Source organism: Nilaparvata lugens, chromosome 5 (assembly GCF_014356525.2).
Source record: "Nilaparvata lugens isolate BPH chromosome 5, ASM1435652v1, whole genome shotgun sequence".
Classification (NCBI taxonomy): domain Eukaryota; kingdom Metazoa; phylum Arthropoda; class Insecta; order Hemiptera; family Delphacidae; genus Nilaparvata; species Nilaparvata lugens.
Genome location: NC_052508.1, coordinates 75,577,516 through 75,721,694, shown reverse-complemented (window position 1 = coordinate 75,721,694; position 144,179 = coordinate 75,577,516). Strand labels below are relative to the sequence as shown.

The 144,179-nt window shown below is 33.5% G+C and overlaps 2 protein-coding genes across 2 annotated transcripts; both read right to left on the bottom strand.

Moving 5' to 3' along the window:
• Positions 1 to 22,768: 22,768 nt before the first annotated feature.
• On the bottom strand, positions 22,769 to 60,314 carry LOC111062460 (fatty acid 2-hydroxylase). The gene is made up of 6 exons (XM_039429614.1): positions 60,069 to 60,314; positions 35,577 to 35,703; positions 33,912 to 34,118; positions 30,179 to 30,413; positions 27,945 to 28,379; positions 22,769 to 23,062 (listed from the first exon to the last, which is right to left on the bottom strand). The coding sequence occupies exons 1-6, from the start codon at positions 60,128 to 60,130 to the stop codon at positions 22,977 to 22,979; spliced, it is 1,152 nt and encodes a 383-aa protein (XP_039285548.1). The 5' UTR covers positions 60,131 to 60,314; the 3' UTR covers positions 22,769 to 22,976.
• A 20,907-nt stretch (positions 60,315 to 81,221) lies between these two features.
• On the bottom strand, positions 81,222 to 142,700 carry LOC111057670. The gene is made up of 12 exons (XM_039429613.1): positions 142,550 to 142,700; positions 137,883 to 138,204; positions 133,580 to 133,731; positions 129,964 to 130,215; positions 126,497 to 126,688; positions 124,440 to 124,605; positions 122,509 to 122,638; positions 118,206 to 118,230; positions 96,013 to 96,267; positions 91,753 to 91,938; positions 85,754 to 85,934; positions 81,222 to 81,581 (listed from the first exon to the last, which is right to left on the bottom strand). The coding sequence occupies exons 1-12, from the start codon at positions 142,614 to 142,616 to the stop codon at positions 81,497 to 81,499; spliced, it is 2,013 nt and encodes a 670-aa protein (XP_039285547.1). The 5' UTR covers positions 142,617 to 142,700; the 3' UTR covers positions 81,222 to 81,496.
• Positions 142,701 to 144,179: the final 1,479 nt, after the last annotated feature.

Sequence of the window (144,179 nt, the reverse complement as noted above, 5' to 3'; positions counted from 1 at the left end):
TCCATAGTGAATGATTTAATAGAATCAACAGTTGCCAACAGTTTGTAACTGGATAATCACTTTTTCTCGAATTTCGAGCTTTTTTTCAATTTTAGGAAAAAATGTTGCTGAACATAAATTGTAGAGATTTTCATGCTCAATCTTTTCAACTTTAAATTTCTTGTTTGAATTGTATCTGAAGCCTGATAATTGGGAATCTAAAATCAAACTTTGCATGGATGGGGCGGGGCTCCTGAAATTTTTACAGATATTGGACTTGTGGCAGTTGATAGAGCTTATCAATAACTATTTTAGGTATGAATTTAATCAAAATCGTTGGGGCCGTTTTTGAGAAAATCGCGAAAAACCCTGTTTTTGACAACAATTTCTCCGTTTTAGCCGCCATCTTGGATTGAAATTTTGATCGAAATTGTTTGTATTGGATCTTCATATTGTAAGAACCTTAAGTTCCAAATTTCAAGTCATTTCGTTGAAGGGGAGATGAGATATCGTGTACACAGACACACATACTCTCATACACACACACACATTCAGACCAATTCCAAAAACCACTTCTTTGGACTCAGGGGACCTTGAAACGTATAGAAATTTAGAAATTGAGGTACCTTAATTTTTTCGGAAAGCAATACTTTCCTTACCTATGGTAATAGGACAAGGAAAGTAAAACGGAAAGTGGAGTAATGGGTTTGTAAATGAGTTGACTGCCAGTTTTCAACTTTATGTTACGACTCTGCAACCGGGCATAAGAGAGGGAATTAAGAAAAATTTATGACTATTTGAAGATCCATGTCTCAACTAAGAAGCATCAGCTCTCGATTGATAAAACTCTGCTCCAGCTGAAGAAGTAGTTCAGTTTTCTGAAGAGCTGAGACATGACTTCTTATATTATAGGAGAGTGCAGAGACCAACAGCTGTTGGGCTGCGATAAAAAGTAGCGCTGCAAAAACAGCACACAGTCGATTTCCACAATATTACTTTTGATCATCGAATGGCAATTTGGCGCGTAGCAGAGTCTCCACCTCAATGACTCTGCTGATAACGGCATTGGCTTCCACCCTGCTCCCCTGCCCCACCCTCTGTACCCTCTGAGATTCACCCACCCCCCTGCCAACTACGATAACACACTTGATAACTTCTTGGCTCATCAATAATCTCTGTTTATCGTGAGGTCCACGTTATAATGACAGTGTTTGATTAGCAATGGTATTGCTATCCTTGTCCATAATTCATCAAAGCGGATAGAGCTATCTCTTTCTCGCTTTGCTTTGTTGCCAGATTGTTTTTGAATAAATTAGAAATATGATTAATTAATAAGATATTTAATCTTGATTATCGACAGAGTGAAAAAAGTGATTACAATATTAATGCCTGCAAGACGCTCACAGATTTATTTGGATAGGAAATCAAATGTGACAAAATCTAGTGATGACAGATTTCAAATACAGTAGTGGATTTAGTAGTATCCAGAAAACTGCGAATTTTGCTGGCTGGCGAAACCTTTTTTCAATAATTACTCTTAGGCTCTAAAACCTATGAAATGTTTGAAAACTCAACATCAGTGTGATATCAAAAACCTTTTGAATCATTCAAATACATTGAGGGCCGGTTTCCGAGCTCGAGTTCTAGACTTTAAACAGCTGGAGTCAGAAAATTGGCTTCCCGGAACGGGACGTAGTCGTAGTTTTCATGATAATCTTTATTTTCTCATTTTTATACAGCTGAACGTCAATTATCCGGATTAATTGGGACCGGGCCCCATCCGGATTATTGAAATTACGTTAAAAAACGGTCAGCACGCACTATTCAAGAAACAAAGCTTTTAAAATTGCATTATACAGTATTCAATTATTGGTAGGTAGACCTCAACCTTCGTCGAACACTCCTCTCCTCTCCTCACCCTTTCTCCTCGCTTCGTGCCATTCTCACGTCGCCCGCTCTAAAGTAAGGAGCTTAGCGCCGTGGGCAGAAGGTACAAAAATTGTTTTTCTTGCCAGAGACGAATCCGGACTGTTGACGGTCCGGATTTTTGACGTCCGAATTATCGACGTTCTACTGTAATTGGAAACGTTTTTCCTTGACGAAACGAATCATTCCTAAATAATCGAAAATAGCTGAAACTACATTATTTACTCCTTATTTTATTCTATGTTCAATTTTCTAGTATTTCGAAATTTTATTTAAACGTGGACTACGACCACGCCCAGTTTCGGAAAGCAAAATTTCTGACTCCAGCTGTGTAAAGTCTAGAACTTGGCAGAATCCCGAGCTCGGAAACCGGCCCTAAATTCCAGCATACTTTGGTACACTGTTGAAAGGTTCAAGTAAGCTAATACATCTCAGCTGAGAGCTGATATAGTTCTCCAGATAGGTAGTTCTCAGCCTCGATGTGTTGACCCCTGTAGAAGAGTCTATCTCTGATTACCCCTTATTGTGATTGATAATTTATTGATTCATACAGTAAGAACATCCTCAGAATGATAGGGAAAGAAAATATAGGGTTACCTTGTGCTTTTCCTCTCTCAAATTTAGATAAGATTACACTTAGTCCGAAGTAGGTCAAGTCTTTTAGTTGTTCACTTCACAACATTTTCAGTCCTTAATTATTTTCACAACATAGATTTTCAAATTTGGAAGCTTCAAAACCAAACATAGAGGAAATCGTTCAGATTATTATCACTGAAAAAGAAAATATTCACATATTGAAGAAATAATTTTGCTGGACCTAAAACTAACTATAGTTATTTGTGCAACTAGTGCGCAAAGTGACTGTTTGCTGCACCGAAAGAAACGTTTACGCCAGAGCCGTAGGCGAGGGCGGTATGGTTTCTTGAGTGCAGCAGAGGAACTTTGCACACGTATTTCACATTACATTTTTCCTACAGTTACCATTGAATATGAAAAGTGGGTAATTATGGGTAAAATTGCCTGAAATCCATCAAATGTTTGTGTGTGTGATGCTGTTATTAATAAAAACCTTAATTTATTGTCAAATTGAATTATAATAATGTAGTAGTGTTTGAATGAGGGGGCGGCTGTTACTCATGTCGCTGTCCTCGTTGTCCATCGTTATTATTATAATAACAGTCACTGTTACCAACTTCATTTTGATCTTGCTGCACTGGTGCTCTATATAACCTACTAACTATTTTGCGTTGACATGTTGCAAATCTGGAGTGCAGAAAAAAAATTTCCTGCACTATAGCGGAAAAGTGATTCTTTGCGTTCTGTAAACAGTGCAGCAATAGCCACTTTTCAAGCTAACTGTAGGAAAACGTTTTTTTGGTGCAGCAAACTGTCACTTTGCGTACTACTTGAACAAATAACTATTTTGAAGCAATAAATTATATTTTTGAATGATTTCATGATCAAGATTCAATATTATGTTAATAATTAATTCTACATTGATAAGAGACGATCTGGCAATAAAGCAAAGCGAGAAAGAGATAGCGCTATCTGCTTTGTTCAATGATAATAGACAAGGATAGCAATACTATTGCTAATTAAACACTGCCATTATAACGTGGACTTCACTATAGCTCATGACTTGTAGAAGAATGAAGCAAATCAATTCCGTTTGTAGTGCCCTTCAAACTTTGAAAAATTTTAGTAGATTTGTCAAGGAGACATTTTGTATTTGCTTCATGAATCTCAGTTTCTGCCTGTGTGCCGTACAAATCAGATCTGTTTTAGTGAGAAATTAAAATAAAACACACATTTCTGATAAGACAGTAAAATGAGATAAGGCAAGACTTATCAACCGTTTCGACTAGAATAAAAGTTTTTGTTGCTGCACAGCAGAATGAGATTTTTCTCACCTCTGTTAAATAAACGCTGTTTCCAAAAATTCATACCCAATCAATAAATTATCCTATAGTGAGGTCCACGTTATAATGGCAGTGGAGAAAGATAAGAGATAACGTTGCTGATTCTCTGTCTTGTCAATGCCTTCTATATACGGTAGCTGATACAGTTTTATTGATGTAGTATTAACTGTTCATCCTCGTTTAAAATAATTAATCATATTTTATTAAGCGAGGAATTATATTTTTTAATAATTTCATTATGAAATTGAATAAAAAAAATAAAGGAAATTGATCAATTTTATAAATTCCAAATTTTAGTAGATACAGTTTTTGAACTCAAAATTGTGTGCAAATTAAGTTATCATTCAAGCTACGTAAGTAACTTAGCCTTCAGACTGGGTATTCCAAATTAAGGTTTGAAGAAGTTTTTGGCAAATGCCTGTTGTTTTTACCTGAATTGTATTTGCATATGAATAAATGAATAACTTTTTGTGTAGTTGAGAAGTTGATATTGTAGTAATTATTCATATTGAATGAAAAAGACTAAGAAATTGTCAAAAACCACAGATTTATTGAAACTTAGAAAGACCGGTTTCGGTTGTTACACCATTGTCAATCTCTGATAAACTAAAACTAAATACAAGAGCAGCAGAATTTATACTAGTAGGCGAGTACTGCTATTGGTCAAGGTCATGAACGTCTGCCAATGGCCCAGCTAGATAGTCTCGCTGTTTTTGTCACACCGTTGAGTGGGAGGAGACTGTCTAGGTGGGCCAATGGCAGGCGTTCATGACCTTGACCAATAGCAGTACCCGCCTACTAGTATAAATTCTGCTGCTTTTGTATTTAGTTTTAGTTTATTTCGAAGTATGAGTAACCTCATTTGGAATAGCAATAGCACAAGTTTACCGTATTTTTTCTCTCCCTATCAGTCTGATGATATCCTTATTGTATGAATCAATAAAGAATTGAGTGAATCTGCTGCTTTAGGTGGGCTCCGAACGACTGGAAAGTGGTTTTTGACTCATGAATGAAATTGATGCTTCTTTTGGACTTGGAACATATTGCTTCAATAGTTACATCTAAAGCTGCGTTTACACCAGAGTTATTAACAAAATGTTAATAGCTTAATCCTCATAGATTATATTAGACTAGCCGTCAGGCTCGCTTCGCTCGCCATATCCGTCTAGCCAGGGGGCTCCGCCCCCTGGACCCCCGACTGGATCGTCCAAGAATGAGATCAGCAGGCTCGCTTCGCTCGCCTGCATTTTTCATTTGAGCATTTTTATCATATGTTAGGACGATCCAGTCGGGGACCCAGACTAAACGGATATGGCGAGCGAAGCGAGCCTGACTGCTAGTAATATAATATTCCCAGGATTGAAGTAGCAGTGCCCAATCAATTTTTCCGCGATCTTCTTCTTCTTTATGTACCGTCTCCATGGCGGAGGTTGGCTATCATGATGGCGATTTTAATTTTATTTACAGCTGCTCTGAATAGGTCATTGGATGTACACTGGAACCAATCCCTTAAGTTGCGCAACCAAGATATTCGTCTTCTGCCCACTGATCTCTTGCCTGTTATTTTTCCTTGCATAATAAAGTGCAATATTTCATATTTCTTTCCCCTCATTATATGACCTAGATACTTTAACTTTCGTTCCTTAATTTCACCTATGAGCTCTGGCCTTTTCTCCATTCTTCTGAGAACCTCTTCATTTGTTACATGGTCTGTATATGAGATTCTCAGCATTCTGCGGTAGGTCCAAAACTCAAAGGCTTGAATTCTCTTTTCACATAATTTATTCAAGGTCCATGCTTCCATGCCATATAACAGAACTGGAAACACGAAACACTTAAGGAGAAGAATTCGGAGATCCATTTTTATATCTCTTGATATCAGTAGACTCTTCAATTTGACAAATGCAGCACGTGCCTTCTCTATCCTGATTTCAATTTCAGTGTAGTGATCAGCGTTAGAAGTTACCCGGGCCGCAAGATATGTGTATGCATCTACCCGCTCCAATCTCTCATCTCCAGCAAAGAGATCATCCAAAGGAGGTGCATTTTTAGTAAAAATCATGTACTTTGTCTTCTTGGCATTGAGACTTAGACCAGCTTCCTTACTTGCAGTGATGACACTATTCAACATTCTCTGGAGATCCTCTATGTTTTCAGCCAGCAGGACAGTATCATCAGCATACCTCAGGTTGTTGATGGGTATGCCATTGACTTTTATCCCTCCTGTCTCATCTTCCAGGGCCTTGCTGATTATTTTCTCCGAATAAATGTTGAAGAGAAGCGGTGACAGAACACACCCCTGACGAACCCCTCTCTTAATTTCCAGCTGCTCACTACACTCTGATTGCACCCGTACTGAAGCCTTCTGATGATAATACAAGTTTCTTATCAGGCGAAGATCATATGCATCTATTTGAGACTCTTTCAGGATTTCAAATAGCCTATTATGTTGTACCTTGTCAAAAGCCTTCTGATAGTCTATAAAACAGGCGAATATTGGTTGGTTCACATCTAGGCAACGCTGCACAATGACATTGAAAGCAAACAGAGCCTCCCGTGTACCAAAACCATTCCTGAAGCCAAACTGAGTATTTGATAAATTCTCTTCCAGCCTGTTGTAGATCCTTCTATGAATTATCTTGAGCAATCCCTTCATTGTATGACTCATCAGGCTGATCGTTCGGTAATCTTCACACTTCCTAGCATTGGACTTTTTTGGAAGAGTGATAAAGATTGACTTCAACCATTCGGTGGGAAATACACCAGTCCTGTAGATTTTATTATATAAGTGTGTAAGAATTCCCACATACTCTTCATCAATAAGTTTGAGGATGTCTCCAGGAAGTTCGTCTGGACCTACAGCTTTTCCACCTTTGACATTCTTGATGGCAAATTTGACTTCACTCTTCAAAATATCCAAACCAGACTCCTCATCAATATCACAGCAAACAAACTCCCTATCATCCTCAAAAAGTCCTCGAATGTATTCTTCCCAAGACTTCAGTTGCTCCTTCACATCCAAAATTATCCTTCCATTTTCATCAGTCATCAAGTATCCTCTCTTACTTTGCTCTCCAGTGAACTGTTTTATTTTCTTATGCATGTTATAAGAGTCATTAAGGGCTTTCAGCTGTTCCATTTCCTCACACTTCTGCTTCAACCAAGAATCCCTCTCCTTTCTACACTTGTATCGGATTTGGTTGTTAACTTCCTTGTATTTCTGCCGATCACCACCTTTGAACTGACGTCGTTTCCGCGATAAATGCATTTAAATCTTCAACTTGGTGCCAACCTAACAAAGTCAACTCAACTTAATGACAATCTGACAAAATTATTAATTTAGTTGCCAGTTAACAACTGTTTCGAAGAGGAACTCTATCTAGATTATAGTTCTATAGTAACATATGATATGGAAATTTCCATTATAATTAAGAGATTGGGAGAAGAAGAATATACATGCTAAAAGACGAACTTTAAACCCTTAAAAACAACCCTTAGAGTTAAAATATTGCCAAAAGATTTCTTAGTGCGCCTCTAAAGGGCCAACTGAACATACCTACCAAATTTGAACGTTTTTGGTCCAGTAGATTTTTAGTTATGCGAGTGAGTGAGTGAGTGAGTGAGTCAGTCAGTCAGTCAGTCAGTCAGTCAGTGAGTGCCATTTCGCTTTTATTTATATAGATTGAACATAACTAATCATACACATGATGATCATTTATATGTGTTTGTCAATTTCTGTTCAATCTAATAGAATCTATAAGGATTAAGTTATTAACATTTTGTTAATAACTTTGGTGTAAACGCGGCTTAAGGAGTTTAGATACATAAACAGTCTCTTGCATGAGTTCTCTAAGCCATAGAATGGAATAAAGTGACTGCCTTTATTTTTGATCTAGGAGGGCGAAGCTAGGGCGTAGTCGGCCTTCTCCTTCCCTCCATATTTAGTTTTTTCAATATTATTGATTTGTGCTGCAGCCAAATGTTGAATACAGGTTGGGAGTCAAAAATTGAAGATTCAAAAAGTGATCCCTCATAGCTGAAAGGGCCTGCTCTCAACTTTATTGACAAAATAAGCCTCGGAAGAAGTACAGTATAAGCCCGGAGCAGGGTAGCTATTTAAGGTGATCATTCATAACTCCCAAAAAGTTTTCACTGATTTTTATCCAGCAGGGCTTTTGATGAATCATGGAGAATGTTTGCATAAAAGTCGATAATATTATAAAGTCGATGTAAGTCGGTAATGGAGGTTGATGTGAAATTGTGGGCAGAAACTAATATTACTTAGACTACTAATTACTGGGCTAATTACTTCAGTTTAAAAATGAATTTAAAACTGTCACTTTCTCTCTTTAGCTTTAAGTTGGTTTTAGTTTTGAGATTTTCATGTATGTTTTGATGAATAAATGATTGATTCATAAGCAGCCAATATGCACCTTCTAAAGAAGTATCTTTTAAATAGGGTAGGCTACTTCGATTTTCAATTTCTATGTATTAAATAACTTTTTCCTCCACCTACTGTCAAAAGTACTCACTTTACTCCCTGAAACATGATACTAAAGTGTCACTTTTTCGCTCTCGGTACTAAAAAACAGAAAAACTCCCTAGGGAGTAAAAGTGACTCCATTTAAATAACATGGAAAGCATCTCTATTTTAAAAACGTACATTTGGAATAGGTCAGAAGGTCTAAGCTCAGATGAGGAAGCACATAGAGTAGTCATTAAACCAACTAAATTCAATACCTCAACCAGACATTTGATCAATATATAAATTTTATGTTTGTATGCTGAAATTATTATTACAAACTCCATATCACTATACTAGAAAAAATGTACATTTTTTTCTTTTAATCCATGTTATTCAAAATACCAGCCAACGAATATTACTTATTAACTAATCAAATTTGAAACGGGAACTTCATCATAGCTGTAGTTGTGGCTGTCATTGTTGTTACAACTTTAGCCGACAGATAGTGCTGTCGGAGGAGAACTGTGATTACAAGCCAGCTGTTTCTGTTTACTTTTTAGATTATGTTGTAACACATTGTTTGGTCACATACGTTTTTAAAAATTATTTTATTTGCAGTTTTTATAAAAATGTAGGTGGAGGAAAAATGTTGTGTATATCACGAGTGAAAAATGTTTTTTCTCCCTCAGGAAAATTGTTACCCTCGGCTTCGCCTCGGGCTTCAAACTTTTCCCTCAGGGAGAAAAAACAGCACTTTTCACTCTAGATATACAAATAACTATTAAACTGTCACTTTCTCTCTTTAGCTTTAAGTTAGTTTTGGTTTTGAGATTTTAATGTATGTTTTGATGAATAAATGATTGATAGGCCGCCAATATGCACCATCTAAAGAAGTATCTTTTAAAAAGAGTAGGCTACTTCGATTTTCAATTTCTATGTATTCAATCACTTTTCATCTTAATTACCCAAGCTATGAACTTCTTTATTTTATCAAATCAAACTGATACCAAATAGACACTCAACCTCTCAATGTCATCTGAGAGGCTTGTCTTGTTTTCTTCCCTATTGTTCTACGTATTGCACCACACACAGCACTGAATTTTGTCATTTTCTCACTTACATCATCTTCTACGTATCTCATTTGACAGAGAAGATGATGTAAGTGAGAAATTGAAAAAAATTTAGTGCTGTGTGTGGTGCAATACGTAGAACAATAGGGAAGAAAACAAGACAAGCCACTCAGATGAAGTTCTACAGACTGATGGCTGTACCAATAATAGCTTATGGAAGTGAAGCCTGGGTGTCAATGAAAAAAAATTGTCCCATATTCAAGCAGCCGAAATGAGGTTCCTTCGAGCAGTCAAAGGTTACACTAGGTTGGATTACATAAGAAACGACGTAATAAGAACCGAACTGAATGTAGAGTCTTTATTGCAAATATTGAAGAAAAGTAGAGAAGACTGGTCTAGCTAATATGCCAGCAAATAGACTTCCAATTCAAGCTTGGCACTACAAACCCGATGGGAGAAGAGGCGTCGGACGACCGATGAAGAAATGGATGCCGGAACAGGCCAGCAGAGCCTAATCCTTGAATGACGATGACGATGATGATGATGATGATGATGATGATGATGATGATGATGATGATGATTACCCAAGCTATGAACATCTTTATTTTATCAAATCAAACTGATACCAAAAGACACTCCACCTCTCAATGTCATCATTTTGATTATTGAACGAGCGTTAGTGAGTTCTCACTTTTGACTCACTGAAGGCCAAAGACGTTGTCCGTTTGTGTGTATGTTCTACAATAACTTTAGCAAGATTTGCTTCAAATTTGAACACGTAATCTTCGAACCTTTTCACAGGTCAAGTTCGTTGTACAATACAATTCACTCACTCCTTCGTCCTTTTTCAGGATATAAGAATAAACATTGAAAGTGCATAAGAAAGAGATTGTTATGATTCAATCAGCTGAAGAATTCATTGCATGCAATCACTACAGTTTTTTCCATTCATTCATAACATCAGCAGAGGCTATTTGAGAGCTATCACACGCGCTGACACATGATTCCAGCTGGTTAATATAAAGGTGCGTACAGATATACGCACCGCGAACATGAGCAATTCACTTTTAATCAGCTGACTATATCTGTATTTTTACAGAAATAGTAAGATATAGATATAAAAAGCTTGGCATCAGCTGATTAAAAGTGAATTGCTCATGTTCGCGGCGCGTAAATCTGTACGCACCTTTAGATGTTGAAGCGACAGAGTAATAATATTTGAAGAGTAATATTTCAAATTAAATAGGATCCCAATAAAACCTACTGTCAAATGACTCTTGTAAAGATGCATTTTCGTTTGTGCGTAAATTTCCACTGCCGACAACGACAAGCATTGCTGACATTCATATTGTCCAAATTTCCAAGTGTGCTAAAACAGCTGATCAAATAACTTTTCATTATTTGTCTTTATTATCAAAGAATTAAACATTTCTAATAATATCAACATATTGCAATTTAAAAGTATAAGCTCAACCTGCCTCATTAAAACATAATTGAACATAATCTTTTAGGTTATGTAGACAAATTGAAATCTACCCGATCTGAGATTCTCTCCCTGTCGTGGTCAACGACGGCATTTCCGCACAAATGAAAACTCAGCTTTAGAGAAATATTTAGTAGTTTTCATAATTTTTATCAATTCTGTATAATTGAAAGTTGCACGTTTCAAAGATTACAATACAACAGTTCTTGAGCGAGTTCTTCAACCCAAGGACTAGTGTATTCTTTCTTCTATAATCCGATATCCATACTAACCTTTGTTGGTGTCTAGGAACTGGACTGCTTTAGTATGTACATACTCTCAGATTCCAATCCATTTATCCTGGAAAGGTCTTTGAAACTTTCTGTCATCACCTCATCATAGATTTGTGCACAACTCTATCTAAAATTTCTGTAGCATATGAATTAACCCGTATAACTTATTTATTCCCGTTTGTTTATTATTTTACGGCCTTTTCTATTGTTTTTTGTAGCCTATAATATTTTTTACATCAGGAATCCGTATAATTTATTATTATTCCCGTTTGGTTATTATTTTACAGCCTATTCTATATCGTTTGTTTGTAGCTTATAATATTTCTACGGACAGGTACCCGTATAACTTATTTATTCCCGTTTGTTCATTATTTTACGGCCTTTTCTATTGTTTTTTGTAGCCTATAATATTTTTTACATCAGAAATCCGTATAATTTATTATTATTCCCGTTTGTTTATTATTTTACAGCCTTTTCTATATCGTTTGTTTGTAGCCTATAATATTTTCACGGCCAGATATCCGTATAACTTATTTATTCCCGTTTGTTTATCATTGTTTCAGATAGTATTCAGCCTTAGATGGAAAGCAAAAGGATTTCGAACACTGTACGATTTCGCAGACGTAAACGTCGCGTTCGGAGCGTCGCGTCGCTCCCATGACGCACAAGTGAACTGGCCAAACGACACGCGCCAACTGACGCGACGCGCACATTCTAGCAGCGTCGCGACGCGCCGCCAACGCGCATGCTCCGCTTATCTGGACACAGATTTATAACCATATAGTATTCATTGATAAGTTGGGTCTCATGGAGATGATGTTGACTGAATACTACGAACTGAAGTACTATAATGAGGTCCACGTTATAATGGCAGTGAAGAAAGATAGGACAATATTGTTGCTGATTCTCTTCCATAGCAGTGGTAGCTGATACCGGTATATAAATCATATGATGTACACCAGGGATCTCCAACCTACGGCCCGCGGGCCACATCCGGCCCGCCGAGAGTTATTGCTGCAGATTTTTAAAAATATATATCTATACACATTTTTGACAACAACTGTGAGTTCAGTACTCTTCTCTTACTAGCCACTCCATTCCTTAATAAGTGTAAAATTAGCTGTAAACAAGCAGCGATCAACCATTGTGAGATATTAGAAAATGGTCTGCACGGACTGTACATGTAAAAGACTCTAAAAACATAAAAAACCATGCTCGAGCTATGTTTTCTCTTTTTGGATCTACCTACAAGTAGTGTGAGCAGACATTTTAAAAAATGAAGTTTATTGAATCCAAATACAGATCTTCCTTGTCAGATGAACATTTGAAAACAATTTTGAAGATTGGAACCACAAAGTTTGATCTTAAATGGGCGGACATTCTAAGTGGAAAAGAAATGCAATCTTCTCACTAAAAATAAGTATTCTCTTTTTACTTGGTAACATTCTGTAAATTCGTGTATTTTCGAGTTGTCTTATCACTATTAAAAAAAATATTATAATTTTGTTTAACTTGCTAAATTTATGCATTGTCAAGTTTTCTTACGACCTTTCTACACTCAAAAAATTGGACTTTGCATTGAAATGAAATGAACTGGTTTGCTTTTTCCTGTGTTTTAATTAAACCCACTTGAAACTCCTCATATTATTTGAATGGAGATATACAAATTTTACACCCCACAAATCACCTGTCGTGTGTGCCCCAATTCCAATTCCACGTACATCCTTGTTATTGGCCCTCTAAGCCTCCCAACAATTAACAATGTGGCCCTTGGATAAAAAAGGTTGGAGACCCCTGATTTACACGGTGTCCCACGAAGAGGTTTACACGTTTAATTTTATATTACGTGCCCATTCTGGCACCGAAATTTTTCAAATTTTACACAGTTTACAAAGTAGGTTCTGAAAATATTCTATGAAAATTTCAGCTCCCTAACCTTCGTAGAAAAAATAATGAAAAAAATAAAATATTGAAAATTTTAACAATTCATTAAAATTTTCAATGTTCTGCCATTTGGTTTATACGAAGGTTAGGAAGCGGTAACTTTCCCAGAATATTTCAAGAACCTACTTTGTAAACTGTGTACAATTTAAAAAAGTTCGGTGAATGAATGGGCACGTAATTGACCAAGCGAAGTGAGGTCTAAGATTCAAGTCGACGGTTTGACGTACAAACGTCTTAGTGGGAAACGGTGTATAATGCACCAAAACTAAATGCACCTAGCACCAAAACTCCACAATTTACTCCCTGTACACATCAAGATAATAGAAAACTCAAGAAAATTTAAATGCGCCGTTAAAAACTGGATCACAACAACTGGAAGACATAATATAGAAAACATAATTTCGAACAATATGTGAGCTCACTTACCCAATGTATTTGCACCCTCACTCTAAATTTAATTGTATTACTACTACACCTGCTCTAGAACATGGGTTTCCCATAGTTGAGTAGGATAATTTCCGAAAAAATGCAATTTATTTATATTTGTAGTAAATTTCATTTATTGTATTTTTGAATATTATGTACATTTCATTGATTAGATTGTTTATTTGTATATTAATGGAGATGAAATTCATTTGTATTGTATTGTATAATGATGAGGTGGAGGAAGAAGAAAACAGGAGGAGGAGAAGAAGAAGAAGAAGAAGAAGAAGAAGAAGAAGAAGAAGAAGAAGAAGAAGAAAAGAAGAAGAAGCAGAAGAAGAAGAAGAAGAAGAAGAAGAAGAAGAAGAAGAAGAAGAAGAAGAAGAAGAAGAAAAAGAAGAAGAAGAAGAAAGAAGAAGAAGAAGAAGAAGAAGAACAAGACAAGAGAAGAAGAACAAGACAAGAAGAAGAAGAAGAAGAAGAAGAAGAAGAGAAGAAGAAGAAGAAGAAGAAGAATAAGAAGAAGAAGAAGAAGAAGAAGAAGAAGAAGAAGAAGAAGAAGAAGAAGAGAAGAAGAAGAAGAAGAAGAAGAAGAAGAAGAAGAAGAAGAAGAAGAAGAAGAAGAAGAAGAATAAGAAGAAGAAGAAGAAGAAGAAGATGGAGGAGATGGAGGAGAAGAAGAAGAAGAAGAAGAAGAAGAAGAAGAAGAAGAAGAAGAAGAAAAGAAGAAGACGATTTTGACTGCAAAGTTAATCTCACATCTCACTCAAATTAAAATTCATCGAATGAGAGAGAATAAATAAATGTGATTTCAATTAACAGTGAGACTCGTGTCTCTACAAAGGAAATGCAGAACACTCGTTGGTACTATTGATAGATTTCATTCAAATAATAATATTGACTCTCGGTAGGGTACCGGAATAGTTCTATAAATTAGCTTCCACGTGGAGTCCGAACCCACTAGGCATCAAACCTGCATCGAAATGTAGAAATCAATCTGAAAGAACAAACCAATTCAAAAAATCAACCGTGCAACTCTTTTGTCCGTTTACACCAGAGCACGTTGTATTTAAATCATGATTGGATGCCCAAGCAACCAATCGGACAATGATTTTCCGAGAAGAATGCTTCACCAATCAGCTCTTGTAAAATTTATTCTCAGTAAAAATTTACCAACCAAAAGAAGAAAAATCTGGTGTGGTACACTCACACAACTTTCCTTGCTCATATTTGAAACAACGATCAGACTTCTGTGTATGTGTATGTATAATTTTTTTCAGAGTACTTTTTCCCTTGTGTAAATTGTGAAATTCGATGGATTTTTTCAAAGTCGTCAAAACAGCTGTTCTACAGATGAAATATCTCGACTATGTGTTATTTTTATGAACTGCGCTACCTACCTACCTCATGCACGAGAAGGAGGTTACTAAGTCCATTTCTCATGGTTGGGGGTGGACCCCCATCAGTTTCTCAGAACGGAGACTCATGCCAGTTGATAGAGCTGATAAATAACTACACAGGGTATGAAAAAAATCGGTCAAGTTATTTTTGAGGAAATCGTGAAAAACATGGTTTTTTAGTAATTATCCGCCATTTTTCTCAAGAATATAACGGAGCTCCTGCAATTTTCCCAGAAATAAGACTCATGTCAGTTGATAGAGCTTATAAATAGCTATCCTTGGTATGAATTTGAAGAAAATCGTTAAAGCCGTTTTCGAGAAAATCGTGAATGACATGGTTTTTTAGTGATTATCCGCCATTTTTCTCAAGAATATTACGGAGCTTCTGCAATTTTCCCAGAAATGAGACTTATGTCAGTTGATAGAACTTATAAATAGCTATCCATGGTATATATTTGAAGAAAATCGATAGAGCCGTTTTCGAGAAAACCGTGAAAAACACGGTTTTTTAGTAATTATCCGCCATTTTTCCCGCCATCTTGAATTGAATTTTATTGAATTTCTTAATGTCGGATCCTTATGGTATAAGGACTTCAAGTTTGAAATTTCAAGTCAATCGGTTAATTAGGAATGGAGTTATCGTGTTCACAGACATACCACATACACACACACACACACACACAACACACACACACACACACACACAACACACACACACACACACACACACAACACACACACACACAACACACACCACACACACACACACACCACACACACACACACACACACACACACACACACACAACACACACACACACACAGACCAACATCAAAAAATCATGTTTTTGGACTCAGGGGGCCTTGAAACGTATAGAAAACTTGAAATTAGGGTATCTTAATTTTTTTTTGGAAAGAAATACTCTCCTTACCTATGGTAATAGGGCAAGGAAAGTAAAAACGAACCAATTCAAAAAATCAACCGTGCAACTCTTTTGTCCGTTTACACCAGAGCACATTGTATTTCAATCATGATTGGACGCCTAAGCAACCAATCAGACAATGATTCTCCGAGATGAAGGCTTCACCAATTGGCTCTTGTAAAATTTATTCTCAGTAAAAATTTAACAACCAAAAGAAAAAATATTGTGCAGCCAACTCTGCATCTCTCCTGATACAACAAATCTAATACTATAGTGAGGTCCACGTTATAATGGCAGTGTTCGATTAGCAATCGTATTGCTATCCTTGTCTATCATTCAACACTGAGGATAATGCTATCTCTTTCTCGCCTTCTCTGTTGCAAGATCATCTTTTAACAATGTAAAATGGATAATTAAATAGCTAAATAGTTCATCTCAAATATGAAAACTCATTATAAAATTATTGAAAAATATAATTTCTTGCTTAATAAAAATATATAATTGATTATTTTAAACGAGAATGAACATTGTATAGCGAGATCCACGTTATAATGGCAGTGTTTGATTAACAATGGTATTGCTATCCTTGTCTATCATTCAACAAAGCGGATAGCACTATCTCTTTATCGCTTTGCTTTGTTGCCAGATCGTCTTTTAACAATGTAGGACAACTGATAATTTATTAACAAAATATTTCATCTTAATTACAAAAATTCATTATGGAATTATTGAGAGATATAATTTATTGTCTATGATATGGCACTGTTTGATTGGCAATGGTGTTGCTATCCTTGTCTATCATTCAACAAAGCGGAAGGCGCTATCTTTTTCTCGCTTTACTTTGTTGCCAGATCGTCTTTTAACAATGTAGGACAACTGATAATTTATTTACAAAATATTTCATCTTAATCATGGAAATTCATTATGGAATTATTGAGAAATATAATTCATTGTTAGGTTGAATATAATTGATTATTTTAAACGAGAATGAACATTGTATAGCGAGGTCCACGTTATAATGGCAGTGTTTGATTAGCAATCGTATTACTATCCTTGTCTATCATTCAACAAAGCCGATAGCGCTATCTCCTTCTCGACTTGCTCTGTTGTCAGATCGTCTTTTAACAATGTAGAATTAATAATTGAATAACAAAATGTTTCATCTTAATTTTGAAAATGTATTATAATATCATTGAAAAATATAATTTCTTGCTTAATAAAATATAATTGATTATTTTAAACGAGAATGAACATTGTATAGCGAGGTTCACGTTATAATGGCAGTGTTTGATTAGCAATCGTATTGCTATCCTTGTCTATCATTCAACAAAGCAAATAGCGCTGTCTCTTTCTCGCCTTGCTCTGTTGCCAGATCGTGTATTAACAACGTATAATTAATAATAAATCAACAAAATATTCATCTTAATTATGAAAATTCATTATAAAATTATAAAAAATATTATTTCTTGCCTAATAAAATATAATTGATTATTTTAAACGAGAATGAACAGTCAATATTACACCAATAAACCTGTATCAGCTACCGTCTATAGAAGGCATTGACAAGACAGAGGATCGGCAACGTTGCTCTGCTATCTCTCTCCACTGCCATTATAACGTGGACCTCACTATAGCATTGGACCACAATATCATTTCATGAGGCTTGCAAGAATTGATGATAATCGCAGGATTAGGATAGCCTAGAATGTCCATCACGTTTCAAAGTAATCAATCTTCAAGGTTTGGGAGAAGTGTTTCCTTGGAGAGGAATGATCACATGAGGATTTGCAACAAAGATAGTCTTCTCAGATTCTATAGCACTCAGCCTACACCACTGTAAATACACCTACAGTAAATATATGGTGAGCTCAAACAATAAAACCTACTCCGTGAACTAGAACGATCAAATTAACAACCAACAAAATAGAATAAACCAGATGAAATTAATCCGGCTTTATTTTTTGCAAAGCTGAAGTAAATGGATTTAAATCTTTTGTACCTCACCATAATAATTTCCAGAATAATATTGTCTCAATAACATAATTATTCGAATTTCATTCTTTATTCTTTATTGATTCATACAATAAGTGCTTCTCCGAAATAATTTCCAGTAAATTACAAGTAGTAATTTGTCTCTAAAACAAAATTCAAATTTAATTCTTTATGGATTCATACAATTAGTACATCATCAAAATGATAGGGAGGGAAAAATAAGGTAACCTTGTGCTATTCCTCTCCCAACTTTGGATAAGGTTACACAAATTCGAGATGAGTTAAGTCTTGTAGTTGTTCAGCTTCCTGATTTACGTAATCTATATTTATAAAAGCGAAATGGCACTCACTCACTGACTGACTGACTGACTCACTCACTCACTCACTCATTAACTCACTCACTCACTCGCAGAACTAAAAATCTACCGGACCAGAAACGTTCAAATTTGGTAGGTATGTTCAGTTGGCCCTTTAGAGGCGCACTAACATATCTTTTGGCAATATTTTAACTCTAAGGGTTGTTTTTAAGGGTTTAAAGTTCGTCTCTTAGCATGTATATTCTTCTTCTCCCAATCTCTTAATTATAATTGAAATTTCCATATCATATGGTACTATAGAACTACAATCTAGATAGAGTACCTCTTCGAAACAGTTGTTAACTGGCAACTAAATTAATAATTTTGTCAGGTTGGCATTAAGTTGAGTTGACTTTGTTAGGTTGGCACCAAGTTGAAGATTTAAATGCATTTATCGCGGAAAAATTGATTGGGCACTGCTACTTCAATCCTGAGAATATTATGTATACTAGCCGTCAGGCTCGCTTCGCTCGCCATATCCGTTTAGCCAGACGTTTAGTCTGGACCCCCGACTGGATTGTCCTAACATATGATAAAAATGCTCAAATGAAAAATGCAGGCGAGCGAAGCGAGCCTGCTGATCTCATTCTTGGACGATCCAGTCGGGGGTCCAGGGGGCGGAGCCCCCTGGCTAGACGGATATGGCGAGCGAAGCGAGCCTGACGGCTAGTATGATATAATATTATGAAATGATAATATGATATTATCCATGCCACATTACCCTCAAACGAGGCCTCTGTATCGGCGTTCAAATAGATACAGTTTCCCCCTAATGATATTGATGCTATAACATACTATGAATAGAAACTTGAATTATTGTTCTATATTCTTTATTGATTGATACAATAAGTACATCATCTAAATGATAGGGAGAGAAAAAATAAGGTAACCTTGTGATATTCCTCTACCAAATTTAGATAAGGTCACACATAGTTCGAAATAGGTTAAGTCTTGTAGTTGTTCGCTTCACAAAATTTTCAGCCCTTAATTATTTTTATTAAATTATCTATTGAAATCTCTTAGGGCCGGTTTCCGAGCTCGGGATTTAGCTAAGTCCTAGACTCTAAAGGAGCTGGAGACAGAAAATTGGCTTTCCAAAACGGGGCGTAGTCGCAGTATTTATAACAGTAGTTGCAGTTTTCAATTTCTCATTTCTATAATTGGAAACGTTCTTCCTTGTCGGAATTAAACATTCCTGAATAATTCAAAATAGTTGAAACTTTACACTATTTTCTCTTCATTCTATTTGTGCTCAATTTTCCAGTTTTTTCGAAATTTAATTCAAATGTGACTTTGACAATGACAACGCCCCATTTAGGAAAGCCAATTTTTTCTGACTCCAGCTGTTTAAAGTCCAAAACTTAGCCAAATCCCGAGCTCGGAAACCGGGCCTTCATGTTTGATAGTCTTTTACAGTTGGAAATTAATTATGAATCTCATGTATTCAAATGCTTATTGATAAGTAATTATAGTGTTTTATTTCCGTCCTCGTTTTGAAAATCAACTATAAGTAGGATAGTTTATAATGATAGAGTAATTTTGGATTTAAATTGATTAAAATTTTCAAAAAAAACATAATTGCTCAACCATTATGAGCTATTATGGAAATTTAAACAGTGTTTTTTGCGATTTAAAATTTTCCTTCCGATTTGAACTATGAAAAATTGTCTACATAAATTATTTATTTATTACATTCCACAATCACAATATCAAATGAATGATTGGGAGAGAATCAACAGGATAAACACAAAACTGTTTCTCTCCCTAATTTTTAGAAAAATAGTCCTAATGAGGCCTATAAGATTATGATTGCAGATCATGCTATCTTTTCTCTATGGTATTATCAAGTACGCTACCTTAAAGGTACTTACTGATTTTCCAAACTGGATAATTATATAATAATTACCCTCAACAAAAATATTCATCTTCTCTAGTTAATCATCTGCTGATATAGTGAGGTCCACGTTATAATGGCAGAGGAGAAAGATAGCATAGCAACGTTGCCGATCCTCTGTCTTGCCAATGACGATAGCTTCTATAGACGGTAGCTGATACAGGTTTATTGGTGCAATAGTAACTGTTCATTACCGTTTGGAAAAATCAATTATATTTCATTAAACAAGAAATCGCATTTCATTATATTCTTCAAAAATCGCATATTGAATTTTCATAATAAAGATGAAATATTTTGTATTTCAATTCTACATTGTTGAAAGACGATCAGGCAACAGAGCAAAGCGAGAAAGAGATAGCGTTATCCGCTTTGTTGAATGACAGACAAGGATAGCGATACCATTGCTAATTAAGTTATTGTTTAAGTAACATAACCTTTAGACTGTGTATTATAAATTAAGGTTTGAAGCAGTTTTGGGTAAATGCCTGTTGTTTCTACCTGGATTGTATTTGCATATGAATAAATAAATAAATAAATAATGAAACACTGCTATTATAACGTATACCCCAATATAGGATTTGAGTTACACTCAACATACATAATATTTTGAATGAAAAAGACTAAGAAATTGTCAAAAAACCACTGATTTATTGATATTTAGAAAGACCGGTTTCGGTTAATACACCATTGTCAATCTCTGATAAACTAAAACTTAATACAAGAGCAGCAGAATTTATACTAGTAGGTGAGTACTGCTATTGGTCGAGGGCATGAACGCCTGCCATTGGCCTAGCTAGACAGTCTCCTCCCACTCAACGGTGTGGCAAAATGGCGGCTTAAGCAACAGAATCGCCATGATAATAAAATTTACTTTCAGTACAAAATAAGAACCAAGAAAATAAGTGTGAAAGATAACAAAACAAATATAAGAATGGAAAAACTATTGACTAATGTATGCTTACAATGTTATGATAAAACTAAATTCGTAGTGTTGTATTGGTTGAAATGAATCTGGTCATTTACACTATACTGGGAATTTTCCTCAATTACTCTTGTTATTTCTAAAGCCTCTAGAATATTCAAAGATCTGCCTTTGTTATTAACATGCAGAAACTCAACATTCTCCTTAACTGTGAACTTGTGATTATTTGTTATCAAATGTTCTGCAAAGTTAGATTCCCCATTCTGTTTATTCCAATCTCTGATGTGTTCTTTAATTCTACTTTTGAAACTTCTACCAGTCTGACCCACATAACAAGCATTACAATCATCACATTCAAGTTTGTACACCCCGCTTTTATCCCAAATATCAATTTTGTCTTTACTCCAGCTAAATAGACTATTTAAAATCGGTTTGGTCTTGAAAGCAACATGAAATCCATTCCTCTTTGATTCCCTACCTATCTTATCAGATACAAGGCCTGAATATGGGATTGTTATCCAAGTCTTCTCATCACAGTTTAAGCCTACAAAGCCAGAATTGATTGAAATTTGTCTATTAATTTTACTCAATAATCTGTCCACCATACTTTCTTCATACCCATTTGTGACAGCTATCTGTTTAATTTTAGTGATCTCAATATCAAAATCATGATTGCTCATAGGTATTGTTAGTGCTCTATAGACCATGCTATTGAAAGCAGCAAGTTTGTGAGAAATAGGATGACAAGAATGAAGAGGAATGATAACATCAGTATGGGTTGGTTTTCTGAAAATCTTGTATTTAGTTTTAGTTATTTAGATTGACAATGGTGTAATAACCGAACCCGGTCTTTCTAATTGGTGACGCCCTTTAGCGTATTTAGATTAAGTCTAGTTTAAATTAGTTTTAAGTCTAGCGGTAGTGGCGAGGCCGGCAGCTGCTGCGCCCTAGCGGATAAGTTAGTATTTAGATTATTCTATTGCATAATCGCCAGTTGAAGTTGTCAGCTCGGATCGGATGGTGAAAAAACAGGATCGGTGCTGTTTTTTCGATTGTTGCCGTTGAAATTCAATTTTACACGTTCATCGTTGTATTAAAATTATTATCGATATATTAACTGTCCCAAGTTGGGGAAATGTACAGTTTTTCTTCGTTATTTGTGAATATATAAATTGAAATATTCAACTAGTGCGATCGGACTTTGAATTGTACAACAGTGTAAAGTAATAGTCAATATAGTAAAGTTATCTTCCAAGCAATTTTCGGACTGATCAGTAATTAAATTGATGCCAGAATTAACATACATCGGATAGGGGTAGCAGATGTACAAGAGAGGCCAACACCTTTTCCCGACTCCGTCTTGTCCTGCCACAAACCTAATTCCAATTCCTGGAGTAAGTTGGTATTTAGTATTTAAAGAAAACTACGTGCTGGTGAGTAACCAAATAAGTCACTTCTGGTATGAATTTAATGCTGAAAATATTACTTACTACAATCAATCTATTAATTATTGCTCTCTTTATTCTAGCATATTATCATTCAATATTTTGCTCTTTAAATTTATCGACAGTCCTCTGCTCTCGCTTGTAATTTGGGCTATCCACTAATTATAAAATAAATCAGAGGTTTTTTGACAATTTCTTAGTCTTTTTCATTCAATATGAATAATTACCACAAAATCAACTTCTCAACTACACAAAAAGTACATAATATTCCATCAGCCCAACTATAATAATAATTATTAGAGTTCTAGATTCAGGAAATATGTTCTACAGTGTTATAGAAATGAGCAACATTTTATTAGTTCAACAACTTTTGTATTATAACTTTATTTACTCTGTTCTATTTTGTGAGGATCTGAATATTTTTTTCACTGTTCTTGAAGGTAGGAATACTGAATTCACTAATAATTATTATATACAGAGATTATCAGTATAGACTACATAAAAAACAATGGAACAATTTGTGATATTTCTGTTGAATCTTAGAGTGAGAAGAACTTTGTAATTCACCATCTCAGTTCAAATTTGATGTCTTTGAGTGTGATCCCAGTTTTGAAGACATGGTCCCAGAAACTGCTGCTTATCCCATAGCCTGAAATTATAAAAATAGACCAGTTGTCACATATGGCTGCGAAACATGGATAATACTGAACGAAGACAGCAAAACTCTTATTGTCTTTGAAAGGAAGATAGTGAGGAGGATATATATATGGTCCAGTCTATGGGAATGATGCGTGCAGAGAATGAAGAAAAACCGGGAAATAGAAACAACTCTGCAAGGCTAGATTCAAGAATCACGAGGGTGAAGAAGAGGAGAGGAAGAAGAGGATTAGAAGGAGAAGGAGGAGGCAGGGGGAAAAGTTGGTAAAGGAGGTGAAGGAGGAGAAGAAGAAGAAAAAGAAAAAAGTAGAAGAAGAAGAGAAGAAGAAGAAAGAAGAAGAAGAAGAAGAAGAAGAAGAAGAAGAAAAGAAGAAGAAGAAGAAGAAGAAGATGAATATGAAGAAGAAGAAGAAGAAGAGAAGAAGAAGAAGAAGAAGAAGAAGACGAAGAAGAAGAAGAAGAAGAAGAAGAAGAAGAACAAGAACAAGAACAAGAACAAGAACAAGAAAAAGAAAAAGAAGATGAAGAAAAATAAGAAGAAAATGAAGAAACACCGGGAAACAATTCTGCAAGGTAAGATTCAGGAATTACGAGGGTGAAGAAGAGGAGGAAGAGGAGTAGGAGAAGGAGGAGAAGGAGGAGAAGGAGGAGAAGGAGGAGAAGGAAGAGAAGGAGGAGAAGGAGGAGAAGGAGGAGAAGGAGGAGAAGGAGGAGAAGGAGGAGAAGGAGGAGAAGGAGGAGAAGGAGGAGAAGGAGGTGAAAGAGGAGAAGCAGGAGAAGGAGGAGAAGGAGGAGAAGGAGGAGAAGGAGGAGAAGGAGGAGAAGAAGGAGAAGGAGGAGAAGGAGGAGAAGGAGGAGAAGGAGGAGAAGGAGGAGAAGGAGGAGAAGGAGGAGAAGGAGGAGAAGGAGGAGAAGGAGGAGAAGGAGGAGAAGGAGGAGAAGGAGGAGAAGGAGTAGGACGAGGAGTAGTAGGAGGAGGAAAAGCAGGAAAACTGAGAAGAAGAAAAAAGGATGTATTGAAAAGGAGGAGAAAAAAGTAGATAGGAGGAGAAGAAAGTTGAAAAAGAAGAGAAGAATTAGAAGAAGATGTAGGAAGGGTAAGAAAAAGACAGAAGATGATGACAGATAAAGGTGTAGATAAAGGGAGAAAAGATAGTGGAAGAAGGCAGAGGAAGAAAGATACAGGTTAAGTAGATAAAGAGGAAGAAGAAAAGAGGAAGGATAAGAAGACAGGTGAGAAAGAAGTAGAAGAAGATAAAGAAGGGAGAAGAATGTCTATTTTATAAGTCCTCAACACCTCTAATTTCAACTCAGCGAGGAATCTGAGTACATAATTCGATAGAAAATTTCATTATCTTCAAAAGTCGTGCTCTACTAAATTCGTATAAATGACTCCGTTAAAAAGTTATGAGCGAAAAACTGGATAAGGTACCATTTTTAAGCTGCCAATATTCTGAAGCATAAGCAAATCACTGCCGAGAATATTGGCTGCTAAAGTTCAAATTGGTCACACCCGCGCTACCTAGCGGGAGAAGCATAGAACTACGTCGAAATAGAGATATTGACAGTCCCTCAGTTTTATTGAAATTGTGACTTAACTGTAGCTTTAACGAAAAACTGTCAAGAGACAAAAGTTTTAGAAAATTGATTTTCTATCGATTATATGAATATTCAGTTCCTTCTTCGTGCAAGAGATAGAATACAGCTCGTTAAATCGTTGATGATTGAGTGACTTCAAACGATTCATACAGCTCGTCAGTTTCTTCTACGAATTATTGTTAAATACTCGAATAATTCAAATTCCATTACCTTTTTTGGATGAAATAGATCATTATCTTTGATTCTTTTACAGTAAAATTTCTTGATTAACTGAGATTCAAGGCTGTAAATTTCAGAAAACTGAGACCTTGTTACAAAAGGCTGTTTACTTTCTGGAATTCTAGTTGAGATTTCTGACGCTAGGTGGCAGGAGCGTGCAGACTCTGAATTTCAGCCGTCCATTCTCTCAGCTTGATTTGGAACATTGTTCTGGATCTTCAGATGCGAAATCTCAGATCATGAAAATTGGTAGTCGGTCCAGTTTTTCGCTCATAACTTCTGAACGGTGCATCGTAGACGAATTTACGTGATATCCATTTTTGTAGACGAGAAAATTCTCTACAGTTTTATATAGAGAAACGTATTTCAACATTATAAGATATTTAAGGGCTAGAGAGTTTAAAATGTGTGTGATTGTATTCAAATTCACTGAACTTGTTCTCGATTCGGTTTTTAGCTTACAACTTGTAAACGGTTCATTGAAGCTGAATTTAAGTGTGTTTAAATTTTGTTGAGAAAAAAATTATCTAAAATATCGTAGGCCTACCAAGAGTATTTTTCTTATAGATTCAATTTTATTAAATTTCTATATTTGTATTATACAGAATGACATATTTTCGCTCATGTTATCTGCATTTCCTTTGATACCAGATGGTCAAATTAACGAATATGACTCAACACAAATATTGTCACTTTTCATGCTCTTGAACCTGCAATTTTTCACATTTATTGAAAATAGACTATTAGTAACAGAGATCAAAATTGAGTTGTAACACAATATTTTTTACTCTTCTACTAGTATTGTTTTATTTACAGTTGAGTCGTTGGTCCCGGCTGCCTAAAAAGCAGTCGTTAGGTCATGTCAGAGACCCTGAAATTGTTCAGTTGCGACCTGAAAACTCTGACACCAGACCTGAGCCAGCCAGGTCACTCGATATTATTATTTACAGAAACATATTTTCATGAGTAATGTCACCCAAGCATCTAAACACATAATTTCTCTGCGGCCCAAATGGAATTATTGGGAATAGAAACGAAATTGTGTTTAAATGTCATTATACGGAAAAATTTCACAACATATCAGCTACAGTATGCATACAATAAGTACATTGAAAGTACTAGTCTGTCGAAAGTACTATCGAAAGTACAGTCTGTGCAAGTACTGCGAAATATTTATATATGCCTATTCCTACCTTAGACTCATTCTCGCACACAGGCAGTAATGCCTCTGCGAGAGTGAATATTTCTTAATCTATCTATATATATAAAAGCGAAATGGCACTCACTCATTCACTCACTCACTCACTCACTCACTCGCATAACTAAAAATCTACCGGACCAAAAACGTTCAAATTTGGTAGGTATGTTCATTTGGCCCTTTAGAGGCGCACTAAGAAATCTTTTGGCAATATTTCAACTCTAAGGGTTGTTTTCAAGGGTTTAAAGTTCGTCTTTTAGCATGTATATTCTTCTTTTCCCAATATCTTAATTATAATTGAAATTTCCATATCATATGTTACTATAGAACTATAATCTAGATAGAGTACCTCTTCGAAACAGTTGTTAACTGGCAACTAAATTAATAATTTTGTCAGGTTGGCATTAAGTTGAGTTGACTTTGTTGGGTTGGTACCAAGTTGAAGATTTAAATGCATTTATCGCGGAAAAATAATTGATTGGGCACTGCTACTTCAATCCTGGGAATATTATATTACTAGCCGTCAGGCTCGCTTCATGATAAAATGCAGGCGAGCGAAGCGAGCCTGCTCATCTCATTCTTGGACGATCCAGTCGGGGGTCCAGGGGGCGGAGCCCCCTGGCTAGACGGATATGGCGAGCGAAGCGAGCCTGACGGCTAGTATATATATATATATTCGTATATCGCTGTCATTTCTGTGGTGCTAACATTGTCTTATTTTTATTGTAAGGTGTATTATTTTTTATGATGTAGGCTACCACTGTGATTGCTTGTAAGACTTGTGAAATAAATAACTTTTTCATGTATATATTGGGTCGATGTCAAACAAGGCAAACGTCAGAAGAGTCCTGCGACAGTCGAGGCCAGCGACGGTAGAGGACTCCTGAAAAGAGGCCTCAAATGTCGCCTGCGTCAGGCGACAGTAGAGGACTCTTTAATTTTTGTACAGGCTGGACAGTCGAGACCTGCGACCGCAGAGGACTCCTAAAAAAGAGTTCACAAATATTGCCTGCGTCAGGCGACAGTAGAGGACTTTTCAATTTTTGTACAAGCCCGACAGTTGAGGCCTACGACCGTAGAGGACTCCTAAAAAAGAGTTCACAAATATTGCCTGCGTCAGGCGACAGTAGAGGACTCTTCAATTTTTGTACAAACCCGACAGTTGAGGCCTACGACCGTAGAGGACTGGAAAACAGTCCTCTACATTCACAGGCCTCGACTGTCGCGCCCCCTATATATTGACAGCGCTAATAATAATAATACTGAGGGTGATACCCACTTAAGCTCTTAGGCTTGTGCGTGGGTAATGAGTGAGAGGGATGATGATGATGAGAGGTGATGACTACGTTTTAGCATAGAGAAACAATAGCATGAGTAGATATCTCGTGGTATAGGGTGTTTATGTTGCAAAGCATGAGTAGATAATATATTTGTCTATGTCGCAACTTTTACTGTTATCTCAAGCCGATTACTGTAGATTATTGTCGATTATTACTGTTTTCTTGGGGTGTGAGTGTATGAACGGCACAATATGAGAGACTACCAGCGTCACACAGCTTCACAGGAAAGAACTATGTTTACTATTGGCTTGAGATAACAGTGAAAGTTGCGACATAAACACCCTATACCACGGGATATCTACTTATTCTATTGTTTCTCTATGGTTTTAAGTAGTCGGGACCGAAGACTTATCGGCTCCTGCGAAAGACAGGGTAGCCGTATCTATGTGATTGTGCTGTGGTCGAAAACTTTTTGCCCTGGTCGAGACACGACCTGAGGTTCTCTTGATTATTAGATCGGCTAAGAAATATTTAATAAAAATATTTAGGTCTGTGACGTCTTTTAATTTTGTAATTACCGCGATCAAACTGCGCGAAATGATGCTGGTTATGGCGTCGCTTGAGGCGGTACAACCGTGACCCCGGTGCGGGTGATCCCGTATGCAGATAAAAGTGCGTCAGATCGTAGCCGAGGAAGCCGGTGAGGGCGCCCGCCAGTACAGCCGTGGCCAGAGGGGCGGCAACCGCCGCCGCCAAGGTGGCGGAAAGCGCCGCTCGCACCGCCAGGTACGCCAAGGCGGCAAGAGAGAGCGCCGGCGCGGGCGGAAAGAGAAGGCGACGCGTGTCGAAGGGAGCCTTGTGATGGAGGCCGTGTACGCCGAAGTGCAGCGTGATGAGTAGCCGTGAGGCGGACGGCGGGCATGCGTGGAACAGCCAGCGGTGGATGCTGTACTCGACTAGGGGCCACACGCACAGGCCCACGCACCAGCCCAATGCCACCAGGTAGCTGGCGGCTGCAACACATAATAATCCTAGATGAGAAAATCATGTTTTTGGACCTTGAAATGTATAGAAAACTTGAAATTAGGGTACCTTGATTTTTTTTGGAAAGCAATATTTTCCTCACCTATGGTAATAGGGCAAGGAAAGTAATAAATTAGATAAAAATGAAAATAAACATTACGCCTATAAATGAATACCATTATATTCCCAACCTATAGTGAGGTCCACGTTATAATGGCAGTGGAGAAAGATATGAGAAACCGTTGCCGATCCTCTGTCTTGTCAATGCCTTTTTTGTGATATACAGCCATGACTATAGTGTTAGTGTTATTCTGGGAATCTCAAGCTAATAAAAAAGGGAAGAATTAATTATTTATTTTTCAATTTATAAGCTTCAAAATCAAATCGCTGTGTTGAACATAGAATTAACAATGATTGATAAGAGAACAAATTTTCATGTGTAGTTTGACTATAGTAAGGTCCACCTTATAATAGCAGTGGAGAAAGATACGGCAAAGTTGCCGAACCTCTGCCTTGTCAATGCCTTCTATAGAAGGTAGCTGATACAGGTTTATTGATGTGATATCAACTGTTCATTCTCGTTTAAAATAATCCATTGTATTTTATTAAACAAGAAATGATATTTTTCAATAATTTTATAATGAATTTTCATGATTAGGATGAAATACTTTGTTGATTAATTATCAATCCTACATTGTAAATAGACGATCTGGCAACAGAGCAAAGCGAGAGAGAGATAGCGCTATCCGCTTTGTTGAATGATAGACAAGGATAGCAATACCATTGCTAATCAAACACTGCCATTATAACGTGGACCTCACTATAATCTCGATAACTGAAAACCTGATGTTCTTCTCAAAGTTTGGTTGCCGCTTTTTCAGCCCTAATATTCTACAGCATCTTTCTTTAAGGGAATAGTGAGAAAATCTTATAATCAAAACTATAATCAATAATATTGAAGATGCAAAAGAAAGCTGTTCGTGTTTTGGAGGGCTTGTGGCCATCCCATTCATGTAGGCCCATTTTCGGAAAATACAGGTTGCTCCCGATCCCAGCATTGCACTTCCTTGAGACTGTAAATTTTGTCTTCAGAAATTCAGAGAGATTTGAAGGAAATTTAGTTTCCTTAGGTTCAAGAGGGAAGAGTTCAGCTGTATATCAGTACCCGGCTCACAGACTGACACTTTTGGAAAAAGGACCATAGGCCTATTATTCGGGACTCAAGCTCTTCAATTGTCTACCTCAAAGAATAAGGTTATGTGGAAGTCATAGGCTATTCTTGTCTTCAATCACAAATGTACTCGTAAAAGCGTGTCCCTATACTATGGTGGAATGTCGCAGTGCATTTACACTTCGAGTCAATACACTTTGCATAGAAAAATGTTCATGACATGTTACATGCCACTTGAGCTGTGCTCAGATTCATGGCTTCACGTAACAAATAACAATTAGTATAATAATAGCATAGAGAAACAATAGCATAAGTAGATATCCCATGGTATAGAGAATTTATGTCGCAACTTTTACTGTTATCTCAAGCCGATTACTGTGAATTTTCACTGTTTTGTTGAGGTGAGAGTGTATGAACGGCACAATTTGAGAGACTACCAGCGTCACACAGCTTCACGGAAAAGAATTACGTGGACTATCGACTTGGGATAACAGTAAAAGTTGCGACATGAACGCCCTGTACCTTGGGATATCTACTTATGCTATCGTTTCTTTATGATAATAGTATAGTGAGAGAAAACCTCTATACGGCTTTTCTCTGTGATATGAAGGTACATACAAAGTGAGGAGTGCTGGTGGCTGAGCGCCTGGTAGTATGCGACCGCGGTGATGAGTACCAGGAGCGGGGGCCATACCAGGAGTGCGGTGCGGGGCGAGACAACGGTCAGAGACTCGAGGAGGTCGGACTGGAACAGGCGCAAGTTGCGGTCTACTGGAGCTAGCAGCCACGCCTGGTAGTTGTCTCTTAGGTAGCCCACCTGCATCAGCAGAGGTTGCGACCAGTCGATCACATCCTATCACAAAAATAGCACATTATTAGGTGAGAAGCCTGGTTTTCACTAGTAGAGTTAGGCCTCTTTCACACGATAGGAGACGTGCAACTTGAACACTGAACAGTGTTCACGTTTTTTTGTCGAAGTACATTGAGTCAAATCGTGTCTTTCACATGGTGACTCCTATCCAGGAACCTCGTTTTGTCACGTCTTTTCCCCTCGAGGCAAGCAGAGGCAAGATCTAACAACTATGCCGACGGTTGTTCAAAGTATGACTCATCACTTTTTTCTCAAAGTCTAACTTCCTTAAAAATATACATAGAAGATTTCTGATTTCGGATTTGGATTCAGCGACCCCAAATTCTTTAAAGCGTAAGTCCCGTTTTCGAAAATATCCGAAAACAAGGAAGTTATGGCTGTTTTTAATAAAGCTTTCTATTATCATATAATTATACGGTAAAAACGAACAGGTACTGTACTTTACAGTACGTAAGTACTCTAGCTATTATAATACAACTTACACTGTATTCGTGTAGGAAATTTGGTAGGTTATTTATCTTGATTTCTGAAAATACCCCAAAATAAGGGAGTAAGATAACTTTGAAAAACCAAAGTTTTCCTGCCGATTGAAGAAACATTAAAAATTATTCTAAGACATATTTTGTCTTAGAATAAAAACGTGTAACAAATATCAGATCACTATTCAAGCTATCAAGCTTTTCATAAATTTATTTGTCTCCTCATGGCAGAAGGTTTGCGCCCAACGTTTTCACTTAAACATTTCTATGATTAAATTGTGATAGAGAACATTATCGTATTGATCTTCTAAATCCAGTTACATGTACATCGATTTTCGTAAAATTGATTTTTTTACCGTTCCTATGAATTCTAAGAATTCTATGAATTGTTTATACAGGTTCATCACAGGCCAGGCTGGTCTGAGCTATTCATGACTTTTTTTCAGTATGCATTATCAGCAGTTCTAATACACAGACATCACTACTTGGAATGCCATGACATTTTCTATTATTTCAATTCCTATTATTACCATAGATCGATTCAGATCAGCACAATGTTTATACTGTATGTTCATAATAGATTTTTCTGATTGTAAAAAGAAATAGTCAATAATTGCTGGGAATTTAAAGTGATATTCAACGATTTGAAGCTGATAAATTGGATTGTTGAATGACAATTGAAATTCAGTGAATTTTACTGTACAACATTCCTTTTCCTCCTATTTTATTGGGTGATGAGTGGAGATGATTTATGATTTCATATTTGGATTCATCTTTTCATGGTTTAATATTTTTTTTGGAAAACTAGAACTTTTAAAAATTAAAAATGTTTATGTATAAACTTCTCAGGTGTTCAAAAACTTCTTAAAACCTTTGCCTGTCCCTTTGTGAGGCAGGAGTATTATTATCTTAGTACGTACTATATAATCATATGATAATGGAAAGCTGTATTAAAAACAGCTATAACTCCCTTGTTTTCGGGTATTTTTGAAAATGGGACTTACGCTTCAAAGAATTTGGGGTCGCTGAATCCAAATCCAAAATCAGAAATCTTCTATCTATATTTTAAAGGAAGTTAGACTTTGAGAAAAAGTGATGAGTCATACTTTGAACAAATGTCGGCGGAGTTGTTAGATCTGTCGGCTTATTCGTAAGATCCCCATGTGAAAGTACAGGAGAGCTGCAAAATATGAAATATGATCTTCTGTAATATGATATTCCAGGAGCGAGGTCTCTGCCGTGTGAAACTGCCATAGTGATAGAGTTCCCTGGGCAAGTACTAACTATCTTGTGAACTCTCCCACTGAAAACGTTCATGGTAGAGTACTAGTTGTTAGTAAAGTAGAGTGGGATCTAGCACCGTGGGATAGTACTCTACCACTTGCCTTTCCCAACACCGCTTCTCACTCTACTCTACCACTACCATGATGATGAAAACATTCTCGAGCTAGTAGAGTAGAGTATTGACGTTTCAGAGTTAGTTCTGTTCACTAGACAACACACTTTACCTTCTATTCTCAATTGTAGTGAAAACAGTTACTGGACCAAGTAAGTAGAGTAGAGTTACAGTTTTTGTGTAGTTGAGAAGTTGATATTGTGGTAATTATTCATATAACATTAGTTTATCAGAGATTGACAATATGGTGTTACAACAGAAGCCGGTATTTCTAAGTATCAATAAATCTGTGGTTTTTGACAATTTCTTAGTAGTTTTATTCAATAAGAGTAGATTTAGTACGCCAGCTACTCGACCACTAACTCTACTAGTGAAAACCAGGCTTATATGTGGGTGCTACTTGCTGTTTTTTACTTTCCTTGCCCTACTACCATAGGTAAGGAAAGTATTGCTTTCCAAAAAAAATTAAGGTACCCCAATTTCATGTTTTCTATACGTTTCAAGGTCCCCTGGGTCCAAAAACATGATTTTTGGGTGTTGGTCTGTGTGTGTGTGTGTGTGTGTATGTGTGTGTGTGTGTATGTGTGTATGTCTGTGAACACGATAACTCCATTCCTAATTAACCGATTGACTTGAAATTTCAAACTTAAGGTCCTTAAACCATGAGGACCCGACAATAAGAAATTCAATAAAATTCAATTCAAGATGGCGGAAAAATGGCGGATAATTACTAAAAAACCATGTTTTTCATGATTTTCTCAAAAACGGCTCTAACGATTTTCTTTAAATTTATACCATGGATAGCTATTTATAAGCCCTATCAACTGAAATGAGTCTCATTTCTGGGAAAATTGCAGGAGCTGCGTAATATTCTCGAGAAAAATGGTGGATAATTACTAAAAAACCATGTTTTTCATGATTTTCTCAAAAACGGCTCTAACGATTTTCTTTAAATTTATACCATGGATAGCTATTTATAAGCCCTATCAACTGACATGAGTCTCATTTCTAGAAAAATTGCAGGAGCTGCGTAATATTCTCGAGAAAAATGGCGGATAATTACTGAAAAACCATGTTTTTCACGATTTTCTCAAAAATTATTCGACTGATTCATTTCAAATTCATACTCTGTATAGTTATTTATCAGCTCCATCAACTGGCATGAGTCTCCTTTCTGGGAAACTGATGGGGGGTTAACCCCATCCTTGAGAAATGGACTTTGTGACCTCCTTCTCGTGCATGAGATAAGTAGGTAGATCAGTCTATGAAAATAACACATAGTCGAGATATTTCATCTGTAGAACAGCTGTTTTGACGACTTTTAAAAAATCATCGGATTTCACAATTATATACATCGGAAAACAATTATATACACACATATACAGTAGTCCGATCGTAGTTTCAAATAATTATGTTGCCGCCCAATCGTCATTATGTTATTTCTCTAAATTATTGTCATTTAAGAATGAGGCTCCCAGTTCAAGGAGCAAGGAAAGTTGTGTGAGTGTACCACACCAGATTTTTTACTTTAGGACTATACCGTGCCTCAAACAAAAACTTAATCATTGAGAAAGTATTCAATTGTATCTGTTTTCTTTAACTTACTCGTTCCAAATCTTCAGTATCTATGGGATCGACATTCAGCTTGTCTTGCACTCTATACTCTGGCACAAGTTTGAGAGCAGCCGGCGAGTGGTTAGTCCGCTCCAATGTCTCCGAAACGTCGCGGCCCGCGAATCGTTGCAGGGTCCGCTTGCCGCCCGGGTGGAATTTTGCCGAATCTGCAACAAATTTGAACGATATTTGAAAAAACTATCGGGAATAATAACAGAAAATTGAACAAAATCACGAGAGCTATCGGGAATAATAACATAAAATATGGCACTGGATCCCTTTATATCAGGATTAGAGTCATTGACTGTCTCAGTGTGAAAACTATAAACTATTTAAACATTTAAACATTTAAACATTTAAACATTTAAACATTTAACATTTAAACATTAACATTTAAACATTTAACATTTAAACTTTAACATTTAAACATTTAAACATTTAACATTAAACATTTAAACATTTAAACATTTAAACATTTAAACATTTAAACATTTAACCATTTAAACATTTAACATTTAAACATTTAAACATTTAAACATTTAAACATTAAACATTTAAACATTAAACATTTAAACATTTAAACATTAAACATTTAAACATTTAACATTTAAACATTTAAACATTTAAACATTTAAACATTTAAACATTTAAACATTAAACATTTAAACTTAACATTTAAACATTTAACATTAAACATTTAAACTTTAAACATTAAACATTTAAACATTTAAACCTTTCAACATTTAAACATTTAAACATTTAAACATTTAAACATTTAAACATTAAACATTTAAACATTTACACATTTAAACATTTAAACATTTAAACATTTAAACATTTAAACATTTAACATTTAAACATTTAACATTTAAACATTTATAACATTTAAACATTTAAACATTTAAACATTTAAACATTTAAACATTTAAACATTTAAACATTTGAACATTTAAACATTGAACATTTAAACATTTAAACATTTAAACATTTAAACATTTAAACATTTAAACATTTAAACATTTAAACTTTAACATTTAAACATTTAAACATTTAAACATTTAAACATTTAAACATTAAACATTTAAACATTTAAACATTTAAACATTTAAACATTTAAACATTTAAACATTTAAACATTTAACATTTAAACATTTAAACATTTAAACATTTAAACATTTAAACATTTGAACATTAAAATATTTAAACATTTAAACATTAAGAGAAATACCAAACCGTCGAGTTGAATCTTAGACCTCACTTCGCTCGGTCAAAAAAGTTATTGAATGTCAAAATTTGAGGCTCGATTTTAATTTATATAGATTAACCATCTCTCCATAAATTTTTGTTATAACATCGACCTTCTAAACACCACTAATGGAAAGGATAACTTCGGGAAGAATCCTTAAAATTGTGATGCGAGAAACGGCTTCACAGAGGGAGACACAGAGAAAAAGATGGCTGGATAAGGTGCTGAATGATGTCAGGAGTGAGGGGATGGAGAGGCATAGTCAACGATAGAGATGCGTGGAGGTTGACAGTTGCGGAGGCCAAGGCTCATCATGGGTTGTAGCGCCATACAAGAAAAGAAGAAACACCACTGATTACAGTATGTTATATTATAACATTAGCAGGGAAGAATAGTATGAATAGTGTGACTTGCCTGGTGATATCATGGTCAGCTCCATTGAACTTGACAATCAGTCGGGCTTTTGTCGGATCTCTGCCATCAATCTCATTGTCCCCGGTATCCATTGCATGTTCAGCGATTATCTGTGGCGTTCCTCTGAAAATAAACCACAGAAAAATGAAATTAAACCACGTTTGCCAACCACCTAATACAAGAAAATCACAAACACACAAACATAAATACCGACCTACAAATCAAACACAAAAAACAAAGGACCAGAGCTAGACACAATAGAACAATTTGAAATATACACACAATTTGAAAGCAATAGACAATGTATATTAAATGAAAAAGCCAACTTCAAATCCCATATCCTCTTATACCTTCTCAGCCATAACAAACCCATTAGACACCAATAACTGCACACTAAAAAGTAAATAAAGTAAAATAATTGCACGCATCTCAAGTCTACTTTTCTAAGATCTGATCCAGCTGGTGACAGGACAATAGCGCTGCAGACACACGAAGTCTGCTATCTCTTCATAGTGGATGATTTAATAGAATCAACAGTTTCCAACAGTTTGCAATTGAATAATCTTATTTTCTCGAATTTCGAGCTTATTTCCAATTTCAGGTGAAAATGTTACAAAACATTGATTGTAGAGATTTTCATGCTCAATCTTTTCGACTTGAAATTTTTCGTTCAAATTGTATCTGAAGCCTGATGATTGGAAATCTAAAATAAAACTTTGCATAGATGGTGCAGAGCTCCTGAAATTTCTACAGATATGAGACTTGTGGCAGTTGATAGAGCTTATCAATGACTTTTATAGGTATGAATTTGATCAAAATCGTTGGAGCCGTTTTCGAGAAAATCGCGAAAAACCCTGTTTTTACTATATTATTAGAATTCATTTACCGGTACTTGAATTAAGATTGTTTTTTGGTCCTTCAAAGTTATTTCTTTAATATGTGAATATTTCCTATTTCAGTGATAATGATGTGAAATTTTTCTTCTAAGTTTGGTTTTGGGCATCTGAATTTGTTCGTTTGTTCTCAATAGCTTCCTAAGCTGCGTACACATATACGCTCTTCCAACCCGCACCGAGCACGCCCCTCCCTCGTACCGCCCTCGTACCGCCCTCGTTCCTCCATCGAACCACAGTCGCACCGCCCACGCACCCATCATGAACGTTACGGAAGATGTTAGATCTTCTCGCGTTCCCCGGTCGAACGACTCTTGCTCGCCGGTCGATCATCAATCGCTCTGCTGGAGTGACGTTCGGTTGCGGAGCAGAGCGAAAGTCTGTACGCACCTCTAGAGACTCTTATCAGAATATAGGAACTGTCAGAGGTTATAACATTCATACGGTAACATAAAGAAGAAGAAAAACACACAAAGGAACCCTCTCTACACTCGAACTCTGCCGTGGTATAGAACGCTTCAACTTCCATTTAAAAAACTACTTTGTAAAAATAATTAGGAACTGAAAAATTATGTGGAGTGAACAACTACAAGACTTAACCTATTTTGGACTATGTGTAACCTTATCTAAATATGGGACAGGTATAGCACAAGGTTACCCTATTTTTTCTCTCCCTATCATCTCTGATGATGAACTTATTGTATGATTCAATGTAATTATTTACAGATAAATTCTATATTGGCACAATCTCCATAGCCCATACTGGTTTGATAACCTTCATAGTGTAGTGTGAACATCACTATTTCATCAAATAATAAAGTCGTACTATTCTAATTTTCTTTTGACATGCAAACCATCATTGTATCATTGTATCACTGTTGTTGAGAGAATAGGATAGGAAAAATTTGAATAGATGAATACAGATTGAGCATATCTCAAGTGATTACTGTAACAATATGATGTCAAAAATAATTATGAACTATATGGTGACACAGAAAATAGAACTAAAGTGAAGTCCACGTTATAATGGCAGAGTTTGATTAGCAATGCTATTGCTATCCTTGTCTATCATTCAACAAAGCGGATAGCGCTATCTCTCCCTCGCTTTGCTCTGTTGCCTGCTTTTTAGGCAGCCGGGAACGACGGAACACTACATACTATAGATTAGCGTTCTTCATTTTGGGTAAAGTTATTCTTACGCTTTCAAATAGGAGATAAAATAGCAGATCGGCTCTTAACAATGTGGAATTGATAGCTAATTGACAAAATATTTAATCTCAATTATGATATTATTAAAAATAAAATTTCTTGCTCAATAAAATATGATTGATTATTACTTTCCTTGCCCTATTACCATAGGTAAGGAAAGTATTGCTTTCCGAAAAAATTAAGGTACCCCAATTTCTAAATTTCTATAAGTTTCAAGGTCCCCTGAGTCCAAAAAACTGGTTTTTGGGTATTGGCCTGTATGTGTGTGTGTGTGTGTGTGTGTGTGTGTGTGTGTGTGTGTGTGTGTGTGTATGAGTGTATGTGCGTCTGTGTACATGATATCTCATCTCCCAATTAACGGAATGACTTGAAATTTGGAACTTAAGGTCCTTCCACTATAAGGATCCGACACGAACAATTTCGATCAAATGCAATTCAAGATGGCGGCTAAAGTGGCGAAAATGTTGTCAAAAACAGGGTTTTTCGTGATTTTCTCGGAAACGGCTCCAACGATTTTGATCAAATTCATACCTAGAATAGTCATCGATAAGCTCTATCAACAGCCACAAGTCCCATATCTGTGAAAATTTCAGGAGCTCCGCCCCATCAATGCAGATAGATTCCCAATTATCAGGCTTCAGATACAATTGAAACAAAAAAAATCAAGTGGAGTAAATTGAGCATGAAAATCGCTACAAGTAATGTTCAATAACATGTTCACCTAAAATTGAAAATAAGCTTTAAATTCGAGAAAATGTGATTATTGAATTGCCAATTATTGTTGATTCTATTAAATCATTCACTATGAAGAGATAGCAGACCTCATGTGTGTCTCCAGCGCTATTGCCCTGTCACCAGCTGATTCAAATCTTTGAATAGTAGACTTGAGATGCGCGGGAACACTAACGTCAGGTGATAAATTTTCATAACGGCAAGGAAAGTTGTGTGAGTGCGCCACACCAGATTTTTTTAAACAAGAATAAACAATTAATATTACATTAATAAACCTGTATCAGCTACCGTCTATAGAAGACATAGACAAGACAGAGGTTCGGCAACGTTGTTCTCCTATCTTTCTCCACTGCCATTATAACGTGGACCTCACTGTATGACACAAGTACTGCTTCAAGAAAACGTGATAAAAAGCGTTCCACTCAGTCACGCCTCACTGGTCTGCATTCTGCTAATAACGACCTTTTCAACTGCAGGAAAACAACTCACTGCAAATGATAACAGATCTCATCTCACTGTTACAGCTGCTTCTGTTGTCGAATCTCTGGTTTGTGAAATCAGAATTATTGTTGGAGACTAGAATCCTAGTCGAATGTAAAAAAAAATCTGGTGTGGTACACTCACACAACTTTCCTTGCTCATTGAACTAGGCCTATAAGCCTCATTATCAAACGAGAATAATTTAGGGGAATAACATAATGACGATTGACGGCAACATATTTGCAACTACGATCAGACAATATACACATACACAATTACACAATATACACATACACATAAATTATACAGTATATACACATATACAATTGTATATGTGTATATACAATTGTTTTCAGAGTACTTTTTGCTTTATGTAAATTGTGAAATTCGATGATTTTTTTGAAATTCGTCAAAACAGATGTTCTACAGATGAAATATCTTGACTATGACTGTGTTCTTTTTATAAACTGCTCTACCTGCCGTACCCACGGTATATGGAAGAAAAAAAAGTAAAACCCGTGTACCTACCTATCTCATGCACGAGAATGAGGTTACAAAGTCCATTTCTCAAGGATTGGGTGGACCCCCCATTAGTACCCCAGGAAAAAGACTCATGTCAGTTGATAGAGCTAATAAATAACTATACAGGGTATGGATTTGAAAGAAATCGTTAGAGCCGTTTTTGAGAAAATCGTGAAAAACATGGTTTTTTAGTAACTGTCATTTTTCTTAAGAATATTACGGAGCTCCTGCAATTTTCAGAAATGAGACTCATGTCAGTTGATACGGCTTATAAATAGCTATCCATGGTAAAAATTTGAAGAAAATCGTTAGAGCCGTTTTCGAAAAAACCGTGAAAAACATGGCTTTTTAGTCATTATCCGCCATTTTTCTCAAGAATATTACGGAGCTCCTGGAATTTTCCCAGAAATGAGACTCATGCCAGTTGATAGGGCTTATGAATCCATGGTATAAATTTGAAGAAAATCGTTGGAGCCGTTTTCGAGAAAACCGTGGTTTTTAGTCATTTTCCGCCATTTTTCTCAAGAATATTACGGAGCTCCTGAAGATTTCCCAGAAATGAGACTCATGCCAATTGATAGGGCTTATAAATAGCTATCCATGATATAAATTTGAAGAAAATCGTTAGAGCCATTTTCGAGAAAAACGTGAAAAACATGTTTTTTTTAGTAATTTTCCGCCATCTTGGATTGAATTTTATTGAATTTCTTATTGTGGGGTCCTCATGGTATAAGGACCTTGAGTTTAAAATTTCAAGTCGATCGGTTAATTGAGAATGGAGTTATCATGTTCACACACACATACACACACACATACACACACACACACCACACACACACACACACACACACACACACACACACCACACACACACACAACACACCCACACACACACACACACGCGCGCGCACACACCACACCACACACACACACCCACACACACACACACACACATACACACACACACACACACACCACACACACACACACACAACACACACACACACACACACACACACACACCACACACACACACCCACACACACACACACACACACACACACACACACACACACACACACACCACACACACACCACACACACCCCACCACACACACACACACACACACGCGCGCGCACACACACACACACCACCACACACACACACACACCAACACACACACACACACACCCACACACACACACACACACACACAACACACACAACAACACACACACACCACACCAACACACACACACACACCACACACAACACACACACCACACACACACACACCAACACACACACACCACACCACACACACACACACACACACACACACACACCACACACAACACACACACCACACACACACACATACACACACACAGACCAATACCCAAAAATCATGTTTTTGGACTCAGGGGACCTTGATACGTATAGAAAACTTGAAATTGGGGTACCTTAATTTTTTTTGGAAAGCAATACTTTCCTTACCTATGGTAGTAGGGCAAGGAAAGTGACAAGAGATGACAGAAATAATCATATATCATATATCAATAATCATATAAAATATTAATATATTCTTTACTTTATGATGAAACTATTGAACTCTTTAAACAGTAGAGATATTTAAAATTAAAACTATAAAGCTCTGTTTAAGTCCGTACAGATATATGCGCCGCGAACATGAGCAATTCACTTTTAATCAGCTGATTATATCTGTATTTTCACAGAAACGGTAAGATACAGATATAAAAAGCTTGGCATCAGCTAATTAAGAGTGAATTGCTCATGTTTGCGGCGCGTATATCTGTACGCACCTTTAAACTCTAATACACCGTTCAACTCTGTTTAACTCTTCAAACTCTGTTGAACTCTGCACAATTCAAGTTTCTATAGTGAGGTCCACGTTATAATGGCAGTGGAGAAAGATAGAAGAACAACGTTGCCGATCCTCTGTCTTGTTGCCTTCTATAGACGGTAGCTGATACAGGTTTATTGATGTAATATTAAATGTTCATCCTCGTTTAAAATAATCAATTATATTTCATCAAGCAAGATATTATACTTTTCAATGATTTCATAATTAATTTTCATAATCAAGATTTGATAATTTGATAATTTTTAATTAGTTATTGATTCTACATTGTTGAAAGCCGATCTGGCAACAGAAGAGCAAGAAAGAGATAGCGCTATCCGCTTTTCAGAAAGATAGACAAGGATAGCAACACCATTGCCAATCAAACACTGCCATTATAACGTGAACCAGTTGTCATCTTTAGAAATTCTATTGGAATGATCATTACACGATAAACTTAAAGAGTAATCAACAGCTGTTTGTCGAGTTCCATTCAATCTGGTAGAGTTTATAAGGACAGAAAAAATCATACGACCAAAAATCGATGAGTGATTCTTCTTCTTCTTCATCATCCCCCATTTCTTCTTCTTCTTCCTTCTTCTTTCTTCTTCTTCTTCTTCTTCCTTCTTCTTCTTCTCCTTCTTCTTCTTCTTCTCCTCCAGTCTTCTTCTCATTCTTCTTCTTCAACTTCTTCTTCTTCTTTCTTCTCCTTCTCTGCTTTTCTTCTTCTTCTCGCTTCTTCTTCTTCTTCTTCTTCTCTTCTTCGTTTATTCTTTCTTTTTTTCTTTTCTTCTTCTCTTCGTCTGCTTCTTCTTCTTCTTCTTCTTCTTCTTCTTCTCCTGTCTTCTTCTCATTCTTCTTCTTCATCTTCTTCTTCTTCTTCAACACACCTGCAGTTGGTGCTGAAACAGGCGAACAGCTCTGAAATCAGTTTCCTTGTATTGTTTCTGCCTGACTCACAAATGAATGTAGGCCTACTTGTTCTGCTGAATACGGAATGCAATAACTAATTAACTCGTTTTTATAAAGTCACAAGCTTGTGTAATGTCTATTACTCAAGGAAGTGTCGACTGCTTTTCACCTCTATCTGTTTTATATTTGGTAGAGAGTTAGTGGGAAGAATACTTCGAATACTCTTTCCAAAGAATGGACATTGATAAGTCCAAAGCTCCGCCAATTTATGTAGATGCATAACAATATTATCTATTTTATCTATAGTTATTACAAATTGTTTTAACTTTCCTTGCCCTATTACCATAGGTAAGGAAAGTATTGCTTTCCGAAAAAAATTAAGGTACCCCAATTTCTGAATTTCTATACGTTTCAAGGTCCCTGAGTCCAAAAAACTGGTTTTTGGTATTGGTCTGTATGTGTGTGTGTGTGTGTGTGTGGTGTGAGTGTATGTGCGTCTGTGTACACGATATCTCATCTCCCAATTAACGGAATGACTTGAAATTTGGAACGTAAGGTCCTTACAATATAAGGATCCGACACGAACAATTTCGATTAAAAGCTATACAAGATGGCGGCTAAAATGGCGAAAATGTTTTCAAAAACAGGGTTTTTCGCGATTTTCTCGAAAACGGCTCCAAAGATTTTGATTAAAGTTATACCTGAATTAGTCATCTATAAGCTCTATCAACTGCCACAAGTCCCATATCTGTAAAAAATTCAGGAGCTCCTCCTCATCTATGCAAACTTTTATTTTAGATTCTCAATTATCAGGCTTAAGATACAATTCAAACGAAAAAAAATTTTGTGGAAAATATTGTGCATGAGAATCTCTACAATTATTGTCCAGTAACATTTTCACCTAAAATTAAAAATAAGCTCGAAATTCGAGAAAATGTCATTATCCAATTGCAAACTGTTGGCAACTGTTAACTTCTATTAAATGATTCACTATGAAGAGATTGCAGACCTCGTGTGTCTCCAGCGTTATTGCCCTGTCACCAGCTGGATCAAATCTTTGAACAGTAGACTTGAGATGCGCGGGAACACAAGCGTCTGGTGATCAATTTTCATAACGGCAAGGAAGTTGTGTGAGTGCGCCACACCAGATTTTTTTTATTCATACTATATACAGCTCAATAATTATTCTCTTAATTTATATTTCGTAAATTCATCCATAATTTTTCTGTATTGTAAGCTATTGTATATAAGTGTAAAAGCCAGTATATATTGTAATCTACATAAATAAAGTACTCAATCAATCAATCAATCTGTCTACCAATGAAGTTTCTAAAATAGAGACCATCTCTACAGAATGATTAGTGCGCGTCTCTCATGGTAAACTGTAACCTCTTCTTCGTCTCTCCAATGTTCCAACCCATCCTATAGTGAAATCCACGTTATAATGACAGTGGAGAAGGATAGGGGAACAACGTTGCCGATCCTCTGTCTTGTCAATGCCTTCTATAGACGGTAGCTGATACAGGTTTATTGATGCAATATTAACTGTTCATTCTCGTTAAACGTGATCAATTATATTTTATTAAGCAGGAAATGATATTTTTCAATGATCTCATGATGAATTTTCATAATTAAGATGAAATATTCTGTTAATTAAATTATTATTAATTTTACAACTTTAGCAAAACTATCTCTTTCTCCCTTATTTCCTCTGTTTGCCAGATCGTCTAATAACAATGAAGAATTAATAATTAATTAACAGAATATTTACCATAGAATAATTTAGCAGAATAGTGACTGCTTCCACCTATATAACATATACCTGTCTACCAAGTCCACCTTCACCCTAGTGAGGTCCACGTTATAATGACAGTGGAGAAAGATAGGGGAACAACATTGCCGATCCTCTGTCTTGTCAATGCCGATAGCTGATACAGGTTCATTGATGTAATATTAACTGTTCATTCTCGTTTCTGAGACTGCGCGTCTCTCATGATAATATTCAATGCAAACTGTACCAAACTGTAATAACCTCTTCTCTACTAGTAGTTCTGTGAACAGTAGACCTAACGCAGTATTCTCATCTACAAGTACCTGATTGAAACTATAGACCTTATGGGAATACAGCAATAGACTGGCCCCTCCACACATCTGTGTAATCACTTGTCAGCTGATTTATGATGGATAATTCTATAGTCTGATTTTTACTCTAATATTGGCGTATGAAGGAGGCTCCTTTTTCCTTTTATATTATCCTTGAAATGCAAAATTTCCAAAAACCTTGTATATACGTCGACGCGCATGGCGTAATGGTTATTTTCATTTTTATCTAATTTATTACTTTCCTTGCCCAATCCCATAGGTGTGGAGAACATCTGTGTAATATCTACTTGTCAGCTGATTTATGATGAATAATTCTATAGTCTGATATTTACTCCAATATTCGAGTATGAAGGTGACTCCTTTTTTCTTTTATATTATCCTTGAAATGCAAAATTCCCAAAAACCTTGTATATACGTCGACGCGCAATTAAAAGAGGAACACACCTGTCAAATTTCATGAAAATCTATTACCGCGTTTCGCCGTAAATGTGCAACATATAAACATTTAAACATTAAGAGAAATGCCAAACCGTCCACTTGAATCTTAAACCTCACTTCGCTCGGTCAATTGAATATTCTGTTGATTAATTATTAATTCTACATTGTTATAACACGATCTAGCAACAGAGCAGATAAGGGAGAAAGAGATAGCACTATCCCCTTTGTTGAATGATAGACAAGGATAGCAATACCATTGCTAATCAAACTCTGCCATTATAGCATAGATGACGTTTGTTCATGGATTGCCTTGTTGACCTGAAGCAGGTGTTGATTTAATTGCTCAATATCAATGCTATTGCAAAAAACTCTTGTAAAATTTCATTTATATGCAAGTTAGGGAGAGCATTTTAATCACTTGTGGTCAAGGTTTGTTATAGTGAACATATTTGAAAGTCTTTGTGAGTGGAATCCATTGATATTTGAATACAAGTAGTGATAAATATTTCGAAGTGTCATATAGTAAGTGTTTTATAGTAATTTTTAAGCGAAAATTGATCTTGAACTATTTACAGTAGAAACATAAACTAATTTTTTGGGCATGTAACATTATCAAAATTTTGGAATGGAATAGTTTTGGGCCAAGCCTGTTGTTCCTACCCAATCATATTATTTTATATGATTTGTAATATTGTATCCACGAATAAATAAATAAATAAATAAATAAATAAATAGTGAACAAGTGCTACTACAGTGACGTGAGGTCCACGTTATAATAGCAGTGGAGAAAGTTAGGGGATCAACGTTGCCGATCCTCTGTCTTTTCAATGCCTTCTATGGACGGTAGCTGATCAATGTAATATCAACTGTTCATTCTCGTTTAGAATAATCAATCATATTTTATTGAGCAAGAATTATTTTCTTCAATAACTTCATGATGAATTTTCATAATTGAGATGTAATATTTAGTTAATTAATTTTTTATTCTACATTGTTAAAAGACGACCTGGCAACACAGCAAAGCGAGAAAGAGATAGCGATATCCGTTTTTTTGATAAACAAGGGGACATAGGGGAACTAAAAGACGACCTGGCAACACAGCAAAGCGAGAAAGAGATAGCGTTATCCGCTTTTTTGATAAACAAGGATAGGGGAACAACATGGCTGATCCTCTGTCTTGTCAATGCCGATAGCTGATACAGGTTTATTGATGTGAAATTAACTGTTCACTTTCATTTAAAATAATCAATTATATTTTATCAAGCAAAAAGTTAATATTTTTCAGTGATCTCATTATGAATTTTCATAATCAAGATTAAATATTTTGTTAATTAATTATTAATTCTACATTGTTAAAAGACGATCTGGCAACAGAACAAAGCGAGAAAGAGATAGCGCTATCTGCTTGTTGAAAGATAGACAAGGATTGCAATACCATTGATAATCAAACACTGCCATTATAACGTGGACCTCAATTTACAATCAAAGTTTCTGTTGAAGTTTGTGAATACAGTGGTGTTTTTGAACGTCCTTGTGAATGAAATTCATAGATATTTGAATACAAAAATGGAGAGTTTTCCTAAACATTTCAATGAGTTTTCAGTGAACAAATGCTACTATACAGTAAAAATGTTGATAGGCTACTCAAGCTTTGAAACTGTATCTCTTTTTATCAACAGGAGTTTTTAATACCATCATTCATTTTAAGAATTTTTGAAACAACCATTGTGATTGAGGTACTTTATCAGATCCATAAATTCAGTCAATCATAAATATAGTGAGGTCCACGTTATAATGGCAGTGTTTGATTAGCAATGGTATTGCTATCCTTGTCTATCATTCAACAAATCGGATGGCACTATCTCTTACTCCCTTTGCTCAGTTGCCAGATCGTCTTTTAACAATGTAGAATTGATAATTAATTAACAAAATACTCTATCCAAATTATGAAATTATTGAAGAATATAATGTCTTGATTAATAAATATAATTGATTATTGTAACCTTCCGGTAGTTAGACTACACCCTACTCAATAACCCGAGCATTCGCGTGTTGTATTTTGTACAAAATCCAATTTTCCAAGTGTTATGTACTCTGTTTACTGTCAAAACATATTAATTAATTGTATAATTACTTTTTCCGTCTTCTTGGATTATTTTACGCCTATGAACATTTGGATGATTACCTTTTCATAGCCCAATAAGGTACATCAAGCAAAGCCATCAATTCTGTGTTATTGGTTCGTTTACAGTCCCCGTATACAGTCTTTCCTTATCTTATGCACAGTGCGACTTATGCAATGTTGCGACTAAATGGCACCTGAAGACTCAACCATTGCTGGATTGATACTGCAACTCAGTGGAGTGATGGAGGGAATGTTTCGGATTGCATAGGTGACTCATTCACTGACACCACCCCATTCAATAGTTTTGTGCAGCGAAAAAACTGTCTCTGTTTTACTTTTTACAACAGCGGGACTGCCAGAAGGTTAAACGAGAATGAACGGTTAATATTACATCGTTAAACCTGTATCAGCTACCGTCTATAGAAGGCATTGACAAGACAGAGGATCGGCAATGTTGTTCTTCCATCTTTCTCCACTGCCATTATAACGTGGACCTCACTATAGGAGACAGTATTTTCCATTAAAGTATAAGTGAGGTAGCCTGCAAGCAGATAAGTGAACCTATTATGAGTGCAATGAACATATCGTGAACATATATTTCCAGTATCCAGTATTGTAATTCATATTTTTTTTCATGAACAAATAAAAATTAAGGAAAATAATAAAGGACTGAAAATTTTGTGAAGTGAACAACTACAAGACTCTTAACCTATTTCGGACTATGTGTAACCTTATCTAAATTTGGGAGAAGAATTACACAAGGTTACCTTATTTTATCTTTCCCTATCTTTTTTGATGATGTACTTATTATATGAATCAATAGGGAAAGTATCCTGTTAGCACAAGTGATCGATTATCAGAGTCAATCGATTATCGATTTGTCAACTGTTAATCGATTGAGTCAATCAATCGAGGCAATTATTCATCGATTGTCGATAATCAGAGTCAACTAAATAATGGATGGTCAAGTGCCCGAATTTTCGGGAAGTGCCGCGTCGGTCAAAGATGGTGAAAAGCATCATGTTGATGGTTCCACAATCAGTTCGGTGCTTGAAACAGCCTTAGATTCGTTGCAAACCGAAATGCACGTCCCCGGCTATCGGTTCTGTGGCCCCGGAACCCACGTGGAGGCCCGACTGCAGCGGGGCGACCAGCCAATCAACCGACTGGACTGTGCGTGTAGGGAGCACGACATCGCCTACCATGCGGACACAGGCCATAGGATTGTGGCCGACGAAAAACTCGCGCAGCAAGCGAAACAGATTTTCAAGTCGCCGGATGCAAGCTTCAAGGAACGTTTCACCGCGTGGCTGGTCGCGAAAACGATGAAGTTGAAAGTGAAACTGGCACGGAGGACTGTGACTGTGCCCGAGGGTCACCCGGACACTGGAGTTGGTGAATAGAATTGACTACTTTTATTTTTGACCCAGGAGGGCGAAGTTAGGGTGCAGTCGGCCCTCTCCTACACTTGACACTCAACCTGAAATGGATGGCAAGGGAAGGGAACAAGCTTCTTCTACTCCTGATCACAACTGACAAATTCAAATCAACAGAGTTCCATGTACAGAGTTACAATCAACTCAAGATTTCACCATGCAAGAAGGAGAGGTCTCTTCCCAGAAAGGTTGGCTCTAGATTTGAATCTCCAGTGACAACTCCATTATTTCAATTCTATCCTACACAAGGATTTTACTATGCAGGAAGAGAAGTTTTCTTCCCAGAAAATTCTGCTCCAGATTTAAATCTTCACAGTGACAGCTTCAACATTCTAATCATATTATTTTCTACACAAGGATTTTACTCTGCAAGAAAAAGAGCCTTCTTTCCAGAAAGGTCTGCTCCATATTTTGATCTTTTAATTCTATTCTACACAAGGATTTTACTATGCAGGAAAAAATATAAATCCACTTTGTGAAAATAATTATGGACTGAAAATTTTGTGAAGTGATCAACTACAAGACTCAACCTATTTCTGACTATGTTATACCTTATCTAATAAATAAATTAAAATCGAATAAAGTCTTATTCGCAATTAAGTAAAGACATAAATAAAAAATATCGAAATCAAACTATCGTTATAATCTTGATTGACTACATCTATCTATCTATATTCTATAAAATCTTTGACATTGTATTCAGCTATTTTTTGAGTGAATTCAATTATCGTGTTAATACCTAAATTTTTCCTTCTCAACGTAGTTAAAATACATGTAGAATAGTTTGGTTTTGAAGCACATAAATCCAAAAATCTACTTTGTGGAAATAATTAAAGACTGAAAAGTTTTTGAAGTGAACAACTACAATACTTAACGTATTTCGGGCGATTATTAACCTTACCTAAATTTGGGAGAGAAATAGCACAAGGTTACCTTATTTTTTCTCTCCCTATCATTTTAATGATGTAACTATTGTATGAATCAATAAAGAATAAAAGAAATATACATTTTCACACACACAGTTGACAGTATTCTGTACACGTCTCAGTGGAAGAGTCTCACCGAAGAGCACCTATTTCAGCTCTTGAGGGGAAAAATATTTATTTTGACCAATTTCCCAATTATATTGTTATTTTTGAATCTCAATTTTTCCGAGGATTATTCTTCTATTGATAGCAGATGATTCAGAGTAATTAATTTTCTTACAATTTGATATTAGTATCTGCATTTTTTACTCTTTGTGCATCAACTATGCAGAAGTTTGTACTGTTTCTCTATAGAGAAAAACATGAAAATATACAAAACTGATACTCCATTTCACACAGGCTAAGCCTCGATATGTTTTTCTTTTTCTCCACTAATTTGTAATCAATCAATCAATTTATTTTATTGTACAAAATTGAAGGAAAAATAGGCTGAGCCTGTACTACTATTTCTCGTGATTTGGTTCACGTGAAGTTTACAGGATTAAAATTTAACCGGCTTTTGTGCACTATACTATTTCTCTCCAAAAGTTTTGATAAAAATTTAATGTTATCCGAAATTTAATTTGTAACCATTGATCATTTCGTCAGCAGATATTGATTATTGATTACTCATTATGCTTTCTATTTCGTTATTTTCTTTATATTCATTTATTGTTGTCACACATATTATATAAGTGTTTTTCTGTGAGTATTGGAAATAAATTTGATTTGGACCATAGATTCAATAATGTTTGATATAAACATGTATGTGAATAAATTGATTTTATATTTCTCTAGTAAAGAGCTCCTTCTTCTACCACTCTACTATCATTTCTCTTTAGACATAAATAATTATAATATTTTGCTGCTCAATAAACTGTAGATAACAAATTCGGTAGGCACTCTACACTGTACAGTACGGTAATAGGCTAATCTAGCTTTCCACTATAGTGAGGTCCACGTTATAATGGCAGTGGATAAGAGAGTAACGTTGCCGATCCTCTGTCTTGTCAATGCCTTCTGTACACGGTAGCTGATACAGGTTTATTGATGTAATATTAACTGTTCATTCTCGTTCAAAATAATCAATCATATTTTACTAACCTTACAGAGACATACTTACTTTATGCTAACACAGTAGACACAATGGGGTGTTGAACATCCCAATTTAACTTTGCATTTTTCTTTGAAAAATATGAAAAAACAAGTACTTAGACCACCATACTTTATTAGACCATATTTTATTAAGCAAAACATTATATTCTTTAATAATTTCATATGGGTAATTATTATATTTTATTAAGCCAGAAATTATACTTTTTAATAATTTCATAATTGAGATGAAATATTTTGTTAATTAATTATTAATTCTACATTGTTAAAAGACGATCTGGCAACAGAGTAGAGAGATAAAGAGATAGCGCTTTCCGCTTTGTTGAATGATAGACAAGGATGGCAATACCAATGCTAAATAAACACTGTCATTATAACGTGGAAGCTAAATATGGAACCTTCAACTGTATGATTCATTATATTATTATGAATCACTTTCTCTTCAAATAAAATTATGAATCTCAGTACCCTTTCAATCATTTTAGACTTGAAAATGGCATCAATGTCCGAAATATGTTGTGACAAAATTATTCAAAGGGTACTGAGATTTATATTAAACTAGCAGGTAACCCGTGCTTCGCAAGGGTCTTTCTTAAAACTTGACGTAATGAAATCTAGAAGAATTCAAAATAGGCCAATGTACAGTGAGTCAGTCATTCTATCAGGGCTCGAATAATTTTGAAATATTAATTAAATAAAAATGGAAAAAAATAATTTCTTTATGTAAATAACAACACCTTCATTGAAATACATATTAACTGCATGCGTTTTCATATTGCCGATACAGCATTGATGAAACTGTAGACGTTTATTTAGCATTTGTCTCAAAAATTGTTCTTACTGAAAAATTAATAATCCATGCCACGTGTAGTCCTAAACATTGCATCAGGAAAACGAAGTTTCAAAACTATGTTTTTCAGGTTGAAAGCAATATAGAAACAGATGTACCATTAATGAAATTCAAACATTAATTCTGAAAAATCTAGAAGGAAAATTAAAATTTGGGCTTCCAAGTGCACGAGATTGATATTTTTAGAATCTATGTGCAAAATTTGGAGATCTAAATCATTCCCGTTTTCCCGGTATGCAATCCACAAGTTGAGATGTTTTGATGCGAACAAACGAACACACGAACAAACACAACCCTACTCTCTCTTTTTATATAGAAGAAGATGTAGCCCTAAAGAAAAAATCAGGTGTGGCGCACTCACACAACTTTCCTTGCCGTTATAAAAATTGATTACCTGACGCTAGTGTTCACGCGCATCTCAAGTCTACTATACAAAGATTTGAGCCAGCTGGTGACAGGGCAATAACGCTGGAAACACATGAGGTCTGCTATCTCTTCATAGTGAATGATTTAATAGAATCAACAGTTTCAATTGAATAATCACATTTTCTCGAATTTCAAGCTTATTTTCAATTTTAGGTGAAAATGTTATTGAACATTATTTGTAGAGATTTTCATGCTCAATCTTTTCCACTTGGATTTTTCTGTTCAAATTGTATCTGTAGCCTGATAATTGGGGGTCTAAAATCAAACTTTGCATAGATGGGGCGGAGCTCCAGACATTTTAACAGATATGGGACTTGTGGCAGTTGATAGAGCTTATCAATAACTATTTTAGGTATAAATTCGATCGAAATCGTTGGAGCCGTTTCCGAGAAAATCTCGAATAACCCTGTTTTTGACTACATTTTCGCCATTTTAGCCGCCATCTTGAATTGCATTTGATCGAAATTGTTCGTGTCGGATCCTTATAGTGAAAGGACCTTAAGTTCCAAATTTCAAGTCATTCCATTAATTGGGAGATGAGATATCGTGTACACAGACGCACATTCACTCATATATACACACACACACACACACACCACACACACACACACACACACACACACACAGACCAACACCCAAAAATCATGTTTTTGGACTCAGGGGACCTTGAAACGTATGGAAAACATGAAATTAGGGTACCTTAAATATTTTTGGAAAGCAATACTTTCCTTACCTATTGTAATAGGGCAAGGAAAGTAATGAAATGTATAGAAAACATGAAATTAGGGTACCTTAAATTTTTTTGGAAAGCAATACTTCCCTTACCTATGGTAATAGGGCAAGGAAAGTAAAAACACTACGGTACCCAGAACTCTGAAACTAAAAATTTGTCCAGACACCACCAGAAAAAGAAAAGTCTTTAACCGCTGGTGGGTCAAATATGGAACCATCTACTGTATGATTCATTATTATCATGAATCATTTTCTCTTCTATATCATTATCATAGAGACAGCAATAAAATATCTTCCAGAATGGGATCGTATATCAAAGGTAGATTACTCACATTTGCATGATTCCCAGAGACAGAACATTTGTTGCTTACACCTGAATAAAATTGGAAATTGTTGACTAAAATAAAACGGTAGCTACTAAACTAAAGTAAAAGTAAAAACAGATTCCACATCAGCATGTGGGTATTATAACCGGGAAAAGAATTGACCAATTATTTCCTGTTACGATAGGGATACTAGATAAGATTGAGCAAATATTTTAATCATATTGTGCTCCGGGATAATTGACAGGATGTTTGCGTTATTTAATATAGATTTGACGTGTTTTTAGATCATTTGGGAGACTCCTGACATGAGTTATCCTCAATTCAACAATCTGAAATTATTTCAGATTTTTGAGGTTGTATGCGATGAGATAATCTACCTAGATATCATAAATTATGGTATCTGATGCTTTATTTACTAGTAGTTCTGTGAACAGTCGACCTCACGCAGTTTTCTTATCCAAAAGTACCTGATTGAAACTATAGACCTTATGGAAATACAGCAATAGACTGGCTTCTCCACACATCTGTGTAATCACTTGTCAGCTGATTTATGATGAATAATTCTATAGTCTGATTTATCCAAAAGTTTTCTCATGTCACCTGTTCTAGTTGATTCAGTTGAATCACAATTCACTCTTGTGAATTAAATCAAAATTTACTCTTAAAAACTGTTATTTGTTTTCTCCAATTTTATTGACCTTGGTTTTATCCAGATCAAAAGCTCACTTCTGTCAATAAACTCAGTGTTACTCATCAGTGTTATCACTTGTCAGCTGATTGATTATAAATAATTCTATAGTCGGATTGATCCTATCTTCAAAGTAGATGATATCAGAGTGTGGAGGAATTCCTTTCCTTTTCATATTATCCATAAAATGCAAAATTTCAAAATACCTTGTGTATACATCGACGCACAGTTGAAAAAGGAATATTCCTGCCAAAATCTCATCGAATTCTATCAACGCGTTTGGCCGTAATCGCGTTACATACAGACAAACAAAAGCAAATCGAGTTGAAACATAGACCTCACTACGTTTGGTAAAATATAAATTTGCCATGTTTTTAGATCATTTGGGAGATTTCTGAGTTATGAGTTACCCTCTATTCAACAGTCTAAAACTATTTCAGATTTTTGAGGTTGTAAGCGGTGAGATAATCTCCATAAATTATGTTATCTAGATAATAAATTTAATTTTGAAGTACTATACTATAGTGAGCTCCATGTTATAATGGCAGTGGATAAAGATAGGAAAACAGTGTTGTCGATTCTCTGCCTCATTTAATTGTTATAATTTTTACATTTAACATTTCTAAAATTTCATTTTTTGCCTCATTTCTACATTGTCAAAAACAAATTTGGCATTGTTGTGGAGCTAGAAAAGGATAGTGCTACCTACTTTGTCGAACGATAGATAAGGATAGCAATATCAAAGTTAATCAAATACTGTCATTATAACATGGATTGGAGTAGGCTATTTTAGCCATCTTTCAGAGAAAAATGAGACTGTGTAATTTTAACCCAGCAGCTGAGGCTATCTAGTGGCCGAATCTGAAAACACTCACTTGGAAGTGTCTACCAATCAGGAGAGAGTAGGGAAGTTTGGAGGCGTGTCCTAGTATAGGTGTCAAAATATAGAACTTGCTTGTGATTCGTCTGACTTCTCTATGCTTGAAATCCTATTATATTAGCGAGCGAATTCTTCATTTATATATTTATATATCTGGTTATTTATGTTCAACGGATCTCGAAAACGGCTCTAACGATTTTCACGAAAATTTGGAACATAATAGGTTTATGATATATGAGAATTTATTTTGCACTTGGTCTCATCCTTGGGAAAATTGGCTGAAAGGATAATTCATCCTTGGCTGAAACAGCTGAGACTTTTGTGGATCCTCGTCTGTGGATAGTAAAAAAGTGAGTATGTGAAAAATCAAAATATCGCATCCCCGAAATTCATAAGATGACGTATAGCCAGCTGTGAAATATCAACACGATCATTTTAGAGAATTGTGTTCTGTTTATCAATAAATAAGAATAACAAGCGAAGCTCGGTGCCCAGATATTGAGTATTAACAACGTAAATTCACTCCTGGTGCTTCTTCTTATTCCTCATTCAATACTTTTAATTCTTCTTCTCATCGTTGAGTTTTCATTCATAATTGACAGAGATGTGAAGCACAAGTTTTAAACTATAATGAGTTTCACGTTATAATGGCAGTGGAGAAAGATAGGAGAACAACATTGCCGATCCTCTGTCTTGTCAATCCTTCAATGACAGTAGTTGATACCGGTTTATTGATGTAATATCAGTTTTTCATAATCGTATAAAATCATCAATTATATTTTGATATAATTTCATAATCAATTTTCATAATTAAGATGAAATTTTTGTTAAAACGTAATTTTGTCAATGCCTTCTATAGACTTAAGGTGATACAGGCTTATCGATGTAATATCAACAGTTCATTTTTTTTAAATGATCAATAATATTTTATTAAACAAGAAATTATATTTTCAACAATTTCATGACTGAGATGAAATATTATGTTAATCAATAGAATTCTACATTGTTAGAAGACGATCTGGTAACAGAGCAAAGCGAGAAAGAGATAGCGCTATCCGCTTTGTTGTATGATAGACAAGGATAGCAATACCATTGCTAATCAAACACTGCCATTATAACGTGGTCGTCACTATACCCTCATTCACAATCATTGAATTATAGTCATCTACTAAGTGACCAATCAATTCAATTGAAAATATAATAATTCTAATAAGCTCTTCTTGTCTCTTATATTTGTAAAAAAACAGGGTTAACTGTATCCAGAAGTTTGATTGATTGGTTCTATAGAGCGCGTTTCATTCATTTATAAAAATTAATGCGTGTTTATACTTTACGAAACAATCAAGCTTTTCTGTGATATCGATGTTCTCTTATTCACAATCGCAATCTCATTTATTTTCAGATGGCAAATCCATCTCATAAATAAAGTTCAGTCAAAATAATTTCAAATGTGGAGCCACAAAAATGTAGTCGGCCTACAGTGAGGTCCACGTTATAATGGCAGTGTTTGATTAGCAATGGTATTGCTATCTTCGTCTATCATACAACAAAGCGAATAGCCCTATCTCTTTCTCGCTCTACTCTGTTGCCAGATCCTCTTTCAACAATGTAGAATAATTAATTAATCAACAAAATATTTCATCTTAATTGGGAAATTATTGAAAATATAATTACTTGCTCAATAAATATTATTGTTCATTTTGAACGAGAACGAACAGTTAATATTACATCAATAAACCTGCATCAGCTATCGTCTATAGAAGGCATTGACAAGACAGAGCATCGTCAACGTTGTTCTCCTATCTTTCTCCACTGCCATTATAACGTGGACCTCACTATAGTGTATTTTATTTCAATAGTAAAGGTGGTTCATATCCAGACCTATCATTTTCATTTGACCTACTATTTTAGAGTTGTAGGATAAAACGTAAAGAATTGACGAGAACTGAACGTTTTCCGAACCTTCCCATCGCTTCCTCAATGGGAAACTTTCACATAAGAATTTTATTGTTACGTTTTCATTGAGTCACAGATTTAATCATAGGTCCACTGTACTATAACAGTAGAGATAACTCTGTTTTTTCCACTAATTGTGCTACTTTGAAAAGACATGTTTTTTATTGAATAAATTAATAATATCCTATACTATTAAACGAACAGCTTCTGTTTATAATATGTTTATATGTTTAGATGTTTATGATTATATATGGTTGTATTTCACCGGATCTCGAAAACGGCTCAAACGATTCTAACGAAATACAGAACATAGTAGGTTTATAATATAAAGATTCGATTGCACTAGGTCTCAACCCTGGAAGAACTCGCTGAAGAACTGCGTGAAGTCTACTGTTCACAGAACTATGAAATATTTGGAGGTGAAATGGAGCGAGGAATTTTCAAAAACTAGGGATCTCCTAGGATGTGTAACATTATCGTAATTTTGGAGAAGAATAGCACAAGGTTACCTTATTTTTTCTCTCCCATCCTATACAATTAAACAAGCAACTTCTGTTTATATGTTCATATGTTTCTATGTTTAGATGTTTATATGTTTGTATTTCACAGGATCTCGAAAACGGCTCTAACGATTCTCACGAAATACAGAACATAGTAGGTTTATAATATAAAGATTCGATTGCACTATGTCTCATCCCTGGGAAAACTCGCTGAAGGACATTAAAATTATCATTCATCCTTGGAAAAACAGCTGATAATAATCATTTCGTCGTCTGTTGGTGATGGAAGTGAGTGAGCGAGTTCATGTGTGTGGGACTGTGTCAAAATTATAACTCAGCTGTTGAAATCATCCAATCAGATACTTAGTGCCGGTTGCAAAAAAGCCGGGCTATTTTCAATCCTGATTAATTCAGTAGATCCATATTTTTGGAATGGTCTTTTCTGATTCGGTTCACGTGAAGTTAATCAGCATTAAAATGTAACCGGCTTTTGTACAACTGGGTCTTTGTGAGGGGAATTTTTGTATTCCTCTGGGAATTAATCTCAATTTACTGTGATTAGATAGAACATTTCTGTATGAATGTTATTATAATTTCTTCTTTCGTAATAAATGTTTTATGCTTTTGTACTCCAGAGCGAAGCTCGGTCCACGATATTATCATATAATAGCAATCATATTTTTCCACCAATGGGTATTTGACTTGATAGAACCTTTGCCGATCATTCTATGAAAAGGCAGTTGATGATAAAAAGGAATAGTCATAAGTTGCGTTCACACCAAAGTTAATAACAAAATGTTAATAACTTGATCCTTATAGATTCTATCAGATTGAACATATCTCATCATACACATGATGAACATATGTGTTTGTCAAGTTCCGTTCAATCTAATAGAATCGATGAGGATTAAGTTATTAACATTTTGTTTATAACTTTGGTGTAAACCCAGCTTTAAGGTGCGTACAGACTTTCGCTCTGCTCCGCAACCGAACGTCACTCCGGCAGAGCGATTGATGATCGACCGGCGAGCAACAGTGGTTCGACCGGGGAACGCGAGAAGATCTAACATCTTCCGTAACGTTCATGATGGGTGCGTGGGCGGAGCGACTGTGGTTCGATGGTGGTACGAGGGCGGTACGAGGGAGGAGCGTGCTCGGTGCGGGTTGGAAGCGTGAATATGTGTACGCAGCTTTATATATCTTTCATAATGTCTAGTTCTGAGTGAAAATCTTATAATTGAGGGCCGGCTTCCGAGCTCGGGATTTAACCAAGTTCCAGACTTCAAACAGCTGGGATCAGAAAATTGGTTCTCCAAGACGGGGCCACAAGTCGCAGTCCACGTTAAAATTGAATTTCGAAAAACTGCAAAATTGAACACAAAATAAAATAAAATGAAGAGAAAAAAGTGTGAAATTTCAGCTTTTTTGAATTATTTAGGAATGTACATTTCGTCAAGGAAAAGTTGACGAAAGCTGTTTTAAGTCTAGAACTTAGCTAAATCCCCGAGCTGGGAACCCGGCCCTTACTATACATCTGATATAGATATAAATAGTATTATATCTGATCCCATTCTCCATTATATCTGTATTTGTACTTAAATAGAAATATCCAGATAAAATCTTGTGTGGTGCACTCACACAACACTTTCCTTGCCGTTATGAAAATTGATCACCTGACGCTAGTGTTCACGCGCATCTCAAGTCTACTTTTCTAAGATCTGAGCCAGCTGGTGACAGGACAATAACGCTGGAGACACACGAAGTCTGCTATCTCTTCATAGTAAATCATTTAATAGAATCAACAGTTGCCAACAGCTTATTTTTAATTTTAGGTGAAAATGTTACTGAACATTAATTGTAGAGATTTTTAAGCTCAATCTTTCCCACTTGAAATTTTTTGTTTAATTTGTATCTGGAGCCTGATAATTGGGAACCTAAAATCAAACTTTGCATAGATGGTGCAGTGCTCCTTAGATTTTCACAGATATGGGACTTATGGCAGTTGATAAAGCTTATCAATGACTTTCCTAGGTATGAATTTGATCGAAATCGTTGGAGCCTTTTTCGAGAAAATCGCGAAATACCCTGTTTTTGACAACATTTTCGCCATTTTAGTCGCCATCTTGAATTGCATTTTATCGAGAATGTTCATGTCGGATCCTTATAGTGTAAGGATCTTAAGTTCCAAATTTCAAGTCATTCCGTCAATTGGGAGATGAGATATCGTGTACACACACACACAAACACACACACACACACACACACACACACACACACACACACACACACACACACACACACACACACACACACACACACACACACACACACACACACCACACACACACACACACACACACACACACACACACACACACACACACACACACACACACACACACACACACACACACACACACCACACACAACACACACACACACATACAGACCAATACCCAAAAACCACTTTTTTAGAAATTGGGATACCTTAATATTTTTCGGAAAGCAATACTTTCCTTACCTATGGTAATAGGGCAAGGGAAGTAATAATAGACTTGAAAATATCATGAATGTCCGAAACATGTTGTGATAAAATAATTCAGAAAAGGTACTGAGACTTGTATTTCTATTTATATTACAGGTAGCCATAGATTTAATAGAAGAGAGACAAGAAATATACAGATATGCTAGGCTATGCATAAGATGATGAAAAGTGAAATGCTTGCCTGTTCGTGGCGCATAAGTCTGTACGCACCTTTCTAATAAACTATAATCAAGAATAACAACAGAAAAATACCCAAGTTCGTCAAATTGTTCAATCAAACCAAACTTAAGAAAGAGGTAATCATAACTAAGAGTAGAGAAAGAGAAATTATAAGTTTTGTGAAGTGAACTTGTTTCAAAAGATTTATTTATTTATTTATTTATTAGATATAGCGAACAATACAATAGTCGGAGAAGAAAAAACAGGCTATTGTCCAAAACTTCTTCAATTTCCTGATTTTGTCACAAATCGTCCAAATATTATGTAGGTTATGTTCACTTCAATTTCAACACCAAATCTTCAATCTGAAACTATGAATCAGAATAAAACAAAGAATTTCAAATTTAGATAGTTTGATAATGAAACTTCCGTTAAAACAAAAACCAAACTTCAAATATTCACAAAATATAGAATAAAATCACTAAGATTCAAACCTATTTCGGACTATGTGTAGCCTTATCTAAATTTGGAAGAGGAATAGCACAAGGTTACCTTTTTTTCACTCCCTATCATTTTGACAATGTACCTATTTTATAAATCAATTAAGAATAAATGAAGAAAACAAACCAAGCTTACGTAGCTGCAAAGTCCTCCGGCCGGCACCCACTAGCAGAACAATGATAGTGCAAAGCGCGCATGAGAATCCTCTTCGAAAATCATACAACCCACCACTTTGATTATGTAACCGACCTCCAACATAAAACTTCTGTTGACAGGTTTCTGTCTCGCTCTAGACCGTGGGAAGCCCTACAGCGGAGTCACAGCCGAGAACTCCAATATCACCTGGATCATGTGTCATCCGAGATCCATAGCTCGCCATTTATTTATACAGATCATGGACCTATACAAAGACCAACGTCGTACAAATACAATCCTTCCCGTATTTTGCACCACATTTCATGTCTAGTATATTATTATAAATGTATTCATTTTGTATATCCTATACTAGTAGTTCTGTGAACAGTAGACCTCACGCAGTTCTTTCATCCACAAGTATCTGATGTCACCTGTTCTAGTTGATTCAGTTGATTCACAATAATTCACAGTTGAATTAGATAGAATAGATACACAGATAGAATCAGTATATTTAATTTACTCTTGAAAACTGTTATTTGTTTTCTCCAAGATCAAAAACTCACTTAATGTTGATAAACGCAGTTTGAATTTGTATCCCATATGACGATTTGTCCAGTATAGTGATCTTTCCATCTGATAAAAATATTTCCCAACTATTTTAGAATTTTTTTTTCAATCAAGAGTATTATAATTTCTTCGGAATTTATCAGTTGATTTAATCATTTTTATTTTATTTTTCAATCACCTATTAAATTTGTTTTTCGAATATTGATACTGATGGGCATGCACCATCAAAAATATAGTCACTACTCTCATATGGCATACTGCTTTTGGGGTGCTTCAAGAGATGCACTGATGGTTTTCAAAGCCCAGAAGAGAACTGTTAGGATCATGTTTGGGAAGCCCCATAGATTCTCTTGTCGGTCCATTTTCAAGTCATCAAGAATCATGACAGTTCCTGCTCTTTATATTTACAACCTGGCTATTTTTGCTTATAAGTCACATGACAGTTGGACAACAGGATCTGATATTCATGATCATTTCACCAGATCAAGAAATGTTGTAAGAATTAATCAGCACCGAACAGCATTTTATGAACAAAGTACGGAGCATAAAAGTATAAAGGTTTTTAATTCGTTGCCAACCCGGTTAAAGGAGGCTCAATCACTTGGCCTGTTCAAAAGAATGACTAAGGACTGGTTGATTGAGGAGTGTCCGTATAGTTGGCAGGCACTCATAAATTAAATCCTAGGCCTTCCTTTCAACATTTTCAATATTAATTACTATGTGAAAGAGGCTGATAGACTGACTATATTTTAGTACCGTACTCTACTATTCTATTTTTTATCTATAAATGTTTGTTTTTTGTGTTACTGGTATCTATAATAGTGTGCATCATAGTCATAGTTACTTTTGTCATCTTAATATAATGCATTGTTTAGAAATAAGAACTTGTATTGCTAGATTAAGTTATGTTTTTATTGACTGATTTTTGTATGACAATTGTCCATGCTTTTCTTGTAATGGCCTATGACATGTAATATATAAATAAATAAATAAATAGAGACCCTACCTTATAGAAATAGACACGGTTTTTCGAATAATTCTATAGTCTGATTGATCCTATCTTCAAAGTAGAATACCGGGGCACCGAGCTTCGCTCGTTATTTTTATTTATTGATAAACAGAACACAATTCTCTAAAATGATCGTGTTCATATTTTACAACTGGCTATACATCAGCTTATGAATTTCGGGGATGTGATATTTTGATTTTTCACATACTCACTCGCTCACTCACTTTTTTACCATCCACAGCTGTTTCAGCCAAGGATGAATTATCCTTTTAATATCGTCCAGCAAGTTTTCCCAAGGACGAGACCTAGTGCAATCGAATTTTTATATCATAAACCTACTATGTTCCAAATTTTGTGAAAATCGTTAGAGCCGTTTTCGAGATCCGTTGAACATAAATAACCAGATATAAATATATAAAAATACAGAAATTGTTCGCTCAATATAATAGGATGAAACAATATACAGTCATAACAGAGTATGTAGGGATTCCTTTTCTTTTCATATTATCTTTAAAATGCAACATTTCAAAAAACCTTGTGTAGGCCTATACATCGATGCGCAGTTTGAAAAGGAATATTCCTGTCAAATCTCATCGAATTCTATCAATGCGTTTGGCCGTGATTGCGTTACATATAGACGAACAAGAGCAAATCCAGTTGAAACATAAACCTCACTACGTTCGGTCAATAAATTATTGAAAGTGCATTCAAAAGAATTCGTGTACAGAGTCAAACATGATGACCTTCATGTCTAAATTAAAATGACATTACTAATGTAGGCTATAGTTGCATACACTGTGTGTGTTATTACGATAATTAGGTATTATTCAAAAGCTCTGAATAAATTTACCGCTAGATTTCCCAACAATCAGCTTCTGTAATTAAAGGTATAATTTGCTTCACATTAATAACATTAATTTTTTCGTTACATTCAGTGGTTTGATAGTGTATTACCTAGTTCTTTACAGTATAATATACAGGCTTATCATAAAAGAATGGTGCGGTTTCGAACATTGTTTAAAGAAAAACCAAATTACTTACAGTTAATGTTTTTTATTCACCTAATTTGTCGTCTGAAACAGTTTTTTTACATGATTAATAACTTTCAATAAGTGCGCCCTTAGTCGCTCGACAAATGTCCAAACGATAATAAATTTCTCTCTTAACATTCGATAACATTTCTTCGATTATGGTTGTCATTGGTTCTTTAATCCTGTTTTAAAGTGGTTCAGTTCGCGATTTCTTGTGAATAAACAATGTTTTTGATGTAAATTTACAAGAAAAAATCTACCTGAACCACTTAAAAACAGGATTAATGAAGCAATGACAACCATAACCAATGAAATGTTAGCGAATATTTGGAGAGAAATTGATTATCGTTTGGATATTTTGTCGAACCACTAAAGGCGCACATATTTAAATTTATCAATTATGTAAAAAACTGCCTGAGACGACAAATTAGATGAATAAACAACATCAACTGTAAGTAATTTGGTTTTTCTTTAAACCATGTTCGAAACCGCACCATTCTTTTATGATAACTCTGTATTATGTAATGAGTAGAATACAAGGCCCACCATGTTTTGTTAGATTGAGTATCACCTACTATTTCAACCAGTTTTAGAACGATCATCAAAAAGACAATGATAATAATATTAGTTCATCAAGTTCTTAAATCCTGTGCATTTTCCATTCACCCAAGTATTGTTATACAGTGTAAACTGTAAAGGATATCACTGTATCCTATTATATTAAGCAAGCAATTTTGTATATATTTTTATATTTGATTATTTATATTTATTTATATTCGCTGGTCATTTATATTTTTATTCATGGTTATTTATGTCCAACGGATCTCGAAAACGGCTCTAACGATTTTCACGAAATTTGGAACATAGTAGGTTTATGATATAAAAATTCGATTGCACTAGGTCTCATCCCTGGGAAAACTCGCTGAAGGACATCGTCGTCGTCTTCTTACAGGGGTAGGCATTAATACCTGTTCCGCCTTCAAACATTCTCCCACATTTTTCTTGGTCTGCCTATACTTCTCCTTCCTTCTGGCTTGTAAGCAATGACAGCTCTGGGGATTCTTCCGTTTCCCATTCTCTCAACGTGTTCTCTCCACTGTTGTCGATTCTCGTCAACTTGTTGAGGTATGGAGATTACATTGAGCTCTCTACGGATATCGATATTATAAAGCCTGTCCTCTCTGGGGCATCCCTTCACTGACCTTAAAAATCTCATTTCGGCCGCCTGTAACCTGCTCCACTCCCTTTTCTTTGGTACCCAGGTTTCAGAGCCATACAAAAGTGTAGGGACGGCCATTACTTTATAAAATTTTAGTTTCGTCTCTTTTCGGGCTTTATTTTTGAGAGTTCTGTTAATAGTTCCGCAAATGTACTGGAATCTGTTAATTTTTGCATTCAAGTCGTGGTCTTCCTCGTATGTAATATCACATCCCAAATATTTAAAAAGTGATACCTGTTCCAGTATTCTGTTGTTGAGAACTATTTTAGAACGTATTGGAGACTTCCCCAGAAACGCCATCACTTTTGTTTTGTGCAAGGAAATCTTCATATTATATTCTGAGCTCAGGAGATGGAGTTGATATATTGCTCTTTGCAGATTGTCCTCTGATTCCTGCTGAAGGACATGAAAAAAATAATTCATCCTTGGAAAAACAGATGATGATTCCGTCGTCTGTCAATAACAGAATATGCGTGTGCCTGTGTGGGAAATCAGCTGTGTAATCAATCAGCTTACCGTATCTCACGAGAAATCCAGAAATTTTAATAGACTCGATCAAAATAATCTGATTTGTTGACATGACATGGTATATCATAATATTCTAAGTTTATCATTATTCTACAGTTCTAAGTGATTAGTGAGTATTATTTTGTTATTCAATTTGGTTTGTAAACAATCTGAATTAGAACTTTTCTGTTTTCAAGTATTTGTAATGAAAACTGGGCCTGAATTCAAGTGTATGGAACATAATCTACTTTTTGGACCATTTATAGTGTATAAATTAAAATACTCTAGTATATATCATAATTATTTTCAAAGTTGATCATTACTTGACAATTTTAAGTGATTAGTGAGTGTTATTTTGTTATTCAATTTGGTTTGTATATAATCTAAATTATAATTTATTGTTTTCAAATTTTTGTACAGAAAATTGAACCTTAATTCAACTGTAAGTGTAACATAACCTACTTTCTGGACTATTTTTATAGTGTATAAATCAAAATTCGGGAAAAAACAGTTTTGGGCTGTGCCTGTTAGTCCTTCCCCAATCATTTTGAAGAATTGTGCTCTGTATATCAATAAATAAATAACGAGCGAAGCTCGGTGGCCCGATATTTATATTGGATACGGTTGAAGAGTAGGTTTCGATTGTTGGTGAAACTATCCGAGTTCGCACCTCGACCGAGGCCAGAAGATTTTGCCCACAGCACAATCAAATAGATACGGCCACCCCGTCTTTCGGAGGAGACGATAAGCCGTCGATCCCGACTACCTAAAAAGTAGTCATCATCTCTCATCATCATCCCTCCCACTCATTACTCACGCACAAGCCTAAGAGCTTTTGTGGGCATCACCCGCAGTATAGTATAACATAGTCTAGCCTCATCTAATTTCTAATATCGGGGCACAGAGCTTCGCTCGTTGTCTATTTATTGACTTTTGATAAACAAAACACAATTCTTTAAAATGATTTTATTTTATTATTTTACAAAGGCGACTTTCTAGAAGTATTTTAAGCCTAGGTGATGATGATGATGAGATGAATGATAATACAATGAAAGTAGAGCTATGAATTGATAAAAGTTATAGAAACTAACTAAATATAGTCTAGTTATAGATTGGGGAAGTACTAAAAGGAACATCCCAAAAACTGTTTCTTTCCCGAATTTTGATTTATACACTATAAAAATAGTCCAGAAAGTAGGTTATGTTACACTTACACTTGAATTCAGGTTCAATTTTCTGTTCAAACATTTGAAAACAAAAAAATATAATTTAGATTATATACAAACCAAATTGATAACAAAATAATACTCACTAATCACTTGAAATTGTCAAGTAATGATGAACTTTGAAAATAATTATGATATACTACGCTTTAGGAGGATTATCATGTCATGTCAACAAATCAGATTATGTTGATCAAGTCAATTAAATATTGTCTAGCTTGATGAAATTTCTCGCTGATTGATAATGATTACACAGCTGGAAATAATTCTGTCTCTCTCCCACACAGGCACACGCATCTTCTGTTATCGAGAGACGACGAAATTATCATCTGTTTTCCAAGGATGAATAATCAATGTCGTTCAGCGAGTTTTCCCAAGGATGAGACCTAGTGCAATCGAATTCTTATATCATAAACCTACTATGTTCCAAATTTCGTGAAAATCGTTAGAGCCGTTTTCGAGATCCGTTGAACATAAATAACCAGATATAAAAATAACCAGATATAAATATACAGAAATTGCTCGCTTAATATAATAGGATATGAGGATATTTGAATGAGGAAATGCGTCAATACTAATAAGTGGGCATAGTCTCCGAGGGATAGTTGAAGAGTGTTATCCACCCATATTAATTATTCATTCATTTTAATTCATTTACTCCATGGGTTACGGTACGCTCTCCATTCCCACAGTTGAATTCCTCTGAAATATTCTCCAATATTCATCAACATTTTTACTCGTCTATTCTCACTCAACATTTTATCAAAATATTTTAGGGAGAGAAACAGTTTTGGGTTCATCCTAGTGATTATCTCCCAATAGTTAATTTGATATTGTAATTGTGGAATGTAATAAATAAATGAACATTCAATTCTTAATTATTATTGAACGAAAATCCAAAATTTAATACTGTAGATCACCCCAAAGACTTCTTCTTCTGCAAACATTGTCCACTGTTGAATTAACGATGAAAATATTGAATAATTGACTGTCGATGGAGAGGATTATGAGTGGAACAGAGATTGATTGATTGATTGAGTACTTTATTTATGTAGATTATAATATATACAATTTATTTATTTACAATGCAAATGACACTAATGTAATAACATTGAAAGATAAAATAATAAGGTAGTCCTTGTGCTATTTTTCTTCCAATTTATAGATGACAAAGTCCAAGATAAGGTAAGAATTTCACGTGTACAATTTTTATAAAGTTTTGGTCCAAAATAAACATTAAAACTATAAATTTTGAATTTAGAAGGCTTAAATTGATAAATTAATTAGAAATATTCCACTCAATTACCTTTTTTAACGAATAATATTGAGTTATTTGAGAAAATTTGGAACTATTCAAGAAACACAAACTCGTAAACACTGAGTACTGGCTTATACACTTATATAAAATAGCTTACAATTACAATACAGCAAAATTATAGATGAATTCACATAATATAGACTAAGAAAATAATTATTGAACTGTATATGATACGAAAAAAGCAATTTGTAATAACTAAAGATAATATTGTTATGCATCTACATAAATTGGCGGAGCTTTGGTCATATCAATGTCCATTCTTCGGAAAGAAGTTGATTAGGTATTTTTTATTATAATGGACAATCAATATGGACGGTATCAGCTATCCTCTATAAAAGACAGTGGCAAGGCAGAGAATCGGCAATGCTGATCATCTGTTCTCCACTGCCATTATAACGTGGGGCTCACTATAGTAGGTCAGCATTCTGTAATAGGGATAGGCTGTAATTTGCCAAAATAAGCTTACTAATGAGCCTAATATTGATTTTGAACGTTTTAAGTGACCACTATTTTCAGTTGCGTTGGATAACTGATAGGATGGGTTGGACCATAGTAGAAGCGGAGAATAAGTTAAAGAGGTTATTAAAGGTTATAGAGAAGAGGTTATTACAGTTTGGTACAGTTTGCATTAAATATTTGACCGAGCGAAGTGAGGTCTAAGATTCAAGTCGACGGTTTGGCATTTCTCTTAATGTTTAAATGTTTAAGGCCCAGTTTCCGAGCTCGGGATTTAGCTAAGTTCTAGACTTTAAACAGCTGGAGTCAGAAAATTAGCTTTCCAAAACGGGGCGTAGTCGCAGTTTTTATTTTCTCATTTCTATAATTGGAAACGTTTTTCCTTGACGAAATTAAACATTTCTAAATAATTCAAAATAGCTGAAATTTTACACTATTCTCTCTTTATTTTATTTTTTGTTCAATTTTCTAGTTTTTTTGAAATTTAATTCAAACGTGACTTTGACAATGACTACGACTACGCCCCGTTTCGGGAAGCCAATTTTCCGACTCCAGCTGTTTAAAGTCTAGAACTTAGCCAAATCCCGAGCTCGGGAACCGGCCCTAAATGTTTGTATGTTTAAATGTTTATATGTTGCGCATTTACGGCGAAACGCGGTAATAGATTTTCATGAAATTTGACAGGTATATGTTCCTTTTTACTTTCCTTGCCCTATTACCATTAAAGGTAAGGAAAGTATTGCTTTCCGAAAAAAATTGAGGTACCCAAATTTCTAAATTTCTATACGTTTCAAGGTCCCCTGAGTCCATAAAAGTGGTTCTTGGGTATTGGTCTGTATGTGTGTGTGTGTGTGTGTGTGTGTGTGTGTGTATGTGTGTGTGTGTGTTGTGTGTGTGTGTGTGTATGTGTGTGTGTGTGTGTGTGTGTGTGTGTGTGTGTGTGTGTGTGTGTGTGTGTGTGTGTGTATGAGTGTATGTGCGTCTGTGTACACGATATCTCATCTCCCAATTAACGGAATGACTTGAAATTTGGAACTTAAGGTCCTTTCACTATAAGGATCCGACACGAACAATTTCGATCAAATGCAATTCAAGATGGCGGCTAGAATGGCTAAAATGTTGTCAAAAACAGGGTTTTTCGTGATTTTCTCGGAAACGGCTGCAACGATTTTGATCAAATTCATACCTAAAATAGTCATCGATAAGCTCTATCAACTGCCACAAGTCCCATATCTGTAAAAATTTCAGGAGCTCCGCCCCATCAATGTAGATAGATTCCCAATTATCAGGCTTCAGATACAATTGAAACAAAGAAAATCAAGTGGAGTAGATTGAGCATGAAAATCTCTATTAATGTTCAGTAACATTTTCACCTAAAATTGAAAATAAGCTTTAAATTCGAGAAAATGTGATTATTCAATTGCAAATTAATGTTGATTCTATTAAATCATTCACTATGAAGAGAAAGCAGACCTCATGTGTGTCTCCAGCGTTATTGCCCTGTCACCAGCTGGCTCAAATATTTGAATAGTAGACTTGAGATGCGCGGGAACACTAGCGTCAGGTGATCAATTTTCATAACGGCAAGGAAAGTGGTGTGAGTGCGCCACACCAGATTTTTTAATTGCGCGTCGACGTATATACAAGGTTTTTGGAAATTTCGCATTTCAAGGATAATATAAAAGGAAAAAGGAGCCTCCTTCATACACCAATATTAGAGTAAAAATCTAGTAAAAAAAGAGTATAGTATTAGACTATAGAATTATTCATCATAAATCAGCTGACAAGTGATTACACAGATGTGTGGAGAAGCCAATCTATTGCTGTATTTCCATAAGGTCTATAGTTTCAATCAGGTACTTGTAGATGAGAATACTGCGTGAGGTCTACTGTTACAGAACTACTCGTAGAGAAGAGGTTATTACAGTTTGGTACAGTTTGCATTGAATATTATCATGAGAGACGCGCACTGATCATTCTGTAGAGATGGTGTCTATTTTAAGGGTGTGCGGCTACTGTATAATTTAGTCCGATATTGGGCTTTCTCCTCTGATTCTAGCTGCGATCAATTGCTGAGTACGATTTACAAGCCACAACAAAACTAACTGCTGATTTAGTCATGAGACTTCTAAGCTGACAACCGTTCCCAACCGTGAAACACCGACCTTATCTCGGTCAAAGTTGATTTGTACCCAGAAATGCGTGGGCAGAGTTGGACATTATCGTTGTTCTTAAAATTATTATTACAATGTAACAAGAGCAGCGATATCATTCCAAGTAGGCGACAATAGAATAATATCATATTATACATGTACTATTTATTATCAATGCATGAAACGATCAACCCTCAATATCGGAGCACCGAGCTTCGCTCGTTATTTATTTATTGACTTTTGATAAACCGAACACAATTCTTTAAAATGATTGGGGAAGTACTAACAGGCACAGCCCAAAACTGTTTCCTCCCCGAATTTTGATTTATACGCTATAAATAGTCCAGAAAGTAGGTCAAGCTGCGTTTACATCAAAGTTAATAACACAATGTTAAGAGCTTAGTCCTTATAGATTCTATTAGATTGAACATATCTTATCATACACATGATGAACATATGTGTTTGTCAAGTTCCGTTCAATCTATTAGAATCTATAAGGATTAACATTTTGTATAAAACTTTGGTGTAAACCCAGCTTCATGTTCCATACACTTGAATTCAGGTTCAATTTTCTGTTCAAACATTTGAAAACGAAAAATTTATAATTTAGATTACTTAAAAACCAAATTGAATAACAAAATAACACTCAATTCAGGCTCAATTTTCTGTTCAAATATTTGATAACGAAAAATCTATAATTTAGATTACTTAAAAACCAAATTGAATAACAAAATAACACTCACTAATCACTTAAAATTGTCAAATAATGATCAACTTTGAAAATTATTATATACTCTAGTTTAGGAGGATTATCATGACGTCATGTCAACAAATCAGATTATGTTGATCAAGTCGATTAAATTGTCTAGCTAGATAAAATTTCTCGCTGATTGATTATGGTTACACAGCTGGAAATAATTATGTTTCCCTCCCACATAGGCACAAGCATCTTCTGTTATCGAGAGACGACGAAATTATCATCTGTTTTCCAAGGATGAATAATTAATGTCGTTCAGCGAGTTTTCCCAAGGATGAGACCTAGTGCAATCGAATTTTTATCTCATAAACCTAATATGTTCCAAATTTCGTGAAAATCGTTAGAGCCGTTTTCGAGATCCGTTGAACATAAATAACCAGATATAAATATACAGAAATTGCTCGATTAATAATAGTATATAGACTCATATTGATTGTATTTCTACAACTAGTAGTTCTGTGAACAGTAGACCTTACGCATTTTTCTCATCCACAAGTATCTGGTGTCACCTGTTCACCAGCTTCTCCAAACATCTGTGTAATGCATGCAATGAATAATCCACTTGTCAGCTGATTGATTCTATAGTCTGATTAATCCTATCTTCAGATTAGATATATTCTATAATGATATCGGAGTATGGAGGAAATTCCTTATGCTTTCATATCCTATCCTATTATATTAAGCGAGCAATTTCTGTATGTATTTATATATATATTTATATGATTATGTGGTTATCTGGTTATGTGGTATATGAGTATATATTTTATGTTCAACGGATCTCGAAAACGGCTCTAACGATTTTCACGAAATTCGGAACAAAGTAGGTTTATGATATGAAGATTCGATTGCACTAGGTCTCAACTCTTGGATAACTCGCTGAAGGACATTAAAAGGAAAATTCAACCTTGGGAAAACAGCTGGAAATTTTGTCGTCTGTTGATACCGTAATGGAAGAGAGTGAACGAGTGCATGTATGTGGGATCATCCAGCTGATCTCACGAGAAGAATTATAATTCAGCAAGAATAACTTATTTTTTTGTTCATTTCTCTTTTTTCTAGAAAACATGTTCACTTCAGAAAGTCCAAAATAGTAACTGGATGCTATTAGTGTAGAGTAGTACATAGTATATTAACAAATATTGTAGCAAACATAGTATCCTAGAGAAACAATAGCATAAGTAGATATCCCATGGTATAGGGCGTTTATGTCGCAACTTTTACTGTTATCTCAAGCCGATAGTTCATGTAGTTCTTTCCCGTGAAGCTGTGTGACACTGGTAGTCTCTCATATTGTGCCGTTCATACACTCTCACCCCAACAAAACAGTAGAAATCGACAATAATCAACAGTAATCGGCTTGAGATAACAGTAGAAGTTGCGACATAAACGCCCTATACCATGGGATATCTACTTACGCTATTGTTTCTCTATGATAGTATATAATCTAAATCGAATTCATAGTATATCTATTTGTAATTGATGATGTTGTGTTCGTTGTTTGAAGTGTGAATGATTTTTTATTTTGATGAGTGATAGTAGCTTAATACAGTAGTAGTAATTGTACGACTGAGAAAATGAATAAATAAATACAAACTATAAATTCAATCTTTCGTTACAAATTTTCTATGCTTTTACACTCCAGAGCAAAGCTCGGTCCCCCGATATTTATTCTTAAAATGCAAAATTTCAAAAAACCTCGTATATTCATCGACATGCAGTTGAAGAAGGAATGTTCTTTCCAAATCTCATATTATTCTATCAACGCTTTCGGCCGTAAATGTGTTACATACATACAGACAGACAAAAGAAACTCCGAGTAGAACATAGACCTCACTACGTTCGGTCAATCAATCAGCTGAAGTGGATTATTCATTGCATGCATTACGCAGATGTCTGGAGAAGCCCGTGAGGTGGTGACACCAGATACTTGTGAATGAGAAAACTGCGTGAGGTCTACTGTTCACAGAACTATGAAATATTTGGAGGTGAAATGGAGCGAGGAATTTTCATAAACAACTAGGGATCTCCTAGGATGTGTAGCCTTATCGTTATTTGGGAGAGGAATAGCACAAGGTTACCTTATTTTTTCTCTCCCTATCCTATACTTTTAAACGAGCAACTTCTGTTTATAATGTTCATATGTTTAGATGTTTGTAGGTTTAGATGTTTGGATGCTTAGATGTTTAGATGTTTATATGTTTGTATTTCACCGGATCTCGAAAACGGCTCTCACGATTTTCACGAAATTCAGAACATAGAAGGTTTATAATATAAAGATTCAATTGCACTAGGCCTCATCCCTGGAAGAACTCGCTGAAGGACATTAAAAGGATAATTATTATTCACCCTTGGAAAAACAGATGTTAATAATTATTTCGTCATCTGTTGGTGATGGAAGTGAGTGAGCGAGTTCATGTGTGTGGGACTGTTTCAAAATTATGACTCAGCTGTAAATATTATTAAACGAGCAACTTCTGTTTATAATGTTCATATGTTTGGATGTTTGGATGTTCAGATGTTTGGATGTTTAGATGTTTGGATGTTTAGATGTTTATATGTTTGTATTCCACAGGATCTCGAAAACAGCTCTCACGATTCTCACGAAATTCAGAACATAGTAGTTTCATAATATAAATATTCGATTGCACTAGGTCTCATCCCTGGGAAAACTCCCTGAAGGACATTAAAAGGATCATTATTATTCATCCTTGGAAAAGCAGCTAATAATAATTATTTTGTCATCTGGTGATGGAAGTAAGTGAGCGAGTTCATGTGTGTGGGACTGTGTCAAAATTATGACTCAGCTGTTGAACTTCTGTAATCATTCAATCAGGTACTTAGTGCCGGTTGCAAAAAAACTGGGTTATTTTCAATCCTGATTAATTCCAGTAGATCCATCTTTTTGAAATGATCTTCTCTGATTTGGTTCACGTGAAGCTAATCAGGATTAAAATTTAACTGGCTTTTGTGCAACCGGGCCTTTGTGAGAGAAATTTTTGCATTCCTCTGGGAATTAATCTCAATTTACTGTGATTAGATAGAACATTTCTGTATGAATATTATTACAATTTGTTCTCTCGTGATAAATTTTTTATGTTTTTGTACTGCAGAGCGAAGCTCGGTCTTCGATATTCATTTTTGTTATGTACTTATTGTAAGTATCAAACAATGAATAAATAAATAAACAATTAGGAGGAAGAGTTAAAAGATATTATGTGAATTTGAAGTGAGGATAAGAGAACAAACTTAAGAATCCATAAGATGATTGTTTTGTAAAGTGACAAGCTTATTATCTATTCTCTTTTGGCATTCCCTTTCATTGATTGTGTGTCACTCTCTTCACGCACTGATCCTGTTTCTGTTGTCATACGGTAGAAAGAGATAGTGAAAGAGAAAGAGAGAGAAACCGCTCTCGGTCAAGGTCAAGGTCGATAACCTTCTGCCGGAAACCGAAGCAAAACATTGCAACGCTACGATGAGTACGGTGGCAGGTGGCAGGTCTTTCTTTCTCAAGATACTGTACTCTGTGCAAGTTCTTGCAAGATGTAGCCTATTGCATCAGGTGGTAGCTAATTGGTGCAAACACGCAAAAACCACAAAACACTGAGTGCTAACATTAATTTCTTATTGTACATATTATAGATATCGGGGACCGAGCTTCGCTCTGGAGTACAAAAGCATAAAAAATTGATTACGAAAGAAGAAATTACTAGTAGCTCTGTGAACAGTAGACCTCACGCAGTATTCTCATCCACAAGTACCTGATTGAAACTAAAAGAGACCTTTTGGAAATACAGCAATAGACTGGCTTCTCCACACATCTGTGTAATCACTTGTCAGCTGATTTATAATGAATAATTCTATAGTCTGATTTTCACTCTAATATTGGCGTATGAAGGAGGCTCCTTTTTCCTTTTATATTATCCTTGAAATGCAAAACTTCCAAAAACCTTATATACACGTCGACGCGCAATTGAAAAAGGAACATACCTGTCAAATTTCATGAAAATCTATTACCGCGTTTCGCCGTTAATGCGCAGCATATAAACATTTAAACATTAAGAGAAATGCCAAACCGTCGACTTGAATCTTAGACCTCACTTCGCTCGGTCAATAATAACATTCATAGTTCATAGTCTACAGAAATGTTCTATCTAACCACAGTAAATTATTGAGATTAATTCCCAGAGGAATGCAAAAATTTCCCTCTCAAAGGCCCAGTTGCACAAGAGTCGATTAAATTTTAATCCTGATTAGCTTCACGTGAACCAAATCAGAGAATACCATTTGAAAAAGATGGATCTACTGGAATTAATCAGGATTGAAAATAACCCGGCTTTTTTGCAACCGGCACTAAGTTCCTGATTGAATGATTACAAAAGTTCAACAGCTGAGTAATAATTATGACACAGTCCCACACACATGAACTCGCTCACTCACTTCCATCACTAACAGACGACGAAATAATTATTATCATCTGTTTTTCCAAGGATGAATAATAATTATCTTTTTAATGTCCTTCAGCGAGGTTTCCCAGGGATGAGACCTAGTGTAATCGAATCTTTATATTATAAACCTACTATGTTCTGAATTTCGTGAGAATCGTTGGAGCCGTTTTCGAGATCCGGTAAAATACAAACATATAAACATCTAACATCTAACATCTAAACATCTAAACATCTAAACATCTTAACATCTAAGCATCTAAACATCCAAACATCTAAACATCTTAACATCCAAACATCTAAACAGATGTTGCTCGTTTAATAGTATAGGGTATCAGGCGTTGTATTTATACAGCCTTTTCATCATTATTTATTGATTCTTACAGTAAAGCCACGTTTACACCAACAAAATGTTAATAGCTTACTCCTTATAGATTTTATTAGTTTGAACATAGCTTATCATGCACAAGATGAACATTATGTATTTGTCAAGTTCTGTTCAATCTAATAGAATCTATAAGGATTAATTTATCAACATTTAGTTAATAACTTTGGTTCAAACGCAGCTTTAGAATATCATTAAAATGATAGGGAGAGAAAAAATAAGGTGTAACCTTGTGCTATTCCTCTCCCAAATTCAGATAAGGTTATACATAGTCCGAAATAGATTAAGTCTTGTAGTTGTTCACTTCACAAAACTTTCAGTACCTGATTATTTTCACAAAGTAGATTTTCAATTAATTTAGATGCTACAAAACCAAACATAGATGAAATATTTCACATTATTATCACTAAAATGGGTAATATTCATATATTAAAGAAATAATTTTGTAGAACCCAAAAAACCTATATATTCTAAGTTTTTAAAATTATTATACCCATAAGTAAGTTTCATTATTTTCAAGCATAATTAAATCTGTACAGGCTAAATGGAATAGATATGAAATGCATGAACCTTGTTCAATGAGATAATTAAGATCAGCAGAGTAGATTGGACATGGTTAATGTAATTATAGCTACTTGAGAATACCTCAGATGCTACATTTTGCACCATTTAGAGTGATGAAAAAATCATACAAAAATGAAAATATATTTTATACAGCATGTTCATTGCAGAAAAATCAGTTGAATGCAAAAATTTGGATACAAATACATAAATTAAAAAATGCACTCACAAATTATCATTATCAATATATTACGGTATATATTTTACAATGACTATTATTTGTGAAATTTGTACCGTTGAGAGTGATGGAAAAAATTATACGAAAAAGAAAAATAGATTATAAATTTTATAAGAACGTTCATTGCAGAAACATCAGTGGGATGGAATGATTTGGATACAAATACATAGTTAAAAAATGCACTCACAAATTAGCATTATTAATATATGAATTTTACAATATTATTTGTGAAATTTGCACCGTTGAGAGTGATGGAAAAAATTTAACAAAAAAGAAAAATTAGATTATAAATTTTATACAGAATGTTCATTGCAGAAAACAGTTGAGTGGAATGATTTGGATACAAAATACATAATTAAAAAATGCACTCACAAATTAGCAGTATTAATAAATTTTACAATAATTATAATCTGTAAAATTGTAAGACGATTCCATAATCTACATTCCAGAAAATCTACTTACTTTTTTCAAGCTATTGTGGAAAATTGTGAGAAAAATTCAACTCTATCTGACACTTTTTTACTGGTTCCCAGTGAAACTCCACTCATAATGTGTTAAAGAAAAGTAAAGATGAATACAATAATTTTGAAAACTAATAAGACACACTTTTGGGGAGAAACATTGAAGGCAGAGTCACCGAAACACGAAAACAGGCAGACGCTTCAATCCGAATTTTCGTAGCTTGGAAAAAGTGAAAGGGAAACTGTCTCTGAAACTCGATAGTCGATATATTTACATCGAACGATATATCGATGTATGGTATTCTCTCTCATCGATACAAAAAATATCGGAGTTATGTCGATAGTAGTATCGACGTTTGAGGTCAGGTTTCCCAATTCCCGCGAGTTTTTAAACTCTGAATTTCTCAAGTAGGTCTACCAGAGAAAACTCCTATAATGTGGAGTAAAAAACTCCTCTTGTAATTCTGTGGTCTACCTTAGTTGTTAAACCAATCAATATATGTATAGTGAGGTCCACGTTATAATGGCAGTGGAGAAAGATAGGAGAACAACGTTGCCGATCCTCTGTCTTGTAATATTAACTGTTCATTCTCGTTTTAAAGAAGGTAATAAATTATATTTTATTGAGCAATTAATTATATTTTTCAATGATTTCATAATAAATTTCCATAATTAAGATTGAATATTTTCTTAATTAATTATATTCCTACATTGTTAAAAAACGATCTGGCAACAGAGCAAAGCGAGAAAGAGATAGCGCTATCCGCTTTTGCTAAATGATAGACAAGGATAGCAATACAATTGCTAATCAAACACTGCCATTATAACATGGATTTCACTATCCAACTTCATTTTGAAAACTGCACTTCAAATAGTTTTCGATTAGCAGATAATTTCTAAATTGAATCACAGCTTTTTTCTGTTTTTAATGTTGTCAAAAGATTCTATTTTCCTTTTTCATCTATCACTAATTTCTACATTCCTTGTCTTACCTACTACCATAGGTAAGGAAAGTATTTGCTTTCTAAAGAAGGTAGGTACCTCAACTCCAAGTTCTCTATACGTTTCAAGGTTCCCTAAGTTCAAAATCATTTTTTGTTTTTTATTACAGACTATTGGGAGGTCCGCGTTATAATGGCAGTGTCTAATTAGCAATTGTATTGCTATCCCTGTCTATCATTCAACAAAGAGGATAGCGCCAACTCTTTCTCGCTTTACAGTGATTTTTAACAATGTAGAAATATAATAAATTAACAAAATATTTCATCTTAATTATGAAAATTAATTACGGTATGAAATCATTAAAAAATATCATTCTAACACTGTCGAAATAAAATTAATTAAAAAAATATTTCACCTTTTCATTTTCATGAATTATTAAATCATTAAAAAATATAATTAATTTATTGCTTTGTAAAATATAATTGATTATTTTAAACGAGGATGAACAGTTAATATTACATCAATAAACTGGTACCTATCAGCTACCAGTATAGAAGGCATTGACTAGACAGAGGATCGGCAACGTTGTTCTCCTATATTTCTCCACTGCCATTATAACGTGGACCTCACTATAGTTGTTAAACCAATCATTGTACCTAGATATCCAACTTCATTGTGAGAACTGCACTTTCAAATATTCTCCAATTTTCAGATAATTTCTAAATTGAATCACAGCTTTTTTCTTTATTAATGATGTGAAAAGATTCTATTTTCCTTTTTTTTCTTTACTAATTTCTACTTTTCTCGCCTTACCTACTATCATAGGTAAGGAAAGTATTGCTTTCCGAAGAAGGTACCCCAATTCTAATGCTTCAAGGTATTGGTTTCAAGGTATTGATTGGTATACCGCAAACAATCTATCTCTCAATAAAAATAAAACCACTGACATCAATCTCAGTTTCAATAGAAATTCAAATGAGCCTTCCCTTAAATTTTTGGGTCTTCACTTAGACCAATGTTTGTGATGGAATGCTCACCTAGATTATATATCTGGCAGATTGGCCAAGGGCATGTACATGTTACGAAGACTCGGTGCAACTGTTAATTCATCTGTTCTACTCAATGTTTATTTTACACATCCAAAGTGTTTTAATGTATGGTATAACTCTTTGGGGGAACAGTGTGAAAGCCAAATCAATATTTATCCTCCAAAAAAAGGCAGTAAGAATAATTTCCAATATGCCATCTAAAACACACTGTAAGCCGCTTTTTGTCAACCTTCGGATATTAGCTGTACCATCATTATAATATGTCCTATATGTATTATGTTATGTGCATAGTAATTTGAATAGATATAAAAGAAACAGTACCTTCCACCACTTTAATACAAGAAACAGTCATAAACTGAGAGTTCAACAGTACTCACACACAAAATCACAAAACAGTGTATATTATATGTCAGTCAAGTTATACAATCATACTCCCGACCATCTAAAGCAGCTGCCACTCAATCAATTTAAGCGGGTTTTAAAAGAATTATTACTTGCTAAGTGCTTGTACACTATAGGTGAATATTTTGAGGTTGACTGGAGTTAGGTGTTACAACGTTGTAGCCTACATCCTAACATTTAGTATATTTTTTACTAATAGCTTTAAGTTTTGTTGTGAACCTTTCATTGTTTTATGTTGTCTGACAATGGTCCATGTATTATTGTAATATTTATGACCAATAAAATATTAATTTATTTATTTTATTTACCATGAGTCCAAAATCATATTTTTTATTACAGACCGGCAATTTATTCATTTGATGAACCAACAAAAATAGGCCTGCACCTTATTTAGAAAAGTAGAAACGGGCTAGGCCTATTGACTAGAACTTCTTTATATCTTTAGATAAAAGTTCCATCTTATAAAGTGTCCAAAACTTTTTATTTATTTATTTATTTATTAGAACAGTCACAAACACGATATTTGGAAAGAGAAACAGGCAATTGCCCAAAACTTCTTCAATTCCTTAATTTTTAACTTATTCATGTTATGACCAAATCTATATTCACACAAAAATGAAACACAAAAATGTACACAAAAATATTGCCAATAGAATTATATCAGGAAATGTAATATTAAGAATAAATTTTCAAATAAAATTAAAGCATGGCTTGGAGCCCAAACGGATGTTGATGTTCTAAGAATTAAATCACTTTTTGCTATTAGAAAAATGTCTAGCAGTCTGATATTTTACAATAAATGAATTAATCACTCACTGTGACAACAAGATCTTCCTTGGTTCCAAGAAGATGGCGGAACTGCCGAAAGATCTCATTGTCACTGTGAGTGATTAATTCATTTATTGCAAAATATCTGACAGCTAGTCGTTTTTTCCAATAGCAAAAAGTGATTTAATAATAAGCTGGTCGTGATGGAAAACAACATTGAAGAATCCTAAGAATTAACCCGGTTTGGAATTTTTTGTATTAAGTTACTGTTTATTTGGAGTCGAGATAATTATGTTGATTAGAAATTCATGAATCCAGTTGTTTCTCAGTTTATGTATTGTTTTTGTATGCTGCTTTATTTTTTATTAATTGTATGCTGTACAGGATCCACTCATGTAGGCCCATGGTTAATCATTCAAAATTATACAACTTACAGAAAAGTACCACAGGCTTATAAGCCCAAAACGGATCCAATTCTAATTTATACAATGAGTAAATCTATATTAATGTAAAATTTTTATGCTGTGTATAAGCATCTATTTCATGAAGCTTAACATAGCCATTTTTTACAATTAAACAATAAAATTAGATAAACAATAATGTTGTTGAATCATTAGTAATTAATAATATGGATATTCACCTATGAAATTCTCTGATATTACTCACTCGGCTATATAATATAAATTAATGCATTGTATCTGTACTGTCATACCTTCCAATAGACTTTGTTCAAGAGTGTACAATTTTTTGTTGTCTTGTTATATTAGATTTTTTGCTTTTTGCTGTTTATTAGGAATAGTAATTAAAGTTCAAAGGATGCTATAGAGGTCGTGCGCTAAAATGGCTATTAAAGTGATGAACTGAGTTCCAAAAAAATTAATCTATGTCTTAACAATTATTAATTATCAATTACAGTTAAATACATCACTGACAATGACCACATAACTTGTCAAAGTGGTCATTTATTAATTTCCAAAACTTGAAATGAATGTCAAAGTGAATTTGAAGAGAAATGGAAATAGAATTATTCTTTTATTCATATTATATAATCATTCTTGTAGATAACCTTTATTCATTCATTCTATATTCATTTATACAATAAGTACATTATCAAAATGATAGGGAGATAAAAGATAAGGTAACCTTGTGCTATTCATTAATCTAAATTGTGCTAAAAATTAATCTATGTCTTAACAATATTATTAATTATTATCAATTACAGTTAAATACATCACTGACAATGACCACATAACTTGTCAAAGTGGTCATTTAATTTCCAAAACTTGAAATGAATGTCAAAGTGAATTTGAAAAGAAATGGAAATAGAATTATTCTTTTATTCATATTATATAATCATTCTTGTAGATAACCTTTATTCATTCATTCTATATTCATTTATACAATAAGTACATTATCAAAATGATAGGGAGATAAAAATAAGGTAACCTTGTGCTATTCCTCTCTCAAATTTAGATAACACATAGTCCGAAATAGGTAAGTCTTGTTCACTTCACATAATTTCCACAAAGTAGTCTAAATTTTTAAATTTGGATGGTTCAAAACCAAAAAGAGAAGACAAATTTCGCATAATTATCACTTGAATAGGATGAAATATTCACATATTAAAGAAATAATTTTGAAGGACCATAAAAACAATCTTAATTCAAGTAGATGAATATTCCGATAATTTTATTACTCCGAAATAGGTTTGTAGTTGTTCACTTCACCTACTTCAGCATCTTATAGCATCTTTTCATCTTATACTGTTCATTAAAAGACTAATGGAAGCCATAAAAAAGTTTTCAATATAAATTATTCTACGCTATGGTACTATAATATGGATTATGATTGTAGGTTGATAACTTATAATTATTATTGTTGTAAGCCTAAGTATTTTGACAAAGCCACTTTCTCTTGTTTTTTCTGCTACCGTCGATCTACAAAATTGAGGTTGCTTGACAAGTTTTTCCCTTTGCCAATAGAGGATGGTCAGAAGTATCAAAATAGTATTGTCCTCTCGATCTGTGAAAATAATTTGAGACAATCAGGTATTAATGTCATAATTGTATCATGATTATAGTGTTTTATACTTGAAATAAATAAAATACTGTAATAAATATTATCCCATTTCTCTTCACGGTACCTAAAGGTGCGTACAGATATACGCGCCGCGAACATGAGCAATTCACTTTTAATCAACTGATGCCAAGCTTTCTATATCTGTACCTTACCGTTTCTGTAAAAATACTGATATAATCAGCTGTTTAAAAGTGAATTGCTCATGTTCGCGGCGCGTATATCTATACGCACCTTTATGTCTACATCATACAATATTATTTTCCATTTTATCTGGTATCTAGTTTTGTATGTATGTATAGTATACCGATATCTTCACTTCATGAGCACGAGTGTAAGCTGATTAATTTGTTACAGATGGAGATTTCTGAATAATGCAATATTATTAAAATGCGAATGAATTAACAATTATTATTGAGAGAAAATTCAAATTGAAATGCGGTAATTCACCCCAAAGACCTCCGCTACTGCAAATAATATTGATAACAGGGTAAACAGCTAGATGTAAATTCGATGAGCGCTACTATACGAAAATAATCATTTGTCTGCCCGGGGCTGTATTGTATTCCCGGGCTGACAAATAATTTTTGTGTAGTAACGATCATAGAATTTCCATCTAGCTGTTTACCCTGTTGTCAATATTTGCAGTAGCAGAAGTCTTCGGGGTGATTTACAGCATTTCAATTTGTATTTTCGTTTAATAATAATTATTAGTTTTGACAGTTAGACAGTTGAAAATGTAATTAAATATTTAATAAAAAATAGAACCAATTTTCCATGCACCAATAACGCATTAAATAGACATTACAGCTTGAGACCTACTTCAAATAAGTATTTGATATATAATACTAATATTGAAACAATTAGACAGCAACTTATTTATCTAAGTAGGCCTACTTTAATAATCAATAGAATTCCGGATCATCATCTCAACAATGCTAAAATTACAAAGAAAATGAAGCAGAAAATCATTAATTGGATAAAAAGCAATTATTTTTTCAATCTTTAAAATTATTGTAACCGTTATCTTAATTGTTATTTCACATCTTATCTTCCCTTCCCTCAGCCCTGCCTATCTACCTACCTTCTTTCACTTCCCTTCACACACCCTTATTCCCTTTCAGTTATACCTTACCTGCCTATTACATGGGAAACCATAGTTGGCAAGGTATTTTCCCTCTCTTTCTTCCAGTACACAATCATCATTTCAGCAATATTGTCTTTTAATAATGTCTGTTAATATCATTGTTACTGCTATTGTTTTGTTGTATATTGCATTTTCTCATTGTATTTTTGTGTGTTGTGAATAAATTAAATTGGAAATTATTACATTAAATTGTTATATTTATTCATTAGTAGCTCGCTCATTCCATGGCATAGACTGGCATAGAATTTCTAGGGATATTCATTGACAGATATTTGACTTGGGAAGCTCATATTAATTATATATCAAGCAAACTTTCAAGAGTGATTTATCTGATCAGACAACTGAAAAATCATGTTCCAGATAATTATTTGAGATCGATATATTTTGCTTTTTTTTCAGAGTATTGCAACATATGGCATACTGCTGTGGGGAAATAGTAGTCATGCAGAAAATATTTTATTATTGCAAAAGAAGGTGGTCAGGGTTTTAACTGATTCTCATAGACTAGCACACTGTAAGCCTCTTTTCGTCCAGCTTAGAATAATGACAATAGTGAATTTTTACATATATACTGTATCGTTGCATGTTAGAAAATACTCATCCAATTTAAAATTAAGGCATCAAACTCATAGCTATAACACAAGAAATTGTCATAGGATTGATATTCCCTATCATAGGTTATCCAAAACAGCCAAAAGTTATGATACATTTGGTATAAAAATTTGCAATAAATTACCTACAGATTTAATATCAGAGACAGAAAAGAAATTTAAGACGAGATTATTGAATTGGCTTGTGATAAATCCTTTTTATAATGTTGAAGAGTTCTTTGAGAGTGAAATAATTGTTGCTTAGAGTTAAGAGGTTTCTATTTGTATTTATATATTGTTCTGAAGGCTCAAGTTGTGCTGTAAGTAATATGTTTTGTACATTCAAATGAATATTATTAATGTATTTGAAAAATCCAATTGACTTACAGTTTACTTAGGTACTGTATTATTTTAAGACTCAGTAATGTAATTTTGTATGTACAGTTGCTGTAAAATTTGATTTTATCTTTTGTCTTACTATAATCAATATTTGACTTTGCCTATTGTTCTAAGAATTTAACGGCAATAAAATCATATTTATTTATTTATTTATTTTAATCCGTTGTTCAGGAGCACTGGGTCAACAAATCGATGACATGCTTCAAAATTTATTAAAATGATTATTTCAATTTTATGAAATAGAATTATAATATCCTTCGGAACTAATAAAATATTAGATTAAGAATATGCAAGTTATAATTTTTGTATTCTCAATCTATTTTTTTATTAATTTCAAAGGGTACTGTAATTCTATTCTATAAATAAAAGAAAGTAGCCCAGAATTCATACGACATTTTAAGAAGTTTGTATGAAGTTTTACGATTATATTTAAAAGTTTTGAATTTCTTTATCTCTACATCACAAATAGCCTACCTATGCTTTATAAAGTTGTAATACTGGAATGAGTGTAAAATCATTCAATATTTTCCATAAGTAATTTATAGTTTGTGTAAAATAAGTTGAGACTTGGCCCTCCATCCGACGAAACTACAAGGTTGCCAATTCGTGTAAAACTTTCTCAGATTTCCAATTCAACGTCAGAATTGTATGTAGAATATCATCCCTGATATCCTAGTAGTGCTAGAAAAGTTTCAGGGTTGAAGGATTAAAAGGAAATTTAACTTTTATTATAAATTTGGAAACATCGCGAAAATTTGTTGCTTGGATTATTCGAGGCGAGGTTGTCATTTTCACTACTCATAATCATGTGGCTTGCAATTGCTGAATTTCTCAATCGTTCTGTATTGTGTCTTTGTTGATCCAAGCCATTGATAGCATAAATGGTGGCACACGATTCAGCCGCTATTCTTGACTTTGAAACTCCTGAGAGGCAAAAATACGTTCTTCCAAGTACGCTTGACAATTGGAAAAGTAATTTCATTTATTTCTGAGAAACTTTTTCGCTTCCACCACCCACTTATCTTTTGAAACAAAAAATTTTTAGCATGTCGAAAATATCATGTTGTCTGCTTGAAACGTCTCGACATTGATGAACATAATCATTAATTCAAAAATAACTAAAGGTCGAATAAAAATTATCCAGACACCAATAGAAGGGTGACATTCTCCCCGTTAATTAGATATAAAATTATCATGCATTACGACGCCCCATGATTCTGAGAAAAGTGATATTCAGAAGAGAAACAAATTTTCGCGATGTTTCCAATTTTATCATAAAAATCAAATTTCCTTTTAATCATTCAAACCTGAAGCTTTCTTAGTACTACTAGGATATCGGGGATGATATTCTACATCCAATTCTCACGTTGAATTGGAAATTTGAGAAAGTTGCAATTTTACACGAATTGGCAACCTTGTAATATCGTCGGATGGAGAGAGCCAAGTCTCAACTTATTTTACACAAACTAGGTATAGTCTGCAGACGTCTTTTGAGTACCGTATTACAAATTGAATATTTCCACTTTCAAACAATAATTAAATTACGACATAGCAGACTGATTTTTATAAATAAAAGCTATTAGCTTCTACTCTCTCGGGTCTAGTGTCAGAAAGCGCTCCACAAAAATATGATGAGTAGAACATCATATTTGTGGAGCGCTTTCTGACACTAGACCCTTCCTCAACACTTGAATATTCTGATGAATAATTGAATATTCTGATGAATAATTGAATATTCTGATGAATAATTGAATATTCTGATGAATATTGAATATTCTGATGAATAATTGAATATTCTGATGAATAATGAATATTCTGATGATAATTGAATATTCTGATGAATAATTGAATATTCTGATGAATAATTGAATATTCTGATGAATAATTGAATATTCTGATGAATAATTGAATATTCTGATGAATAATTGAATATTCTGATGAATAATTGAATATTCTGATGAATAATCTGGTTTTCAACTCACGTCCTTAGCACATATTCTCCCAAGAGGACCCACTTTCCTTCTCCAGGTTCAATTTGCACATTTACGCAGCAATCCGTCATGTAGTCAATGAAAGATGCACATTTGAAACCGTAAAACCCAATGTCTGAATTGATTGACTCAGCAAATATCTCAACAGATCTCACATGATGACAGCTTGTATCTGTTTTAACAGAAAATATAATGATTTTTTTTAACATCTTTATTGCCCATAAAAACAAAATAAAAAAAACTTACAAAAGAAATATTCTAGATTAATATTATGCTATTTTACAAATAAATTAAAATTACATGGCACCACCCAGCAAGGGCAAAACCCTGACCGCTGAGTGTTTAGACACTCACCCTGACCTATCAGCTGTTTAGACAATATAAAAATTTATTTACTAATAATCAAAGCTACAAAAAATCGAAGTTCAACAATAAATTACTAGTAATTTAATATTTGACTGATGTCGAAGAGAAATTTTTGTATCACCCACTTATTTATCTGTTCCATCCTCTGTCTACCCCTATTAGAAAGAGATTCTGACAATGCATTTGGCATGATATTTATTATTTTTGGGCTAAGATACCCCAATTGTCTTCGCACTATTGTCAAATCTGAATAGTTAATATTATAAATGTTATGATATGTAACTCTCAGGTTATACATAGAAACGTTATTATTCACTGGAGATGGAGGGACGAGTTGTGCCAGAGAGTGGGCCATGCATGGGCGACTACGGCCAGAAATAGGCAATTATGGGCTAAAATAATAAAGAAATTATGATTGTAAATATATTTTGTAAACAGATTTTTATGATTGTAATTAATTAATCAAGGACTGTCAACCTCAAATACCTCGTTAAGAGAGGCTTTTGTTCATGTAATGAATGTAAATAAAGCTTTATTATTATTATTATTATTATTATTATTATTATTATTATTATTATTATTATTATTTTATTATTATTATTATTATTATTATATTATTATTATTATTATTATTATTATATTATTATTATTATTATTATTATTATTATTTTATTATTATTATTATATTATTATTATTATTATTATTATTATTATTATTATTATTATTATTATTATTATTATTATTATTATTATTAATCAAAGCTACAAAAAATCGAAGTTCAACAATAAATTACTAGTAATTATAATATTTGACTGATGTCGAAGAAAAATTTTTGTATCACCCACTTATTTATCTGTTCCATCCTCTGTCTACCCCTATTAGAAAGAGATTCTGACAATGCATTTGGCATGATATTTATTATTTTTGGGCTGAGATACCCCAATTGTCTTCGCACTATTGTCAAATCTGAATAGTTAATATTATAAATGTTATGATATGTAACTCTCAGGTTATACATAGAAACGTTATTATTCACTGGAGATGGAGGGACGAGTTGTGCCAGAGAGTGGGCCATGCATGGGCGACTACGGCCGGAAATAGGCAATTATGGGCTAAAATAATAAAGAAATTATGATTGTAAATATATTTTGTAAACATATTTTTATGATTGTAATTAATTAATCAAGGACTCTCAACCTCAAATACCTCGTTAAGAGAGGCTTTTGTTCATGTAATGAATGTAAATAAAGCTTTATTATTATTATTATATTATTATTATTAATCAAAGCTACAAAAAATCGAAGTTCAACAATAAATTACTAGTAATTATAATATTTGACTGATGTCGAAGAAAAATTTTTGTATCATCCACTTATTTATCTGTTCCATCCTCTGTCTACCCCTATTAGAAAGAGATTCTGACAATGCATTTGGCATGATATTTATTATTTTTGGGCTAAGATACCCCAATTGTCTTCGCACTATTGTCAAATCTGAATAGTTAATATTATAAATGTTATGAGATGTAACTCTCAGGTTATACATAGAAACGTTATTATTCACTGTAAATTCATCCTTCCTCATCCATGCATAGTAGAGAAGTTTCTTTATATAAATTTGACGTACTGTCATCACTTTAAATTCGGCAAATGTTTCACTACTAGAAAAAGCCATTGGCTTATTAAGAATTGCTTTTATTATCATTTTTTGAAATGTAGAAATTTTATTCATGAAAACATCATACGCTCCTCCCCATACCACTAACCCATATTGCAGCACCGATTGAACATAGGCAAAGTAAAGGACCCTAAGTAATTTAATGTCTAATATTTTACGGACTTTATAAAAGATAAAGATTATTTCAATTTATTTCATTGGGCGAGTAATCATTCTATCATCCTCATCTATTATTCTCTTATTATTGATTTTTTTCAATAATTATTCTCTTTGATTCATACAATGAGTACATCATAAAAATGATAGGGAGAGAAGAAATAGGTAAACTTGTGCTATTCCTCTCCCAAATTTAGATAACAGATGAAAATTACTGAGATGTTGCAATTATTCAAATGCTAATGTCATAATTATCATTATTAAACGAGAATCCAAATAAATTAAATGCTGCAATTCACCCCGAAGACTTCTGCTACTGCAAATATTGACAACAGGTTAAACAGCCAGATGGAAATTCGATGAGCGCTACTATTCAAAAATTATTTGTCAGCCCGGGCTGAACAGTAGCATAGAGAAACGATAGCATAAGTAGATATCCCATGGTATAGGGCGTTTATGTCGCAACTTTTACTGTTATCCCAAGCCGATAGTTCACGTAGTTCTTTCCCATGCAGCTGTGTGACGCTGGTAGTCTCTCAAATTGTGCTGTTCATACACTCTCACCCCAACAAAACAGTAAAAATTGACAATAATCGACAGTAATCGGCTTGAGATAACAGTAAAAGTTGCGACATAAATTCCCTATACCATGGGATATCTACTTACGCTATTGTTTCTCTATGATAGTAGCGCTCATCGAATTTCCATCTGGCTGCTGTTTACCCTGTTGTCAATATTTGCAGTAGCAGAAGTCTTCGGGGTGGATTGCAGCATTTAATTTGGATTTTCGTGTAATAATAATAAATTTAGATAAGGTTACACATAGTTCAAAATAAGTTGAGTCTTGTAGTTGTTCACTTCACAAAATTTTCAATCCTTAATTATTTTCACAATAGATTTTAAAATAGATTTTATGTAGATTTTTAAATTTAGATGCTTCAAAACCAAACATAGAAAAAATATTTCATAGTATATTTTGTCCCAACTGGTCCTAATAAATTGTCAATAATAATATAATTTTTAGAAATATTTCATAGTAGGCCTAGGTGCTTCAAGCAACACCAAATTCCATCCAATGGCTTGACGCACTGAATTTAACTGTGTGAATTCTACTTTATTGTAAAGAAAATGATGTGATGTGCTCTACCTCATACGATATATTATTATATAGTAGGCCTATATATAGGTAGTATATTTTGCTCTAACTGGTCCTAATAAATTTTCAATACCAATCTTTTTTCTAGTTTATCTCATCATATTTTGTCTTAAACTGAGTATTGAAACAGTATTTATGTACTCCACATCAGGATTGCCGAATTTTTAATTTGATGCTAAGAAAATCATGATACTAATCTTATACATCCCACTCATTTTTATGTAGTATGAGAAATTATTATAATGAATAACAACAATCAATCTGAATATCTAAATAAAAGCTAGAGCTGAGGACTTCTCATTAAAATATTCTAATTAACAGTTGGTTTTATTTTGCAATATTTCTTATGATTTTTTCATCCTATTACTTTAAAAGGTTGTCAGAGTCTCTCTCAAATAAATCTCTTATCACAGGTTTGTATCTGTGATATTATGTTGTTATAATCTGCAATACTATGCAGATTGAACGAACTCTTATTAAGGGAACATTCACAAAATATTATTCTGTATTTTCTATTTTTTGAATAAAGATTCAATCAATTTGAACCCAGATATGGAGTTGCTTTGAATTGATTATGAATATAGAATTAATTTTGCAAAAGTCTACTATGGAGGGTAAGCGTTTCCTTATCTTTTTTTTTAATAACTTACTTAGAATAAAGTACCTACAATACGGTATAAAATATGCTCAATTGGTGAAAAAACATAAACCACTCCTATTACTAAAGCCATAGCCACCTCTAATTCAAGGCCTCGGCCTACAATATTGCAACGTCGCAGTGTAGGCCTAGAATCTAATACATGATTGGTGAAAAAGATTTGAAAAAATACCAGCTGATCTTTTTCACCAATCATGTATTAGTTTCTAGGCCTACGCTGTGACGTTGCAATATCGTAGGCCGGGGCCTTGTATTAGAGGTGGCTATGCTAAAGCTGAAGCAAAGTTTTTTCAAATTAGTCAAATAATATCAATTTCTGAGTCAATTTGTTTGTTTCTAAGAAGACTCTTTTGAAGTTGGTACATTTTGTTTTAGAAGGAATATTTGAATACACTTACTTTTTTTGATTAAGAAATGTGAAATGCATTTCATTCCAGAGGAGATCAGCTTTATCAGCTCTCATGAAAGTACAGTACTCTTGAACACTTAGATAGGCTACTATATTTTTGAATATTTAGTATTTATCTGCATGATCGCGGTTTGAAATTATCACTGTGTTCATGCGTTGTTTAGGGATGTTTCTAGTAACTAGAATCAGATGTCACTCTCCTTGTTTGATAACTGTTATCAAACAAGGAGAGTGACATCTGATTCACTAAGACTTCCTGAATCGTATTCCACTTGTTTCCAGAAATCGTTTGTATTTCTTGGCCTTCAGTTTTTCAACAATATTTCTCTTGAAATTGAGATACCTATCACAGAAATCGACTTGCTTTTAAAACAAAAGTTCTTAGATGGCTTAGAGGTCTCATGCCTGACTATCTAGAGACCTTATTCAATATGCGATTTCATAGTTAAAATACTCTGATAATGGTGGTTGATTCATTGGGAAAATGAGCTGGAATTGGAAAGTGAGCATGGTTATAGTGTGAATGTGTGTGTGATTGATTGCTAATTTCTTCTTTTTCTATTTTTTCACTTTTCTATAAATTCATAAATTATCAGATATCTAATCCTGCTTGTAGACGTAAAGTATTGTAGAGTAGACCTACTCTCAACAAGCAGTATTTTCTAGTCAGATCCACAAATTTGTCCTGGTTTAGCATGTTTGAATTCTTGTCTGAAATTATTGTTTAATAGTTTCACTATTACGTACTTTATAATTATTAACTTATTACTCTCATATTGTTAAGCTGTATGATTTTTTTCTTATAATTTGTGAATATTGTGAATTGGATTGAATAAAATTTCAATTTGAAATTTATATTAATTTGCTTGCTCTTGGATGTTAAGGCTATCAAAGGCTAAAAATAAACTGGTGATATTTTTTCGATTTGTATACTATCAAGCTATCAAAATGAAAACGTTTTCTCAGAAAAACATTTTTTTTCAATCATTACTTTTTGAGATAATAAGCGCCTAAAGTTTAAATTTTTGGGACAGATCATGTCAAGTTCGGTAAGAGATAAATCCATGAGATCTACAGGATAGATTCTTCATGGTATTGTTGATCCAATAGAACAAATATTTTCTGAAAATATCAATTTTTGAGAAAGTTATTCAATTTACTGGAAATGACCAAAAATAACTTTTAGTTGAGTTATTTTCGGTCATTTTTGGTTAATTGAATATCTTTCTCAAAAATTGATACAGTATTTTCAGAAAAGTTTTGTTTCACTAGATCAACAATACCATGAAGAATCTATCCTCTAAATCTCATGGATTTATTTCTTACCGAAATTGAAATTTTCTGTCCCAAGAATTTAAACTTTAGGCGCTCAAATCTCAAAAAGTAATAATCGGGAAAAAATGCTTTCCATAGAAAACTTTTTCATTTTGATAGCTTGATAGTATGCGAATCAAAAAACTTTGAAAAGTCACCAGTAGAAAGTTCATTTTTAGCCTTTGCACAGCCTTAAAAATATAGACTATTTTTTTTAATAGGTTCCAAAATCATATCAGACTACACTGCTTACTAGTTGCTGCACATCCAGGCTGAATAGATCCCCCGTTGGCATAGAAATCAACATGGCCGACATCAGCTGATTTGCCCTTCATGCCTGCGTTGGTGTGGATGACGTCAACAAAATCAGCATCCCCCTCCCTCAGACTGGATCCGCTGTTAAAGACATTGTCGAACAGAGGCAGTGCTGGGTCCAAACCTGAGACATCATCCATCAATTATCTCAGCTATTTCTCAAATTAGTTTCAGACCCAAATTAGAGTTATAGTACCCTTTTTTGAAATTAATAAAAATTCACTGTCAATATTGTAGAACCGTTCCATAATTGAATAAAACACACAACCCTTATGTTATCAAATTCTACATAGTTTTACTTTCCTTGCCCTATTACCATAGGTAAGGAAAGTATTGCTTTCCGAAAAAATTAAGGTACCCCAATTTCTAAATTTCTATACTTTTCAAGGTTCCCTGAGTCCAGAAAAGTGGGTTTTGGGTATTGGTCTGTATGTGTGTGTGTGTGTATGAGTGTAGGCCTATGTGCGTCTGTGTACACGATATCTCATCTCGCCCCAACCACATTTCTATTTTTCCACATCTCTATAAACTCATAAATTATCAGATATCCAGAGTTTTGAACTGTCAGCAAGCAATTATTATCAATTTCTTACAGTCAGTATTCAGAATGACTTGAAATTTTGAACTTAAGGTCCTTACGCTATAAGTATCCGACACGAACAATTTCGATCAAATGCGATTCAAGATGGTGGCTAAAATGGAGAAAATGTTGTCAAAAGCTGGGGTTTTTCGTGATTTTCTCGGAAACGTCTCCAACGATTTTGATCAAATTCATACCTAAATTAGTCATCGATAAGCTCTATCAACTGCCACAAGTCCCATATCTGTAAAAATTTCAGGAGCTCCGCCCCATCTATGCAAAGTAGGATTTTAAATTCTCAATTATCAGGCTTCAGATACAATTTAAACAAAAGATTCCAAATGGAAAAGATTAAACATGAAAATCTCTACAATTAATGTTCAGTAACATTTTTACCTAAAATTTGAAATAAGCTCGAAATTCGAGAAGTGTTATTATATTTCAATTGCAAACTGTTGGCAACTGTTAATTCTATTGAATCATCCACTATGGAGAGATAGCAGTCCTTGTGTGTCTCTAGCGTTATTGTCCTGACACCAGCTAGCTCAGATCTTTGAATAGTAGACTTGAGATGTGCGTGAACACTAGCGTCAGGTGATCAATTTTCATAACGGCAAGGAAAGTTGTGTGAGTGCGCCACACCAGATTTTTCTATTTATTGATAAACAGAACACAATTCTCTAAAATGATTGTGTTTATATTTTACAGCTGGCTATACGTCAGCTTATGAATTTCGGGGATGCGATATTTTGATTTTCCACAGAATCACTCGCTCACTTTTACTATCCACAGACGACGAAAGTCCCAGGTGTTTCAGTCAAGGATGAATTATCCTATTTGTCATTCAGCAAGTTTTCCCAAGGATGAGACCTAGTACAATCGAATCTTTATATCATAAGCCTACTATGTTCCAAAATTTCGTGAAAATCGTTAGAGCCGTTTTCGAGATCCGTTGAACATAAATAAACAGATACCTATAAAAATATAGAAATAACCAGATATAAAAATATGAACAGATATAGGTACCTACAGAAATTGCTCGCTTAATATAATAGGATGAAATAATAGATTAAAAGTACAAATTTCAAATTATAACAACTAGTTTCAGATATAGTGAGGTCCACGTTATAATGGCAGTGTTTGATCAGCAATGGTATTGCTATCATTGTCTATCATTCAACAAATCGCATAGCGCTATCTCTTTTTCAATTTATTGCTCCGATGCTGGATCGTCTTTTCACAATGTAGAATTAATAATTAATCAACGGAATACTTCATCTTAATTATGAAAATTCATTATGTAATTATTATTTAAAAATATAATTTCTTGCTTAATAAATTATGATTGATTATTCTAAACGAGAATGAACAGTTAAATATTACATTAATAAACCTGTATCAGCTACCGTCTGTAGAAGGCATTGATAAGACAGAGGATCGGCAACGTTGTTCACCTATCTTTCTCCACTACCATTATAACGTGGACCTCATTATATATAGTTCTGACCACGCAGTCAATCTCTACAATAAATTTGCCACTGCTGTATCTCCAATCTCCCTGCTTGTTATAAATCTGCTATACTATCTATACTATATTATTTATCACTCTCTTGTTATGAAATTGGTGTATTGAATCTCTTTTTAAAAACATTTCTCACTTATGATTTCTGTAGTTCTGAACACAGTCAATCTCTATAATAAATATGACACTGTATCTCCAATTTCCCTGAAAAAAATCTAAGTAGAAAAACACACACTTCTACGTTTGATGCCCAATAACTTTCTTTAATGACCAGTAAACAAATAATTCCTCGCGATAAAAATTGTAGAGAATTTAATTCTGAAAAGAATGATGTAAGCTGTGTAAACTAAATTTAAATAAAAGTTGAATAAAATGTATTCTTATGTGGTACATTACACCACAAAAATTTGCTGTTTTATGAGGAGAGAATTAATAACTCATAAGTTGTAGCTGATTGCAAATAAAATATTCGGTTTTTTATAAAAAGCTTTTTTTTAATATGAAAGTAGCTTATCTAAATGACAGTAAACTTATACCAAAAGACTAGTGGATTATGCCATTAAGCCTGGGAGGAAGCTCGAACAGAAGTATATGATCTCCTATGACTCCTGCCCAAATGTTTACTGAAAACTGATGTTGTGGAAGATTAGGATTGATGGCATGAGGATTCTCAGCTGCCCAAATATGTTGGTTGTGGAAGTTAACGATAGCTGTTCTTGTAAAGTGTGCCTCGTCGGTAAATAAAACGGTTGTTAAAAAGTTTGGGTAAACAAGTTTTACTAAAAACCATCGGCAAATACCAGCACGGGGAATACAGTCTCGTGGCAATAGAGTATGAACTTTCTGGAGGTGGTATGGATGTAATTGTTGCTCTTTTAGTATCCTCCAAATAATAGATTGATTGACATTAATCTGCACTGACAATTCTCTCGTGCTCTTCTATGGATGTTCATAAATTTCATTAAGAACTTGTTCTTCTAACTCAACAGTCATAGTAGATCGGGGTCTGCCTGCATAAATGTGCTCTTTGGATATTAAAGAATCTGTTTCAGACAGACGTTGATGAATAGTGGCAAAAAACCTTGAACTTGGACATACTCGGTTAGGAAAGTTCTCTTGATACAAACGTCTTGCTTCAGTACTATTACAGTAGTGTCCCATTCCATACATTAAATGCATGTCAGCTAATTCGGAGTATAAATAATGTCTAAAATTACCTGCCATTATTGAAAAAGTTAACACTTAACACAAAAGCAAAGTGGAATGGTTACAAATAACTGGTTAATAGATTAAACAAAAAACACAGAGCGGTTACAGTAGGTCTAACTTACAGTTTGTTTTTTTTTTTTTTGTTCAACAGTGAGCTAAAATATTTCTGAAAATAATTTTCAGCTGATAATTTCTTTTAAATATTTTCTTATTTAAAACATAATAAATCAGCTGTTTTGGAACAGCTGTTATTAAAATCCATGTTTTATTTGCAATCAGCTACAAACTATGAGTTATTAGTTCTCTCCTCATAAAAACAGCAAATGTTTGTGGTGTAATGTACTACATAAGAATACATTTTATCCAACTTTTATTTGAATTTAGTTTACACAGCTTACATCATTCTTTTCAGAATTAAATTCTCTACAATTTTTATTGCGAGGAATTATTTGTTTACTGGTCATTAAAGAAAGTTATTGGGAATCAAACGTAGAAGTCTGTGTTTTTCTACTTGGATTTTTTGCATATTTCAACTTTTTTCTCAAAAACTACTCACACTACAGCTTCCAGACTAGTTTTATTCAATTTTTCAGATATTTTTCCATATGAATCCAGCATAAGTTTCTCAAAAACTAGTCGCCAAACAATTCAGCATCGGTGTATTTCACCAGAGGAACTGAATTCCGGGCGAAATCTTTCACCCTGTATAGCTCGCTAATGAAGCGTTTATGGATATATGTTTATATGAACTTTTTTTCTTTTTTTTACCTCTACTATCACGTATTGAATTATTTTACCATAATTATGAATCACTCTGTATAAACAAAAAATAAACATCTAAACAGTAATTGCTCGTTTAATAGTATAGGATTTTATGAGCTATTCACCTGTTATTCTTGTAATCCTGAACGCAGTCAAACTCTTGCCGATGTAACCGGCCACATGGGCTCCCAGACTGAATCCTACCACGTGCACATCTTGCGGTGCCACATCCTTTCGCACCTCCACAATTTTCTCGAGCATTCTGGCCACACACTCGCCCACCGGCTGCACGTTGTGGGTGGCCTCTATGTAGCAGCCTTCCTTGGCCAGCGGTCCCCAGTCAATCGAGAGCAGATTGTAGTTTGCTTTCTTGAAGTAAGCTGTCGACAAAGCATATATATAGGTAATTCAAATTCAAATACTTTTTATTCAACAAAGGTACAGATACATTGAATATCTAATAGAAGAACAACACACAAAAACAGTCAATAAGAAATTCAAAACAATCAAATCTGAAAAAATTCTTCAAAGGATTATCAGGAACATCCTATCAGATAATATTTCTTCAGCTTTTCAGCTCTAAAAATCGTCAACTCCTCTATGGACTTCAAATTTCGGGGCAGCATGTTAAAATATTCGTCTCCCATGAAAGATGACTTCATTGAAAATTTAATCATGTACATAAATAAACATATGAATCTTTTCAATCTGCGTGTTTCACCGTATAACCTCCGTCCCTTATCTATTACCTTTCAAATTACAGATACTATTTTATCAATTTGTAGAAAACAATTTTTATATCAGGTATCAAAGCTCATCAATGTTATTCCTAACCATTTTATCACTAGTAAATTGAAAAGAAAACTGCTAATTGAAATTCATACATGGATAATCTCGAACAATGTAATTTTGGCAATGTAATTTCCTCATAGCTTAGTATAAAGACTTCTCATGTTTTTTATGTAATTTTCAACTATTCTTTACTTTCCCCTAAGCCTTCACTCTGCTCTTTCTCTTCCCTTCCTCACTCACTTTTTCTTTTCCCTATTTCTTAATAATATCCCATTACTATTTTCATGTACTGTTAAGCATTGAACACTCGGCCTCTGCGCTCAGGTTCCTCGAACCTTGTAGGGACTTCCCGTTTTTAATATATTTATGTATAATCCTATTAATGGTATTTCACTTTTTTCATTTACAACCATTTTTGTCATTGTAATTATGTTTTTGGGACAAATAAAGATTTGATTTGATTTGATTTCGAAAAATTCTAAATTATGTCTTTGTACGATTCTTCCTGATCTAGTATTATAAGCATGTGAAATACTACTTCTCTTTGCTAAATAATTGGAAAATATGAAGTAACTTAGTAAATATTATCGTTTATATATCCAATAGAAAGAAACTACTATGCCTATTATTCACAGCATTGCTTCATGGTCCACTTCATGAAATAGATATCAACTAAAGTCAGGTCCACTTTATAATGTCAGTAGAGAAACATAATATAATATTCTTTATCCTTTTGATACAATAAAGTAGCCTACATCATCAAAATGATAGGGAGAGAAAAAATAAGGTAACCTTGTGCTATTCCTCTCCCAAATTAAAATAATGATTAATGTGTCAATGTTAATATTTGAAGGCACGGATTCAAATATCCAAAATTTCAAAGATCCTCACACGTCAATCAAAGCTTATTGTGTGTTCCATAAAGGTTACAAAAATAAATTGTGGAGGTGCGAAAGGATATGACGCCGGATAAATTTAGATGGGAGACCAACGTTGCCGATCCTCTGTCTTGTCAATGCCTTCTATAGACGGTAGCTGATACAGATAGCTACAGGTAGTTTCTATAGACGGTAGGTTCATTGATGTAATATTAACTGTTCATTCTCGTTTGAAATACGGTAATCAATATTATACTTTATTAAGCAAGAAATTATATTTCCAATAGTTTCATAACTAAGATGAAATATTTTTTTTATTAATTATCAATTCTACATCGTTGAAAGACGATCTGGCAACAGAGTAAAGCGAGAAAGAGATATCGCTACTGTATCCGCTTTGTGGAATGATAGACAAGGATAGCAATACCATTATCTGATCAAACACTGCCATTATAACGTGGACCTCACTATATCAATATTTACAATCACTGACTTCCTCTATCAATTGAAAAAAAAACTATAGTAGGTACCGTGGTATATTGTTGATCATTACTATCAGATGAAATAAATAAATAAATTATCAGATAAAACACATATAACAATACTGTGAAATGAAAAAAATCTGGTGTGGTACACTCACACAGCTTTCCTTGCTCATATTTGAAACTACGATCAGACTTCTGTATTATGTGTATATATAATTGTTTTCAGAGTACTTTTTCCTTTGTGTAAATTGTGGAATTCGATGATTTTTTTAGTCGTCATTTTTTTAAAGTCGTCGAAACAGATGAAATATCTCGATTATGTGTTCTTTTTATGAACTGCGCTACCTACCTACCTCATGCACGAGAAGGAGGTTACTAAGTCCATTTCTCAAGAATGGGGTGGACCCCCCATCAGTTTCCCAGAAAGGAGACTCATGCCAGTTGATAGAGCTGATGAATAACTAAACAGGGTATGAATTTGAAAAAAATCGGTCAAGTTATTTTTGAGAAAATCATGAAAAACATGGTTTTTTAGTAACTATCTACCATTTTTCTCAAGAATATTACGGAGCTCCTGAAATTTTCCCAGAAATGAGACTCATGTCAGTTGATAGGGCTTATGAATAGCTATCCTTGGTACAGTATAAATTTGAAGAATATCTTTAGAGCCGTTTTCGAGAAAATTGTAAAAAACATGGTTTTTTAGTAATTATCCGTAACTCAATTTTATTGAATTCCTTACTGTCGGATCCTCATGGTATAAGGACCTTAAGTTTCAAATTTCAAGTCAATCGGTTGATTAGGAATTAAGTTATCGTGTTCACAGACATACACACATACACACACACACACACACAACACACACACACACACCACACACACACACACACACACACACACACACCCAAAAATCATGTTTTTGGACTCAGGGGACCTTGAAACGTATAGAAAACTTGAAATTAGGGTACCCTTAATTTTTTTTGGAAAGCAATTCTTTCATTTATAAAATAGAATTATTATAGTACCCTCTGAAATTAATAAAATATAATAGTATAATTTGTGTTCTTAATCTATTATTCTATTAATTTCAAAGGGTACGGTACTATAATTCTATTTTATATAAATCTTATCACAAATACAAATATGTTTATCACATTTACCTAATTATCAAAATAATTTTAAATTCTTTGTTGGATCGCCTGGAAAATGAAGACACAATAATATAGGTTTCAGGTTTCAACTATAATATTTTCAAATTCTAGAACAAATGATCATAAAAGTCTTAGAATATATGAATGTAGTGCTACTTTCTTTAATTTATAAAATAGAATTGTAGTATCCTTTCAAAAAACTTAGAATATCAAGTTTGTTTTCTGGCCCTACAAAATTATTTCTTCAATATATGAATATTATACCTTTTTTTGTGATAATATAATATGAAATATTTCTTCTATGTTTGTTTTGAAGCATCTAAATTTAAAAATCTACTTTGTGAACATAATTAAGGACTGAAAATCTTGTGAAGTGAACAACTACAAGACTTAACCAATTTCGGACTATATGTGTAACCTTATCTAAATTTGGGAGAGGAATAGCACAAGGTTACCCTATGTTTTTCTCTCCCAATCATTTCGATGATCCACAATAAAGAATAAAGAATAATCATCCATTGATCAATAAAATTACAAATTGTAAGTTAATATAGATATTCAACTATTTGATCATTGTAATTCATTATTCTAAATTAAATAATCCTTCAAATAATTCACGACAAAATTTATTCTCTCACCTTGTGTAGAAGTGAAAAGTCACTTGTTTCAATTCCATTTTTGGTAAACAAAACTCATTATAAGTCATCACGATGCAGCTACTGTTATCACATTTTATCAAGTTCACAATCGCTGGAAAAACATATTGATTTATCAGCCACATTATTTACAATCAAGCCTTACAATCATTCAATATTGTTGTTAGAAAAAAAAACTTTGAAACAATCTTGAGAGGAACTTGCCCGATTTCACCTATATTTAGCTCCACTTTACCTACATATTTGAACAATTTTGAAAATTTTAGAAATTAGATAAGCGAATCTGATTTGACTTCTAGGCTGGGCGAACAGTTCTGGATGAGTAGAACTCAAATATATTGGATCGATTGTAAATATTGGTTCTTCTGAATCAATTTGACAAATTTTAGAAAAATCTGATGAGGAATCTGATTTGACTCCTAGGCTGGGCGAACAGTTCTACTGGATTATTAAAACTCAAATATATTAATAATAATAATAATAATAATAATAATAATAATAATAATAATAATAATAATAATAATAATAATAATTTTATTAATGGAGACAACAGGACAGACCCATTTTGCCTCCTTCACACAATACAATATTTTCAACACATTATACATTTTGAAATACAAGAAGATAAAAAATGAAGAAATATACAATTAATATGAAAGAATACAAATAATCATTGAAGTAATCGTAAACAATAATAATTGATTATAAGAATAATTATTAAACAAAATAGAAACAAGTAATAATAAAGAGAGAAAAAAATAAGAAGAAAGAATGAAGAGAGAAAGGATGTCTGTGTAAAACCAAGAATGAATAATCAATTTAATAATAATAGAAATTTTATAAAATCAATCACAAAAAGACAGATCACATGCTACCCAACCAAGTTATATGAGATCTTACGGAATTTGGATCGAATATTGGATCGATTGTAAATATTGGTTCTTCTGAATCAATTTGACAAATTTTAGAAAAATTAGATGAGGAATCTGATTCGACTCCTAGGCTGGGCGAACAGTTCTACTGGATTATTAAAACTCAAATATATTGGATCGATCGTAATATTGGTTTCTCTGAATCAATTTCTAGTATAGCGCATTTGAATTTATTGAAACAATCAACTTACCAAACAAAACGGAACAGACAATAGACATTCGTGCATTCATGATGAATAATGCTTTCCCCAGAGATCGAGAACATTTATTCTCTGGTGACAATCTCGAGCAGTTGAATTTTTTGTTCATGTTTTAGAAACTAAAAGCTGCGTTTACACCAAAGTTATCAACAAAATTTTTATTTCTCCGTCCTTATAGATTCTATTAGATTGAACATAACTTATCATACACGTGATAATAATAATAATAATAATATCGTGTGACCTGGCTGGCTCAGGTCTGGTGTCAGAGTTTTCAGGTCGCAACTGATCAATTTCAGGGCCTCTGACATGACCTAACGACTGCTTTTTAGGCAGCCGGGACCGACGGCTTACCGTGTGCATCCGAAACACGTTAACACACACGTGATGAACTTATTTGTTTGTCAAGTTCCACTCAATCTAATAGAATCTATATTAGGTCGGAAAAATAAACATTTCGTTAATAGCCTTGGTGTAAACGCAGCTCAAGAATGTTATGATCATTATCACCCCAACACACATCATTAGTGAGACATCATAACTGGGATTGAAATTTTATTATTTTTGGCGATCTCTTGAATTTGATATCTGTATTTAACTTCAGTGAGCATCATAATCTAGAGGCGGGTTTCAAGAAATTAATTTGAACGAACTGAGAAAAGATTTAAAACATCTTGTATATCTGTTTATAAATGAAATCTCAAGCAAAACATGAAAATGAAAATAATCTACACATTACATTTCTTGAATAATGAAAACAATAATATCTAAGTCATATTGAGTAATAAAACAATATAAATAATACAACAGCATTGTCCGATCGTCTCACTGGTACAATAAAATCTTATAATATTATATAATATTGAATAATATATCCTTATTTATTATATTTATATTTTTTATATTTCTTATAATTATTTTTTATATCCTATTAGGCTTAAGGTAGGTATTCATTTTTTTTTTGAATTTATTTTCTAAATTTTACATTTTCTAAATTTGGCTTAGTGGCTTTGTGTTTTGTTTCAGTTTTGTATATGTTGGAACTTTTTAACATCAAAGATAACTTTATTTCAAGTGTAAATTTAAAGTATTGTGCTCACTATAACCTTAGTATCCGGTTTCCATATTATATAAATAATTTCATATTAAAAATTCACAAGAAATTTTTAAAATCTGCAGTAAAATTAGATATATTAGACATTAAAAAAAAAGTATCTCAGATTTGGCTGAAATTGTCATCATAGATGAAGCTCTACCTGAGAAATGTCGGAGTCAAATTTGGCACCCCCAACTACGTACTATACAGAGTGAGTTATACAGCTTCAAACATAAAATTTGCAAATTCTCAAATGGCCATATTTAATGAAAGGTAAGAAATTTTGCAAATTGGATTCCAGATTCGTGTTCCTCGCATCAAAGAGCATGAGGACCCAAAGTTTGAGCGATTTTTATTTTTCACAAAAAATGTGAAAAACCATGGTCTTTCATGGACTCAACCGTAGTGCGCTTTGAAACAGTAAAAAAAGTATCTCAGATTTGACTGAAATTGTCATCATAGATGAAGCTCTACTTGAGGAATGTCGGAGCCAAATTTGGCACCCCTAGCTAACAAATATAATTTCTTATCAATAAAATTGAAGAGGTTCTCAGAAGAATGGATAAAAGGCCAGAGCTCATAGGTGAAATTAAGGAACGAAAGTTAAAGTATCTAGGTCACATAATGAGGGGAAAGAAATATGAAATATTGCACCTTATTTTGCAAGGAAAAATAACAGGCAAGAGATCGGTGGGCAGAAGACGAATATCTTGGTTGCGCAACTTAAGGGATTGGTTCCAGTGTACATCCAAAATGACCTATTCAGAGCAGCTGTAAATAAAACTAAAATCGCCATCATGATAGCCAACCTCCGCCATGGAGACGGTACATGGAGAAGAAGAAGATCAATAAAATATAATTGATTATTTTTAACGAGAATGAACCGTTAATATTACATCAAATTAGGAAATTGAAAACGTTTTGGGCCTGTTTTTCCTTTTCCGATCATTGTACTGTTTGTGATACCTAATAAATAAATAAACATGGATCTCAATAAACCTGTATCAGCTACCGTCTATAGAAGGCATTGACAAGACAGAGGATTGGCAACGTTGTTCTCCTATATCTTTCTCCACTGCCATTATAAAGTGGACCTCACTATATAGTTGTAGTGAGCAACCTAATTTCCCATTAATTATCAACATTAAATCTCTCTGTTGCCTGATCGTTTTTCAACACTGCAGAAATATAATTAACAAAATATTTAATCTTGATTATGAAATTATCAAAAAATATGATTTCTTGCTTGAAAAAGTATAATTGATTATTTTAAACGAGGATGAACAGTTAATATTACATCAATAAACTGGTAGCCTATCAGTTACCACTATAGAAGACATTGACAAGGCAGAAGGCAGAGGATTGGCAACGTTGTTCTCCTATCTTTCTCCACTGCTATTATAACGTGGACCTCACTATAGTTTCAAACACATTCTATTAAGAAAATTTACATACTAACAGCTCAACTAATTGAGTGCTTATCTAAACGATTCCTCTTGGGGATTATTGCTGCAATCACTCTTCTATTGTCATTTTAGTGTAAATTAGAGTCAAGTGCATTAACCGTCTCTTATCTGAGTGTTTAATTGTGAAAGGAATATTCATAGAGTGTTTAAAGCTACTTGACCAACCTCTTGGTCAATCAATGTGTAGCGTATTATTGGGATCCTGATTTTGGAAACAATATATAACTCTCTTTCCTGTATAGAGCTACTTGTAATATAAATATAAAGAAAATAAAAATCTCAGTACCCTTTTTTAAATATTTTATCACAACATGTTTCGGTCATTTATGCCCTTTTCAAGTGAAATGAATTAAATAAATAAATACTACTGGAAGATTCTTATTTTGATCATATGTTAGTGTATTCATATGTTTTTATGAACTAGGACTGTAAATTTTGGGTTGAAATTCGCATGATTCCAGCAAAAATCGGGTTATTGGTGTCTAATTGGATTAAGTTTATTATTTTATCTCTGTTTAATTTTGCTGCTTTATAAATATGAAATTCTTCTTTGACATTCAGTTTTTGACTTTTATTACCATAATTAAGTATTTTCATATTGGAATTTATTCAGGTTTTTGATTCTGTATTCAAATTTTTCAAATAAGTGCAATATTTCTTAAGTTTTTAATTTATTGTGATACATTCTGTGATTTATTTAAAGTATACAATCAACCGTCAAAATTCAAAATTTTAAATCATCATTCCTGGACCAAAAATCAAGTGACGAAGCAGTGTGAGATTACATAACCTTATCTTTTGGACAAACATTAACATTTTATCAAAATTTTTGGAGAGAAATAGTACAGGCTCAGCCTAGTTTTTCCTCCTATGTCATAATTGTATTATGATTATAGTATTTTATACAATAAATGAATAAATGAAATAAATGAATAAAATGAATAAATGAATATCTGTAAAATTTCAACCCAAAATTTACAGTCCTAGTTCATAAAAACATATGAATACACTAACATATGATCAAAATAAGAATCTTCCAGCAGTATTTATTTATTTAATTCATATCACTTGAAAATGGCATAAATGACCGAAACATGTTGTGATAAAATATTTCAAAAAAAGGGTACTGAGATTTTTATTTTCTTTATATTAATATTTATGACTCATTTCTCATTACTTTATTCAATTTTTGAATATAGAATTTGATGAATAGTTTGAGCAACCTAATTTCCCGTTAATTATTATCAGCATTAACTTTTCCTTATCGCGTTATACTCACAATATAGAGTTAATAAATGTTTATCAATATTCAACTTTTTTCTGAAAAATTTCCTTAAGAATAAAAAAAAACTTTTAAAGCTATAGTGAGGTCCACGTTATGATGGCAGTGTTTGATTAGCAATAGTATTGCTATCCTTATCTATCATTCAACAAAGAGGAGAGCGATATCGCTTTCTTGCTTTGCTCTGTTGCCAGATCATCTTTTAACAATGTAGACTATTGACAAAATATTTCATCTTAATTAGGAGAATTTATTATGAAATTATTGAAAACTTAATCAATTTCTTCCTTGATAAGATATACGGTAATTGATTATTTCAAACGATAATAATGAACAGTTTACATCAATAAACCTGTATCAGCTACCGTCTATAGTAGGCATTGACAAGACAGAGGTTCGGCAACGTTGTTCTCCTATTTTTTCCCACTGCCATTACAAAGTGGACCTCACTATATAGTTGTAGTGAGCAACCTAATTTCCCATTAATTATCAACATTTAACATTTCCTTATTACTTCATACCCACAATATAGAGTTAATTTTTAATAATTGATCAATATTAATCAACGTTTCTTCTGAAAAAATTTCCTTGAAAATTATAAAAACAACTTTTCAAGCTAGAGCTTGGTATTCTACACACGATAGACTGCGCTTATTATGAATATTTCAGAAAACGATGAGACAGTTTTAGGTACATCTAATTTTTGTTCATAAGTTCTTAGTTGTTTACTAGATACTGGATTGCTTTTCAATAAGCAGCCATTATATTTGAAATATCATAATTCTATGATTCTTGAGAGTTTGAGCGAATTAAAATGCATGGATTCTATGGAAAATGAAAATCTCCAAGATTTTATTTATTTTTTTGTTGATATGATTACAAATCGTATGAATATGATCGGGATAGAACAACAGGCATAGCCCAAAACTATTCTGTTCCCAAATTTTGATAAATAATAGAATGCCGATAAATAATATTTTGTTGATATTCGGGGTATAGATAGTGTCGTGTACTAACAAGTGTCATGCTATAATATGAGACGTTTTGCTACAATACAGGGCGAGTTATCCACTGAAACATAAAATCTTCCCCCAACTCTCACATCAGAAAAATCACTCATCTTCAAATGCTTATAACTCAATAATAGGAGAGAATTTCGCCAATGTGATTACATATTATTGTTCAAGTACTATCATTCCTCAGAGTTTGGGCCATTCCAATTTTTGACCATTTTTGCAAAATTCCATGATGTATTCGTGGATTTCATGAAAAATGCAAATCTCCCAGATTTGTCTGATATTCGGGCCATGGATAGAGGTTGACCTAACAAGTGTTGTGCTATAATATGAGACGTTTCGCTACAATACAGGGTGAGTTATTCACTGAAACATAAAATCTCACCTCCACTCTCAGATCAGAAAAATTACTCATCTTCAAATGCTTATAACTCAAGAACAGGAGTGAATTACGGTACAATTATACAATAGCGAATTGGATGTTGAATTACTTTAGTTGTTGCTTGTATTGATTGATTGACTGATTGATTGAGTACTTTATTTATGTAGATTACAATATATACTGTCTTATACACTTATATACAATAGCTTACAATACAGCAAAATTATAGATGAATTTACATGATATAGACTAAGAAAATAATTATTGAACTGTATATGATATGAAAAAGAGAAACTGTATGAGTGAGAAACAGAAACCAATGTCATTATCACTAAACTTCTCAAGGCGAAATCTTATCAATAATAAATACGGCAGCGCTTTATAGCTTATCGCAGTTGTAAATCAATCGAGAGTAGGTAGACGAAGTAGGCTTACATGTTAATTGAGTAACAGAATATTCTGAAAAAACTTGCAAAAATTGGTTACAACTTATGTGATTTTTAAATTTTAATCTACTCAATTTTTATTTGAATCTACTATAATAAAGTGAAAAATAATACACGTACGGGATTGTAAAATTATGTTTGACGCATTATCATGTCTGAACTACTGGACTTATTAATTTGAAATTTCGCATATCAATTCTTAATTAACCGAGGATGGTTATAAGCCTGTTTTCAAATCTTCAAGATTTCATTACGTCAAGTTTCAAAATAGACGCTTGCGAAACACGGGTCACCTACTAGGATATAATAATATTTTATTATTCGTGTACTGTAATTTTCCAATGACTTTTACAATATTTTTTGTACTAAATTTAGTAGCTATTACGTAAGCTACCTAAGTGTCAACTGTATATTCATTTTGTGAAATTAAATGAAAGTGATAGCCTACTCGAAAATAGAGTATATAGATATTCTAATAATTCTATTTTAGTGGAGATCAATTTTCCTATAGGGAGGTCCACTTTATAATGGCAGTGGAGAAAGATAGGAGAACAACGTTGTCGATCCTCTGTATTGAAAATGAATCTGATTAAAAAACCCATAATCTAAATTTAGAAGATGAACATTGAAGGGTTTGCGAAAATAATTTCAATATTTTAATAAAATGGTTTATATGAGCTGAATCAATTATTTAATCATTATTTAACGAAAATCCTAAATAAATGCTGTAAATCACCCCAAAGACTTCTGCTACTGCAGACATTGACAACAGGGTTAACAGCTAGATGGAAATTCGATGCAAACTACTATCCAAAAAAATATCTATCTATTATTATATATCTATATATATATTATAAAAATATATCCATTTTTGGATAGTAGTTCTCATCGAATTTCCATCTAGCTGTTAACCCTGTTGTCAATGTCTGCAGTAGCAGAAGTCTTCGGGGTGATTTACAGCATTTATTTAAGATTTTCATTAAATAATAATTAGCATTTGAATAAATGCATTCTCTATTTAATTCCATCTGTGAATCAATCTGTTTTCGTTGTTTTTTAGTGAAAATAGACTAAATTTTAGGAATGTGAAACCATAACCCTATTGTGGACATTTAAAATGTTATCTAAATTTAGGAGAGAAATAGTACAAGGAATATCCTTAGTTTTTCTCTCCCAATCAGTGCTACTTTGTGAAAATTATAAATAAATAAATAATAAATAAATAAATCATTACTATGATGAGTGATTTTATTTGTTTTTGATGTTTGTATCTTTTGAACATTGTGACGTTTCCGATTGTATAATATGTATAAATTTATATATTTATTAGGTGGAATACTTGAAGGAATAAAATCTATTCTATTCTATCTTTTACTAATAAATAAATTAAGAAATATAAATTATTCAATCTATTGATCATTTTATCAAAAAATAACAATTGTTATTGCTCACTAGAAATCCTTTTTTCAAGATCAATGAAAGTCTACAAATTAAGCTGCGGCGTTTACACCAAAGTTATCAACAAAATATTTATTTCTCCGTCCTTATAGATTCTATTAGATTAAACATAACTTATCATACACATGATGTGCATATGTTTTTGTCAGGTTCCATTCAATCTATATATATAAAAGCGAAATGGCACTCACTCACTCACTCACTCACTCACTCACTCACTCGCATAACTAAAAATCTACCGGACCAAAAACGTTCAAATTTGGTAGGTATGTTCAGTTGGCCCTTTAGAGGCGCACTAAGAAATCTTTTGGCAATATTTCAACTCTAAGGGTTGTTTTTAAGGGTTTAAAGTTCGTCTTTTAGCATGTATATTCTTCTTCTCCCAATCTCTTAATTATAATTGAAATTTCCATATCATATGTTACTATAGAACTATAATCTAGATAGAGTACCTCTTCGAAACAGTTGTTAACTGGCAACTAAATTAATAATTTTGTCAGGTTGGCATTAAATTGAGTTGACTTTGTTAGGTTGGCACCAAGTTGAAGATTTAAATGCATTTATCGCGGAAAAATTGATTGGGCACTGCTACTTCAATCCTGGGAATATTATATTACTAGCCGTCAGGCTCGCTTCGCTCGCCATATCCGTTTAGTCAGACGTTTAGTCTGGACCCCCGACTGGATTGTCCTAACATGATAAAAATTCAGGCGAGCGAAGCGAGCCTGCTAATCTCATTCTTGGACGATCCAGTCGGGGGTCCAGGGGGTGGAGCCCCCTGGCTAGACGGATATGGCGAGCGAAGCGAGCCTGACGGCTAGTCTTAAATAGAATCTACAATGACGGAAAAATAAGCATTTTGTTGATAACTTTGGTGTAAACGCAGCTTTAAGCTAGGGTATATTACAATAAATTCTCATTCAACACGCACTTTAAAGAAGATGTGAATTAATTGTGAACATTTGTGGACGAGATATGAAGGGTTATTATACTTAACTAACAATTTACTAATTAGAACACTACATTAACAAGAAATCGGATCAAAACAGATAATAAATCTCAATGGGATATCTTTATAGCGAATTTTGGACCTAATAATACTATCTATTAATTATTTAGATCAACACAGATAATAAATCCTTATAGAACATTGTGAACATTTGTGGACGAGATGAAGGGTTATTATACTTAACTAACAATTTACTAATTAGAACACTAGCCTACATTAACAAGAAATCGGATAAAAACAGATAATAAATCTCAATGAGATATCTTTATAACGAATTTTGGTCCTAATAATACTATCTATTAATTATTTAGATCAACACAGATAATAAATCCTTATAGAATTGTAGACTAGAAGGAGAAAGTAAGATTGAGACTATTTCAGGAGTATCTATAATATACATTTCCTCATACCTCATTGTAATATCTAGAATATATGATTCCTGTATTTTCTATTGCTGCTGTATTCCTTTTCTACATCTGTATTATTGTATATTTATATTGCTTGAAGCGGATAATTAGTTACTATATTATTGAGATCCACGTTATAATGGCAGTGTTTGATGAGCAATGGTATTGTTATCCTTGTCTATCATTAAACACAGCGGATAGTGCTATCTCCTTCCCGCTTTGCTCTGTTGCCAAATCGTCTTTCAATAATGTAGAATTGATAATTGATTAACAAAATATTTCATCCCAATCATGAAAATGCATTAACTTTTTGCCAGAACTTCTTTTAATAATGTAGAATTGATAATTAATTAACAAAATATTTCATCTTAATTATGAACTTATTGAAAAATATAATCTATTGCTTCATAGAATATAATTGATAATTTTAAACGAGAATTAACAGTTGATTATTAAATCGATAAACCTGTATCAGCTGCCGTCTATAAAAGGCAAGGATCGGCAACGTTGTTCTTCTATCTTTCTCCACTGCAAATTGGAATTTGAATATTCAAGAAAATATCAATGAAATTCAACCGAATTGTTCAGACTCTTCAATCACCTCCCTCAAGAAATAAGAAATTTCCCGTTTTTGAAGTTTAAAGATGCACTTTACAATTTTCTAGTCAAAAATCCTTTTTACAGCTTGAAAGAGTACTATGAGAAGTGAATATTTGAATGTATTATGACTTTTAAAAAATGTATACTTTGATGTTATTATGACTTATATTGTATAGAAATATATTAAGATGTAATTGAATATTATAAATATCTTGACAATGTCTCATGCAATCGTGTAACTGTTCTTGGACAAATAAAAATATTCTATTCTATTCTATTCTATTCAGAATTATCAACACAACATATATTTGGATTGGACAATATGTTTGGTAATTGGGATGTGATTAGAATAAATGTTGTGTTCTTTTCTCACACCTGGAATGAATATCAAGATGGAGGTACTGATAAACTGTGCTACATTGTTCGAAAACAGTAAAATCAACAGAAACATAAGAGAGAATTTAGAAGTTCATTTTCTATCTTTCTCGTGGACTTCACTATATCTATTATTAATTATTTTTTTATCAAATAACAAATTTCAACAAAACTGCATGTTTCACTTTACCTGCCAGATAGCACAAGCAGATCAACGTTGAAGGCCGATTGAGTGGAAAAATCATTTCGGATGCTCCCCTGATTAGAGTGCGTCAGTGGACGCAAAGAACTACTGTGAACAATTGAAACGTATCACCACGGCTTCAGTGATTATTGTCAAAGTACTGCAATGGCACACTCATCCCTTTCTACTGACTAATTGCGATATTCACTTCACTCAAGGCATTAGCGGTCATTATCTTTCAATCGCTGTGAGTGGCCTAATCCTACTAAGAGGCGAACTTGATAAACGAACTAAGTTCATTACAGTGGCGCATTTTCTTGTGTAATCTTTAGTGATAAGTTGTCGAATTTTAAGATTCAAGATTCAAGATTTCTTTATTGCAGATAACATTTGTACAAATGTATATATAGCATCGTCATAAATACAAAGTAGTAGCATGATAATACAAAGTAATTACATTCAAAGAAATAAAATTCAAACACAATCATACAAACAGCAAACAAAATACACTCAAATTAGAAACTCCTCTGTACTATATGGACATATTTCTATTAAAACCTTTTTTAATGAATTAGACATGATGAATACAAAGTATTTGCATTCAAAGAAAAAAAAGAAACAGAAGTTTAAAGATGCACTTTACAATTTTCTAGTCAAAAATCCTTTTTACAGCTTGAAAGAGTACTATGAGAAGTGAATATTTGAATGTATTATGACTTTTAAAAAATGTATACTTTGATGTTATTATGACTTATATTGTATAGAAATATATTAAGATGTAATTGAATATTATAAATATCTTGACAATGTCTCATGCAATCGTGTAACTGTTCTTGGACAAATAAAAATATTCTATTCTATTCTATTCTATTCTATTCTATTCTATTCTATTCAGAATTATCAACACAACATATATTTGGATTGGACAATATGTTTGGTAATTGGGATGTGATTAAAATAAATGTTGTGTTCTTTTCTCACACCTGGAATGAATATCAAGATGGAGGTACTGATAAACTGTGCTACATTGTTCGAAAACAGTAAAATCAACAGAAACATAAGAGAGAATTTAGAAGTTCATTTTCTATCTTTCTCGTGGACTTCACTATATCTATTATTAATTATTTTTTTATCAAATAACAAATTTCAACAAAACTGCATGTTTCACTTTACCTGCCAGATAGCACAAGCAGATCAACGTTGAAGGCCGATTGAGTGGAAAAATCATTTCGGATGCTCCCCTGATTAGAGTGCGTCAGTGGACGCAAAGAACTACTGTGAACAATTGAAACGTATCACCACGGCTTCAGTGATTATTGTCAAAGTACTGCAATGGCACACTCATCCCTTTCTACTGACTAATTGCGATATTCACTTCACTCAAGGCATTAGCGGTCATTATCTTTCAATCGCTGTGAGTGGCCTAATCCTACTAAGAGGCGAACTTGATAAACGAACTAAGTTCATTACAGTGGCGCATTTTCTTGTGTAATCTTTAGTGATAAGTTGTCGAATTTTAAGATTCAAGATTCAAGATTTCTTTATTGCAGATAACATTTGTACAAATGTATATATAGCATCGTCATAAATACAAACATGATAATACAAAGTAATTACATTCAAAGAAATAAAATTCAAACACAATCATACAAACAGCAAACAAAATACACTCAAATTAGAAACTCCTCTGTACTATATGGACATATTTCTATTAAAACCTTTTTTAATGAATTAGACATGATGAATACAAAGTATTTGCATTCAAAGAAAAAAAAGAAACAGAAATTCAAACATAAGTATACAAACAGCAAACAAAATACCCTCAAATTAGAAACTCCTCTACTATATGGACATATATCTATTAGAACCTTTTTTAATGAATCAGACATGATGAATACAAAGTATTTGCATTCAAAGAAATAAAAATTCAAACACAATCATACAAACAGCAAACTAAATACCCTCAAATTAGAAACTCCTCTCAACTATATGGACATATTTCTATTAGAACCTTTTTTAATGAATCAGACATGATGAATACAAAGTATTTGCATTCAAAGAAATAAAAATTCAAACACAATCATACAAACAGCAAACAAAATACCCTCAAATTAGAAACTCCTCTCAACTATATGGACATATTATTTCTATTAAAACCTTTTTTAATGAATTAGACTTGATGGATACAAAGTATTTGCATTCAAAGAAACATAAATTCAAACATAAGTATACAAACAGCAAACAAAATACCCTCAAATTAGAAACTCCTCTACTATATGGACATATTTCTATTAAAACCTTTTTTAATGAATCAAACATGATGGATACAAAGTATTTGCATTCAAAGAAACATAAATTCAAACATAAGTATAGAAATATATTAAGATGTAATTGAATATTATAAATATCTTGACAATGTCTCATGCAATCGTGTAACTGTTCTTGGACAAATAAAAATATTCTATTCTATTCTATTCTATTCTATTCTATTCTATTCTATTCAGAATTATCAACACAACATATATTTGGATTGGACAATATGTTTGGTAATTGGGATGTGACTAAAATAAATGTTGTGTTCTTTTCTCACACCTGGAATGAATATCAAGATGGATGTACTGATAAACTGTGCTACATTGTTCGAAAACAGTAAAATCAACAGAAACACAAGAGAGAATTTAGAAGTTCATTTTCTATCTTTCTCGTGGACGTCACTATATCTATATTATGAATTATTTTTTTATCAAATAACAAATTTCAACTGCATGTTTCACTTTACCTGCCAGATAGCACAAGCAGATCAACGTTGAAGGCCGATTGAGTGGAAAAATCATTTCGGATGCTCCCCTGATTAGAGTGCGTCAGTGGACGCAAAGAACTACTGTGAACAATTGAAACGTATCACGACGGCTTCAGTGATTATTGTCAAAGTACTGCAATGGCACACTCATCCCTTTCTACTGACTAATTGCGATATTCACTTCACTCAAGGCATTAGCGGTCATTATCTTTCAATCGCTGTGAGTGGCCTAATCCTACTAAGAGGCGAACTTGATAAACGAACTAAGTTCATTACAGTGGCGCATTTTCTTGTGTAATCTTTAGTGATAAGTTGTCGAATTTTAAGATTCAAGATTCAAGATTTCTTTATTGCAGATAACATTTGTACAAATGTATATATAGCATCGTCATAAATCAAACATGATAATACAAAGTATTTAAATTCAAAGAAATAAAATTCAAACACAATCATACAAACAGCAAACAAAATACACTCAAATTAGAAACTCCTCTGTACTATATGGACATATTTCTATTAAAACCTTTTTTAATGAATTAAACATGATGAATACAAAGTATTTGCATTCAAAGAAACATAAATTCAAACATAAGTATACAAACAGCAAACAAAATACCCTCAAATTAGAAACTCCTCTACTATATGGACATATATCTATTAGAACCTTTTTTAATGAATCAGACATGATGAATACAAAGTATTGCATTCAAAGAAATAAAAATTCAAACACAATTATACAAACAGCAAACAAAATACCCTCAAATTAGAAACTCCTCTACTATATGGACATATTTCTATTAAAACCTTTTTTAATGAATCAAACATGATAAATACAAAGTATTTGCATTTAAACAAATAAAAATTCAAACACAATCATACAAACAGCAAACAAAATACCCTCAAATTAGAAACTCCTCTCAACTATATGGACATATTTCTATTAAAACCTTTTTTAATGAATTAGACATGATGGATACAAAGTATTTGCATTCAAACAAATAAAAATTCAAACACAATCATACAAACAGCAAACAAAATACCCTCAAATTAGAAACTCCTCTCTACTATATGGACATATTTCTATTAAACCTTTTTTAAAGAATCAAACATGATGAATACAAAGTATTTGCATTCAAAGAAACAGGAATTCAAACATAAGTATACAAACAGCAAACAAAATACACTCAAATTTAAAACTCGTTTACTATATGGACATATAGTAAATATCCTCTTTACTATCATCTAAACATCCTCTCTACTATATTGACATATTTCTATTAAAACCTTTTTTAATGAATCAAACATGATGAATACAAAGTATTTGCATTCAAACAAATAGAAATTCAAACATAATCATACAAACAGCAAACAAAATACACTCAAATTAGAAACTCCTCTGTACTATATGGACATATTTCTATTAAAACCTTTTTTAATGAATTAGACATGATGGATACAAAGTATTTGCATTCAAAGAAACAGAAATTCAAACATAAGTATACAAACAGCAAACAAAATACCCTCAAATTAGAAACTCGTTCACTATATGGACATATAGTAAATATCCTAATATAAATATAAAGAAAATAAATAAAAATCTCAGTACCCTTTTTTTAAAATATTTTATCACGACATGTTTCGGTCATTTATGCCATTTTCAAGTGATATCATAAATGACCGAAACATGTCGTGATAAAATATTTTAAAAAAAGGGTACTGAGATTTTCATTTATTTTCTTTATATTTATATTACAAGTAGCCCTATACAGGAAAGAGATAAGTAATATCCTCTTTATAATCCTCTAAACATCCAATTTACTATATGGACATATTTCTATTAAAACCTTTTTTAATGAATCAAACATGATGGATACAAAGTATTTGCATTCAAAGAAAAAAAAATCCAATGATATTTTAAGGATAGAGCTTCCAATGTTGCATTTATTTATTGATTTATTATTTATTGAAAAGGTAGAGTAAATTATCTATGAGAGCACCAGGAAACCCCAGTTACACAAATTATACTATAATGTGAAATAAAATTAAGATGTATGATATCAGGGCTACTTGTTCTTATTTTCATCAAATAGAATTATAGTACCCTTTTTTGAAAATAATAGATTAAATTGTATTATTATAACTTATATTTTTAATCTATTATTTTATTATTTTCAAAAAATAGTAGCCTACTATAATATTATATTTTATAAATAAAGTTGAGCTTAAACCTGAAAAAGTAGAAAGTATCCATAAGCCTGAATAAAAATAACAACAAAGATGATAAACTTGAATGAAAGAGGAAGAAAAGAAAAGAATTGAAGGAAAGAAAAAATATAAGATAATCGTAGATGGTAGGCTACTGTGGAATATACGAGTAGATAGATCATAGTATAAATAAGTTGTTACGAGTAAATAAATAGCATTACCTATAAGAAAAGTTTGGATTCAGATTTAACTGAACTTAAAATAGTATAAGAAAGAACTATACCGAATTAACTTCTGAATAAAATTTAAAATTTAGATAGGCTAATGACAAAAAAAAATACTTTTGATCAATCAATTACGACATAGCAGTCAGGTATTTATAAATAAAAGCTATTAGCTTCTACTCGCATTAGTGTAGTGCTTTCGGGCAGTGTTGATGAAGGGCCTTGTGTCCGGAAGCGCTCCACTAATGTGGGTAGAAGCTAATAGCTTTTATTTATAAATACCTGACTGCTATGTCGTAATTAATTGTTCAAAAGTTATTTTTTAACAAGCAGTTAATGAAATCAGACATTGAAGAAAAAGAATTGAGTTTAGAATCAGAAATACGATGATTATTGGTCAAATATTATTAAATATCTATTTAATAATAAATGAAAATAAAATATTACAACATAAAATTTCACCTCCACACTCCACTCTCAGATCAAAAAAATCACTCATCTTCAAATGCTTATAACTCAAGAATAGGAGAGAATTTTGCCAATGTGATGACATATTATGGTTCCTCTTGTCAAGAACTATCATCCCTGAGAGTTTGAGCGATTTTAATTCTTGACCATTTTTACAAAAATCCATGATGTTCATAGATTTCTTGAAAAATGCAAATCTCTCAGGTTTTGGTGATATTCGAGCTATGGATAGAGGTTGACCTAACAAGTGTCGTGCTGTAATATGAGACGTTTCGCTACAATACAGGGTGAGTTATTCACTGAAACATAAAATCTTTACTCTACTCTCAGATGAGAAAAATCACTCATCTTCAAATGCTTATAACTTAAGAATAGGAGAGAATTTTGGCAATCTGATGACATATTCCTCTCGTCAAGTAGAGGCTACTATTTTTATCATTCGTGAGAGTTTGAGCGATTTTAATCTTTTTATGGATTTCATGAAAAATGCAAATCTCTCAGACTTGATTGATATTCGTGCTATGGATAGAGGTTGACCTAACAAGTGTCGTGCTATATAATTTTTATCTATTCATAGTTTACAATCAACTTAAGGACAAAGAAACAGACTACAGTCCAAAACTTCTTTTCATCCCAATTTCATAAAATAAATTGTCCAAATAAAGGTTATGTGCGTTTCGCTACAATACATAATGGAAGACGATCTAAAGAATATTCTATGAAATCGCCCAAAAAAATTTTATGGAGTCATAGGCTATTCTACTATTAATATAATCTTCTGCAAATAATTTATTGAAAGTGTGGATATTTCCATGAGAACATAAAATTCTCACTAATCTATTGAAATTCAAATTCATTTGCCAAATAATTTTACAGGCTTTTCTACAATGACATAAAATTAACAGTAATAAAGTTAAAAAAGTACAAAATTTGAAAATTAATAAAAACAATATTTATTTATTTATAAGGTTAGCAAAAAATAAAAGAATCGGAAAAGAAAAACAGGCTATTGCCTAAAACTTCTTCAATTTCCTAATTTAGTTTTAAATTGTCCAAATATTATAGGTTATGTCCATTCAAATTTCTACACCAAATCACAATCTAAAATATAAATTAGAATAAAACAAACAATTTTAAATTTGGATGGATCAATAATAAAAGTTTCTTAAAAACATGAAACAAACTATAAATTCACAAAATAAAGAATAAAAACACTTAAATTTTTAGCTCGAAAATATCACATTCACCATTGGTATAAATATAAAAACTTTAGAATATTTTTTTAAAGTTTTCAATAGAGGGTTCTACACGTTTTTATATTGTTTTTATTAATTTGAACAAAAATAGCTCAGATAAGTGAAGTGTTTTTATGAAAATTTTAAAAGTATACAGTACAATAAAATTGAAAAGATTATGTGATAATATCAAGTAAAGTAATAATAAAATTTTGGCTCTACTGGCAAAAAAGTATTGATTCATAAAATCATAAAATAGGCCCAATGAAAGACCAGCAGTAGAAAATACTCACCATTCTGTGTTTGCTCCAAATTCTAAGAGCAGTTTTTGCAAATGTTCCAGAAATTCTGATGAATTTTAAAATTGCTAACAGAGGAAAAAATCATCAATAATAATAATGTAGCCTACATAGCTCAAATTTTGCATTTTTCATAACACTCACAATATTATTGTAGAGAGCTGACAATGAATGCGTGATTTAATCGAGAAGGTGTTGATTATTCTCGGAGAAAAATATGAAATTTGTAGCCCATTATTCTGTCTTTGGAGAATATTTTCTGTAGAACTCACATTGATGACACCAGAGACAATCTACCTAAGAAGCCTTACAATAAAAACCTTCAATTCTCAATAATCTATCCATGGTTCCGTGTAGTAATCAATGCTCGCTTGTTAACAAGATAACGAAGTGTGACGGTTGATAAATCAAATCAAATCTGTGATGATTGATTGTTTACTGTTTACTTTTGAGAGTTTTGCTACTTAGTTTTACCTCCAACCGTCTTTTCGAAGGTGATGGTTTTTGATGCATTCCGAGCTGCGATGTATTAACACACTTTAAATTTATTCCTTGCCCTATTACCATAGGTAAGGAAAGTATTGCTTTCCGAGAAAAATTAAGGTACCCCAATTTCTAAATTTCTATACGTTTCAAGGTCCCCTGAGTCCAAAAAGTGGTTTTTGGGTATTGGTATGTATGTGTGTGTAACAATTCAAACACCACGCTCTCATAGGTTATTAATTATTAGAATAGCAGAGTCATCACTCAGGCCACCAAATTGGACTTTTGTACCGGTGAGCTGAGAGAGTGATGACCGCGTAGAGGCGAAACTAGAGGGAGAACGTTCCGAGACGCGCTAGGGGAAGGTTGTGCGTGAGATGGTGAGATGTAGTTTTTAGTAATGTGATTGAGGAGTGATTATGTTTAGAGAGAGATTATAGATGTTTGTTATGGGATTTTTTCAATAGAGTGAGATTGTTTTGGTGAATTGGCGTATTTATTTGAATTATCCTAAAAAAGTAGCAGGGCCAAGGACCCTAAAAACCTGGTGGTGGCAGCGCTACTGTAGAGCACTATCATGCTCGCCACGCACGCCACATGTGTGTGTATGTGCGTCTGTGTACACGATATCTCATCTCCCAATCAACGGAATGACTTGAAATTCGGAACTTAAGGTCCTTACAATATAAGGATCCGACACAAACAATTTTGAACAAATGCAATTCAATATGGCGGCTGAAATGGCGGAAATGTTGTCAAATACAGGGTTTTTTGCGATTTTATCGAAAACGGCACCAACGATTTTGGTCAAATTTATACCTAATATAGTCATTGATAAGCTCTATCAACTGCCACAAGTCCCATATCTGTAAAAATTTCAGGAGCTCCGCCCCATCTATGCAAATTTCGATTTCAGATTCCCAACTATCAGGCTTCAGATACAATTTAAACAAAAAATTCAAGTGGAAAAGATTGAGCATGAGAATCTCTACAATTGATGTTCAGTAACATTTTCACCTAAAATTAAAAAAAAGCTCGAAATTCAAGAAAACGTGATTATTCATTGCAAACTGTTGGCAACTGTTGATTCTATAAAATCATTCACTATGAAGAGATAGCAGACCTCGTGTGTCTCCAGCGTTGTTGTCCTGTCACCAGCTGGCTCAGATCTTCGAATAGTAGACTTGAGATGCGCGAGAACACTAGCGTCAGGTGATCAATTCTCATAGCGGCAAGGAAAGTTGTGTGAGTGCGCCCAATACCTACTATTACTACCTATTATTAAGTAATAGTAGGTATTGGTGCGCCACACCAGATTTTTCTCCATGTATTTCACACAACATGCAGTCAAATATCTAAGTGAATAATCAAAATCTTTCATTTACTGACTGTATTAGGCCTACTTTCGACCGTCTCGCGATTATTTTCAACAGACAAATTTTCTTCTTTTCGATATGTTTTTGTGATCCAATCCGACCACAATAATAGATTATTTTGCTCTTCATGCATAAGTTGAAATAAGTTGAACTTATTAAACTTTTTGCCTTCCTTCCATTTTATTCATTTATTTACATCAATAGAAAAATTACAGCTTAGAGAGGCCTACAGCTTCATGCCAAAACAAGCCTCATTAAAAATCTACTGTTCAAACTAACAGAAACTAAATTAATAATAGAAAGAAAGGAATAAGAAAAACTACAATAAAATATAAATCTCAGTACCGCTACTGTACTCCTTTTATTAATTATTTTATCACATGTTTCGGACATTAATGTCATTTTCACTCATTGAAAATCTACTGTTCAAACTAACAGAAACTAAATTAATAATAAGGAAGAAAGGAATAAGAAAAACTACAATAAAATATAAATCTCAGGACCGCTACTCCTTTTAATTATTTTATCACATGTTTCGGACATTAATGTCATTTTCAAGTGATTCACTTGGAAATGGCATTTTAAATTATTAAAATTTATTTCAATAAGTTCTATGTATATTAAAAGTAGTCCTAAAGAAAAAATAAAATAAAATATTTTGGTAATACTGAACGAAAATCCAAATTAAATGCTGTAAATCACCCCGAATGACTTCTGCTACAGCAAATATTGTCAAATATTGAAGTCTTTGGGGTGATTTACAGCATTTAATTTGGATTTTCGTTCAATAATGATTATTAATTCATTAGCATTTCAATAATTGCAATACCATCTCAGTAATTACCATCTGTGAGGAGGATATTTTTAATATTCTTTCCGAAGAATGGACATTGATATGTCCAAAGCTCCGCCAATTTATGTAGATGCATAACAATATAATATCTATAGTAATTATATTACAAATTACTTTTCCATATCATATACAGTTCAATAATTATTTTCTTAGTCTATATTATGTAAATTCATCTATAATTTTGCTGTATTGTAAGCTATTGTATATACGGTAAGTGTATAAGCCAGTATATTGTAATCTACATAAATAAAGTACTCAATCAATCAATCAATCTGTAAAATAGTTTGGATCAAACATGATAAATAAAAAATAATACAATAAAACAAAAATAAACTAACTGAGAAAAATGAGAGTAGGTAGCAAGCTTACTCAAAGAAATTTAAAATTAAATATTTATGGTCTACAAAATTGATTAACACTTTAACTGCCAGATCAAATTTTCATTATTAATATTGCAATGTCCCACATAAAGTAGGAAACTCTTTCCTATTTCAACCTGCTTCTGTGATCCAAATTTAGCACAATAAAATTATATTATTTATTTCCCAACTTATTAATTTGCAGTATTTTTATTCCAGGCAATAGAGGAATCAATACACTAACAATCTGAAGCTCGATTTTTGGACACGCTTTGATTTTGATGAACTATGAAATCTTAAATGAAAATACTAAGAAATTGTCAGAAATTATATTTATTTAATATGGTTTAATTTTATTTAATATGAATAATTACCACAATATCAACTTCTCAACTACACAAAAAAACCATGAAATATATAGAGTGTTCGGAAAGACACTGTACTCCAAGTAGGTACCGTAATTCATTCCCACAATTCAAGTGCACAGAAATTCTCCGAACATTCTGTGTATTGAATCTATAGTGAGGTCCACGTTATAATGGCAGTGGAAAAATATAGCAGATCAACGTTGCCGATCCTCTGTCTTGTCAATATGCCTTCTTCTACAGACGGTAGCTGATACAGGTTTATTGATGTAATATACCGTTGCCCAAACTCTGTCTTGTCAATGCTTTCTATAGACTTTAGCTGATACAGTTTATTGATGAAATATTAAGTGTTCATTCTCGTGATCAATTATATTCTATTAATATAGTGAGGTCCACGTTATAATGGCAGGGAAGAAAGATAGGAGAACAACGTTGCCGAACTCTCTGTCTTGTCAATGCTTTCTATAGACGGTAGCTGATACGGGTTTATTGCTGTAATATTAACTGTTCATTCTCGTTTAAAATGATCAATTATATTCTATTAAGCAAGAAATTATACTTTTCAATAATTTCAAAATGAATTTTCAAAATTAAGATGAAATATTTTGTTGATTAATTAATAATTCTACATTGTTGAAAGACGATCTGGCAACAGAGCAAAGCGAGAAAGAGATAGTGCTATCCGATTTGTTGAATGATAGACAAGGATAGCAATGCCATTGCTGAACAAACACTGCCATTATAACGTGGACCTCACTTTATAGGTTCAGGCTTAATCGTCAATCAAGGGCCGTTTGTACAGTCAGAGCTTAAACTCGATTTAATCAGCTGATGGCTTGAACTCAAAATGAAACACATTATAACAAACTAGACTTGATACGGTTTAATCCAGTTTAAAATGAGATTTAGTTTAAACTGTTAGGCCCGGTTGCACAACAGCCGGTTAAATTTTAACCGTGATTAATTTTCATGAGAACCAATCAGAGAAGGCGTTTATGAAAAGACTGCTTCTCTGATTGGTTCTCGTGGAATTAATCACGGTTGAAATTTAACCGGCTGTTGTGCAACCGGCACTTACTGTGCAAACGGACCTTAGTGTCCTACAAACTGGGTTTAAATGGTCTAAGAAATCAAACGTAGTTCTGGAATTCATCAAACAAAATTCCAAAATAGTCATAATCGTTGGTGTTGGTCTCCCTGACTGGTTTATCAATTATCCCAAAAGGCTCATCACTGTTGGTGTTCAAGAAATACTTTCCTCTGTATCTGAAACATGATAGAAGATTTGTTTAGTTGGTCTTTGCTGGAAGATCTGAAACAAGTATGTAATTTTTACTTTCCTTGCCATATTACCATAGGTAAGGAAAGTATTGCTTTCCAAAAAAATTAAGGTACCGGTATTCTAATTTCAAGTCTTCTGTACGTTTCAAGGTCCGCTGAGTCCAAAAACATGATTTTTGATGGGTGTTGGTCTGTGTGTGTGTGTGTGTGTGTGTGTGTGTGTGTGTGTGTGTGTGTGTGTGGTGTGTGTGTGTGTGTGTGTGTGTGTGTGTGTGTGTGTGTGTGTGTGTGTGTGTGTGTGTGCGTGTGCGTGTGTGTGTGTGTGTGTGGTGTGTGTGTGTGTGTGTGTGTGTGTGTGTGTGTGTGTGTGTGTGTGGTGTGTGTGTGTGTGTGTGTGTGTGTGGTGTGTGTGTGTGTGGTGTGTGTGTGTGTATGTGTGTATGGCTGTGAACACGATAACTCCATTCCTAATCAACCGATTGACTTGAAATTTTAAACTTAAGGTCCTTATACCATGAAGATCCGACAATAAGGAATTCAATAAGATTGAATTCAAGATGGCGGAAAAAATGGAGGATAATTACTAAAAAACCAAGTTTTTCACGGTTTTCTCGAAAACGGCTCTAACGATTTTCTTCAAATTTATATCATGGATAGCTATTCATAAGCCCTATCAACTGACATGAGTCTCATTTCTGGGAAAATTTCAGGAGCTCCGTATTGAGCTTGTGAAAAATGGCGGATAATCACTAAAATACCATGTTATTCACGGTTTTCTCAAAAACGGCTCTAGCGATTTCCTTCAAATTTATACCATGGATAGCTATTTATAAGCCCTATCAACTGACATGAGTCTCATTTCTGAGAAAATTGCAGGAGCTTCGTAATATTCTTGAGAAAAATGGCGGATAATTACTATAAAAACCATGTTTTTCACGATTTTCTCAAAAATAACTTGACCGATTTTTTTTTCAAATTCATACCCTGTATAGTTATTTATCAGCTCTATCAACTGGCCATGAGTCTCCTTTCTGGGAAACTAATGGGGGGTCCACCCCATCCTTGATAAATGGACTTAGTAACCTCCTTCTCGTGCATGAGGTAGGTAGGTAGGTAGCGCAGTTCATAAAAAGAACACATAGTCGAGATATTTCATCTGTAGAACAGCTGTTTTGACGACTTTAAACAATAAGGACTAAAAAAAATCATCGAGTTTCACAATTTACACAAAGGAAAAAGTACTCTGAAATCAATTATATTATACGCATATACAGAAGTCTGATCGTAGTTTCAATTAATATGAGCGAGGAAAGTTGTGTGAGTGTACCACACCAGATTTTTTAAATAAAAATAGTGATAAAAACAATATTCTTTTGTTCCCATTATGTATGAGTATCACTTTATCTCGCCCAATAAACAGTATCAGAAATGTTTAATCAATAGTAAAGCTTTTTTGTATTTTGTTCTTGGCAAATAAAATTCATTCATTCATTCAATTGAGAAAATAATCAAGGACTAAAATTTTGGGAAACTGGTCAACTACAAGACTTAACCTATTTCGGACTATGTGTAACCTTATCTAAATTTGGGAGAGGAATAGCACAAGGTTACCTTATTTTTTCTCTCCCTATCATTTTTGATTATGTACTTATTTTATGAATCAATAAAGAATCAATCAAACCAATAAATAATAGTTTAACATCTTGTAAGAATGCACTCCCCACAGTACGGTATTCGAATTATTCAATGAATGTACAATCATTTGAATAAAATAGACTCAACTCACTTTTTTGTATTGTGATCATTTGCCAATTCAAACGAGTTTTCAATGTTATTTTTACACGATCCGGCCATGTAGTCAGGCCAGTTGCTGCAAGGAATCGCTCGGAATCCTCTCTTGTTCCTCACGGCTTCGCCGTAATAATAGTAGGCTCTTCTGTGACTGCAAACAGCTGGAATGGAACATATATTATTAGAGAGCAGTTTTTGAAAGTGAGAAACGAGGAATAGCAATTCCAAAAACAAATTAAAAATCTATTTTGTGAAAATAAATTAAGGACTGAAAAAAAACGATAAGACTTGACCTATTTCGGACTATGTAGTAACCTTATATCTAAATTTCAAAAACAAATTAAAAATCTATCTTGTGAAAATAAATAAATTAAGGACTGAAAATTTTGTAAAGTGAACAACTACAAGACTTGACCTATTTCGGACTATGTTGTAACCTTATATCTAAATTTGGGAGAGGAATAGCACAAGGTTACCTTATTTTTTCTCTCCCTATCGTTTTGATGATGTACTTTCTTAATGAATTGATAAAGAATAAAAGGAATATCTTCATAATAACTAGAAAGAGCCCGTACAGCGTAGAGTATCACTGGATCCATTTAGATTTTAGTCGTCACCTTATCTATATTGAGGTCTAAGGCACTATTATAATAACCATGCAGAGATGTTACTACCGGTATATCCTTGTCTATCATTCGAAAAAGCAGATAAAGTTACATTTCTCTTTATATATTCATTCATAAAACAAGTACATCATCAAAATGATAGGGAGAGAAAAAATAATAAGGTAACCTTGTGCTATTCCTCCCCCAAATTTAGATACGGTTATACTATTTCTAGCTCCACAACGTTGCTAGATCGATTTTTAACTATGTAGATGTATATAATAATTATAGTCCATACAGAATAAGAATAACTTCCGACTTGAAGGAATAACCGGAGCAGAGAAATGGAGGGAGATCAGCCGAGTGATGAATAGAGTCATAGAAAAAAGCGCAGTTGCCAATTTGTCCATTAGACTCACTCGACTCAGTGCTTTCAGAGAGGAAACTACGTATGTGTATCATATGCAGTTGAACGCTCACTCTAAATAATCTTCATCGCACTGTCCAGTTTAGCACGGCAACATCGCCGCCACTGTATCCCTACTTTTCTCCAAACCGCATATATATCCCTCCAAGTCTTCCTAGTCTCTATTTGTACCATCTGGCAATCTTTGCTTATAAAATGAAGGATGATTGGCTGACAGGTGTGGATGTTCATCAACACAATACAAGATACAGGGGCTTAGTCAGAGTTGAACAGCATAGGACAGGGTTTTATGAGCACAACCCAAATTACATTGGCAAAAAAGTGTTCAACTGTTTACCCCAGAATATTAAAGCTGCCCAAACCCTAAACTCTTTTAAGACTAATCTAAAATGTTGGCTATTAGAGAAATGTTTTTATGAGTGGCGAAGTATCTTCGACCATTGAATACGTTGCATTAGTTATAAATGTTGTATGGTCTTAGATATAGGTTATTTGTTGTTTTGTTATTTGTGTTATGATGTACGAAATTGTTTTATTATGTACAAAATTGTTGTGTTTTGTGTCAATATGTTGTTTTCTCTTTATTGTATGACTATTGTCCATATGGTGCTTGTCACTATCCATGACAGTATAATAATAAACCAATAAACCAATAAAGTCAGAAGTTCAAAATAATCAACTGTATTTTATTAAGCAAGAAATTATATTTTTCATGATATTAAGATGGAATATTTTGTTAATTAATTATTAATATATGGTTAAAAGACGATCTGGCAACAGAGCAGAGCAAGAAAGAGATAGCGCTATCCACTTTTGTTGAATGATAGACAAGGATATGAATATCATTGCTGATCAAACACTGCCATTATAACGTGGACCTCACTATACCGATAAATTTTCCAAATTAAAATACTTTAAACCTTAAGTTTATACCGATAAATTTTCCAAATTAAAATACTTTAAACCTCAAATATATTTAAGACCGTTTTTGCTAGAAATTTAAGATTAAATAAAACATACCAGCATAATCTAGGAAACAGCCAGGCTGTGGCCAGGAACCTCCGTTGGGAAATATATCCCTATGTCCTATTGGATCCTGGAAGCCGAGATATCCTCCTGAGGTATGCACCACTTCGACTAAATGAGCGTCAGTCTCGTCCAATCTCCTGCTTTTCTCCACGCCGGTAAATAGCACTTGGGCCGGATCAAGAGCTGCAAAATACACAATACATAATTGTGTACGAATTATCATTCAAGTTACGTAAGGAGCATAACCTTTAGACTGTGTATTCCAAATTAAGGTTTGAAGCAGTTTTGGGCAAATGCCTATTGTTTTTACCTGAATTGTATTTGCATATGAATAAATAAATAAATACAAAATGAGTATACGGTATTCAATAAAACAGGCTACAGTATTCTTGTTCAAACGTTTATAATCAGGGGCGCCATTTGGGGGGCCTAGGCCCCTCCCCAAGGATCAGATAAATAATGAAAATGTGGGTCTACGAATCCTTAGAATCTCTGATTTAGAATACTGATTTACAACGTTTTAAAAAGCAGTAGTATATAATTCCTTCTACTCAATTAATATGATGTTCTCAGCAATTCTTATTAGTTTAATAGAGTAAATCAAAGCTACAGTATAGATTCCTTAACTGTTTTACTTTATATATTTATCATTACTACATTTTTCTCTGCTTTCATCAATTATCTTCTCACAGTAGCACATGGTATAAATGATAAAGACTCTTATTATCCTATTATATTAAGCGAGCAATTTCTGTATTTATATATCTGGTTATTTTCATTTCTGGCTATTTTTATATCTGGTTATTTATGTTTCACGGATCTCGAAAACGGCTCTAACGATTTTCACGAAATTTGGAACATAGTAGGTTTATGATATAAAGATTTGATTGCACTAGGTCTCATTCTTTGGAAAACTCGTTGAACGACATTAAAAGGATAATTCATCCTTGGAAGACAGATGACAATTTCGTCGTCTCTTGATAACAGAAGATGCGTGTGCCTGTGTGGGAGAGAGACAGAATTATTTCCAGCTGTGTAATCATAATCAATCAGCGAGAAATTTTATCTAGCTAGACAATTTAATCGATTTGATCAACATAATCTGATTTGTTGACATGACATGACAATCCTCCTAAACTAGAGTATATCATAATTTTAAAAGTTGATCATTATTTGACAATTTCAAGTGATTAGAGAGTGTTATTTTGTTATTCAATTTGGTTTGTATATAATCTAGATTATGATTTTTTTGTTTTCAAATGTTTGAACAGAAAATTGAACCTGAATTCAAGTGTATGGAACATTAACCTACTTTCTGGACTATTTATAGTGTATAAATCAAAATTCGGGAAAGAAACAGTTTTGGGCTGTGCCTGTTAGTACTTCCCCAATCATTTTAAAGAATTGTGTTCGGTTTATCAAAAGTCAATAAATAAATAGCGAGCGAAGCTCGGTGCCCCGATATCTTTATTTTAAAAGGAAAAGATTATTATTTTTGTATAACCAGCTTGGTATAACATTCACATATTATTTTTACAATATCTTTGATCTTGCAGTGACTTCAATTAAGTAATAATGCTTGGATCGTATTCAGTTTAGTTTAATTTTTGTCATAAAACACTACAAAAATCAAGGAAAGCTTGGTAGTATATGACACGTCAAACATATTGAGTACAGTACTCAAAAAAAGTAATTATGAAAGAGAAGAATCAGAACATACAAAGGAGTTAAAAATATGCTTGCAAAAAAATGCTCACACGCGACAACAGAGTTAAAGCTTTCCTCTGAACTGTACGGAGATTTAGTTCACCTCTACTATTTAAGCTGTTTTTCTTCTTCGTCTGTTGGTGATGGAAGTGAGTGAGCGAGTTCATGTGTGTGGGACTGTGTCAAAATTATGACTCAGCTGTTGAACTTTTGTAATCATTCAATCAGGTACTTAGTGCCGGGTTATTTTCAATCCTGATTAATTCCAGTAGATCCATCTTTTTGAAATGGTCTTTTCTGATTTGGTTCACGTGAATTTAATCAGGATTAAAATTTAACCGGCTTTTGTGCAACTGGGCCTTTGTGAGGGAAATTTTTGCATTCCTCTGGGAATTAATCTCAATTTACTGTTATTAGATAGAGAATTTCTGTATGAATGTTATTATAATTTCTTCTTCCGTAATACATTTTTTAAGCTTTTGTACTCCAGAGCGAAGCTCGGTCCCCGATATTACTTGTTAATATTCCCATACATTTTGTGAATTGCATGTACTTTATTTCTTATCTTTTCTTAGTAACTTGCTTAAAAAGATGGTAAATTGTAGTGAAGACTGTTTTGGGCTTAATGCCTGTAGTCTTCCTTGTTTTTTAATAAATAAATGAATAATTTATTTTCTTTTAATATCAAAAAAGAATATATAACATTATTATCAAAAATAAATAATTGAAAATTTAATGATGACATGAAACTAATCAAATCAATCTTTGGAGATTTCAAAGGAGTCTTTGTAGACTCTCATCTTAAATGGAATGCACATATAAATAACATGTGTAAGAAAATAAAACACATAATACACAAATTCCATAGATTGAATGAGCTCAATGACCCAACTATAATAAAGATGGCTTATTCAGCATATGCCCAGTCCATATTGCAATATGGTATTAGGGTATGGGGTGGAGCATTGGACATCCATTTTAATAAAATTTCCGTAATTCAAAGATATATTTTAAAAGCTGCACTTGGAAGAACAAGACGATATCCCAGCCATAGCCTTTTTGCAGAGTTCCCAGTTCTAACAGTGAGACAACTTTACGTGAAAAACTTAATTCTAGCCGTTCATAAGTATAAAAATCTCTTTGAAACTAACATTCCGTCGTATAATTTCCGTTCATCATCTCATTACCGCATTCCTAGAACAAATTCAACAGTATGCCGCAGGCAGTTCATATACATGAGTAATAGATTGATGAATATTTTGCCAGACCAATTAATCTCAGATAGATTTAATAAATCAGCCATTAAAAATATAGAGAGATGGATCAGAAGTAACAATGTTTTTCGCCTCATGTACAGTTAGGATCTACTTTATTAAAAAAAAAACGTTTTTCTTTGATATTATTTTCATCAATTTATATTTTTTTCAGATATTATATTACTACAATTATTATTATTTAACTTATTTATTTATTATTACTACCATTCAAATAAAATGTTTAATCATCTTTTATGTTTATGTTAAATTAAATGAAATCTTTTGGTACTCGTTGCTAGCACACAGACTTAGGTTTTGCTGGCAACGCCAATTAAGTTTTAAGTTAAAAATTTTATTTTTATTCTGTATAAGTATGAAGTATTTGTTTTATTCAATATTGTTATCTTTATAATTGGCAAATAAATTATTTTGATTTTTTTTATTTTGATTTTTTGATCTCGAATAAATTGAATAATTCATTATTTTTTGTCTCACCGGTGATCCGTTTGATTTTGCCGGTCTTGACAAACTGGCCGATCATGCCGGCAATGTGCGACCCCAGACTGAAGCCAACCAGGTGGAAGCTGGAGGCTTCAGCTCCGGTAGACCTGCACAGGTGGTCTATGAGGCCGGCCGCCTGTCGTGCCACTGTCTCAGTGTTTCGCATCGCCCTGTTGTACCAGGGTGTCGCCGCCAAATCCGACCAGTCCAACAGAAATATGTTGTAGTCACCTTTCGTCAGGAATGCTGTAGATTAGATAAGATAAGATTGGATTAGATTAGATTAGATTTATTTATTTATGTATGTTACAATATTTACTGGCTTATACACTAATTTACATCAAATGACGGTAATACTAATTCTTCTTCTTCCTCCTTGCCTTTTTCCCATTATTTGGGGTCAGCTCTCCTCGAAATCTCTCCTCTGCCCCTCGGCTGTATCACCATATCAAGTACTTTCCTTGTCATATGATTGGGTAATGCTAATTATTCAACGAATTTTACAAAGTATAAAAAATGAATTAATGAGAATAAAGATTGAATGCAATTATATTAATGATAATATAATATTGTGATGTAACTTCATAAATCGGTGGTGTTTCAACAAGTGACTAGTAGTTCTGTGAACAGTAGACCTCACGCAGTATTCTCATCGACAAGTACCTGATTGAAACTATAGACCTTATGGAAATACAGCAATAGACTGGCTTCTCCACACATCTGTGTAATCACTTGTCAGCTGATTCATGATGGATAATTGTATAGTCTGATTTCTACTCCAATATTTGAGTATGAAGGAGGCTCCTTTTTCCTTTTATATTATCCTTGAAATGCAAAATTTCCAAAAGCCTTGTATATACGTCGACGTGCAATTAAAAAAGGAACATGCCTGTCAAATTTCATGAAAATCTATTACCGCGTTTCGCCGTAAATGCGCAACATATAAACATTTAAACATTAAGAGAAATGCCAAGCCGTCGACTTGAATCTTAGACCTCACTTTGTTCGCTCAATTAAATGACGGTAATGCTAATTATTCAACGAATTTTACAAAGTATAAAAAATTAATCAATGAGAATAAAGATTGAATGCAATTAGATTAATGATAATATAATATTGCAATGTAACTTCATAAATCGGTGGTGTTTCAACAAATAATTATCGATTCTCTAAGAAGGATATAAAATAATATCCTTCCCATCAACATACGACCGGGAGAGATAATATATTTAATGCTGTATAGAAGAGATAATTGACCGAGCGAAGTGAGGTCTAAGATTCAAGTCGACGGTTTGGCATTTCTCTCAATGTTTAAATGTTTATATGTTGCGCATTTACGGCGAAACGCGGTAATAGATTTTCATGAAATTTGACAGGTATGTTCCTTTTTCAATTGCGCGTCAACGTATATACAAGGTTTTTGGAAATTTTGCATTTCAAGGATAATATAAAAGGAAAAAAGAGCCTCCTTCATACGCCAATATTAGAGTAAAAATCAGACTATAGAATTATTCATCATAAATCAGCTGACAAGTGATTACACAGATGTGTGGAGAAGCCAGTCTATTGCTGTATTTCCATAAGATTTATATTTCTAATCAGATATTGTGGATTAGAATACTGCGTGAGGTCTACTGTTTACAGTACCACTAGTACAGAGTGATCGAAAAGTCGTGCACATCATAAGATAAGGAAGTATAGTGAGGTCCATGTTATATTGGCAGTGGAGAAAGATAGAAGAACAACGTTGCCGATCCTCATCTGTCTTGTCAATGCCTTCTATAGACGGTAGCTAATACAGGTTTATTGATTTAATATTAACTGTTCATTCTCGTTCAAAATAGTCAAGCAAGAAATTACATTTTTCAATAATTCCATAATGAATTCTCATAATTAAGATGAAACATTTTGTTAATTCATTATTATTTCTACATTGTTAAAAGACGATCTGACAACAGAACAAATCGAGAAAAAAATATTGCTATCCACTTTGTTGAATGATAGACAAGGATAGCAATACGTATAATGGCGTAGACGTTATAATGGCATTGGAGAAAGATAGGAGAACAACGTTAAATAAAACTGGATGAATGTTTAGATGTTTTAATTTGGATATGACAAAATTGAACCGAGAAAATATTAAATAATGAGAAGAACAACGTTGCCGATCCTCATCTGTCTTGTCAATGCCTTCTATAGACGGTAGCTGATACAGGTTTATTGATGTAATATTAACTGTTCATTCTCGTTTAAAATAATCAATTATATTTTATTAAGCAAGAAATCATATTTTTCAATAATTACATAATGCATTTTCATGATTGGGATGAAATATTTTGTTATTGAATAATTAATTCTATATTGTTAAAAGACGATCTGGCAACAGAAAAAAACGAGAAAAAGATAGTGCTATCCGCTTTGTTGAATGATAGACAAGGATAGCAATACCATTGCTAATCAAACACTTATAGAGTAGGGCAGGTCAATGTTCCCTCGTCTCCTGGTAGGCATATGAACCTCTCTCCTTAGGAGGCGTAGGGAGCTGTACACATGTATATCCACAGTAAGTAGGTTTCTAGCTCCTCAATATAAAGTGCTAAGGGAGGAACATAAACACGATCTTTAACGTTGCTCCTGCCTTAGCACTTGATATTTATTTAAATTTATCTATTTATACATTTATAGTTACAAAATCATTCAATCTACGAATGATTGGGAAAGGTACAACAGGCTTAAAGCCCAAAACTGTGTCAGTTATATTTATTTATTTATATATTTTATATTATATATTTATTTATTTATTAGGTTAGAATAAACAATACAATGATCGAAAAAGAAAAAACAGGCTATTGCCCAAAACTTTTTCAATATCCTAATTTAGTTTAAAATTGTCCAAATATTATACATAGGTTACCTATGTCAATTTCAATTTTCTACACCAAATCACAATCTGAGAATATACATTAGAATAAAACAATCAATTTTAAACTGAGGAGCTAAAAATCAGGATAACTGATGCGGTAGTTACAGTCCGAGAAGACATCTTATTGCGAACAGTCTGGGATGAATTTGGCTACAGTCTAGATGTCATCCGAGCCTCAAAACGAGGGCACATAGAAATGAAATGAAAAATGAAATGGAATGAAATGAAAAATGAAATGAAAATACTCTTTATTAGGCGGAGTTAGGACTAGAAAGTCCTTTCTACCACTCAACCTTAAAACACTTAGAACACTTACACATTATCATAAACTTGATACTTCTGTGAGTAATTTGATGTAAAATTGGTTTATGTACACCATTTTTTAAAAATAAATATAACTGTTCAAAATTGGGTCATTATTTTTGAAACACTCGGTATTAATTGTGTATTTCCATAATGTAAATATAACTGTTCAAAATTGGGTCATTACTTTTGAAACACTCTGTATTAATTGTGTATTTCCATTATATAAATATAACTGTTCAAAATTGGGTCATTATTTTTGAAACACTCGGTATTAATTGTGTATTTCCATAATATAAATATAACTGTTCAAAATTGGGTCATTCTTTTTGAATCACCCGATATTATAATAGTGTATTCCCATAATAATAGTGTATTTCTGACCATCTCTGAGTATCGGATACATGATGGAGTCTTGCACACTGTCTCCGAAGCCATGAATCAACATCTTGGAAGGTCTGCCTGCCTTGAAGTACTTGAACACTGGCAGACAGGAGGCGTTCATCGTTCTTTTCTCGGCTCTGGTTGGATTGTGTCTGAAAAATAAAAACATATTTAACAAAATATTTTTCTTCTTCCATATTAAAGAGTTGATACTTGAATACTATCAACTAAATATTATCATAGAGAAACAATAGCGTAAGTAGATATCCCATATGGTATAGGGCGTTTATGTCGCAACTTTTACTGTTATCTCAAGCCGATTACTGTTGATTATTGTCGAATTTTACTGTTTTGTTGGGGTGAGAGTGTATGAACGGCACAATATGAGAGACTACCAGTGTCACACAGCTTCACGGGAGAGATTTACATGAACTATCGGCTTGAGATACCAGTAAAAAATGCGACATAAACGCCCTATACACTATGGGATATCTGCTTATGCTAATGTTTCTCTATAATATTATATAAAATGAGAAATGAATAGACCTACTATAACAATAATATTCACTCACTTAAAATCACTCCACTTACATGGGTTACTTTATTAGAATACCGGTAATTATTATTAACAACAATATGAAAATATCCAGTATAGGCCTACCCTTTTTTCAAAACATTTTAAACTTTGAAACATCACAGACAACTAGTTTCCCCCTTTGGCCATTTACAAGTTTTTTTTTTTTCAAAAAACGTCATGTTTTTATATTGTTTTTAATAATTCCCTCACTTATATTTAAGTCTTACCACCCATTCAGTTCAAAAATACACCTGCACTCAATTTCAGCGAATAGAATCTTCCGATAACTTGAGAAAAGTCGAATGAACAAAAGTCTTCATTAAAATCTTGAAGTCCAGAATTATAAAGTCTCTATAAATAACAATAAAAAATTGAGTACCCTTTTTTTTTAAATTGTTTATTTACAACATGTTTCGGCTTTAATGCCATTTCTAGTGAATACTTGAAGAGTGAGTAGTAATTGAGAAGTAAGTGAACAATAATTTATGAAAAAAGGGTACTTGGGTTTTTATTTTTGTTTATATTCAAGAGTAGCCCTAACAAGAAAGACAATCATTCTAAAGTCTTCTATCTCTAACATCTGATATCGGATATCCTAGATATAGATATGATAAGTAATTTATAAAGTAATTGACCGAGCTAAGTGAGGTCTAAGATTCAAGTCGACGGTTTGGCATTTCTCTTAATGTTTAAATGTTTATATGTTTATATGTTGCGCATTTACGGCGAAACGCGGTAATAAATTTTCATGAAATTTGGTATGTTCCTTTTTTACTTTCCTTGCCCTATTACGGTACCATAGGTAAGGAAAGTATTGCTTTCCGAAAAAAATTAAGGTACCTCAATTCCTAAACTTCTATACGTTTCAAGGTCCCCTGAGTCCAAAAAAGTGGTTTTTGGGTATTGGTCTGTATGTATGTATGTATGTGTGTGTGTGTGGTGTGTGTGTGTGTGTGTGTTGTGTGTGTGTGTGTGTGTGTGTGTGTGTGTGGTGTGTGTGTGTGTGTGTGTGTGTGTGTGTGGTGTGTGTGTGTGGTGTGTGTGTGTGTGTGTGTGTGTGTGTGTGTGTGTGGTGTGTGTGTGTGGTGTGTGTGTGTGTGTGTGTGTGTGTGGTGTGTGTGTGTGTGGTGTGTGTGTGTGGTGTGTGTGTGTGTGTGGTGTGTGTGTGTGTGTGTGTGTGTGTGTGTGTGTGTGTGTGTGTGTGTGTGTGTGTATGAGTGTATGTGCGTCTGTGTACACGATATCTTATCTCCCAATTAACGGAATGACTTGAAATTTGGAACTTAAGGTCCTTTCACTATAAGGATCCAATACGAACAATTTCGATCAAATGCAATTGAAGATGGCGGCTAAAATGGCGAAAATTTTATCAAAAACAGGGTTGTTCGTGATTTTCTCAGAAACGGCTCCAACGATTTTGATCAAATTCATACCTAAAATAGACATCGATAAGCTCTATCAACTGCCACAAGTCCCATATCTGTAAAAATTTCAGGAGCTCCGCCCCATCAATGCAAAGTTACATTTTAGATTCCCAATTATCAGGCTTCAGATACAATTTGAACAAAAAAAAATCAAGTGAAGTAGATTAAGCATGAAAATCTCTACAATATCAGTCACATTTTCACCTAAAATTGAAAATAAGCTTTAAATTCGAGAAAATATTATTATTCAATTGCAAATTATTGCTGATTCTATTAAATCATTCACTATGAAGAGATAGCAGACCTCATGTGTGTCTCCAGCGTTACTGTCCTGTCACCAGCTGACTCAAATCTTTGAATAGTAGCTTTGAGATCCGCGGGAACACTAACGTCAGGTGATCAATTTTCATAACGGCAAGGAAAGTTGTGTGAGTGCGCCACACCAGATTTTTTAATTGCGCGTCGACGTATATACAAGGTTTTTGGAAATTTTGCATTTCAAGGATAATATAAAAGGAAAAAGGAGCCTCCTTCATACGCTAATATTAGAGTAAAAATCAGACTACAGAATTATTCATCATAAATCAGCTGACAAGTGATTACACAGATGTGTGGAGAAGCCAGTCTATTGCTGTGTTTCCATAAGGTCTATAGTTTCAATCAGGTACTTGTGGATGAGAATACTGCGTGAGGTCTACTTTTCACAGAACTACTAGTATAAAAATGAATAACAATAATATCCAATCATTCCCTACACCTCCAATTCAGTTCAAAAATACATCTACACTTAATTGTTCAGGGTATTGAATTCTTCAATAACTTGAAAAAAGTCAAATAAATGTTCATTCCCGAAAAAAACTTAAACTACAACATCAATTACAGAAAATATGAGATAGTTTACAATTACATACAATAGTTAGTTAGTTTAAAAAAATTTTTATAATGTGTCTTCTACATGTTAAGTGTTTTCTGTGTGGTAATTGACCTACTCCACTATGGCGTACCATGTTCTAGAGAAGGTTTAATGCACTAAGGTCTTTATTTGAATATTTAAGTATTGAATGAAAAAGACTAAGAAATTGTCAAAAAACCACTGATTTATTGATAATTAGAAAGACCGGTTTCGGTTATTACACCATTGTCAATCTCTGATAAACTTCTCAACTACACAAAAAGGAAAAAAAAATTTAAGTAATTCAAAACAAGTATAACAAGGGTGCTAATAATTTTCTATAATATTGAACATAGGCTATTATTTGTCATTTTTTTGACAATTAGCTGTAATGAAAACACTGGATTGTTGTCAAAATTATCACTTATTTATTGTAAAAATCAAAAACATGTCTCAACACCAATGAAGAATAAAGACACTGAACCCTGTGAATGACACTGAAGATGAAACCATTGGTGTTGAAACATGTTTTTGATTTTTACAATAAATAAGATATAAAAATGAAAATAAAATAAATAAAGGCCTTTATTGAACATTTCAAAGAAATCATTACATAATATTATTGTATATTTAATTGTCGGCATATCTCCATGGCAAAGTGCCGTCAGGAATAAATAAGATATATTTTTGACAACAACCCAATGTTTTATTATGTTTTATTGTCACAACATCTCACCAATACAATACAATATACATGCAAGAAATCAAAACACAAAAAGTCACAATAAAAAATAAATTTCTAATAAAATACAAAAACAGGCTTCATGGCGGGGTGTGCTGAATATAGAAAGAAAGGAGGAAAAATACTTAGCCATCTATGGTTTTCCATGTGAAAGACAGGTAGAGGGTATAAAAGTAAGGAATGAAGGGAGAAGAGGAGAAGAAAAGGGAAGTTTTGGAGAAGAAAGTAGGAAAGAAGAGAAAAAATAAGCAAAAACTGTAAGCGAGTCCACTTTTAACAAATGTACCTAAAAGAATTGACCTTGCAAACAGTAGTTTGAGCAGAAAACCCGAGATTCATACGTCGATATGGAAGAGAGAGTCGCTGTATGTCCAGGTTTTAATTCTAGTTTGGTTTTTCTACCAGCAACTATATTTGAAGACAATAATCTGTCTTGATTTTCACTTTTTGTGTAGTTGAGAAGTTGATATTGTGGTAATTATTCATATTGAATGAAAAAGACTAAGAAATTGTCAAAAACCACAGATTTATTGATACTTAGAAAGACCGGTTTCGGTTATTACACCATTGTCAATCTCTGATGAACTGTTTCTAAGTATCAATAAATCTGTGGTTTTTTGACAATTTCTCAGTCTTTTTCATTCAATGTCTTGATTTTGATCATTTACCTCGAATAAAGATAGAAATCCACATTTTCAGCATAGTTTGTGTTTTTCGGTCCCAGTCCTGATAAGATGGCCACACCCACATCTCCTTTCCCGTCAGGCAGCAGCATCCATTTAATCCTATCACTGCCATTGGTCGATGTATTGGCAGCAGGCCCACCATTGGCTGAAGCAGGAGGAGGGGGCGGAGTCGACGTAGAATTAGAAGCACTTCCCTCGTCAATCACTTCATAAACTTCATAGCCGTTATTTTTATCATCTGTTTTCTTATCATCTTCTTCCACTTCATCTACTACTTCTTCAGTAACTGCATATCGTTGTTTATCTGTAAAAAATTAAATAATTTTGTACCTGAATAGCGTATAATACAAAGTATTTGAAAGAGAGCTCCCTAGTTTTATGTATAAATTTAATGTGTAAATAAATGGAAAACTTGATCAACAAGTACATTTAATGAAAGAGAGAATCTTCAAGTTTTGCTCAACATCAGTAGCCTACACCTCAACATGGGATTCATTTGTTGCCCTGCACAAGCCAAGATGATATTCAAGCTCTCGCCATGTATTCACCAACATATCAGGTGTAACTAACTGCTCCAACCGCCGTGGCGATTCTTTCCCGTAAATGGTTTATGTCTCGGATTTTTTCACTGTACACAACATTTTTTATGTGTCCCCAAAAGAAAAAGTCCAGAGGGGCTTAGTCCGGGCTTCGTGGTCGCCAAGCAATTGGGCGAGCTCTCCCTATCCACCTTCCCGAAAAGCGAGTGTCAACTGAAGGAACTGTTCCCTGGCACCGTCTTAAGGTCAAGCAGGTCTGCCAACTGCAGGGGGGCAAAACTTGGACAGTTGCTGAATCAAACATCACAAACTAGAATAGTATATATCACTTTTTACAGATTCTATGACACATCAAAACTAGGGAGTTATTTTTCAAACACTCTGTATTGAGACGAATTTGGACATGCTTCTATATCTCATTTTATAAATGATCAACATCAATTTATTTCATTTATTTAGTCGTTGTTCATCTGTAAAAATTACTATAATCTAGTACCTGAATAGCGTATAATATTGAGCCGAATTTGGACATGCTTTTATACCTCATTCTATAAATGATCAAAATTAATTATTTAGCCTAATTTATTTAGTTGTTCATCTGTGAAAATTATATAATTTAGTACGGTACCTGAATAGCGTATAATATTGAGCCAAATTTGGACATGCTTTTATATCTACTTCTATAAATAATCAACATTAATTTATTTATTTTAATTATTCATTTATTTAGTTGTTTATCTGTAAAATTAGTATGAATTAGTACCTGAATAGCGTATAATATTGAGCCAAATTTGGACATACTTTTATATCTACTTCTATAAATGATCGACATTAATTTATTTAGTTGTTTATCTGTAAAAATTTCTATAAATTAGTACCTGAATAGCGTATAATATTGAGCCAAATATGGACATGCTTTTATATCTCATTTCATAAATGATCAACATTAATTTATTTTAATATTATTCATTTAGTTGTTTATCTGTAGAAATTACTATACTTTAGTACCTGAATAGCGTATAATTTTGAGCCAAATTTGGACATGCTGCTTTTATACCTCATTTTATAAATTATCAACATTTTTTCTTATTTAATGGTTTGTTATTTATTTGGAATCTTCCAAGAAGAACGGAGATACTAAATTTTTAAAATTCTAATCACGGAAAATTTAATCAATAATGGCAAAAACTCCTGAAGGGAAACATACTGGTCATCATGAATTACCAAAGCAGATCCCACCTCTAGACTATTCGTTCAAAAAATCGAAATTGTTAAGCTGCGTTTACACCAAAGTTATTAACAAAATGTTTATTTTTCCGTCCTTGTAGATTCTATTAGATTAAACACATATATGCACATCATGTGTGTGATAGAGTAATGCTCAATCTAATAGAATCTATAAGGATTAAGTTATTAACACTATGTTAAGAGACTACTAAGGAATTGGCTACAAGAGAGATGTTTCTACAGTTTACTGGAGTTTTTCTCATATACAGTGTGAGAAAAAAATAAACCTAGTGAAATATTATAATAGTTAAGATGATGTCATTTTATTTTTTGGACTTCAAATATTCACGGAGATTTTGATGACCTGACAGATTTTATGATTTTATTGTAACTGACAAATGCGAAACATTTAATGTAAAATGTACATGCATGAATAAATATTATTATTATTATAAACGCGCAGCTTATTTAACAGAAGATATTTTGAGAGAGAAGCCAAGAGGGTAAAAAAACAAAATATTCCACATAGGGAATCAAACGAAAGGCTTGTCACAGCTTCAATTTGGCTCAATAAAAACATAATTGTTTCAATCGATGGACTACGTAAGCATCTAATATATAAATTTATTCATTTATATTTATCATAAACAGCAAGCAATACATTCTATATCAGCAATTGTCATACATTATTCAAAATACATGATAGAATTAGTGTTCACCTTCTTGTTTAGGTGAGAACTTATTCTATAGTGAGGTCCTCGTTATAATGACAGTGTTTGATTAGCAATTGTATTGCTATCCTTGCCTATCATTCAACAAAACGGATAGTGCTATCTCTATCTTGCTTTGCTCTGTTGCCAGATCGTCTTCCAACAATGTAGAATTATTGATTAATTAACAAAATATTTCATCTTCATTATGAAATAAATTATTATTGAAAAATAATATTTCTTGTTTGATAAAATATAATTATTTTAAACGAGAATGAAGCACTTTTTGCTATTAGAAAAAACTACTAGCAGTCAGTTATCAGATAGCAGTCATCAGATATCTTGGTTGTGACCAAGAAGATGGCGAACCTGCCGAAAGTTCTCGTTGTCACAGTGAGTGATTACCGTAATTCATTTATTGTAAAATATCTGACTGCTGGTCGTTATTTCTAATAGCAAAAAGTGATTTAATAATAAGCAGTTCGTCATGGAAAACAACATTGAAGAGAATGAAGCTTTAATATAATATAAAAATACAAGTGGACTATTAAATGTGAATATTGGAGTTCCACAAGGAACAGTGCTTGGGCCAGTTTTGTTCTCAATATACATAAATGATTTATTAAATATAAATCTAGGGAATTGCTCCTTGTACTCTTTTGCGGATGACACAGTTGCTATAGTTTGGGGGGAAACTTGGCCAATCACCTTCCAGAGAGCTAATAAATGCTTTGATGTTATCAAGTCCTGGTTAAAGAATAGTCTCCTACATTTGAATATTCAAAAAACTAGATTTCTTCCCTTTTCATTGTCGTCCACTGGATTGCCTCCAGATAATACTGACTGTAAACTAGTAACACATAATATAAATTATTGTGCCAGTCCATACTACTGCTGTGGATGTCCTACATTAGAGAAAGAAAATGAAATAAAATATTTAGGTTTAGTATTGGATGTACATTTACGGTGGAGCTCGCACATTTCATACATCTGTTCAAAACTTAGAAAATTAATTTATAAATTCGTTCAATTAAGGAATGTCCTTTCTATCTAAAAATAAAGAATGGTATTCTTGGCACTGATACAGTCAATTATCTGCTATGGTATTGTATCCTGGGGAAGTTGTGGGAGTTCAATTTTGCAACCTCTCATAATTCTTTATAAAAGAATAATAAAAATATGTTTAAAGAGACCCATAAGATATCCAACCGAAGTATTGTATAGAGAATTTGGCGTTTTTAGTGTTGATACCCTATTTGAAATAAATCTTTTGAAGTTTGTGTATTTAAGACGTTCAGAGTTTCCAGTTATGGATGAACATGTATATTCCACTCGTCGAAATCTTGCTAATAAATTAAAAGAACCCTTCACAAGAAGTAGAGTGGCCTCCTTACATGCTTTTTCTAAGGGACCACGACTATTCAATAAACTGCAATCAGATATATCAGATGCACCCAGTTACAATTTGTTTAAGAATAGACTTAATCGCTTCTATGAAGAAAAACGTTTAATAGTAGAGGTGTAATATTATTTACATTTTTTTGCTGTCTTCATCCAAATGTAATTTATTGTTAAAGATTCATAATCCCATCTTGTGAAAAGCACACTGATTATTGTATAAAATTTACTTTATTGTTTGATACCTCAAAATTGTTATTGTATTATAATTAAGTTGACTCAACTAGAGAGCGAGACATCCCTCAACACAGGTTTAGCCTAAAGAGGGATGCACTGTGGTTTTTTCTGTTACATGCTTAATATTATTATCTTTGTTCAATTATTATGCTTAAGGTATGTATTTGTATTACCAATTGTAATGTTCAACCATTATGTTTAATGTATGTATTTGTATTACCAATTATTGTAAAAATGCAGTGAAATAAACGAATTATTAAATTACATAAATAAACCAGTATCAGTTACCCTCCATAGAAGGCATTGACAAGACAGAGGATCGGCAACGTTGTTCGCTATCTTTCTCCACTGCCATTCTAAAGTGGACCTCACTTTAGTAAGGTGATAGAATAAATAAATTCAACATTAAATTATGTTGAAATTTCAATTCCATCAGACAAACTGCAGCTTTACAAATAAATATTATATTAAATGAATAAAACACTAAATAAATAATAAAATGGAATAGAAAACTGAATATTTTTGTGATATCACTCACCAAGTTCTCCTTCAATTGAAACCAACTTCACAAAACATATAACAAGCATGCAATTCATAAATTTCATTTTCCAATAGAAAACCGTCTCTTAAGTTACAATCAATGTTATTTATATTGTATTGTAAAAATATGTATTTGTAATTTTTGGCAATAAATTCAATTCAATTCAATTCCCTTGTCCAGTAACTGAAAAGATCCTACTACAGTCTTTGCAAACCCATATACTAAAAACAGAAGAAGCGATCAAGTTATTCCTTGGAGGATCCCTTATTCATTTTGATTCTCCAGGTGAGATAACAGTTATTGCTATGCGTTACACATAGTCCCTAAGCATTGTCCAGTAAGTGGGTTATCTAACTTGAAGCAACCAGTTTCAATGTTGCTGATAATTATGTTAAATTATACAAGTCCGGTAGCGCGCTAGTTTGGCCCAATCGTGGAGGGCGTAAATTATTCTGATAAATTTAAAGGCTCTTCATGCTAATGCGATTAGACATCCATCAATCGCTCGAAATAGGTTGGAATATTTGCCACCCTGGGTGAGATACTCACTGATAAACATGAGAAACCCATTAATTTTCAAATTTCAAATATTTTTTTCCTTCAAGTATTTACAGTGAAACATTTACAGTGGAAAACTCAATATTACAGAATTCCTCCACAAAGACTAAACGTCCGCGAGTTCCATAGACAACACAAGCAGTCACAGCATAAAATAATTATAATAGAAAAGTTAAGCTTCAGAATAGAATAAATAATCCACAAAAATGTTTATTATGTAGTAGAATAGTTTTTACTTTCCTTGCCCTATTACCATAGGAAAGGAAAGTATTGTTTTACAAAAAAAATTAGGGTACCCCAATTTCTATACGTTTCAAGGTCCCCTGAGTCCAAAAAAGTGGTCCAAATAACGGAATGACTTGAAATTTGGAACTTAAACAATATAAGGATCCGACACGATTTCGATCAAATGCAATTCAAGATGGCGGCTAAAATGTTGTCAAAAAACAGGCGTTTTTGCGATTTTCTCGAAAATGGCTACATCGATTTTGATCAAATTTATACCTAAAATTGTCATTGATAATCTCTATCAACTGCCACAAGTCCCATATCTGTAAAAATTTCAGGAGCTCCGCCTAATCTATGCAAAGTTTGATTTTAGATTCCCAATTATCAGGCTTTAGATAAAATTTAAACAACAAATTTCAAGTGGAAAAGGTTGAGCATGAACATCTCTACAATTTATGTTCAATAACATTTTTACCTAGAATTGAAAATAAGCTCGAAATTCGAGAAAACGTGATTATATTCAATTACAAACTGTTGGCAACTGTTGATTCTATTAAATCATTCACTATGAAGAGATAGCAGACCTCGTGTGTCTCCAGCTGGCTCGGATCTTTGAATAGTAGACCTGAGATGCGCATGAACACTAGCGTCAGGTGATCAATTTTCATAACGGCAAGGAAAGTTGTGTGAGTCCGCCACACCAGATTTTTTATAGTTTGAAGTCAGTCTGAACTGCCTATACTCTGTACAAAATTACTTCTTACTTGGGATGGACATGCGCAGCAGAGAAGGCATACAGCGGCAGGGATACAACGGCGGCGATGTTACCGTTTTGAACCGG

What these genes read in the sequence shown, in the direction of transcription:
- LOC111062460 (XM_039429614.1), bottom strand. Translation starts at nt 60,130, where the DNA reads ATGCGCGCTTTGCACTATCATTGTTCTGCTAGTGGGTGCCGGCCGGAG. An exon ending in CCACCAGCACTCCTCACTTT is followed by an intron (nt 28,380 to 30,178) that starts GTATGTACCTTC and finishes TATGTGTTGCAG; the next exon opens with CCGCCAGCTACCTGGTGGCA. An exon ending in TTTCGCGCAGTTTGATCGCG is followed by an intron (nt 23,063 to 27,944) that starts GTAATTACAAAA and finishes TTATAATTTCAG; the next exon opens with GCTATGGGATAAGCAGCAGT.
- LOC111057670 (XM_039429613.1), bottom strand. Translation starts at nt 142,616, where the DNA reads ATGAAATTTATGAATTGCATGCTTGTTATATGTTTTGTGAAGTTGGTT. An exon ending in TTCAATTGAAGGAGAACTTG is followed by an intron (nt 138,205 to 142,549) that starts GTGAGTGATATC and finishes AATTTTTTACAG; the next exon opens with ATAAACAACGATATGCAGTT. An exon ending in GTATCCGATACTCAGAGATG is followed by an intron (nt 130,216 to 133,579) that starts GTCAGAAATACA and finishes TCTAATCTACAG; the next exon opens with CATTCCTGACGAAAGGTGAC.